At 47.7% G+C, this 138,475-nt stretch overlaps 10 protein-coding genes, 1 long non-coding RNA gene and 1 pseudogene across 21 annotated transcripts in view; 9 read left to right on the top strand and 3 right to left on the bottom strand.

Annotated features, from left to right (window-relative positions):
• LOC144380027 (uncharacterized) overlaps positions 1-15,819 on the bottom strand; it is a 65,928-nt gene extending 50,109 nt beyond the window's left edge. The window contains exon 1 of the long non-coding RNA XR_013443737.1: positions 15,658-15,819. This is a non-coding gene — a long non-coding RNA (uncharacterized LOC144380027). The remainder of the gene's footprint in view (positions 1-15,657) is intronic.
• Positions 1-30,389, top strand: part of SPATA31F3 (SPATA31 subfamily F member 3) — a 172,870-nt gene extending 142,481 nt beyond the window's left edge. The window contains exon 3 of the transcript XR_013443736.1: positions 29,776-30,389. The gene's annotated coding sequence lies outside the window, so the exon portion shown is untranslated. The remainder of the gene's footprint in view (positions 1-29,775) is intronic.
• Positions 30,390-41,243: 10,854 nt separating this feature from the next.
• LOC118528695 (protein SPATA31F1 pseudogene) lies at positions 41,244-44,203 on the top strand (annotated as a pseudogene).
• A 14,464-nt stretch (positions 44,204-58,667) lies between these two features.
• CCL21 (C-C motif chemokine ligand 21) lies at positions 58,668-59,855 on the top strand. Its single transcript, XM_036081340.2, has 4 exons — positions 58,668-58,829; positions 58,924-59,044; positions 59,133-59,315; positions 59,410-59,855. Exons 1-4 carry the CDS (start codon positions 58,763-58,765, stop codon positions 59,441-59,443), a joined length of 405 nt encoding a protein of 134 aa, XP_035937233.1. The 5' UTR covers positions 58,668-58,762; the 3' UTR covers positions 59,444-59,855.
• Positions 59,856-73,816: 13,961 nt separating this feature from the next.
• CCL19 (C-C motif chemokine ligand 19) lies at positions 73,817-75,615 on the top strand. Its single transcript, XM_036081347.2, has 4 exons — positions 73,817-74,136; positions 74,819-74,945; positions 75,155-75,248; positions 75,339-75,615. Exons 1-4 carry the CDS (start codon positions 74,076-74,078, stop codon positions 75,357-75,359), a joined length of 303 nt encoding a protein of 100 aa, XP_035937240.1. The 5' UTR covers positions 73,817-74,075; the 3' UTR covers positions 75,360-75,615.
• Positions 75,616-92,183: 16,568 nt separating this feature from the next.
• IL11RA (interleukin 11 receptor subunit alpha) lies at positions 92,184-108,365 on the bottom strand. Of its 3 annotated transcripts, none has more exons than XM_078061406.1 (13): positions 108,294-108,365; positions 105,210-105,309; positions 104,862-104,922; positions 103,926-104,095; positions 103,677-103,791; positions 103,492-103,524; positions 103,240-103,406; positions 102,208-102,371; positions 101,268-101,409; positions 100,814-100,933; positions 100,608-100,704; positions 100,271-100,353; positions 92,184-92,524 (listed from the first exon to the last, which is right to left on the bottom strand). In XM_078061406.1, exons 2-13 carry the CDS (start codon positions 105,307-105,309, stop codon positions 92,499-92,501), a joined length of 1,278 nt encoding a protein of 425 aa, XP_077917532.1. In that variant the 5' UTR covers positions 108,294-108,365; the 3' UTR covers positions 92,184-92,498. The 3 variants fall into 3 exon arrangements, with proteins under 3 accessions (XP_077917532.1, XP_077917533.1, XP_035937238.1); XM_078061407.1 differs by lacking the exon at positions 108,294-108,365 and adding an exon at positions 106,524-106,542; XM_036081345.2 differs by lacking the exon at positions 92,184-92,524 and adding an exon at positions 99,339-99,764.
• On the top strand, positions 94,635-95,719 carry LOC118528749 (uncharacterized). Of its 2 annotated transcripts, none has more exons than XM_036081351.2 (4): positions 94,635-94,705; positions 95,077-95,144; positions 95,376-95,435; positions 95,557-95,719. In XM_036081351.2, the coding sequence occupies exons 2-4, from the start codon at positions 95,098-95,100 to the stop codon at positions 95,711-95,713; spliced, it is 264 nt and encodes an 87-aa protein (XP_035937244.1). In that variant the 5' UTR covers positions 94,635-94,705; positions 95,077-95,097; the 3' UTR covers positions 95,714-95,719. The 2 variants fall into 2 exon arrangements, with proteins under 2 accessions (XP_035937244.1, XP_035937243.1); XM_036081350.1 differs by having other exon boundaries at positions 94,688-94,780.
• On the top strand, positions 97,551-99,344 carry CCL27 (C-C motif chemokine ligand 27). Its single transcript, XM_036081346.2, has 4 exons — positions 97,551-97,707; positions 98,339-98,608; positions 98,752-98,884; positions 99,079-99,344. Exons 2-4 carry the CDS (start codon positions 98,539-98,541, stop codon positions 99,224-99,226), a joined length of 351 nt encoding a protein of 116 aa, XP_035937239.1. The 5' UTR covers positions 97,551-97,707; positions 98,339-98,538; the 3' UTR covers positions 99,227-99,344.
• A 1,616-nt stretch (positions 108,366-109,981) lies between the features above and the next one.
• GALT (galactose-1-phosphate uridylyltransferase) lies at positions 109,982-113,326 on the bottom strand. 4 transcript variants are annotated; one of them, XM_036081352.2, is made up of 11 exons: positions 113,148-113,326; positions 112,692-112,861; positions 112,389-112,464; positions 112,250-112,298; positions 111,999-112,128; positions 111,788-111,844; positions 111,523-111,645; positions 111,106-111,238; positions 110,922-111,005; positions 110,449-110,603; positions 109,982-110,153 (listed from the first exon to the last, which is right to left on the bottom strand). In XM_036081352.2, the coding sequence occupies exons 1-11, from the start codon at positions 113,227-113,229 to the stop codon at positions 110,073-110,075; spliced, it is 1,140 nt and encodes a 379-aa protein (XP_035937245.1). In that variant the 5' UTR covers positions 113,230-113,326; the 3' UTR covers positions 109,982-110,072. The 4 variants fall into 4 exon arrangements, with proteins under 4 accessions (XP_035937245.1, XP_077917531.1, XP_035937246.1 ...); XM_078061405.1 differs by having other exon boundaries at positions 113,242-113,307; XM_036081353.2 differs by lacking the exon at positions 110,922-111,005.
• Positions 113,327-118,489: 5,163 nt separating this feature from the next.
• SIGMAR1 (sigma non-opioid intracellular receptor 1) lies at positions 118,490-121,266 on the top strand. Of its 2 annotated transcripts, XM_036081355.2 has the most exons (4): positions 118,492-118,775; positions 118,920-119,120; positions 119,254-119,346; positions 120,192-121,266. In XM_036081355.2, exons 1-4 carry the CDS (start codon positions 118,625-118,627, stop codon positions 120,416-120,418), a joined length of 672 nt encoding a protein of 223 aa, XP_035937248.1. In that variant the 5' UTR covers positions 118,492-118,624; the 3' UTR covers positions 120,419-121,266. The 2 variants fall into 2 exon arrangements, with proteins under 2 accessions (XP_035937249.1, XP_035937248.1); XM_036081356.2 differs by lacking the exon at positions 119,254-119,346 and having other exon boundaries at positions 118,490-118,775.
• A 7,490-nt stretch (positions 121,267-128,756) lies between these two features.
• Positions 128,757-136,510, top strand: ARID3C (AT-rich interaction domain 3C). 3 transcript variants are annotated; one of them, XM_036081370.2, is made up of 8 exons: positions 128,757-128,875; positions 129,732-130,118; positions 131,965-132,037; positions 133,852-134,035; positions 134,180-134,475; positions 135,050-135,232; positions 135,452-135,538; positions 135,999-136,510. In XM_036081370.2, the coding sequence occupies exons 2-8, from the start codon at positions 129,804-129,806 to the stop codon at positions 136,097-136,099; spliced, it is 1,239 nt and encodes a 412-aa protein (XP_035937263.1). In that variant the 5' UTR covers positions 128,757-128,875; positions 129,732-129,803; the 3' UTR covers positions 136,100-136,510. The 3 variants fall into 3 exon arrangements, with proteins under 3 accessions (XP_035937263.1, XP_035937262.1, XP_035937264.1); XM_036081369.2 differs by having other exon boundaries at positions 135,449-135,538; XM_036081371.2 differs by lacking the exon at positions 135,452-135,538.
• A 587-nt stretch (positions 136,511-137,097) lies between these two features.
• DCTN3 (dynactin subunit 3) overlaps positions 137,098-138,475 on the top strand; it is a 6,376-nt gene continuing 4,998 nt past the window's right edge. For both annotated transcript variants that reach the window (XM_036081386.2, XM_036081388.2), the window contains exon 1: positions 137,098-137,253. In XM_036081386.2, the coding sequence (XP_035937279.1) occupies positions 137,110-137,253 (144 nt within the window). In that variant the 5' untranslated portion in view covers positions 137,098-137,109. The remainder of the gene's footprint in view (positions 137,254-138,475) is intronic.

The following is a 138,475-nucleotide window of genomic DNA, read 5'->3' as shown; positions in this document are numbered from 1 at the left end:
TTCAATCAATTTGCCCTTAGTGTTATTAAGAGTGGTTGGCTAAGTGTTGAATCTGTTGGGAAAGAACCCACAAACACAAGTGGTTTTCTAAACACATCCAGTCTTGTCAAGTACTGCCAGCAGCTTGTACCCAGCCCCACTGCTATGTCTTATTACTATACCACCTACAACTGCGATCCTTCTCTACTTTCCTCCTTTCTACCAGTCTTGCCTTCCTGAATATACATACACATATATAAGTGTATATATGTTCATTTTTATATGTTCATGCATATTATATGGTATTGAACTCAGCTGTATCCTCTCCCAGGATCTGCCTGGTATCTTCCCCTCAGAGGATGACTCTTGTCCTCTCCCCAGCCAAAGATAGCACCAATTAGTCTGCCTACTCCAGCCCTCGGTGCCTGTCATCATTCCCCATTTCTTATGTCCCCCTACATTTCAGAAAGCACCAGAACCACTCATTTTGACTGTCAAAACAAACAAATAAAACAAAACCAAAAACTTTGAGCCTTTTATAGTGTTCTGTTCCACTAAACAGTCATGGAAAATGGACAGGGATCCAGAATTTAATGCCACCCATGAGGCTCTAAAGCAGATAAACTGCTCAGCACTGAACAGGGACTGTGGCCCCTTCTATCTTTCTGGAATGTCCAATAATTGGCTATTTCATAGTAATATCTGTTTATCATTAATGGAAAGATGATGTGAAATTCTCTGAAACCCCTGGAATGGAATGGAGAAACCCAAGAGGAAGACTGAGAGGCAAGCTGAGATCTGACCATATCTTGTCTACATACTCCCTCACACATAGACTAAATGAAGTTCCTTCTACAGACTTATTTTATGAGGCCTCTCCAATAACTTGCCATACTAAGGCAGTATTAGAGCTCTTTCCCACTTCCTGTTCAATCAACCTCACTCCCACCCCCAGCACCACCACCAGCCTATGTAACCCTGGCCACAAAGTGAATCTCTTAACGGTGGCCATCAGACTCATATTCCTTGACCTCCCAAGGAGGTGTGATTGGACCTGTCCTACCTTCTCCCATTAACTGGGTTGGGGCAGGTATGGTGTCCTTGGAAGGAAGACTGAAATCCTGGCCCTTAAGGAGGCTACAGCTGCACAGCATAGCTGAAGGTTGTGCTTATTCCACTCGATATAAGGTTAAGTATGAATAAAAGATTTGGGTCACCTTCAGAAGGAAACTTCTGACTGAAATGACCAGAGAATGATTTCAGAGAAAGATGATAAGCATGAATAAAGGGCAACAAAACTACAACACAAGGAAAACATTACAAAATCCTTGAGCATGTGTTTTTACAATTTTCAAGCCAAATGTGTGACCCTTGGAGAGGATGCAGATTTTAAGGCCAAAGTCACAAGAATGGAATGTGAAAAAAATCAGAGTTAAAATCCTAACTCTAACATTTGGCAAGTTACTTAACATTTCTGAGCCCCAATTTCTTTATCTGGAAAGGGGGACAACTGTACGTCCATACCCCAAACCTCAATTACTGTTGACATACTGGTGATTCCCAAAGTCGCTTTGTTGCTCTGGTCTTTCCTCTGAGCTCCAACTGTACAGCCAACAGACAGGAAGAAGCTCCGTCTTGCTCCAAAGACAATGCACATTAATTCAAAGTTTCCAAATATCCTCTATCCCACCAAACTGCTTTCTAATGTCACGGAATGGTATCACTATACATCCACTTTTTTTTTAGACCATACATCAAGTCAGTCACTGGGTTCTAATTTTTTTAAGACTTTATTCATAGTCAGTATTTATAGACAAAACAGTCTAAACAGTATTGTTCATGTTTTCATGAGGCCACAAGAATTTGCTAAAGGCAAAGCTGGTTGTTTTGGCCATACATTTCCATATTTCACAGGAAGATGATACAATTTCGATCTGAAATAAACCACAAGTCTAAGTAAGAATTTATTAGAAAAAAAAAGATTTTATTTATTTTTCAGAGAGAGAGTACAAGCAGGGGGAGCAGCAGGCAGAGCAGGCAGAGGGAGAAGCAGGCTCCCCACCGAGCAAGGAGCCCAACTCGGGACTCATCCCAGGACCCTGGGATCATGACCCAAGCCGAAGGCAGATGCTTAACTGGCTGAGCCACCCAGGTGTCTCTCTCTGGGTTCTAATTTTGATATCTCTCAGGTTTCCCCTTCCCTCTCTTTTTAATGCCTCTGCTTATAGTTCAGTTTCACGTCCTTTCTTTCCTAAAAAATTACAATAGTATCTCATATCCCCAGGGCTTAGGATAGGGGCTGTGCATGGTAATACCTTAATAGACTTGAATCCAAAGTCTGGCCTGAGGAAGCAGATAAATTATTACATCAATGTGATGAGTGCTATGGTCTATGGGATCCTGCCACAGGAGGAAATACTCAGCTGATGAGGAGGACCCTAGGGTCACATAAAAGGGTCACAATAAAAATGACCTTGACAGGCATCTTGCATTTGACAATTAAAATATTTGTGTACTTAGGGGCACCTGGGTGGCTCAGATGGTTAAGCGTCTGCCTTCGGCTCAGGTCACGATCCCGGGGTCCTGGGATCGAGCCCGCATCGGGCTCCCTGCTCCGCGGGAAGCCTGCTTCTCCCTCTCCCACTCCCCCTGCTTGTGTTCCCTCTCTCGCTGTGTCTCTCTCTGTCAAATAAATAAATAAAATCTTAAAAAATAAAATAAATAAAATAAAATAAAATATTTGTGTACTTAATATGTGCCAGGAACTATGCCAGACAAAGCAATCACCAAGACACAGGCCTTGCCTCCATGGAGATCATTACTCTATGGGGTAGTCTCATGCCTCCAAATTGTCTAATCAACACATACAGGGGCACCTGGTGGCTCAGTTGGTTAAGCGTCTGCCTTCAGCTCAGGTCATGATCCCAGGGTCCTGGGATGGAGCCTGGAGTTGGGCTCCCTGCTCAGCGGGGAGTCTGCTTCTCCCTCTCCCTCTGCCTCTCCCACCCCCCACTCATGCTCTCTCACTCTCTCAAATAAATCTTTAAAAAAAAAACATATACACATGGATGTCCAATATTCATCTCAAAAGTGAAATTCTGATTCCCTGCTCCCTTACCACCACCCAGTCACACATACTAGACCTATTCTAATTGCAGTATTTCCCACATCAGTTAATGGCACCTTCTCTTGTCCATTGTTCAGGCCGAAACCACTGGTGTCATTTTGATGTTTTATCTCTAACAGTCCATATCCAATCCATGAGAAAATCTCTGCCTTCAAAATGAATGCATGGGGCCCCTGGGTGGCTCAGTCATTTGAGCGTCCAACTCTTAATTTCAGCTCAGGTCATAATCTCAGGGTCATGCAATGGAGCCCCACATGGGCTCTGTGCTCAGCACAGAGTCTGCTTATCTGCTTGTCCCTCTCCCTCCCTCTCTGCCCCCACCACCACCCCCACTCTCACACACACTCTCTAAAATAAATAAAATCTTTGGGCGCCGGTGTGGCTCAGTCAGTTAAGCGTCTGCCTTCGGCTCAGGTCATGATCCCAGGGTCCTGAGATTGAGCCCTGCATCGGGCTCCCTGCTCGGCGGGAAGCCTGCTTCTCCCTCTCCCTCTGCCTGCTGCTCCCCCTGCTCGCTCTCTCTCTCTCTGTGTCAAATAAATAAAATCTTTTAAAAAATAAAATCTTAAATTAAAAAAAAAAGAATCCAGAACATAACCACTTTGCACTCCCTTTGCTTCTACAGTTGTTGGAATAGTATCATAACTAACCTCTCTGATTCTTCCTGAGACCATACCTCCAAAATCTATTCTCAACACAGAAACCTGGGGCGCCTGGGTGGCTTAGTCGGTTAAGCGGCTGCCTTCAGCTCAGGTCATGATCCTAGGGTCCAGGGATCGAGCCCTGCATCGGGCTCCCTGCTCAGTGGGAAGCCTGCTTCTCCTTCACCCTCTGCAGTTCCCCCTGCTTGTGCTCTCTCTCTCTCTCTGTAAAATAAATAAAATATTAATAAAAATTTAAAAATTAAAAAAATAAACACAGAAACCTGATGGTCCTCAGAGAGAGATGATTGATTGATTGATTGACTGACTGATTGACTGACTGATGTATGTAAAACCATGAGACTAGATAAGATCACCAAGGGAATGAGTGAAATGAAGGAAAAACCCAAAGGACTGGGCTCTGGGATATTCTAACAGTAAGAAATTGGAGGGAAAAGGGGATCCAGTAAGAGAGGAGACTAAGAAGCAGTACCCAGGGAGGAAGGAAAAGCAGAAGAGTGTGGTATACCATAAGCCAAGAGGAGAAAAATATTGCAAGGAGATAGTGAGCAACTGTGTCAAAAGTTGTGATTGGGCCAAAGAAAATGAGGACTTAGAATTGACCATTAGATTCAGCAACACAGAAATCACTCATGGCCTTGAGAATAGTCTGATGAATGATGGACATGAAGGCATGACTGGAATGGATTCAAGAAAGAATGGAAGGTGGGGCATCTGGGTGGCTCAGTTGGTTAAGTGACTTCCTTCGGCTCAGGTCATGATCTTGGAGTCCCAGGATCGAGTCCCAGGATGTAGTCCCGCATCGGGCTCCCTGCTCAGCAGGGAGTCTGCTTCTCCCTCTGACCCTCCCCCCCCCATGTGCTCTCTTTCTCTCATTCTCTCTCTCTCAAATAAATAAAATCTTTAAAAAAAGAATGGAAGAAGAATAACTGGTGATAGCAAGTGTAGTCAATTATTTCAAGGAAGTTTGTTTCATAGAAGTGCAGAAAACTGAGGAAATAGCAGTAGGAGGAAAAGGGACCCAGAGAAGACTTTTTTAAAAGGTGAGTGACATCAGGGGTGCCTGGGTGGCTCAGTTGGTTAAGCATCTGACTTTAGCTCAGGTCATGATTTCGGGGTCTTGGAAGTGAGTCCCCGCATGGGGCTCCACACTCAGTGGGGAGTCTGCTTCCTCTCCCTCTGCTCCTTTCCCCACTTGTGCTCTCTCTCTCAAATAAATCTTTTTAAAAGGGGGGGGTGCGTGACATCAATGACAACAACAAAGTCTGATTTAATAACAAAATTATGGAAACTGCTCAAGTGTCCATCAACTGACATATGGATAAAGAAGATGTAGTATATATGGAACTAGAGAGTATTATGCTAACTGAAATTAGAGAAAGAAAAATACCATATGATTTCACTCATTTGTGGAATTTAAGAAACGAAACAAATGAGCAAAAGGAAAAAAAGAGAGGCAAACCAAGAAACAGACTCTTACTTTTTAAAAATTTTTTTTAAAGATTTTATTTATTTGACAGAGAGAGACACAGCGAGAGAGGGAACACAAGCAGGGGGAGTGGGAGAGGAAGAAGCAGGCTTCCTGCCGAGCAGGGAGCCTGATGCGGGGCTCGATCCCAGGACCCTGGGATCATGACCTGAGCCGAAGGCAGACGCTTAATGACTGAGCCACCCAGGTACCCCTTACTTTTTTTATTAACATATAATGTATTATTTGTTTCAAGGGTACAGGTCTATGATTCAACAGTCTTACACAATTCACAGCGTTCCCCATAGCACATACCCTCCCCAATGTCCATCCCCCCAGCCACCCCATCCCTCCCACCCCCTCCACTCCAGCAGCCCTCAGTTTGTTTCCTGAGATTAAGAATCTCTTATGGTTTGTCTCCCTCTCTGGTTTTGTCTTGTTTTATTTTTTCCTCTCTTCCCCTATGATCCTCTGCCTTATTTCTCAAATTCCACATATCAGTGAGATCATATGATAATTGTCTTTCTCTGATTGACTTATTTCTCTTAGCATAATACCCTCTAGTTCCATCCACGCTGTTGCAAATGGCAAGATTTCATTTTTTAATGGCTGCATAATATTCCATTGTGTATATACACCACATCATCTCTATCCATTCATCTGTTGATGGACATCTAGGTTCGTTCCATAGTTTGGCTATTGTAGACATTGCTGCTATAAACATTGGGGTGCACATGCCCCTTCGGATCACTACATTTGTATCTTTGGGGTAAATACCCAGTAGTGCAATTGCTGGGTCGTAGGGTAGCTCTATTTTCAACTTTTTGAGGAACCTCCATACTGTTTTCCAGAGTGGCTGCACCAGTTTGCATTCCCACCAACAGTGTAGGAGGGTTCCCCTAAGAAACAGACTCTTAACTATAAAGAATAAACTGATGGTTACCAGAGGGGAGGTGGGAGGTGATGGATTAAATAGGTGATGGGGATTAAGGAGTACACTTGTGATGAGCACTGGGTGTTGTATGGAAGTGTTGAATCACTATAGTGTATACCTGAAACTAATATTACACTGTATGTTAACTGAAATTTAAATAAAAACTTAAAATAAATAGAATAAAATAAAATAAAAATGGGCAGAGGAACTAATTAGACTATTTTTTCAAACAAGACATTTGAATATCAAACAGGTACATGATGAGATGTTCAACATTACTAATCATCAGGGAAATGCAAATCAAAACCACAATGAGATACCATCTCACACCTGTTATAATGGCTATACTCAAGAAGACAAGAGATGAATGTTGGTGAGGATGTAGAGAAAGTAAACATTTGTGTAATATTGGTGGGAATTTAAATTGGTGCAGCCATTATGGAAAACAATAAGGGAAAAAAAATGAGAGACATAACATGTTGGATGTTGACTGAAATGATGCAGTCAGGAGGGATAAATTGATGATAAGGGAGAGCAAGGAAAGAACTGCTGGAGTAATGAGGTGATGTAGAAGTAGGGGATAGGACCAAATGCCCATGTCGAAAAGATGGCCTTGGCTAAAAGCACCACTTCACTGGTGGTAAGTAGAAAGTAGCATTGAGGAAAGACAGCATGGCTTACAAGAAAGGTTCCCTCACATGTGCGGTGCCTGGGTGGCTCAGTCCATTAAGCATCTGCCTTCAGTTCAGGTCATGATCCCAGGGTCCTGAGATCAAGCCCAGCTTCAGCCTCCCTGCTCAGCAGGGAGCCTGTTTCTCCCTCTCCCTCTGCCCCTCCCCCCTGCTTGTGTGCTCTCTCTCTCATGGTTTCTCTCTCAAATAAAATCTAGAAAGAAAGGAAGGAAGGAAGGAAGGAAGGAAAAGAGAAAAGAAAGAAAAAGAAAGAAAGAAAGAGAAGAAAACAGAAAAGAAAAGAAAAAAAGAAAGAAAGAAAGGTTCCCTCACATGTAACAGAGTGTGGGCAAAGGCCCAAAAGGATAAGGGAGGAACAAGAAATAGACCATGGCCGGGGATGGAGAGAGGGGTATGGAGAACCAAAACCAAAAGCTGGAGGTAGAGTTGGATTCTGGAAGTTACCATGGCAAATTACTATTAGAGCCTATGGAGTAGGTGTCCCAACAGAGAGGCCAGGTGAGCATAAAAAGGTATTTCCATTGCTGATCATGTGTATAAAGATGCTCTCAGATGATTGGAACAGTGGGAGAGATTTCAGAGAAGTTCTAGATGTGTGCGGCCTAGTGCATGAAGCTAGAGACAAAGAGGGCAGGTATAGCATCCTAGTGTTCAGAGATTAGGGATGTTTAGGGGTGGGAGGAGACAACTGGAAGGCAGAAAAAAAAGGTTGCCCTGAGTGGATGGGATGGACCTCTGTTTTGGATACCTCACATTTCTCAGAAGGTGAAACATCTGCATTCCCACCTTCTGACCTACCACATAGGAGCCAAGAGCTAGAGGAAGTGCACGAAGTGGTGTAGTCTCCCTATGAAACCCAACATCCCATCAAATCAAGAGGTGGTGGCAGGACTCTCCTCCACGATAGGACCCTAGCACTTACCACAATTTGTCCACTGCTAGCAGGATGCAGAAAAGCCAGGATGGGAAGGAGCATGAATGTGTTCCTCCTCTGAATGGTGACTCTGTGCCTATTAGATGAGGGCCCAGCCCCTGTTGTGGCCCCCAAGGTGAGAAGATACAAGGCCCAGGCCTGTTGAGCCAACACCCTCCAGGTGTTTTCCTAAAGCATCCCCAAAGACCAAAGGAGATCTTGTGACAGGCACATCCTCCCTGCCTGGTGGGAGTTGGGCAGACAGCCACAGAGCAAGGAGATAAGGGGGAAAGGGAGGCAGCATGAAGGGAATGACCCAGAAAGGTCACAGCAGCATCACGTGGGAAGCCAAGGTTAATGTGCACACATCCTGACTTAGGTGGAACAGGTCCTTTCCATGGTCCCCTAAGGCTCCTACCTGTCCCAGAGCAGTGTGAGTTCATAGTGCTGACCAAAGTCCTACAACAAAGGGTTGAGGGCATAAAGATGAGCTGGAACAAACACCTTCAGGATTCTCAGTTTTCACCAAAGTCAAGAGCTGAGAGAAGACAGGGTCAGAGCCTGTGACTCACATAGGATGTTGTTGAGGGATGAAGCCTTGTTCATCCCATCCCATAACTCTAGCACAACCCCCACCTTCTAGCTTTCCCTAGGCTCAAGAGAGGTAAAATCAGAATAAATGACCTCATGGAGGACAGAAACTCAAGCATTTACAACTCCAGAATTGGTGGTAGATGCTAGGAATATATCAGTGCTTGCTTGGGAACTCTGGAGTTCACCTCTGGCCCTCTGAAATAACACGTCATGGTGAAAGGTTCTGACCTTCTGGAGCCCTTCCCTTGACCTCTGCCGAGGACACCTAAGAATTCTATGGAGAGAATTTCAGGCAAATGACTACCTGTGGTGGAGGAAAGTGGCTTCTCCACAAAATCACTTCTCCTGTCAAACATTGAGTGCTAGAGGAGAGAGACCATGACTGCTTCATTTTTGTACCTGCTTACCACAGCCCAGCCAGGGAGAGCAGTGAACACAGAATGAGAACAGGAATTCTGCACCACGTGAGAAGGGGCTGGGCTTCTGCTCTTTCCCAGCCATCCAAAGCCTAATTTTCCACCTGGGTCAGGGGCCCATGGCAGAGGCCAGGGCTGTCATAGAATGAAGAACAAGAATAGTTGCTGCGTCCAATGCAGGAAGAGGAAAGAAGGGAAGACCGCCTGGACTTCAGGTGGGGAGATGAGGAATGAACACAATGCAGGCAGGTAAGGTACTGGGGGACACAGAGGACCAGATCCCTATGGCTCTGGCTGGGCCTGCAGAGGACTGTTCATTCCTATCCCCAGAGACAGTGAAGCCAGGACCCTGAATACTTGGTCTGGATGAGAGCATGAGGAGGGAAAGGAGGCCTGGGAAGGGGCCAGAGGGAGATCTCTGTTTCCAGAAGGAGGGGTGGGCTCTGCCAACTGCCCCCCCTTTCCCGCCTTGCCCCTCTTCTCCACTGTAACTTCTCTGGGTCCGTGGCCAGGCAAGGAGCATATTGGGGGCTTTCCAGAGTGTATCGCTCCCAAGGTCGAGCCTGCTACAGAGGCCACAGGGGCAGGACCCTATGCAGGCAGCTGGACCCGTGGGAATCCAGACAGTGGGAAGGGAACGGAAGCCATTCCTTGCGGTAAATGATGCTGGCAGCTGGGGAGTGTCAGGGGAGAGGGGCAGGGTAAAGTGAGAGGCCGGAGCAGAATCCCACACATAGTCAAAGGCACATGGACACAGACATCAGCCACACAGATGCATAAACACCAAGACACAAATTCAATGTTGCCACTCCAAAACTAATTCAGAGTACCCAGAGACATGTCCAGGAAACACACCTACGTAGACTCAAGAACACCCTGCGTCAGACATGCAGGAGCAGAGCTGGCACAAGCACACGTGCAGGCACAAAGACAGTCTCCACATTTGCAAACACATACAGACCATCTTGCAGACCTACAAACACAAATGCAGTCCAAATTCATCCCTCAAAGTTGCTCTCCTCCATAAAGCTCCTAGGCCACCTTAAACCAGGCCTGTCTTTCCCTCCTCTAAACTCTGCTTTCTAATTTCTGTCCCATTGCTTGTCCTTTAATAAGGACAGTCTTGGATTCACATGCATACCTCTGGTCTCAACAACTTGGTTGTGGGCTTTCAAAGAAATGGCAAGATCAGCAAGTGAGTCCACGGCCCTCTTCGGCAGCCCCATCCCTCGCCTATACACCCATCCCCATCCCCAGGAGTGTCCCCAGTTTACTGCAAGGTCCTGACCCCCAGCCTCTCAGCGGACACAGACCCTAAGGGAAGAATAAAGCAGACCTTTCAAAATAATGCTGGTGGGTATTACCTCCCAAAATCTTTACCTTGCCGTATGCTTACCACTATCTACCTCCAATCTGTAACCAACTACATCAATGCTATTCTAAGCAGTTACCTAACCCTAGATAGCTACACACTGAGTAATGTCTGCACCTCCACTAGTCCCACAAACATCACACACTTATGACAGTATGGGTCATCTGCACTCCAGGAACTCGGTAGCTCCTTCAGTAACACCTGCATAGTCATCAGAGCAGGATGTCCCTGGAGGGCTCAGTGTTCAGCTGGGAACCCAGGAGCACCAAGGTGCCCAGGCCGTTTGACCCTTGTTAGACAGAAAAGCCTACAGGGGCCCAGCCCACTCCAAGCCCTGTTCTGGAACTAGCCCAGCCTCTGAGCTCAAATTCCCACTATACCCCTTCCTGGCTCCTTAATGTCAAGCTGGGAGCATCTGTTGCCCTGGAACTCCCAACCAGGTAGGAGCAAATGTGCCTAGGACTGGGGGCTGAAGGGATGTGGGGATTTCCAAACTCTTGCAACAATAATACCTAGGAGTTCTACCTCAGAGCCTGGCCTAGGTGTCTCTCCTAAATAGATAGTGGACCTACTGACACTGGAGGAGAATAAGGGTGAATTAGCACACCTCTCTCCCCCTACTCCAGGATCTCAATCTAGTGAAAGGACATATTCACAAAGAACTCATCAGCAGAGATAAAGCTGAAGTCAGCCATTGTACCTCCCTAATCCACTTACCCCTCACTTCTCAACACCAGGCACCAGAACCTCTAGTATAGGACTCCTCTGCACCCCAGCCACCCTAGAGATTGTCAAACACTACTTAGGCTCTGTCAGGAGTTCACCAAGCCAAAATCTTCACCCAACAGTTGCAACTCTTGGGTGGACACTCACAACTCAGAGGTTAGCTATCCAAGCTTGTGACCCCTTCCCCAATGTCTACATCCAGCCTGGCCTGGGGACCAAGAGATGGGCTTGGTTCAGGGCTACAAGCTCCAAAATATGCACAAGGTGCTTGAGAAATTAACAAAATCAGTTTTAACCTCTAGAAAAACAAGTGGTAGTGATTGTCAAGAACTGTGCAGGGGCTGGGATTTTACTTTATTTTTTAAAAGGATTTATTTATCTATTTTAGGTGGGGGAGAGAGCACAAGTTGGGGGAGGGCCAGAGGGAGAGAATCTCAAATAGACTCTGCGCTGGGCATGAACCCTGACGCAGGGCTCGATCCCATGACTCTGAGATCATGACCCCAGCCAAAATCAAGAACCAGACACCCAACCAACTGAGCCACCCAGACATCCCTAGATTTTACTCTGTTTTAAAGTTAACAAGATATCCTATTACTGCTTCATGAATGCTGGCAGAAGACACAAGACTCCTGGGTGAGATATCAAGGATTTTATTACTCACAGAACAGCCACAGCAAGAGCTTTAGCATGTTTTTGTTTTGTTTTGGTTTGGTTTTTTGTATCAGTTCCCCATGTCTATCAAATGCCTTGGGTGTAGCACAGGATGTGTGACAAGTGCCTACTCATACAGTGGGCTGTGTTACAGGAGAAGAATGTTAAGGTTTGGGGTTTCACTCCTGTTATAGGAAGAAAAAGCAAGCCTGATCTTTGTCCAGGGACAAATGTTGCCTTATCTTTCAAGGTTGCTTGTTGTAAATACAATTCTGAGAAACGGCCTGGAAAACAGTCAGTGTTCTACATTCTTGGCATACCCAGTAAAAACATTCAGGGATACGAAGAGCCCATAATAGGTTGTCTCTCTCAACCATAACTAGCAGTGGTTAAAAACAAATGAATGGTGAGGAAAAAAAAAAAGTGCTTTCTATGTCCTGGAAGAAGTCCTAGGAGAGATACCCAGGTTAAAAAGAAAATCAATTCAGAAATACCCCACAAATTATGCTTAATGATTACCTTTTTAGCTGATAAGTAAAATTGGGGTTTTCTGTGTCCTTATCAAAGAAGAAAAGAGAGATAGAAGATATTATCATAGAGACAACATGAATGTTGAAGAATCTGTGGTAACTTGAGAAGGGCTTGAAAAAAAACCTTCAGGGGTCAGGGGCAAGTGGTGGTAAATCCCAATGCAACAAGAAAGTAGAATAGGCCCATTTTGTCAAACAAAATGGAAGAAATGAGAGCAGATGACAACCTAAACCTTTCCTTGGTACTCTTTGTGGAGAAAGTCTCTAAGGTGGCTTCTCCCACGTTCCCAACCCCTGGTGTTCATGCTTTGTGTCATCCCATCCTCTTGAGTGTGGACAGACCTGTGATTTAATTGTAATTAACAGAATGATGGAGAAAGTAATAGGATGTTACTCTTGTACTTATATTACATTATATAAAACTGTCTTCTAGCATACTTATTCTAAGACTCTCCTTTCTGGTTTGATAAAGTGGCCTCGTTAGGAAAGTCCATGTACCCTCTAGGAACTGTAAATGGCCTTTAGATGCTGAGTGTGGCCTCCAGCTAAGAGTCAACAAGAATCCAGTGTCCTTGGTCATATGACTGCAAAGAAATGAATTCTGCCAACAACCTGAGTGAGCTTGGAAGATTCTTCCCCATTCGAGCCTCCAGATGAGAACACAGCCCAGCCAATACTTTATAGTCTTGTCAGACCATAAACAGAAGACTAAGCTGGAATTCTGACTCACAGAGACTGTGAGATCATAAATTGTGTATTATTTTAAGCCACTACATTTGTGGTAACTTGTTGCAGAGTAATAGAAAACTAATACACGGGGCGTCTGGGTGGCTCAGTCGTTAAGCATCTGCCTTCAGCTCAGGTCATGATCCCAGGGTCCTGGGATCGAGCCCCGCATCCGGCTCCCTGCTCGGCAGGAAGCCTGCTTCTCCCTCTCCCACTCCCTCTGCTTGTGTTCCCTCTCTTGTTGTGTCTTTCTCTCAAATAAATAAAATCTTAAAAAAAAAAAGAAAACTAATACACTGCTGTAGCCATGAAAGTAAAAGTGTCTGACAGTAAGGTATATGTGGGCAGCATGCAGTTTGTGTGGGTACAAGGCACACCCATTCTCTGCAGAGCACCTGCTTAAAGTTCAGTGCGATTATTTACAAGGGCAAGTGGAGTTAGGATGAAGAGGGGGCTGTTCCACAGTATGAGCTTGGGAAGAAACAGGGAAGGATAAGGCATCTAGGTAACTCCTCCCCTCAGCTCATTCTATAAAGACACATAGCTGTGGAGAGTCTGCAGCCTTCCGAATAGGCTGGAACCATCTCATCCTACATATTAAACGTAAATTACCCTTTTGTGCCTTCATTTGATTTTTGATATGGGAATAGCAGATATCTGTGAAAGGCTCAAAGATATAACTAACAGTGATCTTGTAGACAATGGGGAGGGATGTCCCCCAGGAAGTAATAAAGTAAAAGAAATCTCTGAAAAGGGAAGTGGAGAAAACAACCCAAATCAGTAAGTTTCACAGGTAGAAATAGGAGCTCCAGATTTTCTTTTAGTTCAGGAAGGAGGAACAATCAGAATAGTTCTCATTGCTTTACACAGAACAAGTGTTGAATAAATCTTTCTTACAGAAATGCTGCAAAGATGGTTGGAGGAAGCAAAGAGTTTGAGATCACAGTGTCAGTATCCTCTCTATAGTTCAAAGTGGGCCAGAAGGGTCTGAGAAGACCAATTCTTCAGAACTTGTTTCTAGAAACAGTGTAATCATGAACTCATCATATCTACTGTGCTTCCTCAGAGATGGAACCTGATTGGTGAGTTGCAGTTAGCAGGGATGATGATAGGTAACCAATACTACAGAAAGGGGTCATTTCTTTGATCACAGGAGAGAGCTACCAAATTTGTAATTTGGCCAGTTTCCATATCATATAACATTTCTTTTGGATATATACTGAAGAGTAGAAATGCTGGGTCATATGAAAATTCTTTTTAGATTTTTGAGGAACCATGAAACATTTCCCCAGCAGCTGCATCACTTTACATTTCTACCAGCAATGTACCAGCATTCCAATTTCTCCATATCCTCCCATTATTTTCTATTTTTTGAGAATAGTGCTGGTTGGCCATTTATGTACCTTCTTTGAAGAAACATCTATTCACATCCTTTCCATTTTTGAACTGAGTGTAGTTGTTGTTGTCATTGACTTGTAGGAGTTCTTTATACATAGTAGATATTAATTGCTTACTAGATATATGATTTACAAATATTTTCTCCTATTCCATGGGTGTCCTTTCACTCTCTTCAGTGAATCTTTTGATGCACAAGTTTAAATTTTGAGGAGGTCCAATTTTTCTATTTTTTCTCTTGTTGTCTGTGCTTTTGATGTTATACTTAAGAAACCATTGCCAAATCCAAGGTTGTAAAGATAGTTCCCTGGTTTTTTTCTAAGAGTTTTATATAATTTTACCTCTTAAACTTAAGCAAACATACATTCTTTCTTCTGCCTCTCTTTGATATCTCTTCCCAAAAAAACCCCGAAAAACAGATTTCATGATTCCAAGCTTTGTGACCTTTTTCAAATTGCTTAAAATCTCTGAGTCTCAGTTTAATTATCACTGAAGGGATAATTTCACAAGATTGTTTTAAGAGTTATATGTTTAAACATAGTATAGTGCCTAGCACACTGGAGCTCAATAATCCCATGCATTCTTCTTCCTTCAGAGGACTTTCTCTTCCAGGACCTGCCAGCATCAATTATTCCACCTGATCTTAACGGCTTGCTTGTGGATAGTCAAGCCCAGGGCCCCAAGTCTCCTATCTTTGCTTCAGAGGCCTCACTGGTCCTCCCTTCCCTTAACGCCCTTTGCTCTAATAGAAGTTCCTGCCTCCACAAAAATCCAGCTTGGAGACAACCTGGGCTACCACGGAGAATAAAATTTCTCATGGGGTGGGGGTTGGAATGGACAAAGGCAGCAGTCCCGCAGGGCCCCAGCCTCTCGACCACCTTGGAGGGACGCAATTTAGGGCACACTGACCTTCTTCAAAGGTCAAGGCCAAAGTCCTGTGGGCATATGGGGACTGACTCCTGGCCTAGATCCCGTGGCAGGCTCCTCTCCTTCCTGTCAGAGGTTCCTTCCAGTCAGTTCTAGGGCACAGTCTAAAGTATTCCTTTATACAGGGGTCCTCTGTGGGGTCCATCTCCACCGCGCCGGCTCCCGAGGCTCCGCTATGTTCTCCAATGGTCTTCCACTGAGACAACACCAGAGACCACCCTTGCCCTCCGGTACTTATACAGACGGTCTCTCTGCGGGGACAGTGCCTCCACACTGCGCCTCCCCATGGCAGCAAATGCAGAGAGAGCCCTGGGAGTCTCCATTCACACAGGGGTCCTCCTTGGGGGCGGCTCCCCGCACCGCCTCCGGGACTCTCCCAAGGGGCAGAGGCAGGGACACTTGGGGGTTTATCCCCGTACTCAAGGACTCCCTTAGGGGCGGCTCCCACACAACACCTCAGAGTCCCCAAAGGGTTGTCCGAGGCCCGCAGACCCGTCCCTTAGGGTGCCTGCCGGGTCCCCGCCGCCCCCGCCCCCGCTTACCGGGACCGTCAGGGTGCGGGACGCGGGTCCGGGACTGGCGGACTCTACACCGCGAACCCCGCGCCGCCCATGGCCGCTCGGTAGCCGGCGTGCTGGGGCCGAGCGCCGGGAGCAGGCGGCGCGGGCGGAGCAGCAGGCTGAGGCGGCAGCGGCGGCAGCGCGCGCGCCCCAAGCACACCCACCCTCCCCACCCCCCGCCCCGCGCGGCTGCGGCGCGTGCGCCCGCGCGAGACGACCTCCGCGGGCCGGTGGGCGCGCGCCCCGCCCCGCCCTCCTGCGCCTCGCGGCGCGGCCCTCTGGGCTCAGCTGGCGACCTCGCGTGGCACTGAGGCGCTGAGGGACCGCAGGAGGGCGGCGGCCGGCTCCGACGACGTGTGGGTCCGGGAGGCAGTGGGCGCCCGGGACCAGCGCCCGGCTCTGCGGGGTCTGCCGGGTCTTCTCGGCGGTCGGGCCGCCAGCGACAAGGTCAGTGCCCGCCCGGAGGAGGCGTCCCGAGCGGGGGCTCCGCGGCGGCTCTCGGCTCCCGCCCGCCGAGGCGAAGCGTCCTGCCACGCGCACCTGCCTGGGGAGGTGAGAATGACTCATCCAAGCGGCCTCGGCCCCAGCCCTTCCCTCTCTCGCCAAACCCAGGTGCCCCGTCAAGGCCTCCGGGCGGACGACCCGCGCGTTAGGGCACTCACCTTCGCAGTACCCCACTGCGGAGTGTCCAAATGAGCCGTTGCAAAGTGCTCTGCTGGCCCAGCTGTTCCTGTGCGCTGTTTTCTGCGGTTATTGGTCCTCCATCTCCAGCAGCAAAGCTGTACCTTGATAGGACCCACTCTTTGCTGCTGCAGCCTCATCCCTCAGACTATCTGAATAGCCAGCATGTAAGGAGGCCAGCAGCCCTGAGGGCTCTAACGTGCATTACACCATAACTAGGTGCTTTGAAGAAAGTGAGGGTAACAAAAAGAATGTCAGAAGTCATGAAGTCCCTAACAGCTAATTATAAAGCAGTAACTGAAGAAATACAAATGATATGCTGAAGATTTTTATTTAAATTATTTTTAAATGTTTAATATTTACATTTTTAATATACTTCATGTTTACAGATAAATTCAAAAATAAAATTCACTTCATCCTGTGGGGGATACAAAGACAAACTTATTTTGTCCTTACCATCATGAAACTTAAAAATAGGGAATATAAAGTAAGTACAGTACTATATACAGCTATCCACCTTTAAACAAGATGCCAGATAATAAACACTGTATATATATTAAGTAATTTAAATTTCACAACATCACCATAAAGTATTGTGTTTCATTGCTTAGATTATACAGATGCAGAGAGGCACAGAGAGGTTAAACCACCTGCCTAAGATCACATAGATAATCCATGGAATCTAGGTATTCTGACTACAGAGCCCATTCTTCTAATCATTTGTCTTACTGCACCACCTCCAGAACCACCTTGAGGATATGCATCATCCCACAGAAATATTTTTTTCAAGGACATTGATTATGTAAATAATATTATTAAAAGATGTGTTATAAAATTCATGATCCCATGTGAGGTATAATGTTTTATTAATGAAGTTTAGGATAATGGGTATAAAAGTGGTACTTACATATTTGTTGCTGTCCTATCAGTGCACATAAAGATTCTTGGTACTGTCTACGTACCATCTCTTTCTGTCTTTATTTCATATGCACTAATGCTGGTTAATTTTACATCTCACACGTGAGAAGAATGTAATAATAGTATTAGTACTCACAAGGCCATAACTTCTCAGAACCTGTGTGTCTTGAAATAATATAGGTCTTCTTGCCTCTCTAATTTCCTAATACTATTTTTTAAATGCTAGTTATATTATTACTTATGACACCACATCATCCATCTTGTCACCAGTGAATACTGGTTTCTAAAGCTCTCTCAAAACTTAATAGTATCAAAAAGAATAAAATATTTAGGAACAAATTTAACAAAAGAAGTATAAAACTTATACTCTGAAAACTATGAAAAATTATTGAAAAGAAATTGAAGATCTAAGTAAAGATTTTTTAAATCCCATGTTCATGAATCAGAAGACAACATTATTAAGATGGCAGTATTCTCTAGATTGATCTATAGATTCAACACAATATCTACCAGAATCCCAGCCAACTTTTTTCTTAGAAATTGATAAGCTGAGGGGCGCCTGGGTGGCTCAGTCGTTAAGCGTCTGCCTTCGGCTCAGGTCGTGATCCCAGGGTCCTGGGATTGAGCCCCACATCGGGCTCCCTGCTCGGCGGGAAGCCTGCTTCTCCCTCTCCCACTCCCCCTGCTTGTGTTCCCTCTCTCGCTGTGTCTCTCTCTGTCAAATAAATAAAATCTTTAAAAAAAAAATTGATAAGCTGATTCTAAAATTCATATGGAGGGGCGCCTGGGTGGCTCAGTTGTTAAGCATCTGCCTTCGGCTCAGGTTATGATCCCAGGGTACTGGGATCGAGCCGCACGTCGGGCTCTGTGCTCAGCAGGAAGCCTGCTTCTCCCTCTCCCACTCCCTCTGCTTGTGTTCCCTCTCTCGCTGTGTCTCTCTCTGTCAAATAAATAAATAAAATCTTTAAAAAATAAATAAAAATAAAATTCATATGGAATTACAAGGGATCTTGAATAGCTAAAATAATCCTGAAAAAGAATAAAGTAGGACTCACACTTCCTAATTTCAAAATTTACTATAAAGCAACAGTGTGTTACTTTGTCAACAAGGATAGATGTATGTATCAATGAAACAAAATTGGAAGTCCAGAAATAAACCCATACATCTATGGCCAACTGATTTTTAACAAGAGTGCCAAAACTATTCAATGGGATAAGGATAGTCTCTTCAACAGATGGTGCTGGGACAACTGGATATCCACATGCAAAACAATGAAGTTATCTTACACCATATACAAAAATTAACTCAAAATGGATCAAAGACCTAAACATAAGAGTTAAAACTATGAAACTCTTAGAAGAAGACAAGGGGAAAATCTTCATGACATTAGACTTAGCAATGATTTCTTGGATATGACACCAAAAGCACAGGCAACAAAAGAAAAAACAGATAACTGGATTTCACCAAAATTAAAAACTTTTGTGCATCAAGGGACACTATCGAGATTGTGAAAATACAGCCCATGGAATGGGATAAAAATATTTACAAATCATATATTTAATAAGGAATTTGCATCTAGAATATATAAAGAACTCTTACAACTTAATAACAAAAAGACAGTCATATTCTAAATGGGCAATGGATCTGAAAGACATTTCTTCAAAGATATACATATAGCCAGAAAGTACCTGAAATGACATTCAATATCATTAGTCATCAAAGAAATGCAAATCAAAACCACCATGAGATAACACTACATACCCACTAGAATGGCTCAAATCAAAAAGTCAGATAACAAATGTTAGCAAGGATTGGAGAAATGAAACCCTTTTACACTGCTGATGATAATGTAAAATGGTGCAGCCACTTTGGAACACACACTGGCAGTTCCTCAGATTATTAAACATAGAGTTACCACATGACCCAGTAATTCCACTCTTAGGTATATTTTCAAGAGAAATGAAACATGTCCACACAGAAACTTGTACATGAATATTTATAGCAGCATTATTTATAATAGCCAAAAGGTGGAAACAACACAAATATTCATCAATGGATGAGTGGATAAGTAAAATGTGATATCTCCAAAGGAATAGTATTCAGCCATAAAAAATGAAGTACTGAGGGGCACCTGGATGGCTCAGTAGGTTAAGCGTCTGACTTTGGCTCAGGTCATGATTTCAGGATCATGAGATCGAGCCCCAAGACAGGCTTTGCGCTCAGCAGGGAGTCTGCTTGTCCCTCTGCCCCTTCCTCCTTGTGCTCTCTCTCTCAAATAAATAAATAAAATCTTTAAAAAATTAAGTACTGAGGGGCACCTGGGTGGCTCAGTTGTTAAGCGTCTGCCTTCGGCTCAGGTCATGATCCCAGGGTCCTGGGATCGAGCCCCGCATCGGGCTTCCTGCTCCGCAGGAAGCCTGCTTCTTCCTCTTCCACTCCCCCTGCTTGTGTTCCCTCTCTCACTGTGTCTTTCTCTGTCAAATAAATAAATAAAATCTTAAAAAAAAAAATTAAGTACTGATACATGCTATGATGAACTTCAAAAACATAATAGTAGGTGAAAGAAGCCAATCACAAAAGATAACATACTCTATGGTTCTATTTATATGAAAGTCCAGAACAGGGAAATCTATAAAGATAGAAAGTAGATTAGTGGTTGCTTAGGGTTGGAGGTTGGGGAGGACATGGGGGTGATAGCTAAAAGGTATGGTGTTTCTTTTTTAGGTGATTAAAATGTTCAAAAACTATAGTAATGGTGAATATGCCAAAAGCATTGAATTGCATACTTTAAGTGGTTGAATCTGGTATGTATGGTATGATATGTGAATTATATCTCAATAAAACTTTTTTTTAAAGTGCATGCATTCAGGAATAGAGAGATCTATGTTCAGATCCTAAAACTGTAATTAGAAGCTATCTGTCCTTGGAATAGGTCTTAATATCTTGATGTCTCTGAGTCCATGAGATGGGGATTAATTAAAATAATGCATATAAAACACTTAGCATGCCTAGAATAAAGTACATATCTAGTAAGTGTCAGCTATTATATTGCCCAATCTTGCAAAACTGTTCAGTTCTGGAATCCCAATTTCACAAATATTGCTATGCTATTTATATAATACTCCCTTTAAGCCTACAACCCTGAGCACACAGTAAGAATGGTATATAGGAAGTTTGTATATTGTGTATGATGATGTGTTAGCTTAGAAATGTATACTCTCAGGGCGCCTGGGTGGCTCAGTCGGTTAAGCGTCTGCCTTCAGCTCAGGTCATGATCCCAGGGTCCTGGGATCGAGCCCCGCATCGGGCTCACTGCTCCGCGGGAAGCCTGCTTCTCCCTCTCCTTCTACTGCTTCCCCCTGCTTGTGCTCTCTCACTCTCTCTGTCAAATAAATAAAATCTTAAAAAAAAAAAAAAAAAAAAGAAATGTATACTCTCTTATTTTGCCATTGACTCACTGCTTTTACTCTTCTACCCATCACCTCAAACTTATTCATCAAATCAATTCTCTCTTCAAATTAATGAGCTCTCTTCCATTTGCAAATGACAGACACCTAATTCAAATAAATTTGAAGGACAAAATAAATTTATTGGTTCATATAATAGGAAACTGGGAAATCCAGGGGTGGAGCTGAGTTCACATACTCAAAAATTATCATTTCTTTCCAATCTTGGATCTGATTTCCTCTCTGTGACCCTTTCACTGGCAGAGTCTCTCTTTAACCAAAGTTTAGTCAGGCTCCTCTGAACTCTTTTCTCAATCAAGCCCTGACTTTTGAGCTTTTGTGTTATCCCTGCATTGTCCAGTTTGCAAGAATCCTAGTGAGTCAATTCAACCAGAATCCCCCATCCTTGATATCTGATCACCCTCAATATCTGATAGGGTTCCTCATCTTCCACCATCCCCCAGGTGAGGTCTGATCTCCCTGGCCTGCCTTCAGCAAGAATCTGTTAGGTTGTTTTTCTAGAATCCTCCCTTAGCCTTGATGTTTCCTTTCAATTTTCCATTCACTAACCACCCCCCCACTCCTTGGCTATAAATTCCCACTTTTCCTTGTTATATTTGGGGTTGGGCCCAATATCTCTCCTCTACTGCAAAACCCATTGTAGTGGTCCCTATATCTATTGCGATAGTCACCCTGAGTAAAGTCTGCCTTATTCTTTAACAAGTATCACAAATAATTTTTCTCTTTAACATCACACCTCCTGAGCCAAACTGGGACAGTAGGAACGTAGCTGCAGGCAGTTTCAGGATTATGTCATTCCAGTTTAGCAGCCTCAGAGGAAAGAGAAAACATCTTGCTCAGCATCTGTATTTTAAAAAATCTAAGGGACACCTGGGTGGCTCAGTTGGTTATGCATCAGACTCTTGATTTCGGCTCAGGTCATGATCTCATGGGTCTGCGATCAGCGGAGAGTCTACTTGAAGATTCTCTCCCTCTGCCCCTACTTGTGTTCTCTCTCTCTCTTTCTCTGTCTCTCAAATAAATACATAAATAAATCTTTCAAAAATCTAAGAGATTTCTCACAGCAGCTATGTGAAGGATGGATTTTTTAAGCATTGGAGAATTTTATCAAGAGAATGCATACTAATGCCATATATTATTGCTTTGCACTATGTATGATGTCCTTCTCCAGTACTAAAATGTGTATTTTATTTTAGTACTTAAAAGGGTCTACAAGGAGCCAATCCTTACTGACCAAAGAAGAGTGTAAACGATGCCTATTTCAACTGAAAATGGCATTCTGGTCATCTCTTCCATCCTAAAGCATTTTCTTGAGGAAGGCTCTTAGAACATTAGTCTGATGAGACTGTTGACTAGACTTGATACACCCAGTAGAATAATGGAACTATTCAGGCTGCATGCTACCAAGCTGCTGAATTTCAAAGGAAATAGTTCCTGTCCTTTTCAGCCTCTGTCCTTATACTCCATACCTTACCCTTTTTCTTTTTTCTTTTCTTTTTTTTTAATTTAAATTTTGTTAGTTAACATACAGGGCAATATTGGTTTCTGGAGTAGAATCCAGTGATTCATAACTTACATACCACACCCAGTGCTCATCACAAGTGCTGCCTTTAATACCCATCACCCACCCACTTCCCTTCATCTCCTATTGTTTTTTTCTGACCTAACTCTGGCCTCTTAACAGATTTAGAATATGCTGAGTCCAGGATTCTGGTGGCCTGCTGTTTTTAAAATTTTTAATTTTAGGGGCACCTGGGTGGCTCAGTTGGTTAATTGACTGCCTTCGGCTTGGGTCATGGTTCCAGGGTCCTAGGATCGAGCCCCGCATCGGGCTCCCTGCTTGGTGGGGAGCCTGCTTCTCCCTCTCCCACTCCCCCTGCTTGTGTTCCCCCCCCCCCGTCAATTAAATAAATAAAATCTTTTAAAAAATAAAATAAAATTTTTAATTTTAATAGACTTTATTTTTTAGAGCCATTTTGGTTCACAGAAAATGAGTGGAAGGTACAGAGATTTCCCATATACCTCTGGTCCCCCAACACACACAGCCTCCTCCATTATCAATATCCCCCATCATAGTGGTACATGTGTTACAACTGATGAGCCTACATCAGTTCGTCATCAGTCAGAGTCCGTAGTCTACATAAGGGTCTTGGTGTTGTACATTATATGGGTTTGGGCAAATGTATAATGATGTGTATATATCATTATAGTGTCACACAGAATATTTTCACTGCCCTAAAAGTCCTCTGTGCTCTGCCTATCGATTCCTCCCTCCCCCCAACCCATGACAACCACTGATTTTTCTACTGTCTCCATAGTTTTAACCTTTTCTGGAATGTCATATAGTTAGAATCATATAGTATGTAGCATTTTCAAATTGGTTTCTTTCACTTAGTGATATGCATTTGTGTTTCTTCCATATCTTTTTCTTTTGGAATTTAGTAAATTATGGCTTCCCCACTAAAAAGTTACAGTTTGACTCAATACCCCTTGGTTTAACAGAAAGGTATTCATCTGGGATATGTTCTAAAGGATTTGTTCTTTACTCCAGTTTTCCTTAGGGTATTTTTGGCAGGGAGTCTTTAAAAGACTCCAAATTCCCCAGGGTCCTCTTTGTAACCCAGTTTATACTTGGAAAATAGATCATATTTTTAGATGGCTGCCTGCTTGGGCATGGGATATGCATACCCCTTGAGATACAGTGTGAGAGGTGTGAGAGTGAGACAAGTCAGTGAGAGGACAAGATTTATTCATGTTGAATCAGGGACCTATTAGAATTCTGATGGCAGGAAGTCTGAAGACCTTTTAAGAAGTCCATTTGTGAAGAAGGGTTTTTGGATGAAGTTAATAAAGGTCAAAATAAAACAGAAAAGCTAACTCATTCTCAAGCCAGTAAGTTTATTTTGAGGCAAGGTTTGAGGTTTTTTAGTGGCAACCAAATCAAACAGAAAGGCCATAGAATCAGCCTCCTTAGCATTTAATGTTATTGATATGGTCAGATTTATGTCTGCCATTTTGGTTTTTGTTTTCTATACATCTTATGACCTTTTTGTTCTTTTCCTCCTTACTGCCTTCTTTCACATTAAGTGAATATATTATAGTGTATTCTTTAATGATTTCTTTTGATGACCATACTAGGTAATAAAGTTTTTTACATATGCTTAATTGTTTCCTCAAGACGAATTTCTAGAAGTAGAATTATTGAGTCAAAAAAATAGCACATTTTTAAGCCTTTGATCTCTATAGCCAAATTTCTCTCCAGGACAGTTGCTGCAGTTTACATTCCCATCAGCAAGGCCTTTATGTATTGTTGATTGATCCTAGGTATCAGTCAGTTTCTTGGAGAGTTTTAACTTAATTCATCGTAACTGGCTCTTATAATATATAGGTATTGAAATCTGAGCTGAAATCTAGTAAATTAAGGCTAATTTAATGCTCAGAACTGGGGATCAGCTAAGAAATTAGCTTTCTTGTATTTAATACCTGCGGTTATTTAATGGTGATTAATTTCCATAATAACATCTTGATACTGGAAGAAGTATTAAAGTATCCATAATAAAGTTGAAATAAAGATTTTCATCTCAAATCCTAGCATGTCTCGGCCAATCTCAGAATGAGAATGAGAACAAGGCCATATTGATCTGTTTGACTACAGCCTCACCAAACTTAACATTGGAGAGATGTAACACAAATGCTTTCTTTAAAGCAAGTCATTCTGAATCTGAGCCCCAGGTTCAGGCCTAAATTCTTAACACGCCAAGCTGACTGCTTTCCCTCTAGTATGTACTATCAAATTCTTTCTTCTTCTTGTGGTGATGGGATAATTCTGTACCTGATAGTAGTGGTGATTACACAGATCTATACATGTGATAGAGCGGCTTAGAATCATATACATATTGTGTCAATGTTAAATTCCAGTTTTGATATCTTACTATAATTATGTAAAATGTAGCCATTGGGAGAAATTGGGTAAGAGTACACAGGACCTTGGGGCGCCTGGGTGGCTCAGTTGGTTAAGCGACTGCCTTCGGCTCAGGTCATGATCCTGGAGTCCCGGGATCGAGTCCCACATCAGGCTCCCTGCTCAGCAGGGAGTCTGCTTCTCCCTCTGACCCTCCTCCCTCTCATGCTCTCTGTCTCTCATTGTCTCTCTCGCAAATAAATAAAATCTTAAAAAAAAAAAAAAAAAGAGAGTACACGGGACCTCTATACTATCTCTGCAATTACCCATGAGTCTGTATTTCACAATAGAAAATTTACAAAAATTCTCCAAGGGCCTTTTAAATTTATTTTTTGCATAGATGAATTCACATGGATTCAAAACTCTTGCTCTCTCCTTTTTCTCCACCCAACCCATTACCACCATCCCATTTCTATTGCTTCCCTTAACTTCTTTTCTTCTATAGCCTTCTAATGCATTTTATATAAATACATGCAAATATGGATATATATTCTTATTTTTCCACCTTTCCCACAAAAAGGGTATGTGTTAGTCTGAGTCCTCAGAAAAGCTGTTGCCAAGACAGAATTAAATGTAAGCATAATTCCTAGAGTTGTAATTGTTGGGTCAAGGGAAAATGTATTTGCAATTTATAACAAATATTTCTGAAATTGTTCTTAAGGATTGCACCATCTTGCACTCCCATCAGCAAAATATGAGATTGTCAATTTCTCTTTACTTTGCCGAAAGAATGTACTGTTGAACTTTTGAATTTTCACAATCTGCTATTGTGATTTTTAACTTGCATTTATCTTATTAAGTTTGAATTTCTTTTCATGTTTTTTTTAAAGATTTTTATTTTTTCAGAGAGAGAGCACAAGCGTAGGAGACAGGCTGAGGGAGAGGGAGAAGCAGACTCCCTGCTGAGCGGGGAGCCTGATGCAGGGCTCCATCCCAGGATCCTGGGATCATATCTGAGCCGAAGGCAGACGCTCAACTGACCGAGCCACCCAGGCACCCTATCATATACTACTATGTATTTGTTCTATTTCTGAACATTTTCATTAGTTCCATTTATCTGTCAGTTTATTCATGCACAAGTACCATAGTGTTTTAATAATTAAGGCTATATAGTTTTTATTATTTGATATCACTAATCTCAGTGCTATCATAGTTCTTCCTTTTGAGAGTTCTACTATTTTTGCTTACTTCCCACCATAAATTTAGAAATCAGCCTAATTGCCCTCAGTTAAACCTATTGGTATTTTTATTGAGATCACATTAATTATAGGAGCGCCTGGGTGGCTCAGTTGGTTAAGCATGGGACTCTTGGTTTTGGCTCAGATCATGATTTCCTCGTGGTGAGATCAAGCCCCCTGTAGGGTTCAGAGGGAGTCTGCTTGGGATTTTCTCTCCCTCTGCCCCTCCCCCCACTCACACGTGCACACTCTCTCTCTCAAATAAATAAATAATTTGAGAGAGAGAGTAAGAAAGAGAGCAGGCAGGGAGAGGCAGAAGGAGACAATCTCAAGCAGACTTTCGGCTGAGCCAGGAGCCCACTGGGGGCTCCATCCCAGGACCCATGAGATCATGACCTGAGCTGAAATCACGAATCCCACAATTAACCGACTGAGACACCCAGGCGCCCCAATAAATAAATCTTTAAAAAAATCACATTAATTTATAAATTAACTTAGGAAGATTTTTTTAGTGTTCCTATCCCTAAGAATATGGTACGTCTTTCTATTTGTTCAAGACTGCATTTATACATTTGAAAATGTTTTAATGTTTTTCTCAAAAAAGTTTTGCATGTTTTATTCCTAAGTATTTATTATTTTGTGTTGCTATTGGAAAGGAGATTTTCTTCTCCAACATATCTCCTGATTGTATATTTGTATATACAAAGGCTTTTGATTTCAGCATATTAATTTTTGTGTTCAGCTACCTTACTGAATTCTCTTTCTCTCTTTCCATTTCTCTCTCTCTCTGTAGTAGTAATAATACTAGTGGTAGTATTAGTAGTAGTAATTTTTGAGTTGATTATCTTCTGTTTTTCAGGCACAATCACATCACCTTCCAATAATGACAGTTTATTTTCATCTTACTAATTTTTTATGCTTTCAATTTATTTCTATTTTCTAATTATGTTAGCCACTCTATCCTCTACCAAGTGAAGATAACGAGAAGCCAGGTAAGCAGGTATTCAGAGATGCTAAAGAGGCCTTCAGTGAGGATGCATCTTAGATTGGTGTTTGTCAGGTTTTTTCTTCCATTGTAGTTATCAGTTGTGCCAGACACTGTGCTAAACTCTTGTTTTACAAAATCCCCTATAATCCTACAAGCACTCTATGATGTTTATACTATTACCATCTCCATTTTACAGATAAAAGATCTAAAAATGGAGAAGAAAAAAACACCCAGGTAAAACTGAGATTCAAATCCAGGTGTGTGTAATTCCAAAGAAACTACTCTTAATTGCCAGGCTAACTGGGTACATCTGAGAATAGCATAAGGCGGTCTTTGCTGTAACTTTTCAGACTATAAGAAGTCTGACTTTGCTGAAGACCCCTACCTCTGAGCTGTGGTCTGTGGTTTTGGCAGAATCCATACTCATTTCTTGATGAGGTTGTATAGGCTCCCTAGGGTGTCCTTGAAAGGATTACTAATTGCCCATAGCCTCTGAAATGGAATAAACTTTTGTGTGGAGTGTAATTTTATTTTGTATTTCATAAGTGGTGTCTGATGAGATAATGCAGTATTCATGAGTAAAAACACAGGCTCATGTATGTCTGCCATTCCTTGCTGCCCCATTCACATGGAGCATTTGCAGTGTCCCTGTAAACATAGAATTCTGGTGGACCCATGATGTTGGAAATTGTTCAAGACCCAAAGTGAGTACAAGGTAAGCATATTATGAAAGCCACTGACTTCCATAGAGTGTTGCTAGATGTACACATATCAAGAAGTAAAATAAAAAATAGAGTTAATTTTGTGCAGTGTTTCCATGTTTTGGTAAGAATGAAGTACATATGCATGAGTTAGCTACAAAATGAATTGGGTAATGTTGGTGATCCTACATAAAGGTTAAATGATCTGATATTTGCATTTAAAACTGGCATTGTACAATGATTAACAGTAAAATTCAGGGTTATTATTTAAAGTTTTAAATGTTTCTTTATTTAGAATAACGTTAGACAGGTAAAAAAAAACAGGACAAGTCAGGAGAGTGGGGGAGGGGGGCTGTAGTAAAAGGGAAAAAGTTTTATATTTTAGTACCTTTAAAGACATTTTTTCCTACTTTTTGAATATAGGGCCAGCATTTTCATTTTACTCTGGACCCCAAAATTATCTAACCAGCCACTTTTTAAAAAGATTTTACTTATTTATTTATTGGGGTAGGGGGCAGCATAGGAAGAAGGAAATGGAGCCTCACACATGGAGCTCGATCCCATGACCCCGAAACCATGACCTGAGCCGAAATCAAGAGTCAGACGCCCAACCAACTGAGCCACCCAGGCTCCCCTGTAACCGGCCATTTTTAACAAGCCTGCCAGTGATTCTGAAATAAGGGCAGGATTGAGAGACACAAGAGCAAATGATCTTTTAAAAGTTCTGGTCACTGAGTCCTCAGAACCAGGAGCCCTGGGTGGGCCGGTGCTGCCCTCTAGTGTCTCTGGCTGCCATCTAGTAATACTACATTTCTGCATCATATTGCACGCTGCTATGTGAGGGCTTGCGGTCTTGCTGCCTGATACTACTCTGCAAAGATATCCAGGGAAATCTTAGCTCTTGGGCATTAATAAAAATGCTCATGTATAAAAATGCTGTGTCAACACACAAAAATCTGAAAAGAAAACTAACTGAATAGAAAATTAAGAAAACCGGGGCACCTGGGTGGCTCAGTCGTTAAGCTTCTCCCTCTGCCTGCCACTCCCCCTGCTTGTGCTCTCCCTCTTTCTCTCTGTCAAATAAATAAATAAAATCTTAAAATTAAAAATAGAACTACCATATGATCTAGCAGTTCTACTTCTAGGTATTTATCTGAAGAAAACGAAAACACTAACTTGAAAAGATACATGCATTCCCATGTTGCAGCATTATTTACAATAACCAAGATATGGAAACAACCTAAATGTCCATTGATAGATGAGTATGTAAAGAAAATGTGATATACATACACAATGGAATACTATTCAGCCATTAAAAAGAATAAAATCTTGCCATTTGTGACAACGTGGATGGACCTCAAGGGCATTATGCTAAGTAAAATAACTCAGAGAAAGACAAATACCGCATGATCTCACTCACATGTGAAATTTAAAACAACAACAAAAACAAAGCTCATAGAGAACAGATTGGTGGTTGCCACAGGTAGGAGGTAGGGGGTGAGTGAAATGGGTGAAGGGGTCAAAAGGTACAAACTTCCAGTTACAAAATAATTATGTCATGGTGATATAATGTACAGCATGGTGACTATAGTTAACAGTACTGTGTTGCATATTTGAAAGTTGCTCAGGCTAGATCTTAAAAATCCTCATCACAAGAAAAAAATTTTTTGCAACCTTGTCAGGCAACTAGAATTGTGGTGATATTTTTGCAATATATACAAATACTGAATCATGTTGTATACTTGAAACTAATATAATGTTATATGTCAATTATACCTCAATTTTTTTAAAGATGATAAATTTTATGTTATATGTTTCTTTTTTTAAGATTATTTATTTATTTATTTGAGAGAGAGAGAGAGCACAAGCGATGGAGAGGGAAAGGCAGGCTGCCCATGGAGCAGGGAGCCCGATGCGGAACTCGATCCCAGGCCCCTGGGATCATGACCTGAACCAAAGGCAGCCACTTAACTGACTGAGCCACCCACTGTGCCCCTATGTCATGTGTTTCTTAACATAATTTAAAATTAAAAATTTTTTAATATTGCTGTTAAATAGCAGCAACTATGTTTTTCTGTCTCCAGTACCTAATATAATGGTTGGCAAATCTTAGGTAGTCAGTAATATTTTCTGAGAGTAAAACATAGCAGCTCTTCATAAGGTTTGTGTGGAAGGACCAACTCACATCAGTGGCATGTCTTTCAGGATTTTTCTTTACGGGGCTCTGAGATGACCCATATGGTACATATGAGTCAACAACTGTGAACCGTTTCCTGAAGAACTTCTACTATTACAGTAATTGTGGCACTGTGGCACACTCATGGAAGAAGAGTCTGGCTTTGGTAAGTTTTCTCGAAACAAGTGAATGGAATTGATAGTTGTGTAGCCCTCCAGAGTCCCTAGAGGCTTTTCAGGTGCTTCATCTCCCTTGTTTGCTCTTCACTATAAACTGTGAAGCAGGAAGGGCAAATATGAAGATCCATGCCCACATCATCGATGCGTGCATTACATGAATGCGCCTTTGTTTGGGAAGACACTGATCCCACTGTCCTAACCACTCAAGCACCCTTCATCAATGAGTACCAAGGCAGTAAACAAACCTGTACTAAAGGCCTACTCTGCAAAACCACATAAGATTGTCTTTGGCTCTAACTCCTGAGTTTGGAGACAGAGGAACAAGGGTGAGTGAGTTGCTGCAGAGGGGTTCGCAGCAGATGGTTTTAATGGCTTAGTAGGATGGCAGTGGCTGTGGGTTATCTGTAAGGTAAAGAGTGCACTGGTTGGAGCAGGTGCAAGGTTTGCGCAATCTGATGGTTTTGTCATGGGCAGGGGGTTCGGAGGAGACTGAGAACTGTTTCTGCAGTAAAAAGGCAGCAGCAGCTGCGGGAAGCAGAGCTGGTTGGGTAGGACATTCAATATTCTGTTCACCTTCTCTTCATCCCACTGGTGAGGGACGGAGTGTCCTAGGGTTCTGGAGGTGGTTGAACTCGCAGCACTGGACACTGGACCTATGAGATTGACAGCAGTTTATTAATCATATATATTCACAGCCCAGGGGAGGAGGACACAAAACACCATGCAACATCACACTGGGCTGCTTTCAGGAGTAGAGTGAACAAACGGGGGTTTGGGGAGTCAGGCTTTGTAGTAACAAGAAGATGGGGTGACCCTTGGTTCCCATGGGAGGATGTGATTGGCAAATAATTCCACAGGCTGCAGGGAGATGAAGCCCATTAGGTTGAGGAAGAGTCAGGTGCAGCTGGTCCAGCTGACAGGGAAACTAGCAAAGTAGGGGGCTTTCCTGCTGGGTGAGGGGTGTATCTGGGAAGAGTTGAACTCATGGTTAGAACTTTAGGACCCCATAAGGCTCAAATATGTCAAGGCAGCACATTAAATTTTAGGCCTCATAATAATGTATAGGGCAATAATAAAAGATAAAGCTACTTTGAAGGTTTCCTGACACAGCTGCTTTTTATTTGTGTATTCATATTTTATTTGTATTAAACAATCATTCATTGCTCTTTGGTAGAAAAAGTCTTCTTGTTCTTGTATTATGGAAATTTTAAGTTCAAGAAAATTAATGAAAGAGCTCAAATCCATCCCATGTATAGGTATGAATATTCTTAAATTATCTTAAATGTAAGGCTCTATTTTGGTTTGAAGATATAATAAGGTCTCTAAAAAATAACATGTAGTTATTTGTTTCTTTGTCTTAAAAATAATTTCCCAAATATTCTTACCTAGGGGGGAAAAAACTTCACGCTAATGGGGTTTTTGATAACAGCCTTATTGAGATATAATTCACATACCATACAATTAGACAACAAGTGTAAAATTCAGTGCTTTTTATATATATTCACAGAGTTAGGCAACCATCACTACTCTCAATTTAAGAATATTTTCATCAGCCCAGAAGAAAACCCATATCCTTTAACCATCACCCCTCAACCTTCCCATACCCCAACCACAGGCATTCACTAATTTACTTTCTGTCTCTATAGATTTGCCTACTTTGGACATTTCCTGTAAATAGAATCATACAACACTGGTTTTTTGATACTGGCTTCTTCCACTAAGCAGAATGTTTAAAAGGTTCATCCATGTTGTAGCACATATCAATATTTCATTTATTTTTATGGCTGAATAATATTCTATTATATGGATATACCACATTTGTTTATCCATTCATCAGTTGATAGGCATTTGGGTTGTTTCTGCCTTTTGGCTGTTATGAGTAATGCTCTTATGAACATTCATGTACAAATTTTTGTGTGGACATGGTTTCATTTCTCTTTGGGTATATGCTTAGGGTGGAATATGGGTCATATGGTAACTCCATGTTTGACCTTTTGAGGAACTGCTAAACTCTTTTCCAAAGTGGCTATAGTTGTCATCTGCGAGGAGTGAGAGTTTAACTTCTTTGCTAACTTGGATGCCTTTTATTTCTTTTTGCTGTCTGATGCTGAGGCTAGGACTTCCAGTACTATGTTGAACAACAGTGGTGAGAGTGGACATCCCTGTCGTGTTCCTGACCTTAGGGAAAGAGCTCTCAGTTTTTCTCCGTTGAGGATGATATTCGCTGTGGGTTTTTCATGTATTACTTTTATGATATTGAGGTATGTTCCTTCTATCCCTACACTGCAGAGAGTTTTTATCAAGAAAGGATGCTGTATTTTGTCAAATGCTTTTTGTGCATCTATTGAGAGGATCATATGGCTCTTGCCCTTTCTTTTATTAATGTGGTGTATCACATTGATTGATTTGCAGATGTTGAACCACCCTTGCAGCCCAAGAATAAATCCCACTTAGTTGTGGTGGATAATCCTTTTAGTGTACTGTTGGATCCTATTAGCTAGTATCTTGGCGAGAATTTTTGCATCCGTGTTCATCAGGAATACTGCTCTCTAATTCTCCTTTTTGGTGGGGTCTTTATCTGATTTTGGGATCAAGGTAATGCTGGCCTCATAGGATGAGTTTGGAAGAGTTTGGAAGTTTTCCTTCCCTTTCAATTTTTTGAAATAGTTTCAGATCTATTGATTTTTATATATTGATCTTCTATCTAGTAACCTTGCTAAACTCTCTTATTTATTCGAATAATTTTTATCTGAAGATTCTCTCAGATTTTCAACATATAAATCAAGTCATCTGTGAATGATGGCTGCTTTATTTCCTCCTTTCCAATCTGTATTACCCCTTCCTTCTTTTTCATGCCTTAGTACATTGGCTAGAACCTCCAGTATAAGACTGAATATAAAGAGTAATAGCAAGCATACCTGTCTCATTCCTTATCTCAGGGGAAAAGCTTTCAACATTTCCTTTTTAAATATAATGTTTGCTTAGTAGATTTTTTTTAAGATTTTTTATTTATTTATTAGAAAGAGAGAGAGAGCATGAGAGAGGGGAAGGTCAGAGGGAGAAGCAGACTCCCCGCCGAGCAGGGAGCCCGATGTGGGACTCGATCCCGGGACTCCAGGATCATGACCTGAGCCAAAGGCAGTCGCTTAACCAACTGAGCCACCCAGGCGCCCTGCTTGGTAGATATTTTTTATCAGATTTCTTCTATTCCTCATTTGAGAAAATTTTGTCATGAATGAATGTTTAATTTTATAAACTTCTTTTTCTACATCTATCAATATGATCACTTAATTTTTCTTCCTAATTCTTTTAATATGAATTGCATTGATTGCCTTTTCAGTCATAAACTTGCCTTGCACTCCCTAAATCCATTTCAGTCATAGCATGTTCTTGTTTTTATACATTTTTGGACTTGGTTGGGTAATATTTTGTTTAGGCTCATAAGATCTATGTTCATAAATTAGATTAGCTTGTAATTTTCCTTTCTCATTCTTTCCTTATCAGGTTTTGGTGTTTTATGGCTGGAAAGTGAGCTAGAGGCACTGGTGATCCCAGATCATCTAGTTAAAATCAGAGACTGAGAGGATTCAAAGTGGATTCCATTCCTGTGAGGGCTTGTCTCTTTACAATTCATACTTACTGATGGGGCCCTCCCAGGTCTCAATCAAAAAGTCTATGGTGTTTACCGGAGCCTCTCCTCCTTATCAGGCCCTGACTTCAATTCTTGTTCCCTCTATCCTGTGAATTTGTGAAATTCTCTGCTCAGCTTTTCAGCCTCTTGGTTCTTGTCACTGACAGTAGCCTTAAGGGAAAGGACAGCACTAAATGTCACACTAATCTCTGAAAACTTTCCTTCTCACCTGAGTCTTGGACCCATAATTCCTCACTGTTTTGGTATTGCCTTCAAACAGATTTTTTAAAAGTTTTTATTTAAATTTTAGTTAGTTAACATACAGTGTTATATTAGTTTCAGGTGTACAATATAGTGATTCAGTACTTCCATACAACACCTAGTGCTTGTCACAACATGCACTCCTTAATCCCCATCACCCATTTAACCCATCTTCCCAGCCACCTCCCCTCTGATAACCGTCAGTTTGTTCTCTATAGTTATAGTCTGTTTCTTGGTTTGCCTCTTTCTCTTTTTTCCCCCTATGCTTGTTTGTTTTGTTTCTTAAATTCCATACATGAATGAAATCATACGGTATTTGTCTTTCTCTGACTTATTTCGCTTAACATAATACTCTCTAAGCTCCATCCATGTCACTGAAAATGGCAAGATTGCATTCTTTTTTTTATGGTTGAGTAATATGAATATCACATATTAAATATATATATATATATATATATATATCACATTTTCTTTATCCATTCATCAGTTGATGGACAGTTGGATTGTTTCCATAATTTGGCTATTGTAGACAATGCTGCTATAAACATTGGGGTGCATGTATTCCTTTGAATTAGTATTTTTGTATTCTTTGGGTAAATACTTAGTAGTGCAATTGCTGGATCATAGGGTAATTCTATTTTTAACTTTTTGAGGAACCTCCATATTGTTCTCCAGAGTGGCTGCTCCAACACCTGTTGTTTCTTGTGTTGTTGTTGTTTTTTAAGATTTTATTTATTTATTTATTTATTTATTTATTTATTTATTTGACAGAGAGATAGAGCCTGAGAGCACAAGCGGAGGGAATGGCAGAGGGAGAGGGAGAAGCAGGCTCTGCACTGAGCAGGGAGCCTGATACGGGGTTCGATCCCAGGCCCCTGGGATCATGACCTGAACCGAAGGCAGATGCTTAACCATCTGAGCCACCCAGGTGCCCTTGTGTTGTTGATTTTAGCCATTCTGATAGGTATGAGGTAATATCTCATTGTAGTTTTGGTTTGTATTTCCCTGATGATGAATGATGTTGAGCATCTCTTCATCCAAATCAGATTTTTTAGTGCTTGCTTCAGCAGCACATACACAAATCAGATTTTTTAATAGACTTTGTTTTTTAGAGCAGTTTGAGGTTCATAGCAAAATTGAGAGAAAGGGGCATAGATTTGCCATATACCCCTTTCCCAACATATGCACAGCCTTCCCCACTATCAACATTCTGCACCAGAGTGGTACATTTGTTACAATAGATTAACCTACATTGACACATCATTATCACCTAGAGGCTATAGTTTACCTTAGGGTTCACCCTTGTTGATGTACATTCTATGGGTTTGAACACATGTATAATGACATGTATCCACCATTATGCATCACACAAGAATAGTTTCATTGCCCTAAAAATCCTGTGTGCTCCACTTATTCATCCTTCCCTCCTCCCTAATCCCTGGTAACTACTGACTGTCTAACTGTCTCCACAGTTTTGCCTTTTCCAGAATGTCATATAGATGGAATCATATGGTATATAGCCTTTCAGTATGACTTCTTTCACTTAGTAATAAGTATTTATGTTTCCCCCATGTCTGTTTGTGGCTTGATAGCTCATTTCTTCTTAGTGCTTAATAATAATATTCCATTGTCTGAATGTACCAGTTTATTTTCCATTCACCTATTGAAGGACACCTGGGTTACTTCCAAATTTTGGCATTATGAACAAAGCTGCTATACACATCTGTGTGCAGGTTTTGTGTGGGCATAAGTTTTCAACTCCTTTGAATAAATACCAAGGAGGATGACTGCTGGATTATATAATAAGAGTGTGTTTTGCTTTGTAAGAAACCACCAAACTGTCTTCCAAAGTGGCTGCACCATTTTGCATTCCCATTAGCAGTGTCTGAAAGTTCCTGTTGCTACACATCCTCATCAGCATTAGATGTTGTCAGTGTTCTGGATTTTGGCCATTCTAACAGATGTGTAGTGGTATCTCACTGTTCTAATTTGCATTTCCCTGGTAATATATGATGTGGAGCATCTTTTCATATGCTTATTTGCCATCCGTATATCTTCTTTGGTGAGGTGTCTGTTAAGGTCTTTGGCCCATTTTTTAATGGGGTTGCTTATGTTTTTTGTGAGTGTTTGTTTGTTTTTGCATATATTGGATAACATCCCTTTATCAGATGTGTCTTTTGCAAATATTTTCTCCCAGTCTGTGCCTTCAAGGATCATGCCTCAAACAAAATTTTTTAAAATTTTGTCAGTCTTTTCTAATTGTTCTTAGCAGGAGGATGGTTTGAATAAACAATCTATCATTGGATTGGCGGCTCCCTAATTGTTTACTTTGACGTGCTTTTTGAAACTATAGAAGTAAAGTAACATATTCAGAAATGGAAAAAATATACTTAACAGCTTTACCTCCCTAACAATCACTGCCAACAGTCTGGGCTATTTCTTTCTGGTCTTTTTTCTTATGGGTACATTTTTACACAGCTATACTTGTAATGTTCAAATAATTACGCATGCTTGTTTTTTCACCTAACCTAATTGCATCAGTGTTCTACCTAGCTACTTCTTCTTTTTTTTTTTAAAGATTTTATTTATTTATTTGACAGAGAGAGACACAGTGAGAGCAGGATCACAAGCAGGGGGAGAGGGAGAGGGAGAAGCAGGCTTCCCGTGGAGCGGGGAGCCCGATGCGGGGCTCGATCCCAGGACCCTGGGATCATGACCTGAGCCAAAGGCAGACGCTTAACGACTGAGCCACCCAGGTGCCCCTACCTAGCTACTTCTTATTGTAAATATCATTTTCCCAGAAGATATTAAATACCATTTTTTTAATTCTCTCAAGAGAAGACCTATAACTCTTCCTTATACCCCAGTGAACCAGCTAGCCTATGCAAAAGAAACTAATGGTGGATGGAAAATAGAGTGGCCCACTCTGCTCATCCTCTTGGTCATGGCTCACCAAGTTTGGCCAGTGTAGCTGTTGAGCCAAGAAGCCAGGTATAGGGGAGCAATAATAGAAGGTCTGATCAGAATTAGTGATACCTTAACTATGGAGACCTGATATTCAGCCTATGTCAGCTTCTTCCTGCCCTCTCCTCTGCTATGAGTCATGGAAATTAGTCTGTCAGTTGTCAGCTCTTTGCTCTAATCCCTCCTCTGCTTCAGTGTGCTCAGTACACCCACCCTACTCCTTTAGCATCCGTCCCAGCAATAGTACTAGCTTCTGCCTAAGCCCACTAGTTAGGAGATGGCCTTGTCTCCTCTGTCCTTGTGCTAAAGTATTCCTGTCAAGTTGTACATAAGCCATGTGTTCTTGTTCAACACCTGTCTGGCTGGGGGAGCAGGCAATTAATGAGTATGTTATGGACCTGGGTATATATATAAAAAGAAAGAAAGAAAAAATACTTTGACATGTGATACCCCCTCTTCCATCTACTAGAAATGTTCCTGTGCCAAAGATTACCTGATTTTGGCAGGACATGTTGTTTAGAGAAGTGGTTTTCAACCTTTTTTCCTGCCCCAATACATTGACAAATGATATTAAAATGCTCAGTATACTCCAGTGCGCAATTTCTAGCATACATGCTGTAACTTTACCCCTTTCTCTCCCACACAGCCAAGAACATCTGAAAGGAAGTGAGTGAAAGTGGCATATTATAGAGGTAAACTTAAATCATCTTTATTTTTCATTGGACAAAACATTCACAGATTTTGGCATGATATTATTTGGTGAAAAATCACCAAGGTTGAAAAACACTGCCTTGGAGGAAAGTAGCTATTCTTCTCATCAGAAAACAATTACTGAGAACTTTCTGATGCACCGCACAGATCTGTGTTGCAACCCAATATGTGGTTGGTCATAAGCAAGCTAATTTTGTTATAGCTTTTGCCCTGAACATAAACTTACAGCTCCATGATTAAGCATTATGCCTTTCTCACTCTAATAAACAGGTAGTTTATTGGTTCTTCAAAATCTCAAGCCTGTTTATTCTCCAATGAAGTCACTGATATAATTCCCAGAATCAGGTATCTGACTGTACTTTTGCTCCCCACTGACTGCCCCAAGACCCATTCTCATCTCCAGCCCCCAGTCTTGGGTACTTTTGCCAGCTTAGAATTAAGGTTATTTGGGAGAAATAAGGAAAGAGTAAGGAGGTGACCAGCCATCTTCCAAAGGAAAAAAGGGAACTGTTTATTAGGCACCTCTACTAGACCATATAGTAATGCAAATTCTTTGCCCAAACTTAAGAAGAGCTGTAAATATAAAAAAGACACTCCTAGGATACTTGAGGGATATTCCCTGACATGAGAATGCTGGCTAATGTCATGGGTCCTTCCCAAATCCCAGGTAGTTAAATCAATTTGTGGCCCTCATATTTCCAAGGGATAGATACAGATGAATAGAAATGGCTAAACAGCCTAAAAATCTTTCTGCAGTTATCTGGAGAGTTAAGAGGATGAAGCCAGGGCGCCTGGGTGGCTCAGTTGGTTAGGCGACTGCCTTCGGCTCAGGTCATGATCCCGGAGTCCCAGGATCGAGTCCCACATCGGGCTCCCTGCTCGGCGGGGAGTCTGCTTCTCCCTCTAACCCTACCCCCTCTTGCGCTCTCTCTCTCTCTCAAGTAAATAAATAAAATCTTTAAAAAAAAAAAAAAAGAGGATGAAGCCAATGTCAACTTTAGGGTTTAATATGGTTGTAAATAATCCTCCCAAACGGACGCTCTAGACAGGTTTTACCACTTTTGTGTTCAAAATTCAATTTTTTCCATTCTATATTAAATTGTGTCCCTTTTTCAGTATAAAAACTGGTGCTAACCTAAAGGTGCTTTACAGAGTTTACTACTTTGTAGTAATGCAATGCCATATGTCAAATAGGATTAAAATATTTATAAAAGATTTATAATTTTTGATAAAGGAAAAACTTTTATATAGCATTTGTACCTAGAGATATAAAGTCTTGGAGGGTAAGGTGTAATATCTGCACAAGGGCTTTGGGAAAATGTGCAATACCAATGAGAGAATATATTGTTACTGAAACTGTTTCTCACAGGTATGTTTTAACTACAGTGCTGTTGGAAGCCACATTTTTAGATAGTAAATGTTTTAGACTAGCAGACCTCTGTTGCAACTAACCAACTCAACCATTGTACTGAGAAAGCAACCACAGACAATACATTGACAAATGGACATGACTGTATTTCAGTAAAACTGTATTTATAAAAATAGGTAACTTGATAACTGAATTGTACTACATTTTCATGAAGCAACCTTTACTATAGGTAATTGTCACATTAAAGTGTGATTTTTTAAAATGCAAGTGTTCAATGCAAATTTGTGTAGATAAGGCACACAATTTTTCATCCTACACACAAAAAAGAGTAGATCTACCATATTCACTGATGTAGTTAGTGGTCATTTTTTCTCTGTGATGGTTGTGACAACTGGAAGTCACCTGAAGCACAGCTCTTTGTTGGGGTACCTGCAGCAATGTTCGTGATTTGCACAGAGGTGTCTACTATGTGGAAATGCTGAGAGTAAGGAGAGAGGTGCTCCAGGACTAGGTCATGGGGCAGTGTTCAAAGTCATTTGGTTCCCTCCCCCTACTATCTCACAGCCCACTCTCACTCCCAAGTCTGTTGTTCTGATCTTGGATTTTTGGGGCAGTTTTTTGGGGGACTTTCATCTACCATTGTCCAGGTGAGATCCTCTCACCTTCTCACCTTCTCAATGAAATTGAAAGCTGGTTAATATTCCCTTCAGTCCAGACATATTTGCACTATATCTTGCTGAAACTTCACAAAATATAAATGCCCTTCCAGTACTGATATAGACTTTTTCTTATTTACTATATTTCCTTGGACAATTCAATAGTGATTTTGAAGAGAAAATAATTAAATGGAAAAGGAAATCTAGTTAAATGAGTTCAGTGTTCATTGGCAGTTCTTTTATACCCTGACTTCTCTTTGCTCAGTACTTTCAAGAGTTTTCTCAAGAAGGGAATACGTGGATGTAACACAGTAAGCCCTGCGTATCCTAAGAGCACTTTCTGTTCTCTTCCCTCCCATTTAAAATTTTTACCATGAAATATTTAAGCTATACTCTTGGTGTTAGCCCCAGTTCCCTAGAAAACAGAGCCCAGGAAAACTTAAGTACGAATTATTTATAGAGAGAATCAGGGAAAAGGGAAGTGAGGTAGGAAAAGATGGAAAGCAAATATAAGGTGGTACATTACAGAGACAGCCCAACTGTCACTTAACCATGCAGGACGTCTCTTGACAGGGAATACAGAAACAGTGTACCTTGTAACAATCTATTGGAGACTAGAGAGAGATTTCATCTGCCTGTCTGGTGCTCAGCCTCCAAGATGGTCCTTAACAATCCTGTCATATATATATAATTAATATAAATATATATTTGTGTGTTCCCCATATTTTTTTTTACAAAAATGAGAGGATACTATATACACGTGTTTCACTTATATGCAAGAGCATATATACTGATCTCATCTTTTTTAATGGTTGCATAGTGTATTCCATTGTGTGGCTAAATCAAAATTTAATTAACCAGCCTCATGTTTAAGTTGTTTCCACTCTTTCACTGTTACAAATAATGATGCAGTGAACATCTTTACACATAAGGCTTTGTGAGTTTATCTATTAGATAAATTCATAGAAGAGGAAATGCTAGGTCAAGGGCTATGTGCATTTTACATTTCTTATCCCTAGTTGCACTCCAAAAGCTTGTTCCTTTTTATGTTCCAACCAGAAGTATGTAATAAAGCCTTTTTCCCACATCTTTCATAACATATTTTATAATCAAACATTTTTTTTTCAATCTGAGAAAGATTTTCTTCTAGAAAATCACCTCAAAAAAAGGAAAATAGAATTGAAAACTGCATCTTAGGTGAAACTAGGAAATAGCTAGCTATAACCCAGAACTACGGTACATGAAAATGAAAGGTAGTTGGAAGAAATGTAAGTGTTCTGGCTCAGAAAATAGAGTCAAACCCAGGAGGTTCCAGGTTCCTTTCAGTTTATTGATGTCATCAAACATCCAACCACTATCCATTCATCTCCATCATACTCAGATGCTGATATTTTATCCTAGACATATCAACTCAGGATCACAAGATGGCAGCTCTAGATGTAAATATTACAGGGGCACCTGGGTGGTTCAGTTGGTTAAGCATCAGCCTTCAGCTCAGGTCATGATATGTGGGTCCTGGGATCGAGCCCCACACTGGGCTCCCTGCTCAGTGGGAAGTCGGCTTCTCCCTCTCCTTCTGCCCCTCCCCGCCCCCCGCTCATGTGTTCTCTATCTCTCTTTCTCCCTCCCTCTCTCTCTCAAATAAATAAATAAATAACTTTTAATTAAAAAAATAGATGTAAAGATTACATCTGCACTTCTTATTCAAGGCAGGAAGGAAGCGGTCATGGGTTGGAGAGCTAGAAGCAAGTTCTCATATCCAGTTTCTTTAATCAGAATGCAAATTCTTCCCCAGAAGCCCCCAGCAAATTTCCTCATATATCTTATTAGTCAGAACTGGTCCATATGTTCATCTTTAGATAAAAAGTAGTCTAGAAAATTCACCTCCAGAGATTATGCTAAGTGAAATAAGTCAAGCAGAGAAAGTCAATTATCATATGGTTTCACTATTTGTGGAACATAAGGAATAGCATGGAGGACATTAGGAGAAGGAAGGGAAAAATGAAGGGGGGAATCAGAGGGAGAGATGAACCATGAGAGACTATGGACTCTGAGAAACAAACAGTGTTTTAGAGGGGAAGAGGGAGGGGTGATGGGTTAGCCCAGTGATGGGTATTAAGGAGGGCACGTACTGCATGGAGCACTGACTGTTATATGAAAACAATGGATCGTGGATCACCACATCAAAAACTAATGATGTATGGTGACTAACATAACATAATAAAATTTAAAAAAAAGAAAAGAAAATTCACCTCCAGCAGCAGTTGATTCACCATCGCTGGGGCCTGCCCCAAAAGATCCAGGAGTCCATCCAATTGCTCCTGTCCCCCACTGATCAGTCAACTCTGTCCTGGAGCAGCACAGCCCTAGCCAACGTCCATGCTCCCCAATCTACAGCCCTAGAGGCCACTGGGGCCGGTGACCCATTCTCACCCATCACAGGCCCAGTGTCAGTCCCCATGCCACACTTGTTTGACCAGGCCAAGGCAATATTGCAGAGCCACATCAACTCCAAATGTGGGCAGATTCACCAGGGCAAGGTCCCTGCTCGTGTATATAGCTCTTGGCAGTGCATAATTCCTGGGGGCCTGCAAGTGGCTCCCTTCACCTGCATCCCAGAAAGCAAGCCCTTGGAGCTACAGGTAGCAACTGACCCTGCCCTAAAACAAAAAGCTGTGCCCTGGATACCAATGGCCCTTGATCAACAGCAACAAGCCTCACCAGAGGCTATCACTGAACACCCTAAGCTGTCCCAAGCCCTGTCCGAGGGAGCCATTGAGAAACTGGAGACAACTTTGCGGCACAAGTACCTGGCCTTCTTGTCAGGGCTGCCTGCTCTTTATTATGTGGCTCTCTCTAGGGCCATGGCACCGGCAATCTCTACCCAAGCTGTAATCGCAGGAATGGTGCCTGGACCTGGTGAATTCCCAAGTGAACCTCTGACTCAGATGATCTCATCTGAAGAGCGGTGTCTGAGTCCTGGGCCATGCTTTCAAGATGCCAACGAGACTTGTGCAGACATTGAAGATGAGCTCCAGGTGGAAGAGCAGGTGGAAGAAATGATCAAGGCGGTGCCTCTAGAGAGCCAGGCAGAGGCCTCTGGGCCCTACACACTCAAGCAACCCATTTTAGCCAAACTAAATTTCCATCTAAGAAAGAAGATCCTGGAGATACAACTGGGAATTCCCATAAAGGCAAGGTTGTCCAGAGAACAAACTGTAGCAGCCCCAGACAACACATCCACACAGGAGTCTCTAGGGAGTCTAAACAACCAAGGAAAAACATTGCTCTAGGATCTCCCCATCCCACCAGACACTCCTCGTGTCCCAGATCCAGAATGGCTCCACCTTAAAGAACAGCTGGCCCTTGAGTTAAAGGCAGTGCAGCAGAACCAGAAGCAACCTAGTTCAAGAGCAATACCTCATGGTTCTGCCCACTGGGCCTCTAAGATCTCACAACCCAGTGGGGACATGACAGAGGCCCAGGTGCTTTGTGTTCAGTTGGAGGCCAATGTGAACAGCCCCAGCTTGGAGGAGCCCTGGAGCCCTGAGCCCCAAAGCCCTGGCCACAGCAAGGACTCAGCCCAAGTCCCCATGCTGGCAGAAAAGAGAGAGGACCCAGGGAAACCCAAATTGGCAGGGGACCACGGAGAAGGGGATGCAGGGTTTGCACACTCCTCTACAAGAGACATAAGCCTCCCTGATGAAGCCCAGAGGCCAAAAGGGATGCTTCTGAACAGGACTCCTCATAGCCCCTGGCGACGGAGCCGTAGCTTTCATCTTGATGCTCCCTGTGAACACAGTACCCGGCATCACCCTCAGATTAACCTTCCAGAGCCACCTCCAGGAATCCCTGGGGTGAAGGTATCTGAGAAGAATGACCTGCACAGCAGTCAAACCAAGCTTAATGTCATCCTCAAACCAGCAAGGATTCCTAAGAATGCCCAACCTGTGGTGCCCCAGGCATCACAGGGCCAGCTTTTCCTGGGCCAACTCATTCACAGTAAGCCTTTGCAGGGCCAAACTTTGAAAGGTCAGGTTTTGCAGGGACAGGTGATGCCAGTCCATACCCACAAGAAGCCCAGCCTTCCTGAATCGGGCTTGAGAAGTAAGATGAAATCCTTTCTGCACTGTTTTAACTCCAAGGCAAAGGGCAAAGTGCATGAGGAATCCATATTCTCTACAGCTGGGAAAGTGGCCAACACCAGAAAAGAAAATGTAGAAAAGGGCCTGGCTCCAGCTAAAAGTCCCATGGGGCGAACCAAGACAGGATAAGAGGGGACTCCAAGGCCCGATCTTCCCCCACTGAGAAGCAGGTGAGCCCGGCCTTCTTGGATGGTCCCCATTCCCCAGACAGTAAGCTCCGGCACCGCTCCCGCTCTCACCAACTCCATTCTGCCTCAGTCCTGGGCCACCCCCGCCACTGCCCTCGGCACTGTCCTCGAGTGGCTTGTGCCACCCAACCAGGGAACGTACCCTAGATCTCACCTCTCACCTCAGAGGGAAACGTTGGTCTGCTCAAGAAGACCCAACACAATCAAAAGACTTGGTAGGCTCCCCCAACATCTGTGTCCCTTGAAGAGGACTGCTGCTGTCATTTTCATTAATGTGCAGGTGGGGCAGAGTGCCACCCAAAATACACTCTATGTCTCTAAGCAAAGCACTGTCTGTCTCCTCCTTCTCTCCACTGTGGTGTGTTAAGGGAAGGTATGAGGGGAGGCTAAAATGTCCTTCCCATCTAGAGAAGGAGCTTTAACCCACACTTAAGCTGGGTCAGCATTCCACACAACTCCTCCCAACCCACCCTGGACTGTGGATAAAGGGGCTTGAGCAGAGAAGGAAGGTAAGGTAAATAAGGGTCAGGCTTGAATTCTATCATGGCTTCCCATTGGTGTCCTTAGGCCCAGAGGAGCAATGTGGACATGAGGATAGTAGTGACGAGAAGGAGTGGCCAGGAATCCCACAGACAGAATTCACTGATGACTTCCGTAAAGGCCCATAGTCTGCAGGGGAGGTTTCAGAGGAGTGCCACAGCACTCCCACCTTGAGGAGGTACTTTGTGTTTATTCAAAAGCTTGTAGCTAATATGACAGGATGTCAAAAGCAAATGATAGAATCTCCCCTGCTCTGCTCCCTGTTGGTTATTGGCAAGATCTTTCTGGAGAACTCATCTGGGAAGCTGCTGTAACTCTCTTGCCTATATCTCGCCTCCACTGCTGGCCAGCTGCATGGAATGAGTGACTCTTGGAATGAAGATCACAGTAGGCCATGAAGAGGGGCTTGTCCTCCCCTCCCAAGGGCAGGCGGGGAGAGAATCAGGGAAGGGGAGCATGTAGATGGAGGTCTGAGTACCTGGGACAGAGGCTGACTGTTCCTAACCAGGGTATGATAAGGGAGCAAAGCCAATTTACTTTGCACTCAAAAGAGCCTGGAGCCAGGAAGTCAACCCAAGGTTCAAGTGCTTTTGGGGAAAGTAGGTGAGTAAATCTGAGCTTCAATCTATTTGCCCATAGTGTGATAAAGAGCAATGGGCTGAGCCTTGTTGTCCAAAGGTAATGCAAATTAATTCAAAATCAGAACACTCACCTTGGACCCTATCAAACTGTGACCCAATGTCTTGTAATGGTGTAACTAGAAGTACATTGTTTGCTTAGCCCAAATATGAAGTTAGTCACTGAGTTCTAAGCTTGATATTTCTCAACTTTGCCCCTTTCCTCTATTTTTACTGCCTCTGTTTGTATTCAGTTTCCATCCATTCATATCCCCAGGGCTTAGAATAGTGGCTGATCCACAGTAATACCTTAATAGTAACTTGAAACAAAATTCTGAGCTGGGGAGCAGCCAAATCACTACATTAGTATGATGAGTTCTATCGAATGGGGGATCCTGTCACAGGAGGAAGAACTCAGCTAAGATGACCCGAGAAGGATCACAGTAAGAATGACTTTGAGAAGCATCTTAGATTCAACAATAAAAATATTTGAGTACTTACTATATGCAAGGTACTATAGCAAACACCACAATGAAGAAAACAGAGGACTTATACAATGGAGGTCATGATTTCTTGGGAAAGAGTCTCACATGCCACCAATATTGTCTAATCAGAATATATGTTTGGATGTCCAATATTCATCTCAAACTACAGGAAAGTGAACAACTGATTCCCCACCCATCACCATCACTCAATCACACATACAAAACACACTTCCAGGACAGTATTTACTGTTGAGATATGGTCTCAGGAAGAAGCTGGGAAATTAGTTATGAGGCTACTGCAGTAATCATAGCAGCAGACAGAGTGAGAAGTGGTCATGTTCTCAATTCATTTTGCAGGTGGACCATAGTCCATATCCAATCCAGCAGTAAATCCTGCTGTCTCCACCTGCAAAATGAATTGAGAACATGACCACTTCTCACTCTGTCTGCTGCTATGATTACTGCAGTAGCCTCATAACTAATTTCCCAGCTTCTTCCTGAGACCATATCTCAACAGTCTATTCTCAACACAGAAGCCTGATGGTCCTCAGGGAGGGTCCTGGCTGGCTGTGGATGATCAGATAGATAGATAGATAGATAGATAGATAGATAGATAGATAGATAATAGATGATAGATAGGTAGATGTAAAACCATGAGATTGGATAGGATCACCAAAGAAATGAGTGTAAATGAAGGAGAGATCTAAGGACTGGGCTCTGAGACATTCTAACATTAACAAATTAGGGGGAGGGGGAAATGCAGGAACCAATAAGTAGAGACTGCAAAGTAGTAGCCAGTGAGGTAGGAAGAAAAGAAGAAGAGTATAATATACTGGAAGCTGAGAAAGAAGAGTATTGCAAGGAGAAAGTGAGTAACTGCTTGAAAAAGTTGCCAATCAGTCAAGTAAGACGAGGACAGAGATGATTGTTAGGTTAAGCAACATAGAGATCATTCATGCCTTGAGAAGAATAGACTCAGGTGAGTAGTGGAGATGAAGGTGTGACTGGAGTGGATTCGAGAGAGAATGGAAGAGCAATTGTAAGTATAATCAACTGTTTCAAGGAATTCTGTTCCACAGACATGCAGAAAAATTGGGACATAGAGCAGGGTTTTTAAAGGTGGGAGACAGCATGTTGGATGTTAATGGAAAAGATCCAATGGAGAGGAATAAGTTGACAATGCAGGAGAGCAAAGTAACAATAGGAGTGAGTCCCCAAAAAGAGGGGTTGGCCTTAACTAAGCACAGACACTGCACTGGTGGTTAAGTAAAGAGAAGGTGACATTAATGAGGGAAGACTTTGTATATCAAGAGAAGAAAGGTTTCCCCACAATTAAGAGAGTAGGGACAAAGATCTAGAAGGGAGAAAGAGGAGCTGGAAAAGGATCATGGCAAATGCGGGGAAGGACAAAATGGAAAGCCAAAGCCAGGGGTGGAGCAGAATTCTAGAAATTACATTGGTTAGTTATTTTTAGGACCTAAGAAGTCAGTAGTAGCACATGAGCCCAGGTGGTCAGAAAAAGTGGTTGAAGTTGCTGATCATATGTGTGAAACAGTTGTTCTTGGAACACAGTAGAAGAGATGGCAGGGAAAGCTCTAAATGCATGGAGCATAAGGAAGAGGAGGGGGCTTGAGACAGAGAAATAGGGCAGCTGTGGTTCCTGGTGTCCAACCCAGGGACTAGGGTAGTTTGGAGGTGGGAGGAGAGAACTGGAAGGCAAAAAGACAAAGAGGCTTCCCTGAGTGGATGGAAAGAATCTCTGTTTTGGACTCTCTGTATCTCTCAAAAGGTGGCATCTCTGCATTCCCACCTTCTGACCTACCTCACAGGAGCCAAGAGCTCAAGGAAGTGGAGGAAGTGCTATAGTTTCCCTATAATGTGCTATGGAGGACTATGGGATGCCCCTGCCTTACTCATTCCTAAGGAAATCCAGGATGACTCAACATCCCATCAAACCAAGAGGTGGTGGCAGGACTCTCTTCCTCTGATAGGACCCAATGTGTCCACTGCTACCAGGATGCAGAAAACCCAGGATGGAGAGAAGCATGAATGTGTTCCTCCTCTGAATGGTGACTCTGCCTAAGGGATGGGAGCCCAAACCCTATTGTGACCCTCAGAGTGAGGAGGCACAGGGCCCAAGCTTGCTAAGCCAACACCCTCCAGGTGTTTTCCTAAAGCATTCCCAGAGATCATAGGAGGTCTTGCGACAGGCACATCCTCCCTGCCTGGTGGGAGTTGGGCAGACAGCCACAGAGCAAGGAGATAAGGGGGAAAGGGGGGCAGCATGAAGGGAATGACCCAGAAAGGTCACAGCAGCATCACGTGGGAAGCCAAGGTTAATGTGCACACATCCTGACTTAGGTGGAACAGGTCCTTTCCATGGTCCCCTAAGGCTCCTACCTGTCCCAGAGCAGTGTGAGTTCATAGTGCTGACCAAAGTCCTACAACAAAGGGTTGAGGGCATAAAGATGAGCTGGAACAAACACCTTCAGGATTCTCAGTTTTCAGCAAAGTCAAGAGCTGAGAGAAGACAGGGTCAGAGCCTGTGACTCACATAGGATGTTGTTGAGGGATGAAGCCTTGTTCATCCCATCCCATAACCCTAGCACAACCCCCACCTTCTAGCTTTCCCTAGGCTCAAGAGAGGTAAAATCAGAATAAATGGCCTCATGGAGGACAGAAACTCAAGCATTTACAACTCCAGAATTGGTGGTAGATGCTAGGAATATATCAGTGCTTGCTTGGGAACTCTGGAGTTCACCTCTGGCCCTCTGAAATAACACGTCATGGTGAAAGGTTCTGACCTTCTGGAGCCCTTCCCTTGACCTCTGCCGAGGACACCTAAGAATTCTATGGAGAGAATTTCAGGCAAATTTCCTCCTCCTGTGGTGGAGGAAAGTGGCTTCTCCACAAAATCGCTTCTCCTGTCAAACATTGAGTGCTAGAGGAGAGAGACCATGACTGCTTCATTTTTGTACCTGCTTACCACAGCCCAGCCAGGGAGAGCAGTGAACACAGAATGAGAACAGGAATTCTGCACCACGTGAGAAGGGGCTGGGCTTCTGCTCTTTCCCAGCCATCCAAAGCCTAATTTTCCACCTGGGTCAGGGGTCCATGGCAGAGGCCAGGGCTGTCATAGAATGAAGAACAAGAATAGTTGCTGCGTCCAATGCAGGAAGAGGAAAGAAGGGAAGACCGCCTGGACTTCAGATGGGGAGATGAGGAATGAACACAATGCAGGCATGTAAAGTACTGGGGGACACAGAGGACCAGATCCCTATGGCTCTGGCTGGGCCTGCAGAGGACTGTTCATTCCTATCCCCAGAGACAGTGAGGCCAGGACCCTGAATACTTGGTCTGGATGAGAGCATGAGGAGGGAAAGGAGGCCTGGGAAGGGGCCAGAGGGAGATCTCTGTTTCCAGAAGGAGGGGTGGGCTCTGCCAACTGCCCCCCTTTCCCGCCTTGCCCCTCTTCTCCACTGTAACTTCTCTGGGTCCATGGCCAGGCAAGGAGCATATTGGGGGCTTTCCAGAGTGTATCGCTCCCAAGGTCGAGCCTGCTACAGAGGCCACAGGGGCAGAACCCTGTGCAGGCAGCTGGACCCGTGGGAATCCAGACAGTGGGAAGGGAACGGAAGTCATTCCTTGCGGTAAATGATGCTGGCAGCTGGGGAGTGTCAGGGGAGAGGGGCAGGGTAAAGTGAGAGGCCGGAGCAGAATCCCACACATAGTCAAAGGCACATGGACACAGACATCAGCCACACAGATGCATAAACACCAAGACACAAATTCAATGTTGCCACTCCAAAACTAATTCAGAGTACCCAGAGACATGTCCAGGAAACACACCTACGTAGACTCAAGAACACCCTGCGTCAGACATGCAGGAGCAGAGCTGGCACAAGCACACGTGCAGGCACAAAGACAGTCTCCACATTTGCAAACACATACAGACCATCTTGCAGACCTACAAACACAAATGCAGTCCAAATTCATCCCTCAAAGTTGCTCTCCTCCATAAAGCTCCTAGGCCACCTTAAACCAGGCCTGTCTTTCCCTCCTCTAAACTCTGCTTTCTAATTTCTGTCCCATTGCTTGTCCTTTAATAAGGACAGTCTTGGATTCACATGCATACCTCTGGTCTCAACAACTTGGTTGTGGGCTTTCAAAGAAATGGCAAGATCAGCAAGTGAGTCCACGGCCCTCTTCGGCAGCCCCATCCCTCGCCTATACACCCATCCCCATCCCCAGGAGTGTCCCCAGTTTACTGCAAGGTCCTGACCCCCAGCCTCTCAGCGGACACAGACCCTAAGGGAAGAATAAAGCAGACCTTTCAAAATAATGCTGGTGGCTCTCCCCTCTCATGCTGTCTCTCTCTCTAAGTAAATAAATAAAATAATGCTGGTGGGTATTACCTCCCAAAATCTTTACCTTGCCGTATGCTTACCACTATCTACCTCCAATCTGTAACCAACTACATCAATGCTATTCTAAGCAGTTACCTAACCCTAGATAGCTACACACTGAGTAATGTCTGCACCTCCACTAGTCCCACAAACATCACACACTTATGACAGTATGGGTCATCTGCACTCCAGGAACTCAGTAGCTCCTTCAGTAACACCTGCATAGTCATCAGAGCAGGATGTCCCCGGAGGGCTCAGTGTTCAGCTGGGAACCCAGGAGCACCAATGTGCCCAGGCCGTTTGACCCTTGTTAGACAGAAAGCCATCCAAATCTCTGTGTTCCTTTCCCCGATGTCTACATTCCAGCCTATCCTGAGGATGAAAAGAGGGGCTTGGTTCAGGGCTGCAAGCTCCAGACGCCCCCCTCCCCGCACCAAGCTTAGGGTTCAAGTGGAACTATGGGTGGAATGAGCCCAGGCCAGCAGCTGAGAGCAGAGGAATGGCTGTGTGGCAGTCTTGAGTTCCCAAAGAAGAATAACAACTCCTTCCATTGTCTCAACCCCTCTCCTGTGGACTGTATCTATACCAGGTCTCCACTACCTTCCAGACTCCCTCACTGCCTCCCTGCCATGCCTCCCACCTCCACCTCATAGGCTCAGTCACCTGCAGCCTAGTGTGTGGCAGAGACTTGCTGTCATCTTCCTGCTCTGAGAGTAGCTCTTTCCAGTTCTGGCTTTTTGTCCAGCCAAGTTCTACCTCCAGCAAAGCCTCTACTCTTTCCCTTGCTTTTCTCAGGGTCCCTAACTTAGGTTCTAAGTCCTAGGAATAAGCACGGAGGCCCCAATACCTCCAGGATAAAACATCTCCCTATAGCTGATCTACCACTACAAGCTCAAGTTCAGAGGTAGGGACCTAGAGTAGATCCTAGGAAAAGCCTCCTGAGTAGAGGAAAGGCAGTCAAGGATGGGACCTAAGGGGGCTGTGGATACCATCTGACAAAAAAGAGCCTCCCCACAAGATGGCATAAATAAGGGGAAGGACAGGACATCTTGGGAGACAGAGAGAACCTGGGATTTTAGGAGAGGAAATAGCACAGTCCCCAACTCCTCCCAGCCATGCTCTCCCTTTTTCTATACATTGTGCCAGGCCAGAAAGTCCCATCCCTCAGGAAGGTTAGGGGTGTATCACTCTAGCTTCCTCTCCCCCTAGACCATCTTTGTTACCTACTACAGGCTCTGTGCCCATCTGGAGTTTAGGAGGAGGAGCAAAATAGACCCAGGTGGCTCTCCCAGCCCCACCCCACCAATGTTTGAAAGTATCTGGAGAACCTTAAAAAAATACAGAACCTTTGGCTCTATTCTAAAATTCTATTTAAGATGGTCTGGGGAGGGGGGGCACCTGGGTGGCTCAGTGGTTGGGCATCAGACTCTTGATTTTGGCTTGGGTCATGATCTTGGGGTCATGGGATCGAGCGCCAGGTCAGGTTCCACGTTCAGCGCAGTCTGCTTGTCCTTCTCTCTCTGCTCCTACCCCTGCTCACTCGCTCTCTCTCTCTCAAATAAATAAATAAATTAAATCTTTTTTTTTTAAAGATTTTATTTTATTTATTTGACAGAGAGAGACACAGCGAGAGAAGGAACACAAGCAGGGGGAGTGGGAGAGGGAGAAGCAGGCTTTCTGCGGAGCAGGGAGCCCGACGTGGGGCTCAATCCCAGGACCTCGGGATCATGACCTGAGCCAAAGGCAGACGCTCAACGACTGAGCCACCCAGGTGCCCCAATAAATGAAATCTTAAAAAAAAAAAAGATGGTTTAGGGTGGTGTCTCTAATTCTGTATTTCTAATGAGCTCCTCATGTGATTCTGAAGTACAACCAAATTTGGAAACAGTAGAAACAATTTAATATGATATGCCTCTGGAATCATCTACATGACCCCCGCCCAGACCCATGCTATCCTACCTCTCTGGGAACTCTTCAGAAACAGGCTGCTCGCTCCTTACTTAGTCACTTCCACAGAGGGTGAGGTAGGTGGGGAAGGAGATTGAAGATATGGGAATTAAAAGCTTTCTGGTGCCAGGATCTACCATCAGACCAGGTAAATGGCCCAAGAAATCTTATCTCCTTGTTTTTGCCCAGTCTTGTCCCAAGAATGCCAGCCTCTTGCCAGCTGAGGCACTCCCTGCTCTGCTTAAGGTCTCAGCCTGTTGTAAAACCTCAGGCTCAAGAGCTCACTTATCTCTCCTTTAATTCACTCAGATTCCAGTCCCTCTACTCAGTGGGCCTTGGGATAAAACACCACATCCTCATCCCTATCCAAAAATATCCCCATCTCCAATCCCCACCCCCTCTGCATCCCACAAAAACACCCCTATCATGGGCATAATATTTCTGTCACTATCTTGTACTTGGCCCACCCTGTCCTGACTTTATTCCTCCCAATTCTTATCCTCACCACATCTCTCTATGGTCTCCCTATCCCCATACAAGCTGTCCTTCAGAAATCTGGAATAAGCCTGGGGGTGAGGGAGCATGGTGTTGAGTTTAGCACTCTGGGAACTAGATGGATTTTCCAGTCCTAACCTGATAATCACAACTCTGAAGTCCCAATCTGCTTTTAAACACAGATTCTAAGTCATGACCTAATAATACTCACACCATACACCAGCATAAATTCCAAATGGATAAAAGATTTAAAACGTTAAAAACTAAACTACAGGAATAACAGCATGCAAAATGGCAGAGTAGGAAGCTCTAGGGGTTGATTCCTCCACTGAAGCAACCACTGAACTGGAAAGAGCAATTGGAAGTACCTATTTCAGAACTCTGTAACTTGATTAGACACTTATAACAATCACGGGTGTGCTTGATGAAGGGAGAGGATGCTTGATCTTTCATAAGAGAGCATCATGCATCAACTAGCTACCAGCTAATGCTATAGGGAAAGTGGCCCACATTCCTGGAGTATCTTGCTGGTAGCAGAGAATCTTGTCCTCCAAAAATTGGGGATTGTGTATTTTGGTTGGTCTGGCAGTTCCCTAAAGGACAGGTGAGATGCTTGCCTTGGTTGCAGACCTCTTGGGCTGCAGCAGCTTCCACGGTGGCATAAATCACAATATTAAAAGGGACAGAACCCTTTTAGTTGGAGATGGATAGAGAAACCTTTGTCAGGCCACTGGCTAACTGCAGAGATAACAGAACAGAAACCTCAGGGACCACACACAACAAAGAATACACACCTGGCAAAAATTGCTTGGAAAAGTCAAAGCACATGGCTGCAGCCCTTAACAAACAAATATCTGCAACCCCTAAGGAATGAAAGAATCAGTTTTCCACAGATACCACATTATAATATTCAGAATGTCAAGTTCTCAAAAAAAAAAAAAAAATTACAAGACATACAAAAAAAACCCAAGAAAATACAGCCTATTCACAGGAGAAAAAGTATTTGACAGAAACCCTCCATAAGGAAGCCCACACATTGGACATATTAGATGAAGACTTTAACTGTCAAAAATATGTTCAAAGGGCTGAAGGAGACCATGGACAAAGAAAAACGGGAAATCTCAAAAATGATGTATGAAGAAAATGAGACTATCAATAAAGAAGTACAAATTATTAAAAATGAACCAAACAGGGATACCTGGATGGCTCAGTCTTTAAGTGTCTGCCTTCAGTTCAGGTCATGATCCCGGGGTCCTGGGATCGAGCCCCGTGTTGGGCTCCCTTCTCCACATGAAGTCTGCTTCTCCCTCTCCCACGCCCCCTGCTTGTGTTCCCTCTCTTGCTGTCTCTCTCTCTCTCTCTGTCAAATAAAATCTTTTTTAAAAAATGAACCAAACAAACATTCTAGAGCCAAAAATGCAATAATTTAATTTTTAAAGATTTTATTTATTTGAGAGAGAGAGAGGAGGGGCAGAGGGAGAGGGAGAGTGAGCATGGAGTCCAACGCAAGGCTTGATCTCAGGACCCTGAGATCATGACCTGAGCCAAAACCAAGAGTCAGATGTTAAACCAACTGAGCCACCCAGGCACCAGAGCCAGAAATACAATAATTTAAATGAAAAAATTCATTAGGGGAATTCAACAACAAACTTGAGAAGGTGGAAGGAAGGATCAGATACTTGAAGATAAGGCAATTGAAATTATTGAGTCTGACTTGGAGTATAAAACCTGAAACCATAAAACTCCTAGAAGAAAACACAGACAGTAAGCTCTTTGACATCAGTCTTAGCAATATATTTTGTGGGGGGGTTCCAATCTCCTTAGGCAAGAACAACAAAAGCTAAAATAAACAAATGGGATTACATCAAACTAGAAAAGTTTTGCACAGCAAAGAAAACCATCAACAAAATGAAGGGCAACCTACTGAATCAGAAGAGGTATTTGCAAATCATACATCCAAGAACAGGCTAATATCCAAAATATATAAAGAATTCATATTTAAACTTAATATTAAGTTTATTAATATTAATATTTAAAAGATTAAAAAATAAGTAGAGGATTTGAATAAACATTTTTCCAAAGACATACAGATGGCTAACAGGCACATGAAAAGATGCTCAACATCACTAATGATCAGGGAAATGCAAATCAAACAACAATGAGATATCACCTCACACCTGTCAGACTGGCTATTACCAAAAAGACAAAAAATAACAAGTGTTGGTGAGGATGTGGAGAAAAGGGAACCATAATACACTGTTGGTGGAGATGTAAATTTGTGTAGCAATGGAAACATCTGGAGGTTTCTATTGGAAAATAAAATCAGAAATGAAAAAGAAGACATTCCAACTGATACCACACAAATACAAAGGATCTTAAGAGACCACGCTGAACAATTATATACCAACAAATTGGATAATCTAGAGGATATGGATAAATTCCTAGGAACATACAACCTACCAAGACTGAATCATGAAGAAATAGAAAATCTAAATAGACCTATAACTAGTTAGGACATTAAATCAGTAATAAAAAAATCTCCCAACAGAGAAAAGCCCAGGACCAGATAGATGGTCCTGGTAAATTCTACCAGGTGAATCCTTCACTGATGAATTCTACCAGACATTTAAAGAAGAATTAATACCAATCCTTCTGAAACTCTTACCCAAAATTGAAGATGAAGGAACACTCCCAAATTCATTTTATGAGCCCATCCTTACCCTGATACCAAAGCCAGACAAGAGCACTGCAAGATAATAAAATTACAGGCCAATATCCCTGATTAACATACAGGCAAAGTCCTCAACAAAATACTTACAAAACATATTCAGGAGCACATTAAGAGTCATACACTATGATCGAGTGGGATTTATCCCTGTGATGCAAAGACGGGTCATATACTCAAATCAACAAATGTGAAACACCACATTAACAGAATGAAGGGTAAAAATTATATGATCATCTCAACAGATGTAAAAGCATTTGACAAAATTCAACATCATTTCATGATAAAAACTCTCAGTAAATTAGGTATAGAAGGAACGTATCTCAATATAAATAAGGTCATAGATGACAAGCTTTCAGCTAACATCATCCTCAAGAGTGAAAGATTGGAAGCTTTTTCTGTAAGAACAAAACTGGGGCACCTGGCTGGCTCAGTCAGTAGAGCTTGAGACTCTTGATCTAGGGACCTGAGTTCAAGCCCCACATTGGTCACAGAGTTTATGTAAAAAAATATCTGGGGCACCTGGCTGGCTCAGTTGGCAGATCATGTGACTCTTGATCTCAGGGTTGTGAGTTTGAGCCCCACACTGGGGAAGATTAGGAACAAAACAAGTGTGCTTACTATTATCACTTCCATTCAACACAGTACTGGAAGTCCTAGCCAGGGCAATTAGGCAAGAAAAAGAAATAAAAAGCATCCAGCTCAGAAAGGAAGAAGTAAAACTGTCTCTGCTTGTAGATGTCATGATCTTATATATAGAAAATCCCAAGGACTCCACCAAAAAAAACTGTTAGAACTAATAAATTCAGTAAAGTTGCAGGATACAAAATCAACATACAAAAATCAGTTGCATTTCTATACACTAACAACAAACTATCTAGAAGAGAAATTAAGAAATAATCCCACTTACAATATCATTAAAAGCAATAAAATACTTAGGAATAAATTTAACCAAGGAGGTGAAAGACCTATAAACTGAAAAATGTAAGACACTGATGAAAGAAATTGAAGAGGAGACACAAATAAATGGAAAGATATCCTGTGTTCTTTGATTAGAATATTAATAGTGTTAAAACGTCCATACTACCCAAAGTGAGCTACAGATTCAATGCAATCTCTATCAAAATTCCAATGGCATTCTTTCACAGAAATAGAAAAAAGAAAATCTAAAATTCATATTGAACCACAAAAGACCCCAAATAGCCAGAATCTTGAAAAAGAAAAACTAAGTTGGAGGCATCATACTTCCTGGTTCCAAACTATATTAAAATGCTATAGTAATCAGGGCACCTGGACAGCTCCGGCTAAGGATCCGACTCTTGATTTCGGCATCAGGCTCCGCACTGGGCAAGGAGGTGTGGAGAATCATCAGAGAAATGCAAGCCAAAACCACAATGACATATCACCTCATTCCTGTTAGAATGCCTAGTATCAGAAAGACAAGAGATAGGGGCGCCTGGGTGGCTCAGTCGGTTAAGAGTCAGTCTTCTGCTCAAGTCCTGATCTCGGGGTTCTGGGATCTAGCCCTGCATCACATGGGACTCCCCACTGAGGAGGGAGTCTGCTTCTCCCTCTCCCTCTACCCCTTCCCCCTCTCACTCTGGTCCTCCCCCCTTCTCCCCCCAACCCCTCCCCTCATGCTCATCCTTGTGCTCTTGCCCTCTCTTTCTCTCTCTCTCAAATAAAAAAAAGGAAAGACAAGAGATAACAAATGTTGGGAGAGGAGGTGGAGAAAAGGGAACACTGTAACCTTGTTGATGAGAATGTAAATTGGTACATCCATTATGAAAAACAGTATAGATATTGCTCAAATAATTAAAAATAGAACTATCCTATGATCCAGCAATCCCTCTTTTGGGTATATATCCAAAGGAAATGAAACCACTGCCTCAAAGTGATATTTGTCCTCTCTTGTTCATTGTATCATTATTTACAATAGCCAGGACATGGAAACAACCTAAGTGTCTATTGATGGATGAATGGATAAAGAAGATGTGGTATATACATACAATAGAATATTATTCAGCCATTAAAAAAGAAAGAAACTGCCCTTTGAGACAACATGGATGAACCTAGAAAGCCTTTTACTAAGTGAAGTAAGTCAGACAGAGAAACACAAATACTACACTGTATCACTTAAAAGTGCAATTAAAAAAAAAAATTCAAACACATAGAAACAGAATGGTGGTTGCCAGGGGTTCGGGGCAGGGAGAGAATGGGGAAATGTTGGTCAAAGGGTACAAACTTTCAGTTATAAGATGAACAAATTCTAAGGAATGAATGTACAATATGGTCACTGTAGTTAATAATACTATATTGTACACTTGAAATTTGCTAAGAAAATATATCTTAAACATTCTCACCACAAGAAAAGGAAAAGGTCACTATGTGAAGTGATGGAGGTATTAATTAACTTGATTGTGGTAATTATTTCACAATGTATACCTATATGAAATCATCACACTGTAACATTTTAAATACATACAATTTTATTTTTCAGTTATACCTCAATAAAGCTGGGGGAAAAAAACAAAGGGAAATCTTCATGGCCTTGGATTTGACAATGGTTTCTTAAATATGACACCAAAAGCCCAGGCAACAGAAAAATAAATAAATTGGACTTCATCAAAATTTTAAAATTCTGTGTATCAAAGGACACTATCAAGAGAGTGAAAACCCACAGAAAGGGAGGAAATTTTTACAAATCATATATCTGATAAGGGTCTATTGTCCAGAACAGAGAAAGAATCCTTACAGTCCAATAATCAGATGTGCATTTTAGGAACAGTCCTCAGCCTGCTGGAAGGATGGGGAGAGTGTGGAACCTGGCATGCAGTGAAGAGGCAATCTTCCTGGGGAACATTCCAGGGGAGAGGTGGGGAGGCCTGCACCAAGACAGTGGCGAAAGGTAGAAAGAGGGCCTGACATGGGCGCCTGGGTGGCTCAGTTGTTAAGCGTCTGCCTTCGGCTCGGGTCATGATCCTGGGGTCCTGATATGGAGCCCCGCATCAGGCTCCCTGCTCGGCGGGGAGTCTGCTTCTCCCTCTGACCCTCTTTCTGCTTGTGTTCCCTCTCTCGCTGTGTCTCTCTCTGTCAAATAAGTAAATAAAATCTTTAAAAAAATAAAATAAGGGGCGCCTGGGTGGCTCAGTCGTTAAGCGTCTGCCTTTGTCTCAGGTCATGATCCCAGGGTCCTGGGATCGAGCCCCGCATCGGGCTCCCTGCTCAGCGGGAAGCCTGCTTCTCCCTCTCCCACTCCCCCGCTTGTGTTCCCGCTCTCGCTGTGTCTCTCTCTGTCAAATAAATAAAATCTTAAAAAATAATAATAAAAAATTTTTAAAAATTAAAAAATAAAAAATAAATAAAATAAAATAAAAAAGAGGGCCTGACAGATTCAACTGATATTGAGGAGAAAGACTCAGGCGGCTTGGGACCCTGATGAGCCTGATGAGCCGTGTGAAGTTTTTGTTTCCGCATACTAGTGAGGCTGGGTGCCAGGACAGGATCTGCCTTTCAGGAAGGAAAAGGAGGGAGATCCCTATTCTTGCCTGGACAGAGTGACTGGGGATGGAGGAAGTGAAAGTGTCTGCCTGCATAAATAGGCAACAGTCCAGTCCTAGCCGACACACGGACCCCCAACTTGCAGCTGTCCACCTCGCGCACCGCTCTGGCCTCACACTCACCCGCTACCACAGCCATGGCTCAGTCACTGGCTCTGAGCCTCCTTGTCCTGGTCCTGGCCTTCTGCATCCCCTGGACCCAAGGTACCAAGGAGGGAGTGGCCGAGGATGGGGATAAGGGGAGGCCTGGGTGGGAGCCTACAAGAAGCCCCGGCTCCCTGTAAACCCCACCCTGCAGGCAGTGACGGAGGGGCACAGGACTGTTGCCTCAAGTACAGCCTAAGGAAGATTCCCGCCCGGGTTGTCCGCAGCTACCGGAAGCAGGAGCCAAGCTTGGGCTGCCCCATCCCGGCCATCCTGTGAGTGAGTGCAAGAAGGTGGGTGCAGCTGAGTGGGGAGGGCCTGGTGGGCAAGACTAGGACAGGCTTGCTAATGCCCAACCCCCAGGTTCTCACCTCGGAAGCGCTCTCAACCAGAGCTGTGTGCAGACCCTAAAGAGACCTGGGTGCAGCAGCTGATGCAGCGTCTGGACCAGCCACCGGCCCCACAGAAACAAGTCCAGGGCTGTAAGAAGGACAAGGGGGCTCCCAAGTCTGGCAAGAAGGGAAAGGGCTCCAAAGGCTGTAAGAGGTGAGGAAGCTAAAGGGACAGGGGGGTGAGGGGAGGGAAGCAAAAGGGAGCCTCGCTCAGCCCCTCAAGCCCCTCCCCTCTTCTACCCTCCCAGGACTGAACAGCCACAGACCCAAAAGGGTCCATAGCCCAGTGACCAGCCTGGAGCCCAGGAGGCCCCCACCAGCCTCACCAGGGCTTGGAGCCCTGATCCAAGGAGCAAGAAGTGGGCTAGGAGAAAGGGTGGACTCAGGGGCCCCAGGGGCCCCAGAGCAACCACCTCATGCTGGCCTTGCCTCACCCCTTCTCCTGCTTCAACCATCCCTTCTGTATTCCCAGCCCTACCCCGCATGGCTGAGTTGCCCACACCAGGCCAGGCCCAGAAAGGCAGAGGAGGGATAGTCTCCCAGAAAGCATGAGAGGAGGCAGCAGGACTGTCCCCTCTGAGGAAAGGTCACCCAAGACCCTCTGGACCTGACCCTGCTCCCACTGCACCCACTGCTTCCTTGTAAATATGATTTCTACCTAACAATAAAAACCTGTTCCAGCCTCCCACGCAAATATCTGTTCTGTGTGTTTGTGTCCACGGGGAAGCCAGTGTCACTACAGGGTGGGGTCACACACTCTGGGGTCCCAGCCAAGAACTAAACCTGGCAAATTCTATTTTCTCACCTACTCCAAGAGTTTCTTTGCCCACCCCTCCCCCCACCCCAGCTACCTTGGCAGTAGAAGGGAGCTGGGCTGCCCCTGGTCTCTGAGAAATCCCTGTCAGTGAGAGATGGTGGACCCACAGCACACATCCCCAAAGGCTCTGCGGGCCTCTGAGACCCTGAAGAGAGTCCTTTCCTGATTGTATTCAGCATTCTCTCACTCCAGGGGTGGCCTCCAGATCTTTTCCTAGCTCTGCCTGGGACTGCCTCTACTTTCCCTGGGGGCCTTCCGAATGTGAACTCCCAAGTCCTTCTTTGGAAGGGAGACCTGTAACACAGGCAAACTCAAGTTCTACTAAACCTACCCTATAGCACAGTTCCAGCCCTGGGATCCCTTCCCAAACATCCGAGAGGATTCCCTTCTGCCCTAATCAGAGAAGTTGGGTCCCTCTTTGTTTAATAGGGCTGTGTGCGTCTTTATTCCAATCTGGGCTTCTTGACTCCCTCAGCTTCCTTCCAGTTGGGAGAGCCTCCTCCCCTTCCCTTCTTTCCTCCCCTAGGGTACTTTAACCCCTTTAACCTCTGGAGACCAAGCCCCTTTAACCTCTGGCAGGTATTCAGAACCCCAGAATTCAGATGTAAATCAGTGTCCTCTCAAAAAAAGACTCTTTTTTTTTTTTTTTTAAAGATTTTATTTATTTGAAGAGAGAGACACAGCGAGAGAGGGAACACAAGCAGGGGGAGTAGCAGAGGGAGAAGCAGGCTTCCCGCCGAGCAGGGAGCCCAATGCGGGGCTCGATGCGGGGCTCGATGCGGGGCTCCATGCGGGGCTCGATGCGGGGCTCCATGCGGGGCTCGATGCGGGGCTCGATGCGGGGCTCGATGCGGGGCTCGATCCCAGGACCCTGGGATCACGACCTGAGCCGAAGGCAGACGCTTAACGACTGAGCCACCCAGGTGCCCCTCAAAAAAAGACTCTTGCCCTCTACCTCTTCCTCCCCAGAGCAGAGATCCTCTTACTCTCTCCTTCACCCCTATATAGGGAGAGGGACGACCATCAGGGGGGCCAGGCCATGTGAGAAAGAAGGAAATAGATCCTGGGTGAGGAGCAAGAAGCTAGAGGTGACTGCCCCACCATCATTTCCTTCAGTGGGAGCCTGAGCACACCACATCATTTACTACTTATCGTAAAGTCATTAAAATACTTGCTGTCTGCTCCTCCTGCAACCGGTGAAAACAGGGGCTCTCCCTGGCTATCCTTGTGCAGCAGGTGTGATCCTAGTCTGCAGACTCAGATGTGCAAGAATGCCTGCATTTTAAAATGTGCTTCCAAGGACCTTAATCCTACTCCGAGCCCCTGCACTGGAGTGCTAGTGAGGAATTCATCTGGCAGTCTTGAGATCCCCCCTACCAAGGGCTGTGCAAAAGGTCAGAAAAACACCAAGGCACAGAGGAGTCTTCCTCCCTGCCCCTCCCGCCCCCCCCACACCATCCCATCTCTGGACATTAGTCTTACCAGTGAATGCTAAGGCCCCTGTAGTACAAGTCGGTTGGCTCTTCAGGTGCTGGACTCTAAAACGCTTAGCTCTGGGCCATCTTTGAGACATGGAAATTCAGCTGTGAGAGCCTCTGGGTTTGAACCTGGCTTCCCCAGACACCCCCAGAGCCATGGACTCAGGTGCTGCCACTTGCTACATCAGAGCCCATTGCTGGACCTGCACACCAATCCCCGCCCAGTCATAAAGACCTCTCTTCAAAATCCTTCCTCCCAGCCCCTCCAGGACATAACCTCTTTCCAGGTTTGCTTTGGACTTTTACAAAGGCAGAAGGGCCTTTGACATCGGGATGCCTCTGTTCTCAGCCCTGCCAAAACTCTTGTTTGCTCCAGAGAGAGAAAGGAAACACATAGGCAGAACAAACAAAACTTCATATTTTGCTGAATTATCCTGCCACATCGCCTGCCTCATATGTGCCTCACACCCTGCCCTGAGCGGGCGTGCAGTATAGTCTTTATTCCATCAGGAAATGAGCGACCACTCTCCTTGTCTGCCTTCATCTTTGACAATGTTATCCTGTTCTTTCTTTTTTCTGTAAGATGCATAATTTTTAAAAAATCAAATAATACATACTCATGGTTTTTAAAAATATCAAAAAGTACCAAATGACTTATTCTGAAAACCATTTCCTGCAAATTTTAACTCTTAAGCAACTTCTTCTAGGAGTTGGTGCCCTACATCTAAATATTTTGTTCATTCTTCTGTTTCTTGGTTTATCTGTTTTAAACATTGCCAATTGGCTTCCTATTATAAAAAGTGGAGATTTGGAGCACCTGGGCAGCTCAGTTAAGCAGCTGCCTTCAGCTCAGGTCATGATCTCAGGGTCCCGGGATCGGGTCCCGTGTCGGGTTCCCTGCTCAGCAGAGAGCCTGCTTGTCCCTCTCCCTCTGCTCCTCCCCACACCCACACCCTGCTTGTGGTCTCTCTCTCTCTCTCTCAAATAAATAAATACAATATTTTTAAATAAATAAATAAATAATAAAAAGTGGAGATTTAACTCTCTTACCAACCTTCCTCTTCTGTCACCCTATCCTCTAAATATAGTCATACCACTATATTTAGATCATGATCAGTGTTTACATTGTAATGACCATGTAATTGTTCGCTGCATAGCAAAGTAGTGCACTTTGCTTACTTTTCCTTTATCACTCAGCCTTTAGGGTTTTTTTTCTAAGTTCTAACTTCTCTTCCATTTTTAAAATACCTCTATCTTGCGGGGCGCCTGGGTGGTTCAGTCGGTGAAGATTCCGACTCTTGGTTTGGCTCAGATCATGATCTCAGGGTCCTGAGTTCGAGCACCATCTCAGGATCCTGAGATCGGGCTCTGTGCTCAGTGTGGAATCTGCTTGTTCCTCTCCCTCCCCCTTTTGCTCACGCACTCTCTCTAATGAATAAATAAATAATATCTTTAAAAAATACTTCTATCTTGCCATTATCACAGCTTCAGTATTCTTCAAATGTTTCATCATTTGAGGTCAATGAAAGACCTAATGTTTAAAATATATGGAATAGAAGAAACCGTAAATGAGTATGTTTATCACCTTGACATAGAAAAGAACTTCTTAAGATGTAAAACCATAAAAGAAAAGATCGACACAATTAAATTCAAAGACTAGGGGCGCCTGGGTGGCTCAGTCATTAAGCGTCTGCCTTCGACTCAGGTCATGATCCCAGGGTCCTGGGATCGAGCCCCACATCGAGCCCCGCATCGAGCCCCGCATCGGGCCCCCTGCTCAGTGGGAAGCCTGCTCCTCCCTCTCCCACTCCCCCTGCTTGTGTTCCCTCTCTCGCTGTCTCTCTCTCTGTCAAAAAATAAATAAAATCTTAATAAATTCAAAGACTAGTAGGAGTTCAGGGTAAAGACGGCAAATTAAACACATGCATTTATTTTTACTTCTTCCTGAGCCCCAACTAAAACTATAGTAAATGTTTTTGGTGTGTGTATGTGTATAAAGGCCCAAATGAGAGAGGACATAAAGGTAACTTTCCAAAGATGCTGCTTAGACAGGAAATATTTCCATAAAAACAGGTATAAAGCATACGATAAAATTATAAATTTGAAGAACTTCCAATGCCTCACTCATGCATATGTAAAAATAAATATTTTATGAATACTAGTATACCAATGTTTAACAAGAAGACAATTAATGACTTCTACTAGAAATGTAAAAGAAAAGAAGAAAACAAATTCTAAAGATCAATCATCCTCAAAATTTACAAAATCATCACCCCCCATCATGAAAACTCACTGTAATCCCTGGAATCCAATTTTCCTTTACACTGAAGCACTAAAACATTTCATTGCTTTAAAACTGGGTCAGTATTATCTGCTAAGAATAAGTCATCCTCAGGGCCATCCAGAAAATTACTAATACCATGTTTTTAAATAATTTTCTCATTTTCTCTTCCATGAAATAACACACACACACTTATGAAATGGTGGGCCAGCACCTTCTTGTCTGCTGCCTCAGAATTGGAAGCCTCCTGCTTCCTGTGGTCCTCCTTGTTTGTGAATCCTTTAAGCACCAGTTTGATAAAAGGGATGGACAGAGCTAGTAAGATCTCCCAGAATTACAGCTAATAAAAACATCTTAACAACCTCAGTTGTATGAACCTGAAACTAATTCCAAACTAAGCAGCCAGATGTCTTAACACCTTCCCCCCCCGCCCCCGCCCCCCCCACACACGATACCTGGGCCACACTTTGGCTAACCACTACTTCATTCTTTACTCATCAATCCAGCCTTTAGAGGGACATGATCACCAATAACAGTTAGGTTCTTTCTTTTGATGTATTCCTTTTAAAAATTAAAAATGAGGCACCTGGGTGGCTCAGTCGTTAAGCGTCTGCCTTCAGCCCAGGTCATGATCCCGGAGTCCTAGCATCGAGTCCCACATGGGGTTCTCTGCTCAGCAGGGTGTCTGCTTCTCCTTCTCCCTCTGCCCCTCCCTGCTGCTTGTGCGTTCTCTCTCTCTCTGAAATAAATGAAATCTTTAAAAAAAATTAAAATTAAAAATGGAACAATATGGGGCTAACAGCTCAGTACCACTGACACAGTTGGCATCTTCTGCCTTGCATTATGGCACAGGAAGGTCAGAGGGACTGGGTCTATACCTGCTATTTATGAAGCTCAAAATCAATTTGCTTCCTAGCTTTAATCATTTACCTGTGAAAATGTCTTCAGCTTCACTGGTCTCTCTTGTGAAGTTCTCTTTCTTTCCCACATCCAGCTGCTATTTTTCCCTGTATTTTGGGACAAAATGATGCTACGCTGTTTTGTTAAAGTCATCAATGCTTCTGTCCTTTGGCATCAGTCTTGACCAATGAATTGCCGCTTTTATTTTTTATTTTTTTAAAGATTTTATTTATTTATTTGACAGAGAGAGATACAGCGAGAGAGGCAACACAAGCAGGGGGAGTGGGAGAGGCCTCCCGCTGAACAGGGAGCCCGATGTGGGGCTCGATCCTAGGACCCTGAGATCATGACCTGAGCCAAAGGCAGACGCTTAACGACTGAACCACCCAGGAGCCCCCGAATTGCCATTTTTATAAATGCTGAAGTTGCCAAGCCTCGTTTTCTAACACCTATATTTGTAATTCTTCTATTGGTGTCTACAGTTCCCCTACAGAGAATGTGTTAGCTATGCCAAGAAGCTGAAGACTGTTTTCTTCAAGACATCCCTTTCTCAGTGGGTGGCAAATCAAAACATCCCACGCAAACTCTGATGCCCTGTTCTTGAAGACTTTTCATTTAGACCTATGGATTGTGGTAATAATAAATGTCAATCTAATATTAAAATAGCCAAACTCCACTTTTGGTCACCTGGGCAGCCAGAGCCAATTTCGGTTCAGAATCCCAGGAGCCACATCACCATCACCACGTGAAACTCCACTTGGCTGTGATAGCGTCATTGCCCCGTTTCGCCACCAGGGGGCAGCATCGCCGCCGCGGTCCTCGGTCGGCTAAAGGCTAACAGCAGGCTTACGGGTTTAATTTTCTATTGTCATTTTCTTCATCTTTCTGGGATCAATTTTTAAAATTATTTTTATTATTTGTCCTCAAATGTGTCTCATGATAGGCCAGAGGCTTAGCGTTTTCCTGTGTCCACTGACAAGTAGGACAAACTCCTTTTCTGCTCGTGTCCCTGTTAAAGCCCTTCATCCTCTCGCGGAGCTTCGCGCCCGGCACAGTTAGGCTCTCAATAAACCCCCGCTGAATAAAGAAACCTTTTCTTAGAGTTGGCACCGTAATTATGCGGCGTAAGGAATCGATCGGGTGCAGGTTATTCTGTGAAGGAAGTGCCGGAGGTGATGTGAACTTCCTTTAGCCTTTAAGGCAGACATTACGTCCAGTCTTCTACGTTGGGTGCTCGGACTCGGGGTAGGTTGGAGTGGCAGTGGGAGAGAGAAATATTCGTAGCCAGACACAGGCCTTCGCCAGCGCACGCGTCTCCGCCAGCCCGCCGCGTACCTGGCGGGTTCAGGGCCTGAGTGGCGGGGATCTGGGGGGAATGCTGTTGTGCTAAGCCTGGGGTAACGGCCTCCTGGGGAACATCCGAGACCCACGAGGACCCCACGTCCTCGGGGGTGCGGTCCCACCTACAGCCGAGTCTCCCCTCCGCGCGTCCGGCCCGCTCCCCGGACCCTGGGGCGGGCTAGGACGCTAGGCCTCGGGGCCTGCGAGTGCCTGGAGCGGGGAGAGCACCAGAGGCCGTCCCAGGCCCAGTGACTTTGGGCCCAACGCCCTCCTCAGCCTCTGAGGGGCCCGCCGAGTCAGGGCCTCCACCAGCCGCTGCTACAGCACCCCCAGCCAGCCACAGCTTCCCTTCACCCCTCCACCAGAGCTCCGCCCTACTCCAGAGCCTCCCTTCCCAGACTGGGGCGCCCTCTGCAGGCCTGGGAGGGGTGACACACAGCCTCATACACCACTAACACACACCCACACCCACACACAGCCACATACACCACTAACACACACATACACACACACACACACACACCCCTCCAGGAACGCAGCCTGGGACACACGCATTCATCCATTCAGCAAACACTAAGCACCTAATAGAGGTCCTCTCCCCACAGTCATTCACTCCCCTGTATTCTCACCCCTCCCAAGGACTTGGTTGACTTCCCAGGCCCAGCTGCTACCTCCCCTGCCCCAATAGCTAAGGTGCCCACCATCCAAGATCTCTGCTCCTGGAGCATGGATTCTGGTCAGACCAGGACGCCATGAAGACTGTGTGGGCTCCTTGGAGGAATGTGGGTCTAGGCTGGAATGGGCTGCCCTGAGCTGTAAGGTGACTGGTCCAGGGCTCACACTGAACCAGGAACCCGGCAAAGACGACTTGGCTGGGAAGAGAGTGAACTAGGTGAAGCATGTAGCCTACTTAGGGTTCTGTGTGTGTGGTCAGAAACTGTTTCAAACCCACCTCCTTGGCATCCAATCTCCCACTTCCACCCCCATTGGATCATCTAAACCAAAGGTTAGGGAGTGGGTACTTTAAACCTTCCACCCTTGGGCCCCGTGTCCTTTCCCTTTTAGCCATGATATTGGGTACCATCATAACACCCTGACAGCTCTCCTCCTTCCCTGATTCCTCTCCATATCCCTGATCTGTCAATGTTGGGGAGTTTCAGGGCTTAGAACATGAACCTCTTCTACCTATACTCACTCCCTTGGAGATCTCAATGTCTTACGGCCTTATAGACCATCCATATGCTCCCAAATTTGTATCTTCAGCTAAAATCTCTCCCCTGATCTTCAGACTCATATTACCAGCACCCACTTAACATCTCCACTTATATGTCCAAAATGCAGCTTTATCTTAACAAGTCAAAAGACGCCTCTGATCTTCCCATAAACCCACTCCTCTGCAGTCATCCACATCTTGATAAATACAACCCCATCCATCACATTGCTCAAGCCAAAAATATTGCAGTATTCTTGTCTCTTCTTTCTCTCACATCCTATGCCGAACCCCTCAGCAAAGCCCATAACTTTACCTTCAAAATATTTCCAGAATCTAACCACTTCTCACCAACTCCCGGTAACATCATGTCCCCCCTCAATTATTGCAGGAGCTTCTGACCTGGTCTCTGTGCTTCCCTTCTTGCATTACTTTGGTCTATTCTCCATCCGACAGCCAGAGGAGTCTTTAAAACAAGTCAGATCATGTCACACCTCTGTCACCCCTCCGATGGTTCCGCATCTCACTCACAGTAAAACAGAAACCCTACGATGGCCTACAAAGCCTTACACCGTTTGGCCCCTGTTATTATCTGACTCTATCTCCTACCACGCTATTCTTTGCTCACTTCCCTCCCAAACATTGGCCTCCTTTCTATTCCTCAGACACACTCTCATCTCACAATCTTCGCACTTGTTATTTTCTTTACCTGGAACATCTTCCCCAGATCTCTGCATGGCTCTCTCCCTCACTTTCTTCACACAAGCTTTCTTTTTAAATGTTATCAGTTAAGTTTTCCCTGCCCACCCTCCCCATTGCTCCCTATCCCTCTGGCCTTCTTGATTTTTCTTCATAGCACTTACTGTCATCTGAAATACTATATATTTTTCTTGTTTGTTTATTGCCTGTCTCCTTCATTAGATTAAGAACTCTGCAAGAGGGGCACCAGGGTGGCTCAGTCGTTAAGCGTCTGCCTTCGGCTCAGATCATGATCCCAGGGTCCCGAGATCGAGCCCGGCATCGGGCTCCTTGCTCGGCGGGGAGCCTGCTTCTCCCTCTCCAACTTCCCCTGCTTGTGTTCCCTCTCTCACTGTGTCTTTCTCTGTCAAATAAATAAATAAAATATTTACCAAAAAAAAAAAAAAAAGACATCTGCAAGAGCAGAAATGTCTGTTTTGTTTACTGCTGTATCCCAGTGCCAAGAACAGTGTCTGGAACATAGGGGGCCTTCAATAAATATTTATTTAATGACTGTGTTACAAATCCTTGTTTATTATTATTTCATTATTTCACTCTTGCCTGTTGATTCTTGGGATCTTTCCCAACAGGCATTCCAGGCCGAGCGTATTAAAATTTAATTGAAACTTCTATGCCAGCTCTGCACTATACTCTTATATCGTTCAGGATCTTGGTGGGAAATAAATGGCATGTCCAAAAAGGTTTAATGGGAAAAAATGTGAAGGAACCATTTACAAAGGTGAGGGCAGGGTTGTTGTAGGCAGCCGCTGCAGGTGAATTAGTCCACCTCCAAACCTCAGGCCATCTCTCCTTCCCGGCAACATTGACATTCAATGTACTGCCTGAAATTCTGCCCACTGAAAGGACTGCCCTTCACCACTGTCGTTCAGGGCCAGCCTACCTTAGCGATCCATCTAAAAATCAAGACCATGCATTTTCTCCCTCTGTTAGCTGTAGAAAACTTCTCCATGAAGGTGTGAATGTGATCAGAAGAAGAAACAATACAAATAGGAATCTGAGCCCCCTGCCCACGCTTTTACTCATGCCTTCTGAAACTTCTAAGGCCTGAACTCATATGTACAATGACCATTTAACAATGGAATGCTGTTCTGCACATCCAACTATATCATTTGCTATAGGTAACACCTTTGGGCCACATTGTCACTGGGTGAACTAGAGTCTGAGTTTTAGACCAGGGCCCATTGGCAAATCAGGAGTTGCTTTTCAAATAGAAAATACTTGTTAGCAGAAGAAGTGTGGCCTTACTCCAACACCCTAAGGTGTAATTCTCCCAATGGGGTTCCTATAGCAACCTCTTCTGCCACAGAAAAGCTGAAGTTCATTGGATTTATGAGCCATAAGACCCAAGGAGCAGGGCAACTTTCCTGGAAACTGGACTTGCTGCCCAGCCCTTCCTTGCTCTGGGTCTCATTCAAAACCATAGCTTCACATCATATCCAATAAATATTTTGCAACAGTACACCTAAATATGGTATATGTTGCCTCCAAAATCCAAACTTCCTTTAAGCATTGTGTCTCTTTCTTCATGGTGAAGGTGCAACACACCACAGACCACTATTTTTCAGCTTCTTTCCACCCACAATGGCCTAAAAATTTTACCTATGTGGCAGGGTCCTGGATATTTGTAGGATTTCTTTCTCTCTCTCTCTCTCTCTCTCTCTGGCATATATGGGTCTTACTAAGGCATTTAGGGTGATTGCTCTTTTTTTCTTCAAATTTTTATTTAAATTCTAGTTAGTTAACATATAGTATAATATTGGCTTTAGGAGTGTGATTACTATTTCTTGTGCACCAGAGGCAGTAAGCATAATGTCGTCAGTTGATATTCTGTGGGATGTCAAGATTATCTTATGACAAAGAGCAGGAACATTGATATATCCCTGTGGTAAGACAGTGACAGTGTACACCTGTCATTCCAATCGAAAAGAAACTGATTTCTGAGGCACCTGGGTGGCTCAGTAAGCTAAGCATCTGACTCTTGATTTTAGCTCAGGTCATGATCTCAGAGTCATGAGATCAATCCCCAAATTGGGTTCCACATTTGGTATGGAGCCTGCTTGAGACTCTCTCTCTATTTTTCCTCTGTCCCTCCCCACCTCATTCTCCTGACTCTGTACACTCACACTCTCTCAAAAAAAAAAGAAAGAAAGAAAGAAAAGAAAAGAAAAGAAAGAAAAAGAAAAAAAGAAACCGATTTCAATGGTCTTTAATTGACTGATATAGAAAAAAGGCATGTGCTAGATTATTAGCCCTCATGGGTTCCATTATTCCCCTTGAAATAAGATTGCCCAGTGCCAAGGGCTATGACATCTTTTAAGTCTTTGAAGGTGCTCTAATCTATGCAATTTTTCTAGGAATGTAGCATTAATTTTATGTTTCCTGTTGTAGCAGGGAATGTGGTAGGGCAAGCACAGTTCCACTTGGCCCTTCCTACCATAATTTTCCTTACTCCATGGTCAAGGAACCAGTGTGAAGATTTGAATAATGACTAAGTATACCCATTCCCACTATACATTCTGAACCTAGAGAAATAACCAGTGAACAGGTATTACAGACCCACTGTGAGATGGATCTGGATCAAGATCCTTCTGTCACTTGACCTCTATTAAGCCTTACTCTAACTGATGGACCACAGTGGGATTTTGGGTCCCCAAGACTAGTATTAACATAAGACAGACTGTAGCTAATAACACCCCAAAGGTCTGAGTACGTCCTGTTCCACATTCAGACTCAACCTCGCAAATGGCTACAGATCTCTCTGTAGAGAAGGCTTGGAGTAGTCATTCTCAAATTTTAGCATACATCAGGATCACAAGAAAGGCTTGTTAAGGTACAGATTGCTGGACCACTTGCAGAGTTTCCGATCCAGCGAAGCTGGGGCAGAGCCCAATAATTTGCATTTCTGGCAAGTTCTTAGGTGATGCAGCTGCTGTTGGAGATGCACTAGGAAAACCGCTCACTGGGAGAAAGATTTATAGAATCCACCCATGAAAGAGACTCACGCCCTCCCACCTCCCACCTGACCAAAGGCCTTTGAGTCTAGGAAAATGACTTAAGTAGAGGTACTGGGTAAAAGACTGTACAATACAATTTGGATCAAATTTCTGCCCACCAGGGCTAGATGTTTCCACTTGCACAGGTCAAGTAGCACATCAGTAAGCTGTCCATCTATTTCATTGCTAGGAACACTATGATCAATTAGATAACACCACAGATCCCTGTGGGCAAAGCACATAAATTACCACTTGTCCCTACAGTTTATATAGTAATCTCATTTACCTTATTGCTCATGGTTAGGTGCCAACATCTGACCTCTACCACTCATGGATTCCATTATCCCCCTTGATTGCCCAGTCCCAAGAAGGCATCTCCTATCCCCATCTCTTGCCTCCTAAAGAAGCCTCTACAGTGCTTTTCAAAGAAGCTACCATTCCCCTCATTAATACTTTTCTTGTTGCCTTGGAGAAGGAAGCATCTTTTTGGGCCCTTCAGAGGTGTACAGTTAGTGGTTGCACATCACAGGGACGCTCCAGCATTCCCATCTCTCTCAACTTTGCACTCCTTCCTCTACTTTGCTCCTCATATAGTCTGAGAACCAGCAGCATCAGCATCACTTAGAAGTTTGTTAGAAATGCAACATCTTGGGTTTCACCCCAGACTTAGTGAATGAGAATCTAGAGTTTAACAAGACTCCCATGTAAATCACATGCGCATCAAAGTTTAAGAAGCATTGTTCTACAATATGTCAGTGAGGTTCTAACATTTCAATCTCATTGATCAAAGGCCACTGTTGAGTCTACACTTCCAGTAACCAACCCAACAGACTATTAACATCACTCCCAGGTGCTGAGCTAATACAGTTCCTGGGTGAGGGCACCAATATCAATAAACTGACAAGCTCCCAGGTGATGCTGCTGCTGCTGCTGTCTGAAGAACTGTCTTTGAAAACAACTACCAAAAAGAAAATTATTCATTTCCAGGACTGCAGCAAGATGAAGGATCTGGGGACTTAACCTCTCTCTCCTATCACCCACTGATCTCCTGCTGCTGCCTCCTATGGACCAAACTCAAACAGAAGCTGGAGGGCAAGGATCCTGAGTAATTCAGTCTAGAGAGGTCAGCCTTCCAGAAAACAGAGCAGGGTAGAGAAGAGTGGGAGCATGGATGAGGGTGGGACAACAGGGAATAATCAGAACCACCAGAAGCAGGGGGATGCATAGATCAATGAAAAATGGATTGATAGATGAACTGACATATATCCGAATGAAAGGATAGAACAATAACAATGGTCAATATTTGATGAGTGTTTATTATGTGCCAGCCTCTAAACTAAGGACTTTACTCGGATTATCTCCCTTAATCCTAACAAGTAGATCTAGTACCATTCCTACTTTATAGATAAGGGTATTAAGACACAGGAATTGGGTAACTTGCACATGGTGACACAGCTAGCAAGTGGTGGAATTTGAATCCCAAGCAAGGCATTCTATCTGTAGAGTCTCACTCATCTGTACTGTTCTATGATCAATGGACAGTTGGCAGACAGGCAGCGTGGGATAGTGGTAAAGGGTGTAACCCTCACAGCAAAAGACACCTAGGTACAAGACACTTACTTGCAATAGGGTCTTGGGCTCTGAACCTCATTTTCTTTATGTGTAAAATAGAAACAATAATATGTTAATAATAAAAATTATGGGCGCCTGGGTGGCTCAGTCGGTTAAGCGTCTGCCTTCGGCTCAGGTCATGATCCCAGGGTCCTGGGATCGAATCTCACATTGGGCTCCCTGCTCAGCAGGGAGTCTGCTTCTCCCTCTGTCCCTCTCCCCCACTCACGTTCTCTCTCTCACTCTCTCTCATAAATAAATGAATGAATGAATGAATGAATAAATAAATAAAAATTACTTCGTAGTTTTGTTGGGAAAGTTAGTAAAGTGGAGTCCTTGATACAGAGCCTAACAGAGTAAACAATAAGAAATACGATTACTATTATTATTATTAATGGATGGAAAGAAAGATAAGTCAGAAATTTATGAGAGAAACACCACCCCATCCAAAAGAGCGTCCAGAGCTTGGGTGGGATGGTTGAAAGGGTGTTCCACATATTAATTTCCCTTTTGAGTCCTGGTCTTTCTCATAAGGATGGGAAATCAGTTGTCCCTTCCTCCATCGGTCGATTCCTTGAAATTTGGGGATTGTCTGAGTATGAGCTGACCAGCCCCTCTCCTTAAAAATCCCCTCTTGGTTCCCAGGATTGAGAGCGGGGGAAAGACGAAGGGAGCTATTCGAGGCCAGCCTCCCTCCAGCTGTTCTGCTGACCCAAGTGTTGGACATACAAACATGGCAAATAGAGAAAGGGGCAGTGCTGGCTGAGCCAAGAGGTTGAATCCCAGAGGCCTGAGATGGGTGCCGGGCCTCTTCCCCAGGAACATTCCCTTTCGACTCTGCTTGTCCCAAGGAAGGGACTGGTTCCCAGATAACGGATGGGCAGCATAGGGAGGTTACCCCAGGCTTCGTGATTGTTCTGAGAGGACCAGAGAGGCTTCTTCACCACCACCCGCACCAGAGAGAAGAGAAGAACCACAGAGACAAGAACGAGAATGAGGGATAAACTTAGGGAAGGGGATGCAACCCCTCACTCTGACGCCCCAAACCTAACCATCACCTCTGAGAGCCAGCCCTATGGTTCATGATGCAAACGCCACCAAGAAGGCGAGACTGCAGAGCCTGCATCTTTGGCTGACATGGCGACGCCCCTTCTCTTGGCCAGAGTGCGGACTGCTTAGATTCTCAGAGATGAAGCCAAAAAAAGCAGAAGAGCAGGGAAGCTACTGAGGCAGGAAGAAGGGGGGGGCTGGGTCAGGTTCCGTCAGAAAGAGGGGGACAAAGGGGAATCCACGGAATGGAAGCGGAGGGGAATTTCTGAGCAGGGAAAGTGAAAGTTCTGAGCCATAAATAAGAGGCAGTTGCAGCTTCGCACAGGCTTTCACACACATTCCCAGAGCCCTCGCTGCCCGCAGGGACGCCTGTGCGTGTCCCATCGCTCCCTCCCGCGGCCAGCCGAGTTCCAGCCTCACAAGACTCGGCCCGCGCCCACTGTCTCACGGTCTGTCTGCCTCTGTCCGCCCTCCATGGCATCGCAAGCAGCTGCAGTGCTGGCCCTCAGCCTGCTGATTCTCCAGACCGCCCCGGGTAAGGCTGAGGGAAGGCTTATGGTGGGCATGGGGGAGGGGGCGTCTAAATCTCAGACTCCTTGGCGCTGGATGTGAGGCACACGGAGTTAGGTCTGCATGTTTGGGTGAACCTGAGGGTTCCCTGAGCCCTGTGAGTGTGGGTATGACTGGGCCCCTGACTTCAATGTTTGTCAGTCTCTTGGGGTGTCCCGGGGCCGATGGCTAGCCTTCTCTCTGCAGCCTCTCTTTCCTGCTGCCTCAGTTTCCCAGACGGGAGAGAACAGTATGTATTTGTTTATGGTGGGGAAAAAGGGAGATGCTGAGACAGGGCTAATAGTCCAAATATTTAACAATTCATAACTTCTCTAACCCCAGTCTCCTACTACCCTACCCCTCACTCCTCACCTCTCCTCCCCAACCCCATGCTGTGAGCCGCATCAACTCTTCATTTATGCAGCAGTTGAGAGGTCCTAGGGGAGAGGTTGGGGTGACCAGGGCAGCGTCTGTTTACCAAACAGCTTAGAAGTACTTCAATATATTTAGCAAACATACCGGCTGACTAACAGGTTTAACACCCCCCCCACCCCACCCCACACACACACACTTGTCCTTAATCCCACTTAGGGCCATAGGGCCGTGGCCTCCCCTCCTCAGGGTCCCTGTGTCCTGACACTACCTTCTTTCTCCCACCTGCACCCCAGCTCTGGGTGGTGCCAACGACGCTGAAGACTGCTGCCTGTCTGTAACCCAGCGCCCCATCCCAGGGAACATCGTCAGAGCCTTTCGCCACCTCCTCATCAAGGACGGCTGTAGACTGCCTGCTGTTGTGTGAGTCGTGGGAGGACCTCGTCTAGCCTCATCTCCCCCATCAGCCACCGCTGATACCCCACCTTCCTATCTGCCTTCCCCTTGCCAAGCCCAGCCTCTTCAAGGAAGTCCCAGATGTGGTCCCCCGCCTCTGCCCCTCACACCAAGAGCCTGCCAGGAGGCTGGGTTCCAGGGCTACATTCTCTCTGACCTCTGACCTCTGACTCCAGGTTCACCACACTGCGGGGTCACCAGCTCTGTGCACCTCCAGACCAGCCCTGGGTGGACCGCATCATCCGGAGACTGCTGAAGAACTCTGCAAAGGCAAGCCCGGCCCTCCCCAGCCCTGCCTCCTCCCTCAGAGCCCCTGCCCCAGACCCTAACCCATGACCCTGCCTCTCCTTCCTCCCCTAGAACAAGCGCCACGGCAGTTAGCCCCTGACAGCCCTGGAGGGAGCCCTGTGTCTGAGTGAAGGGATGTGACTCACTGCAGCCCTGGGGAACCAAGGATCAGAAGGGAGGACCAGGCCTCCAGCGACTCTGCACCAGACCTGACCCAGCCGGGACGGGGCCTGGAGTGTGAGTGTGAGTGTGAGTGTGAGCAGGGGTGAGTGTGGCGTAGCAGGAGTGCAGCTTCTTCTCCACACCCAGACCACAATGCTTCCAATAAAGCCCGACTGGTACCCACAGATCTGTCTGTCTGCTCTTTGTTGTCTGTCCGGGAGGACCAGAATAGGAAATGGGGAGATGGAATGGCAGATCTCATTTTCCCTCTGCAACCTGAGCAACCTCCTCATGGACCCCTACTTAACGCCCTGCGTTCTCAGGACCAGTTCCCATGACCGGAGCCCCACCTGGTCTCCTCATAGCCCTCTCACTCTCCACGGTTCAGCAACACCAAACCTGTGCCTGTTCTCTGATTGAGCCAAACTCTTTCATGCCTCCCAGTCTTTCTTCTCCAAGGCAAGGTATCCAGGTGTCTCAGGGATCAGGTATCACCAGGGGGAAGGGAGTTGTCAAGAACCAGCTTTCCTGGCTGGGGGCAAGAAGAGACCCAGCTCTACTGCCAGGAGCGGGGAAAGTACCCGTCCACCCCCGCCATTCCCTCTGTCTGGAACACTCTTCTCTCTCACCGGCTCACCTGCCTTCCCATCTGGGTCTTGATGACTCTTTCTCCAGGAAGCCTCCCCTGACTCAAGGCTAGATTAAGTAGCCTCCCTCCCTCCCAAACTCCCAGGGCCCTTGCCCCTCTCCCCTTGCAGCTCTCATCACACTGAGTTATAACTGATAGTTTGTCAGCCTTCCTCAAGAGGGATCATGTCTGTTTTGGTTTCCACTGTCTCCCTGGTGGTCTCACTGCCTGGCACAAAGTAGTCACTCAATAAATATTTGTCTAGAAAATGAGTACAGGGGCGCCTGGGTGACTCAGTCGTTGGGCGTCTGCCTTCGGCTCAGGTCATGATCCCGGGGTCCTGGGATCGAGTCCCGCATCGGGCTCCCTGCTCCATGGGAGGCCTGCTTCTCCCTCTCCCACTCCCCCTGCTTGTGTTCCCTCTCTCGCTGTGTCTCCCTCTGTCAAATAAATAAATAAAATATTTAAAAAAAAAAATCTTTAAAAAAAATAAAAGGAATGAGGAGAAGATACAAGCAGAGACATGGAAAAGATACTAAAAAATGCAAAGATGCGGGGCGCTTGGGTGGCTCAGTCGGTTAAGCGGCTGCCTTCGGCTCAGGTCATGATCCCGGGTCCTGGGATTGAGCCCCGCGTCAGGTTCCCCGCTCAGCGGGAAGCCTGCTTCTCCCTCCCCCACTCCCCCTGCTTGTGTTCTTTCTCTGTCAAATAAATAAATAAAATATTTTTTAAAAAAATAGAAAATAAGTACATATGCGAGGAAAGGCTCAGTAGCCAGTGGTGAGGGCCCATCTGTCCACACAGAATCTGACCTTCAGGCTAGCCTTCCTCTCTCTCTCAGTCAGGCTGGGCCAGGTCCAGCCCCATCTGAGCAATCCTGGGGCCACACTTGTCAGAGATACTGACAGATAGACCTGGGAGCCAGAAGGCAGAATGGAAGAGGGCCCAGAGGGTGGAAGAAGGAGCGGCCAGGGAGCTAGGGAGATTTAGCATGGAGGAACCCCACCACCAGCCCTGCAGCCCCTGTGGGCACCTGGGCCAAGGCAACACTAAGATCAGGGAGTTACAGAGAAGGAGTCTCCTCTTCGGGAGATGAAAGCGCTGTGACTCGTGGAGCATACCACAGGGCTGCTCTGGAAGGAGTGAACTCCTCACGCCTGGGAAGTCCCCTGGGGAAGCTGTTGGTCTCCCACTTGGGCCTCTAAGGGCCTGTCCCATTGACAGCAGCAAGACTGTGGCACTGGGGTTGGATGACAGCTATGACAGCGGACTGAGCATTGTTACCTGGGAAGGGAGGGGGTCATCATTTACCAGCTATACCTCATCTGATAACAAAGCCAGGCCTGGGCAGTCTGGGAAGGGGAGCAGTGGTGAGGGGTTGGGTCAGCCCCTCCTCACGGAGCTGAGTGCATAGCAGCTTCCTTCTCCCCTCTGCTCCCAGAAGTAAGGTATTCAAAATCTCAGATATCCCATCTCCTAGAGCCCCAGGAGTGGGTGGGATGCAAGAACAACTGTTACAGCTGGGAAGTGTGGCCCTGCTGCCTGGAGGAAATGAGCCATCTGACTCGTGCCCCTGTGCACCCATCCATTTAGCCATCTCTGCACCCATTAGACTGCCATCCATCCATCTGCTCCTCCACCCATCTACTCATCCATCCATTAATTCATCCATTAAGGCAGCCAACCATGGAGCCCCCGGGGGCCCAGCTACAGATAGGTGTCTCCGGGATCCTGTGCCCAGGGTGCCCCAGCAGGCAGAGGACAAACACAGGTGTGAGGGGCACATTGCTTCAACTCCTTCTCAGTTCCCAGGGAAGCCAAGTGGAAGTCAGCCTGCCACAGAGGAAGACAGAAAACCTCCCTTCGGACTCTTGGGGGAAAACCCCAGACAGAGTAGGGGAGCGAGGGCAGGAGCCCTGAGGAAGATGCTACCATGACAGAGGCCCTGGACGCTACCTCCCTGCCACGCCGCTGAGGGGACTACAGGAACAAGTCCTGACCTCAGTGCCCAGCCCTCAGCCCTGCTTCGGCACTTCACTGAGCCGCTCCAGGCAAGTCTCTTCCTTACTCCCCATCTCCAAAACCTTAGTTCCCCATCAGTCAGGCGTACGGGGAGAGGTGCTTAATTTTTAAGAGTCCCTCCAAAGATTTGACTCATGAATCTTTGGGTCTCAGGCTAAACCCCCAGCATTCACACAGGCTCCCCAAAGTCATGCACCTTCAGAAATGTCCCTACTTCTTGGGGCCTCAGGGACCACCCTCTGGGAACAAAGCAAGAACTGAGACTCAGGAAGAGAGAAAATAATTCAGGAGCTAGTGAAGGGGCTTGGATCGAACAGCCTCTGGCCAGACCCTGGAGGCCTGGGGAATAAAGAATTTCAAGAAAGTCTGAGGAGGTGGACACCCGAGTACCATAGAGAGCAGGTATTTAGCCCTCCCTACCCCTTCTCCAGCCCGTGCCTTCCCGTCCCCAGCCACCAACCCCTCCTGGGCACTGGGTCCTAGCCTCTTCTCTCCCTGTCACATACATGAGGGCTTAGCCCAGCAATCTGTGACTTGTCCCTACCCACTTAAACATTCTCAGCACTGTGACTTTATGTAATCACACCTGCTCCCTGTCTTACTATGATTTACTGACAAGGGTTGTGTCACTATCCTGAGTTCTGGCGGCCAGAAGCCGACCTGCCTACCTGACGATGATGAGGCTGCCACCTTCTCCAAGGGACAGTATGGACTTCTGGCTCCCCAACCAGAATACAGGGGCCTTGCTGCCCGCCTCTGAGAAGACACCCTGTCTAGGGCACACAGCGCCTGCTACCGGTTTAAGGCCAACAGCTGAGTGAAAACTCCCTACCCTGAAGGCCTAAGGCCCCAGCAGCCAACCTCTCCCTAAAGGGACCTGACATCGCTGCTCAGAGAGCTCCCGGCTCCCATCTACAGGATGGACAACAAACTCCCTGTCCTGTCTACTGATAGAGTTCTCAGAGAAAGGGATTGGACCTGTTCGTCTCCATTGCCAACCCTGCTCCGCTCTGGGGTTGGCACAAAACAAGCCCCAGAACTCATCTGATTAACAAAAAATGTAACTGAAAATGGCCCTTTCCCACGATGCCCCGCCCAACTCATACCTGGAGCACATCCAGTTCTCAAGACATTGGGACTGCCTCTGTTGCATGGGTAAGTGTTTGGTAAGAGCCAGCCCCATACGGTTTTGATCATATTTTCATCAGCTCATGTTCGATTTCTCGGTAAGCCCCCACCCCCACGCTCCCCTTTTCTGGCCTCCGGGAAACTCAGAAACAGCCAGAAAAATCTTGGAAATAACAGTCTCACAACGGAGCAGGACTCCCAAGTGGGGAATTTCCTCAAGAACCCCTCTGTAAGAATAAGCCGGCACTCCTCTGGTCAGAGGACTTCCTCAGGTGGCTCCTGAGACTTGTCCCCATGGAAAGACAAGCACTGTTGCACTAGCTAGTTCACCAAGAGTGCTGGGCACTGCTTTAAGTACTAGTATCATTCTTACGTTACAGCTAAGGAAACTGAGGTGCAGAGATTAAGTAACTTGCCCAGGCTGGACAGACGGTAAAGTGGCAGAGCTGGGGGCATCCCAGCTGGGCAGTTTGGCTCCAGAATCTGTACTCTAAGTTACCACACATACCACCTCGTGAGTTGACCCATCTCCTAAATAAAAATGGGAAACAATACAGCAGGACCAGGTCTGAGGAAGTGGCTCTCAAGGAATAGGGAAAGCCATTAACTTTGGGGTGCTAACCATGTGCCAGGCTCCAAGCAGAGTCCTTTATGTGCATTATATCACTGCATCCTCTAACAACCCTATGAGGTGGAGATCACTAGTCCCATTTTATAGATAAGGAAATCGAGGCACAGAGAGGTAGTGTGAGCTCCCAAGTCCACTAAACTAGTAAGTGGCATTGCTGAGAGGAAATAGGCACAGTTCTCCAAGGCTATTCAAGTCTCAGTATTCCCAAGGAGGAGCAGTGGAGATGGAGATCAGGCCACAAATATGCTCACATCCTTACCTCCATTCCCAGGGGAGTATCAGAGGCCAGGACCAGGTGATGTTAAAAGGACAGGAGGAATGAGGGGTAGGGCTTGGGATCCTGAAAAGTAGGGGCAGGACAAGGGGGTCGTGTGGGCAAGGATTCTGGAAGGGGTGGGGCCAGCCTTTAGAGTCAGGGAGGGTGGGTGGTACCTTCACAGGGCAGAGAATCTGGGGATCACAGAGGTGGGATAAGACTCCTGAAGGACCGGCTTCTGAGGGCCATGTCCATCTCCTGAGGGCCCAGGATCAAGCAGGACAGGGGAGTAGAACAAGAACGAGGGTAAAACCTCCGAGGATCAGAGTAAATGGGGGAGTCAGACCTCTTTGCCCTGCTCCTGTCCCTAGGACCTTCTAGCCTTCCATGGGTCCTGTAGGGAGGCAGAAGACATGAACTGCCCTGGGCTCCAACCCAGTGGAAGTGGGATGGCTTTAACCCCAGCAGCTTCCACCTTGTCCTACCAGGACAACCTGATCCCCCAGGGCTCTGGATCTCAGAGTCACAGTCCCTGGAAATCTGGACCCATCACCATCAAAACCTCAGTCACTTTGTGATCTCATACCTGTCAGATTATTATTTCAAGAAATCTCCTCCAAGAAGAAGCCACACCTTCCTACCAGGGGCCCAACACTTTAAAAGCCCTCCATCAATTCACAAACACTGACTGACAGGACATCCTAATACCTAATGATGTCCCCATTGCTGACAGGACCCCCATTAATGTCAAGGTCCCCCATTACTATCAGGTTACCATTCCTCTCAGGAAATCTTACCACTGTCAGGAACACCATGCTTGTCAGGCAAGACATCAACATTGTATAACTCCAGGGACACCGTTTTCCCTGTAGTCTATGTAAATGGCTCCTCTTGGCATGGCAACCCTAAGTGTCAGAATATCTGTTAGTGTAGGGCCCCCAGTAGTCTCAGGGCTGCCATGATATAGGGTCCTAACCCTGGCAAATCCTTGTGTCTAAAGTGATGCCACATCACTGGAACCCAGAACATTTATTCTTACCAGGCACTGTTCTAGGTGCTGGGGATACGATAGTGAACAAGACAGATATGGTCTTGGGCCTCATGAAGCTGAATGAAACCCTCTAATGAAGGTTTCATTACCCACCTCCACACACGAAAAGGCAAATAGACAAATGTATTAATAAGGATTCTTACTTGCAAGCTACTAAAATTCATTAGCTGATTTAAACAGAAAAGTAATTTATTTAAAAGACCCTGGGAAATTGTAGAAAATGGAGGAGTAAGAGAGCCCGAGCAGCTGGAACCACTTCCACATCTTGCAGTAGAGCCAGGACAGTCCAGATGTCCCCCCAGGCAGCATCCCCAGAAGGGAAGCCAAATGCCAATAGCACGCTTATGTCCAGACAGCTGGAGCCCCTGGCCTGCATTCCATGTTTCAGAGGGCTCTGCTCCGGCTCTCCTCCAGTCACATCTCTGGGCACAGGGCTAAGGGGACATGCCCACCTGGAACTTGTGCTTCTTCTAGAGCACATTTCAGGAACTGAAAACTCGAGAACTCTCTGCCCAAGTGGCCCCAAGCAGCTTCCAGAGTCCGTGCAGGCCTCTTCCTCAGAGCCATCCTTCCTAGAATGGTCTGCATCACTCCCTGCATCCGGAGGGTTGCCAAGAGGTAGCTATTTCCAGGGAACAGTGAAGGATCTTGTATGTATGGGGCCAGACTGCCTACACCAGGCACATGAGGCCCTTCATGGTTCATGATGGAACTGAGGGTAGAAGAGGTGGGCGTGGGAAGAGAAGGGGTACAAGTAGAGCACTGGAGCTTGGCTCTCCCTTTACCACTTCATTCCATCATAGAACTCCAAGTAGTCCAAAAATTCTAAATTTGAACCTGGCCTTTGAATTGCTCTAAATGCATATTTTTCAAGACAGTAAGAGAGAGATATTTTTATTTGACAATGTGTTAGCTTGATTTATAACTTTAAAATATTTATTTTTGGGGGTGCCTGGGTGGCTCAGTTGTTAAGCGTCTGCCTTTGGCTCGGGTCATGGTCCCAGGGTCCTAGGATCGAGCCCCGCATCGGGCTCCCTGCTCTGCAGGAAGCCTGCTTCTCCCTCTCCCTCTGCTGCTCCCCCTGCTTGTTTTCCCCCTCTCGCTGTCTCTCTCTCTGTCAAATAAATGAATAAAATCTTTTTAAAAAAATAAAAATAAAGTTGTTTTTTTTTTTAAGATTTTACTTACTGGGATGCCTGGGTGGCTCAGTCGGTAAAGATTTTATTTATTTATTTGAGAGGGAGACAGAGAGCATGAGCGGGGCTGGGGGGTGGGGGTTGGTACAGAGAGAGGGAGAAGCAGACTCCCCATGGAGAAGGGAGCCCAACATAGGGCTCGATCCCAGGACCCCGAGATCATGACCTGAGCCGAAGGCAGACGCTTAACCGGCTGAGCCACCCAGGTACCCCATAACTTTTAAATATTTAGATACGTGGTATGTTGTCCTTCATTTGCACTGTTGCTCCAAGCCCCACAAATGTTAGGTGATCAGCTCGCCAGGTTTTACCTCTGGAATCACAACTACAGTGCCCCTGGAAAACACACATCACTTCTGCCACCACTCCTATCACCATCAAAATAGATTCTCTACTAATCCTGCTCCTTTGCATCACTACTCTCTTCCTATTCACAATCCTTGGAACGTGTTTCTGATGGGTTAAACCTAAGTCATGTGCCCAAGGCCTAACAGCAAAAGGGGGGAGAATTAGTATGTGACCTTTGGGTATTTTATGATGGAACATAACTATTGGTAACTAAGACTAATAGGAAATTCCTCAAATATAGAAAGGGGTTAAGGTTGTAGGCAGTGAAAACGATAAATACCTCCATAGTCTACCCTCTGGCTATCCAACATCAAAATACACCCTTTGTCCCAAACCCTAGGCTTCTTAAAAATTTAAAGGCATCACCAAATATAATATCACTTTTGCTTATACAACCAAAAAAACTTCACTACTCCTCAAAGAGAAACTATTCAGAATTTTAGCAATTACCACATCTGTCTTAGTCAGCTTGGGCTGCCAAAATAAAATACCATAGTCTGGGTGGCTTAAAAAACAGACATTTATTTTCTTATAATTCTATAGATTACAAGTTCAAGATCAAGGTCTTACAAGCTCAAGATCAAGGTGCCAGTATGGTCAGTTTCTGGCGAGAGCTCTCTACCTGTCTTGCAGATGACCACCTTCTCACTATGTCCCATGACAGAGAGAAAGAGATCTCTCTCTCTTTCTCTTCTTCTAAGGCCACAGTCCTATCAGATTAGGGCCCTACCTTTCTGACTTCATTTAATCTAAATTCCTTCCTAAAGACCCTATCTCCAGATACAGTCACACAGAACCAATTTGGCCCACAGCAAAATCCAATTCTAAATCCAAGATCTCAGGGTGACATCCATTCTTCTTCTAGTTTGTTATAATCTCATCTCTATTCTACAATACCTGGTTACCACCACCAACACACCTGATGGGTCAGGATAGGCTAGGTTATGTTGCAATAACAGATGACACCAATCTGAGTACCTTAACACAACAAAACTCTATTCCCCATGTATACCGAGCCTGCTAGGGGTCTAGGCGGGTCCTTAGCACAGCTGGTTTCCATGTGGCGGCTCAACATTCTAGGCTGCCTTGATCTTTTGGCATGCTCCTTCATCTCAACACATGTTTCCATGATCACTGCAGCCAGGAAAGACAGTCAGGGGATCTCTTGTTTAAACACTTCTATCCATAAACGACACATGCCATTTCCATACGCATTTCATTGGCCAAAGTGTGTCATACAACCATACTTAACTTTTATTAAAAAGATTTTATTTTGGGGGCGCCTGGGTGGCTCAGTCGTTAAGCATCTGCTATCCACTCAGGTCATGATCCCAGGGTGCTGGGATCGAGCCCCATGTCCGGCTCCCTGCTCAGGGGGAAGCCTGCTTCTCCCTCTCCCACTCCCCCTGCTTGTGTTCCCTCCCTTGCTGTCTCTCTCTCTGTCAAAAAATAAATAAAATCTTTAAAAAATAATAATAATCCTATTTTTAAAAGATTTTATTTTTATTTATTTGAGAGAGAGAGCGTGCAAGAGAGCATGAGCAGGGGGGATGGGCAGAGGGAAAGGGACAAGCAGACTCCCTGCTGAGCAGGCAGCCTGACTCAGGGCTTGATCCCAGGACCCCTGGGATCATGACCTGAGCCGAAGGCAGATGCTTAACCAACTCAGCCACCCAGGTGCCCCCAATCATACTTAACTTTAAGGGAGTGACTGCCAGGAGGAGAAGTAAATCAGCATCTTGGTGAGTAGTAATAATACCACCACAAAAATCTATCTTCAAGAACGGAATAGGGACACCTGGGTGACTCCGTCGGTTAAGCGTCTGCCTTTGGCTCAGGTCATGATCCCAGGGTACTGGGACCAAGTGCCACCCCCTTTTCACCCCTGGCCCAGCAGGGAGTCTGCTTCTCCCTCTCCCTCTGCCCCTCCCCCCAGTCATGTGCATGTGCTCTCTCTCAAATAAATAACTACAATCTTTAAAAAAAAAAGAAGATGGAATAAAGGAGGATGAAAGAAAAGGGGAGTCAGTTAAAGAAAGAGGGCCATTTCAAAACCAGGAGGAAAATATGGTTAGAAGCTATAGTCTGGAGTTAAGAAATTAGCCCTGGGGCTTAACTAGCATTTATTAGGTACTTCCTTCTCATACTGGTTTTCTATTGCTATATAACAAATCACCACACATTTAGGAGCTTCGAAAAATCCAAATTTATTATTTCACAGTTTCTGTGGGTCAAGGGTCCAGGTCCATGTTGACTGGGTCCTCTCTGCTCAGGGTCTCACCAGGCTGAACTTAGGCCTCAGCCAGGGCTGCAGTTTCATTTCAGAGTCAGCGTCCTCTTTCAGACTCACTGGGTGTTGGCAGTTGTGCTTGCAGGACTGAGGCCCTGAGCTCCTATAGCTGCCTGCCACGTGGCCCTCTCTACAACATGGCGGTTTGCTTCTTCAAAGCCAGCATGAGAGCATCTGCTGCTGCTTCTTTCTCTTTCTTTATTCCTTTCTTTTTTTTTTAAGTAAACTCTACGCCACACATGGCGCTTGAACTCACGACTCCAAGATCAAGATACCATAGTCTGGGTGGCTTAAACCCAGACTCGGGATGCGTGGGCGGCTCAGTCAGTTAAGGGTCTGCCTGCCGCTCAGGTCATGATCCCAGAGTCGTGGGATCGAGTCCCGCATCGGGCTTCTCTGCTCTGCGGGGAGTCTGCTTCTCCCTCTGCCTGCCGCTCCCCCACTTGTGCTCTCGTTCTGTCAAATAATTAAAAAAATATTTTTTAAAAAAAGAGTCACATGCTCTCCTGAGTCAGCCAGGCACCCCCCCCCCTTTTTTTAAGAGAGAGAGAGATTGAGCACATGAGTTGGCGGGGGGCGGTGGGGGGAGGAACAGAGGGAGAGAGAGTATCCTAAGCAAGCTTCAGCATGGAGCCCGGCTGCAGGGCTCTATCTAACAACCCTGAAATCATGACTTGAGCTGAAATCAAGAGTCGGATGCTTAACCAACTGAGCCACCAGGTGCCCCAAAGCACCCCCTTTTTAAGTTTTCTTTTTTTTAAGGCTGCTGCTTATTTCTTATCTCTAAACACTTTTTTAAAGGGCTCACCTGATTAGGTCAGGCCCATCCAAGGTCATCTCCTTTTTGATGAACTCAAAGTCAACTGATTAGGGACCTTAATCACATCTGCAAAATCCCTCTATTTTGTCATTTATCATAACCTAATCCCATGAAGGATATTCCATCATATTTACAGGTCAAGAGGTTAAGGTGATCTCAAATCAAGGAGATACAGCGCATACACACCAGGGGCAGGAATTTTAGAATTATGTTCACCACACTTCCCCTGTGACTCATTCCCTCTACCTCCAACTGGCACTTCACCTGGTTGACATTCTGTAACCGCAAAGAGACTCAACCCTTCACACCCAAGGGATACTAGACCCTAGTGGTCCTGCCTGATTAAGGTCACAAGGATTTTCCATTAACTTTGACCACTAAGCATGGCATCACCAGGAGGAAGTGCCCCAAGTACACAGGTATTACCCACAAACACATAGCCTCTCTCACCACTTGCCCTTCCCCTTCCTCACCCACATTGGGATTAATCCCAAACCCCTGTCCTTCCTCTGAGCCTCTGTGCTTACTGTTCATTCTACCTGGAATGTCCTCTCTCCTGCCTCACCCATCCTTGAGGCTCTGCAGAGATCCCTCCTCCATGTAGCCTCCTCTGCCTTCTCTCTGACCCCCCAGCATTCTTCATCCCCAGCCACATAAATCACTTTCTATTTTGGATTCAGGGGCCCTTGTTTCCTGCACTTCTCCCAGCAAGGAACCCTGGGGCCTGGAGTAGCCCAAATTGCAGGAAATGGAGAGGGGATGTTCAGAAAATCCTGGCAGTGGTGTTATTTCAAGCTCAGAGGGCAGGAGGCAGGAAAGGGGGGTGTACTATTGCTCAAGACTTCTCCCTATCCTGATGTCCTGTCATCCTGGAAGTCCTATGCAATGTTCTACCTACACCCTGAGACTGAAGGGCCAAGCTCTGCCCCTCTGGCTGGGCCAGGACCCTCTGGATATGGACAGAAGGTTTAGAAAAGGATGGGGTGTGAAGCAGACCCCTTCCTACGATCAGGGACTTTCAGGGGTTGAGTCATTTGGTTTCTTGCTCATTTCCAGCTCCTTTCTGGAAGAAGACAGCCCAGCCTCCCCAGGCCAAAGCCCCCACTTCACAGGCCAGGAACCACACATTTTCACTTTCTGCATATACTAGACGCCCTCTATAGGCCCCATGAGGTTGAGAGCCCAAGCCGGAAGCCTCATATCCCCTTTTCCTTATGCAATAGATGCTCCCTGCAGGCCCTGTAAGGTTGAGGATCACAAATGGATGGACTGAACAGCAACCAGAATACACACCCACATACAAACAAGTGCTGACACCCTCACCCACTTACATATGTCCTACCCACATACACATACACAGTCAATCGCTCATATACATCAAAGGACACACCACAGACATTTAATCTTATAATCACAATATGGACACAAGGGCATATCAGACACACATGATTCATGCACGTGTCATGGACACACAGACACACAAACACACATGGACACAATCTTTTGTCCTAGAGAGGAGTATTTGTTTGGAAGAAATAGGTTGAAAAGCCACCTGGGGAACAGGGTGACATCCTGAGTGATATAAAAGGAGGCTGAACTGCTTCTAGGTCTAATAGTGCTTGTTGACTGGAGAGCCCTTTGTTTTGCCGGGTACTAGAATGGTTTTAGGTTTGGAACAGCGCAGATAAGAGTTGGGGTATAGCTATTAAAAAGAGAAATTTGGAGTTTGCAAGAGTTTAATCTATATAATTTGTATGAAAGCTCATTCTTAGAAGCTGGACTCTTGAACTCAGCAAGCTGGGTTGAACTGTCCTCACTGCATCCAGGATACCATAAAGAGAAGTCTCCTGATATGGCAACACAAGGTGGGTGATAAATGAGAACAGGGCTGGACCTAACCTTCATGGAGTTCCCACTGTCAGTGAGGCACATGTACTACTCACAGGATATACATTATTTCTATTTTACAGGTGAAGAAACTCTCATCTCTTCCCTCATTTGGCCAAGGTCGTAAAGCCAGATTCAAACACAAGAGTTTGAATATTAAAATCTTGTTGTTTTCCTTCATTGGTAATGACAAATGCAAGGCATACATGCTCCCACTCCCAACTCATGTTCCCAAAAATATTGATCCAGACCAAGGATTGGCAAACTATGGCCCATGGGAGAGATCCAGCCTGCCACCTGTTTTTGTAAATAAAGTTTTATTGGAAGGCAGCCATGCCTGTTCATTTATATATTGTCTGTGGTTGTTTTGGGGCTACAACAGCAAAGATGAGTAGTCACTATAGAGACAGTATAGCCAGGAAAACCCTAAATATTTACTATCTGGCCCCTTACAGAAAAAGTTTGCCAACCCCTGATTCAAACTCAGCCTCAGAACTGGAGTTAGCAAGTGAGACAAGGCTTATTGCCTTCAGAGTCTTAGCCCTGAAGGGTAGTCAAGTAAATAAATGAATGGGATAGAGCACAGATGAATGAACAGGTGGATGGATATTATAGGTAGTGTATCAGAGTTTGCTCCAAATACCAATGTTCTGCCATTTATAAGCTGGGAAACTTTGGAAAAATCTCTGGGTCTTAGGTTCCTCATCTGTAAAATGGGAATAATAGTAATTATTATTCAGAGCTCTTCCCATCGCAAATGACAAAACCCAACTTAAAGTAGCTTAAGCAAAAAATTAAAATTGTATCACATAAATAGGTCCATTAAAAATAGATTTTAGGGGCACCTGCATGACTCAGTTGGGTAAGCATCTGACTCCTGATGTTGGCTCAGGTCACGATCTCAGGACTGTGAGATCGAGCCCCACATTGGACTCCACAGCTGGGCATGGAGCGTGCTTGGGAGTCTCTCTCTCCCGCTCCCTCTGCCCAGCCCCCCAGCCACGTTCTCTCTCCCTCTCTCTCAAAAAAAATTTTTTTAATAGATTTTAGTCTACTTCTGCCCTAGGTGTCCAAATGATGTTAACTCCATCTTTTAACTTATAATTCTTTTTAGGGAGTTTCATTCCTCTTGTACATAGCAGGAAATATGGACCCTGGAAGCCTCAAGTCTACATTTTTATAGTAAGCGATCTAAAACAGAGGCCCTCTGGGGTGCCTGGCTGGCTCAGGTGGTAGAGCAGGTGACTCTTGATCTCGTAGTTGTGAGTTCGAGCCTTTTGTTGGGTGTAGAGATTACTTAAGAATAAAATATTTTAAAAAATAGGGGCACCTAGGTTAAGTGTCTGCCTTTGGCTCAAGTCATGATCCCAGGGTCCTGGGATTGAGTCCCGAGTCGGGCTCCTTGCTCAATGGGGAGTCTGCTTCTCCCTCTAACCCTCCCCCCTGCTTGTGATCTCTCTCTCTCACGCTCTCTCAAATAAATAAATAGTTTTTAAAAAGTCTTTTTTTTTTTAAGATTTTATTTATTTATTTGACAGAGAGAGACACAGCGAGAGAGGGAACACAAGCAGGGGGAGTGGGAGAGGGAGAAGCACACTTCCCGCGGAGCAGGGAGCACGACATGGAACTCGATCCCAGGACCCTGGGATCATGATCTGGGCCGAAGGCAGACACTTAACGACTGAGCCACCCAGGCACCCCAAAAAGTCTTAAAAATATATATAAATAAGGGACAGCTTATTTATATAAGCTTTGACCCATAGACAAAGATGGGTGGACATGGACACATGGATGGGTGATAGAGAAGGCAGAAAACACTGGGTCCACAGTTAAGTTTGTCACATCATATGCTCTAGGGCTGGAAAAGGAAACAGAGGAGCACTCTACAATTAGTCTCTTAGGAGAGGTCTCCTCCTCTGGTCTGTCTCTTGGGCCTCTTATCGGGTGAGGAAAGCACTTGCTCCCCTCCCTCCTACCTAGTTTCCTTGTCTCTGTAAGCTGACCAGCCCTTCTGCTCAGAAATTCTCTCTCCATCACCACGATAGGGAAAGCATGGTAGAAGGGGTATTCTAGGCCAGGTTCCCCTCAAGCTATTCCTCTGACTCAGCTTGGGGCATAGGAAAATGGGTCAACAGGGGAAAGGGTCAGTGCTGGCTGGGTCAGGAGGGTGAAGCCCTAGATCCTCAGATGTGAGATACAGGAATTGGATCTGCTTCCAAAAAACTTTCCCTTTAGCGATACTTGTCTGAGGGAAGACCAGGTCTCAAATGACAGATACATAGGCACTGTCATGGGCCTAGGGAGACTTGGTGAACCTGATAAGGGAACTTCTCCAGTTTTTTGTTTTTTAAAGACTTTTTCTTGAGTGAGTGAGAAAGAGAGAGCGCGCACACGAGCAGGAGTAGAAGCAGAGGCAGAGGGAACAGACTCCCCAACAAGCAGGGAGCCCGACCCATCCGGGACTCAATTCCAGGACCCCGGGATCATGACCTGAGCCTAAGGCACATGCTTAACTGAGCCACCCAGGCGCCCCCACCTTCTCCAGTTTTCTTGCTACTTGTCATTGTTCTAGGGAATCTGGGGAACCAGCTGGCTCCCACTTTTCCCACTCCTCCCATCCCCGGGTATCTTTTTTTTTTTTTTTTAAGATTTTATTTATTTAGGGCACCTGGGTGGCTCAGTCGTTAAGCGTCTGCCTTCGGCTCAGGTCATGATCCCAGGGTCCTGGGATCGAGTCCCGCATCGGGCTCCCTGCTCGGCAGGAAGCCTGCTTCTCCCTCTCCCACTCCCCATGCTTGTGTTCCTGCTCTAGCTATCTCAGGACTGTGAGATCGAGCCCCACATTGGACTAAAATCTAAAAGATTTTATTTATTTATTTGACAGAGAGAGCACAAGCAGGGGGAGCAATAGGCAGAGGGAGAAGCAGGCTTCCCACTGAGCAGGGAGCCTGACATGGGACTCGATCCCAGGACTCTGGGACCATGACCTAAGCCGAAGGCAGATGCTCAACTGACTGAGCCACCCAGGCGCCCCCCCCCCATTCCCAGGTATCTTAGAACCACAAAGAAGAGTTGAGGTGAGGAGAAGCCTCGGAAAGAGAGGTATTCCTTATTCTGACCTCTAATCTGGAACCAAGACTTGACCCCGAGCCTTGAGACTGATTGTTCAAATTCCTCCAGGAAAGGACACTGTAAACGTTCCCCTAAGGGTGACAGTGCCGACACCCCCCTACACACACACCTTGCCTTGTCCAAACTGCTGATTTACTAAGATTCTCAGAGCTAAAAGATAAAGAATGGGAAATGGGGGTGGGAAGGCTACTAAGGAGTTATGAAAGGGATCTTCTATAGACAGTGGGTAAAATATTCAATGGAGGGATGCCTGGGTGGCTCAGTTGTGGGCAACTGCCTTTGGCTCAGGTCATGATTCCAGGGTCTTGGGATCGAGCCCCACGTCGGGCTCCCTGCTCAGCGAGGCGTCTGCTTCTCCCTCTCTGCCATTCTGCCCCTCCCCCCCCCCCGCCCGCTTAATGTGCTCTCTAGCTCTATCGCTGTCAAATAAATAAAATCTAAAAAAAAAAAAAATTCATTGGAAAGGTATCCTACCAACTCATGTACTCCAATTCAATTCAGACACTAACCATTCAGCATCAGACTCCACAAGTTTAAGGGCACAGTCCCCAACATGTCTGCCCCCATTTGTGGGGTTCCCAGGCCATGTGCATTTCTGACCAACTGGCTACAAGCCCAGGGAGTTCCCAAGACCCCTCAGCTTCAATATTTCACTAGAAAGACTCATGAGAGTCAGGAGTGCTATACCTACAGTTTTTTTTTATAAAGGATATAAATCAGGAACAGCCTAATGAAGACACAGAGGGCAAAGTCTGGGAAGGTCTCAAATGCAGAGCTTCATGCTCTAAACCCCATTGGGCACATCACCCTCCTGGCACATCAATGTGTTCACCAACCAGGAAGTTCTACAAGCTCTGGTGTCCAGAGTTTTTATTGAAATTTCATTATGTAGGCATGCCTGAATTGGCTGAACTCAATCTCCTGTGCCCCTCCCACTCCCAGAGGATGGGCAGGCTCAAAGCCCTGACAATTCAGTGACATGGTTGGTTTTTCTTGTGACCATCCCCGAGATGATCCTAAGTCATCTCATCTCTTAGCATAAACTCAGGTGTGACCATCCAAGGGGCTCATAAATAACAGAGACATTCCTATTACTTGGGAAATTCAAAGATTTAAAGTCTCCTTTTCGGGTACCTGGGTGGCTCAGTCGTTAAGCGTCTGCCTTCGGCTCAGGTCATGATCCCAGGGTCCTGGGATCGAGTCCCACATCGGGCTCCCTGCTCGGCAAGAAGCCTGCTTCTCCCTCTCCCTCTCCCCCTGCTTGTGTTCCTGCTCTTGCTATCTCTCTCTCTGTCAAATAAATAAATAAAATCTTTAAAAAAAATAAAATAAAATAAAGTCTCCTTTTCAGAAATCAGGGACAAAAACCAGTCAAATTCTTTATTACACAACAGAAAGGAAGAAATTTCTGGATATAAAAAATGAAGGCTTCAGGTGGCCATAAACAAGAGACAGCTACAGCCTCACACAGGCTCACATACACATCACAGAACCACCATGGACTCCCTCCCCCTCATCCTCACTCTTCCGCTCAGTCTCTGCCATCCAGCCTCACAGTCTCCTGCAGACTCCACACAAGCAGGACTTCTGCAACCCACACACTTGCTGCTTCCAAAGATTCTTCCCATTTGTCCATCTCTCTCCGTCTTCCATGGCCTCCTGCACAGCACCACTCCTCTTCTCAGCATACTGATTTCGTGGTCTCCCCTGGAAAGGGGAAGGGGTAAAATGGTAAGATGAGGGGCAGAGGAGGGATCAGGGAGTCTGTGAAGGAGACTGTGAGTTCAGGTCAACACCCAGGTCCGAGAGTGTACATGTGCCACATGGGTGTGCCCTTGTGACTGTGTTCCTGTGTACCGTCGGTATACCCGTGCGTCGTGCACATTCCTGTGCAATCTGTACATGGACTTGTGTGCTGTGGGTGTGGCCACGTCCCCGGTGTGACCCGTGTGATATAGATGTGCCTGTGCCCCTGCTGTTCCTGAATGTGCCAGTACCCGGATGGGTCCTGGGGCCTCTGGCTGCCCTTCTCTCTAGAGCCTCTATCTCCTTTAGCCTGGGTTTCCAGAGGAAGAAGAGGACAGTGCATGTGGATGGAAAAGAAAGGAACACTAGAGCTATGACACTGGGGATAGGCATCCTGAATTCTAGTCAGGGCTGTGGTCTTCCCACCTAAAAGTCCCTCAAGCCCTAACCCTTATACCCACCCCATCCCCACCTCTGAGTGATGCCAACAACTCTGAGGACTTTGTCTCTTGGTGAACCAACACCCAATTCCCAGGAACATTTTTGGTGCCTTTTTGTTCCTATCTCCTTCTCATTGATGGCTGTAGGGTACTGTTGTCTTGTGGGGGAGGGTGAAGAGTAACCAGACTCTTCCTCTCCCAATCACCTCCTCTGTCACCTGGGCTTCATCATCTTACTTCCCTTTTCCTTGCCAAGCTCCTCCCCACAAGGAAGCCCCTGAAACAGGTTTCCAGATGTGGTCCTCAGTTTCTGCTCCTCACACCAAGGCCTGCCAGGAAGCTGGGTTCCAGGACTGTTCCATTCCTTCTGATTCCAGGTTCACTGTGCTGAGAGGTAACCAGTTCTATGCACCTCCAGACCAGCCCTGGGTGGACCGCATCATCCGGAGACTGCAGAAGAACTCTGCAAAGGCAAGCCCGGCCCTCCCCAGCCCTGTCTCCTCCCTCAGAGCCCCTGCCCCAGACCCTAACCCATGACCCTGCCTCTCCTTCCTCCCCTAGAACAAGCGCCACGGCAGTTAGCCCCTGACAGCCCTGGAGGGAGCCCTGTGTCTGAGTGAAGGGATGTGACTCACTGCAGCCCTGGGGAACCAAGGATCAGAAGGGAGGACCAGGCCTCCAGCGACTCTGCACCAGACCTGACCCAGCCGGGACGGGGCCTGGAGTGTGAGTGTGAGTGTGAGTGTGAGCAGGGGTGAGTGTGGCGTAGCAGGAGTGCAGCTTCTCCTCCACATCCAGACCACAATGCTTCCAATAAAGCTCAACTGGTACCCACAGATCTGTCTGCAATCTTGTTTGTGGCCCAGGCAGGGGAAGAGAGGTATGAGAGGGAGAAAGAAGGTGGGATGGGGGGAAAGAGTAGTGTACCCATTTGCCACACTTCAGCCTGAGGGAACTTTCACTTCACTTATTTCTGGTCACTCCCCTACAATCCAGCCAGAAGGCTCTCTTCCTCCCTCCCCAGACTAACTGGGGCAGCTATTTCCAACCTCCAGCACTGGGTTAATTGCGCTTTCTAGGCTCTACTGCAGCACCCTCTACTGCCTCCAACCAGTGTGCTGTGTTTACTGTAATAATCTGGCTTCTCTACTGCTGGATACCCATTCCTAGCCTGATATATTTGCTGATTGAATGACTGTGGGAACAAAAATCACAGGAAAATAAATTTCAGCTCAGAGAGGAAGGGCTGTGACCCTCTGGCCATTAAGTGACTTGGCCAAAGCCACTCACACATCAAGTACTTCTGTAGTCTGTTCCATCTAGGCTAGGACCGCTCTGGAGACCTAGTCCTCCCCAGACCAGAGTCATACAAGTGGCAGCAGGGCAGAGGGCAAAGAAAAGTAGACTGGGAAAACAGTACTGGATAGCGTCCCAAAGCTCCTATCTTGCTGCCTGGGGCTGAGGTCTCCAGGGAGAGAGCTCCAAAATCTGACTCTACCCCCACAAAAGAGGGTCCCGTGCTCCGTCCGCATCCTAGTTAATAGGGCCTGACTCCGCCCCTTTAGTGACAGATGGACCCTGGCTCCACCTCCAGCGTGACACTTTGACTCCTCCTCCTCTGAAGAAACGCTCAGACTTCGCCTCTTCCGGGTAATAGGCAAGCCCCACCCCTGGAGCGCGACGGAGTCCCTATGACGTAACGGTAACGGTCTGTTTCCGGGGTGGAGCCAGAGAGGGCGGGAGTTTAGGCTGCACCGACCCCTCAGCCCCCCTCCAGGTGATCCCAACCCCCGAAATCCTCACCCAGGGCCCCAAATATCCCAGGTCCATGACCGCAAAGCCTTTCGCCTTGACCCCCTGAATGCCCCAGGCCCCCGAGGTGACCGACCTCCTATATCCTTAACGTCTGGTGCCTCCCAATTCTTCAATCCTACCCTGTCCCAATGTGGCAACTGAGGCTTCCCGGGGGCACCTGCCTCAGATTACCTGAGAACAGGCCAGACTGGCCCCGAGAATGACAAAAAAGGGGACCTAGGGTTGGGGTATCCTTGATCCAATCATGCCGCTCCCCAGGAGACGTTCGGAACCCAGGACATGTCGGGATTGAGGAGATACGAGGTGGCGCTGGAGGCGGAGGAGGAGTGAGTGGAGGCGGGTTCTGCGGAGGAGGAACCTAGCCGCTCGGGGGTGGGGGGAGGGCGCGAGTTCTCTGCGGGCGGGAGGCGTGGGGCCCCTCAGGGGGCGTGGGCTGCGGAGGGAACCGCCTCTAAAGGGCGGGGCGGAGCCTTCAAGAGAGGGGCGAGGCGTCTGAGCGGCGGAGTCTGTGGGGTCAGCCCCGCCCCGCCCGGCCCGGCTCGGCCTTCTCTCCGCAGGATCTACTGGGGTTGCTTCTACTTTTTCCCCTGGCTGCGCATGTGGCGGAGGGACAGGAGGTGAGGGGGCTGCGACACCGCGGACCCGCCCGGGGCACACGAGGCTCAGCCTCAGGAGGATGGATGGGGGGAATCCGGGAGTCCCCTCCCTGCCTCATGCCACTGTCGGGTTGCCCCACAGCTCGGCGCATCCCCGGGAGCAGAAGCTGGAGCCTCTACGAGGCCTGATGAGCTGTCTGTCAAGCGGCCTGGGCCCTGCCCCCCAGCGCTCGGGTCGCGGCCTCCCCCGCCGCACCCCCACCGCCACTGCCCAGCCAGCCGGTGCATTAAAGATTTAAACCGAAGCCACCGTGCTGCCCTCCTGACTCTGCCGCCGCTGCCGCCATTCGGGCTGGGAGCCCCTCTACACGCCTGCTTTTCGTTACTGACAGGGCCTCCCTCCCTAATAGGGTGCCCTTCCATATACAGGCCCCCGTTATTACTAAGGATCCCTCCTCAGTGTCAGGCCTCCCATTACTGTCATTGACTGCCCTCCGCCACCTAACCCCCCCCCCCCCACTTCGCTGTAAATAGCCTGTATGCCAGGAACTAAGTAGCCCTGTCCGGGTCTTCCTCCCAAGCCTATCTCCACATTGATGTGTTCCACCTTCCTCCTAGACAGGACTTTGCCAGGTATCTGGAGAATCCTCTTCTTCTGAGAGTGAATCTAAACTATTGTAAGCCCAGAGTTGTAGGAAGTAGGCTGTGAGAGGAGGGGAAGATTCCTAGACGCTGACTCCCGCAGCCTGCCACAGGGGAGTTACTTGGGACTGTTGGAGATCTTTCCTACAATTAATACCACAACTTCTGGCTCCCCCAGTCTTTTCTCAGGTTTAAAGATACTTGGCATCAGCTTACCTAGCAGTTCTTGCTCTGTCCCTAGGAGAACCCAAAGGCCACGGCTCCCTGCCACCCCTGTCTTGTTCCCCTAGTTGACCTGAAACCCTCTAGCTCCTGAAGTACTGAGGGTGAGGGACTCCTGGTGGGCCTGCTTTCAGTAAAGGACTAGGCCCAGCACCAGAAAAGTTACCCGAAGATTAAGTTAAAGAGACAACCCAATTTATGGGTCGGGGCAAAGCTAACTTTCAGCCTGGGGCTGCCCCCGCCACAGCAGATTGTGGCTGGGGAGAAGACTTGGCCCTATCTTTGGAATAGCCAAAGGGGAGAGATGGGTGCATACCTGGAAGAATTCATTTCTTGCCTTTCCAGGTATCTAGACCAATTGGTCCAGGAAAGCCCACAAAGTATGTGGCAGACAACCAGCTGATGGAGATCTGTGATAAGTAAATGGCACCCCAAGAGCTGCACCCAAGCTCTGGGGCACAAGTCCAAACTGGAGGGTGGGAGAGAGACCCAAGGCCTCTGGTACTAGCAGTCAAGACGGGTGACCTCTGGGTTGTGGCCACCTTCAAGAACGGACCCAGGCTCCTGAGCCATTTCCTCAGCATGTCTATATCAAGAACCCTGTCAAAAGTGGAGTGCCCTGTCCAGCCCTGGGCCTACACCTCAGCAGGATACTGTCAGAATTCCTGAGTATCCACAAGACAAACTCCAGGAAAGGGCCTTCAAGCCTCACCCTGGACAGGAAGGAGGAGAAGCTTGAGTTGTTCAGCATGGGAGGGGGACGAGTTCTTACTCTTGGAACTGATGGTCCCTCTGATTGTTTCAGCAGCCCTGCAGCAGAAAGATGCCCAGGACAGGTTTGAGTCCCTATCCCAAGAGAAGGCCTGCCCCTTAGAGAATAGCTGGCCACAGAGCAGAAGGCTGCAGAAGGCACCCTTACAACAACCAGATAAGGTCTGGATTACTGGGTTATGGCTCAGTTTATGTTTCAAATACAGAGCAAGACTTGAGGATTGAAATCCCCAGACCAGGAGTGGGAAATTCTTCAAGGTGCCAGAGGCAGTAAACTTAGCGGCTTGCCCCCACCATAGGCAGTCCCCAGCTTCCTGGAAAGGACAAGAGGAGGAGGAGGATTTTTGCTTTAGGGGGTAAGGGGAAGAAGGGAGTGGGGGCTGGGAATGGGATTAGGAGACAAGAGACAAGAAGGAGAGGAGAGGTTGGGGCTTTACCAAGAGGATGGGATGCAGAATGTATAAGGGTTGGGTGGGGGGTGGGGGGTGTATTACCGGACCTGGGTGGGCAGCAGGGAAAGGCTGGAATTTGAACAAAAGAGAGGTAATTGAGCTCTTGAGTCTGATGTCTCAATAAGCCAGGATTGATTCTGGAAGCCCCAGGCCCCTGCTGGCAAGAGGCTGGCATTTCTGGGACAGGACCAGGCAAAAACAGGAAGGTAAGATTTCTTGGGTCTTTTTCCTGTTTGACAGCAGCAACCTGGCACCAAAGAACTTTATCTTCTTTCATCTTCCCACCTTATCCACCCCATCCTTCCTCCCTGTCTCATCTCCCTGGGGAAAGCAGCCCCCACCTCAGCATCCCAGAGGTACCCCAATAGCACTGAGCTTCTCACTCTGGTTGTTACTGTCCCAGCCAAGACTCATCCTCGGCCAGAAGAGCTTGCTTTAGGGATCCATACTCATCAGTTTTTCCTGATAAGACAGGCAGGCTAGGGCAGGAAGTAGAGAGGGGAAGATGAAGGCAAGTTGGTGCTGGCCTTCCCTCTGCTCCCACCCCGCCCACAATTCCCCTATCAGAATTTGTGTGTGCTCATATGATTGTGTGATTGAGTGATTGTGAAGACACAACTATGTGGGAATGGGACTTTGAGTACAACTGGGGCTATGTGATTCTGACTTTGGTTGTCTGACTGTGTAAGGTTGACTGAGTGATTGAGGTGTGACTGAATGTGACTGTGGGTATGTGAGTGTGAATGTCCATCACTGGATGCCACTGTGGATACTCAGGTGCCCTTACTCAGTCACTGTACCATCAGTCTTCACATCGTGCACTACCCCTCTCTCCAGCTTCTCTGTCCAGGGCTTAGAAGCCATGGGAAATGGCAGCCCTAGAAGAGGAAGGGGTCTGTGGCAATTAGGGCACAGGAATGTCACAGGATGAGCAATACGTCTTCACCTGCCTCTGACTCACCTGGTGCCCCAGGTAAAAGGCACCCAGATAAAAGGTAGGGGAGGAGGAGGAGAGAGAAGTATCCAGGCTGAGCAGCATGAAGGGGCCCTCATCCACAAGCAGCCTCCTGCTGCTCCTGTTGCTGCTGAGCCCAGACCCTGGAGCAGGTGAGTGCTTGGGGGTCTAGAAGGTCAGGGATTTGGGTGAATGGGATGGAGGGAAAGGGACCCAGGAAGTCCATCCTCCGGCTGTCTGATGGAAGGGTTTTGGGCCAGGAGCCCTCTGAACACATGGTCCCACTGTCCCCTAGCACTGCCACTGCCAACCAGCATTACCTGCTGTACTCAGCTCTACCGCCAGCCGCTCTCGAACAAGCTCCTGAGGAGGGTCATCCGGGTGGAGGTGCAGGAAGCTGATGGGGACTGTCACCTCCAGGCCTTCGTGTGAGCTCTGACCCTCCCCCTCATACTGACCCCTGAGTCTGACCTCAGTCTTAACCCCTGATGCTGATCCCAACCCCAACCCCAATTGCTAATTCTGAGGCTGACTCAGGTTTTCATCTAGCCTCTGCCCTAACCCCTGGACCCTAACCTCATCCCCAAGCTATGACTATGGCTTTGGACCTTTCCTTTCCCAGGCTTCACCTGTCTCGACGCAGTGTCTGCATCCACCCTCAGAACCGCAGCCTGGCTCGGTGGTTTGAGCGCCAAGGGAGGAGGCTCCAGGGGACTCTGCCTAACCTGAATTTGGGGCTGACGGGGAAAATGGACCAGGGCCCCCAGTAGCCGAAACAATAAAGCAGCATTGGACAACAGTCTCTGACTGTGGTTTCCAAGTTCTATGCATTCTCCTGTGAGCCCTGAATCTGAAGCTGGGAGACATGTCAATAAACAGAAGAACCTCCTCATTCTCTTTATTCACATCTTCACAAACCCCTCCAGGGGCAAGGCCAAGCGCCAAGGAGCCACAAATACTCCCCAGGCACCTACATGCATACATTTAGAGAACACATGTTCCCTACCTCACATACACATGGGCACACATGGACACAAACATACATATCTACACACATTCCTCAGGTGGACCTCCAATTCTGAGATGAAATGAGAGGTCCAGCACCTTTCAGCTGGCAAGTTTGGAACAGAGTCTGACAGAACTGGGCTCCAAACAGAACCTCCAGCTGAGACCACTCCCCGCCCTCCTGCCTCCATGGGGATCTACTAGCCTGCCTGGGTTCTATCTGTCTGTCCATCCACACCAGCAAGACAGAATTATAGGTGAATCAGCTGAAGCCCTCCTGGGTCATCTACAGGTTTGGGGCTCCTAGAAGAAGCAGGAGGCAAATCAAGGGAGATAATAGGACTAGATTTTGGCCCAGACACCCTGAGAATGAGTGAGGGGACCCAGCTCTGAGCCCAACACCAGGAATGAATAGAGGAGCCCAGCTCTGATTGAACCCCAACACCCTGAAGATGAAGTATTCCTAGTTCTGGGCCCAGATACATCAAGAGTAAGGGAGGGGACCCAACTCTGATCCAAGACAGCCCCAGAATCAGGACAGACATCCAGCTCTGAGCTTAACATCCTGAAAATGAGGGGGGCCCATCTAGGAACCCCAATACCACGTGAGAGAAGGAAAAGAGACCCAACTCTGAGCCCAAGGACTCAAGAATGAAAGGTCCATCCCTGAGCTCAGACATCATATGAATGAGGTGACCCAACTCTGATTCCCAACACCCTTACAATGACTAGAGCATCTGGCTCTTAATCCAGACACTCAGAACGAGGGTACACATCCTGAGTCCAAACCTCCTAGATGTCCTACTCACCTGGAAGCTTGTCCACTGGAATCACTGGAGCCAAGAACCCAGGCTTTTGGGGTCCATCCTTCCCAGCTGGTCTCAGTCTCAGCCTGGAGCACAAAAAGGTAGCTGTCTCCCTGACAATTTGTACATCTCTGTCTCCTCCAAAACAGTGTTATTAGTAAACGGTCAGGAGAGAAATCGGTGAAAATAATGAAGTGGGGATTGGAGGGAGAAGGGGGGAGTTGTTCCAGAATCAGAAAGTTTCACTGGGAAATCATGAAGGGTGGGAATGGGTGTGGTCTGTGGGTATCAGAACATCTGTGTGGGATCAGAATTTGAGGGGCCATTGGCAGTTACTTACCAGAGCCCCAGTGCCAGGGCCCCAGCTGCCAGTCCCAGGAAAGAGAAGATCCCCAAAGATGCCAGCACTGCTACCTGCTCCAGGGGGTCTCTGTGGTCTGAGGGGAAGGGTCGCATGCCACTGTGAGAGCGAGGCTGCCTGACCAAACCCTTTCTCTCCGGGGCTTTCCCATCCTATACAACCTTTGTTCACCTGCCCAAGCTTACCAAGTGGCCGTGGGTCTGGCAGGAGGGAGGGCCCGGGGGGAGCGGGGCTGTCTGCCTGAGGCTCCTCCTCCAGCTGCTTCTGTGGCTGTCCACCAGCCGGTATCTCCTCCGGTAGGGGCCCTGAAGGGAGGCGAGACCTGAGGAGACCTGTCCACATGGGGTGGGGGCGGAAGACGGGGCCTGCCAGGGGACACCAGGGCCTGGCTTGGACACGGGGTGCCCAGGAGGTGGAAGCTGAAACGGTGGAGCCAGCTTCTGGGGGCCTAATGGAGGTGGAGGCCGAGGGGCAGGGCTTAAGCTGGGGCGGGGCTGCGGACAACCAAGGCTGAAGACTGGGACCTCAACGGCCACGCCTGTGTGGCAGGACATGTGCATGCAGCCCACTCGCACACCCATCCGGCCGACAGATGCGGTGGGCGGGCCCACTGCCCGTGCCCTGGGCTCAGTCTCTCACCGGTGCTCGGAGTCCCCCAGGCCTCAGGACTCCAGGCACTCCAGGTGCCAGCGTCCAGAAAGTCCCGGGCACTGACCCGTACAGCGTGGGGCAGCCCAGCCACAGCATCCGTGATCACCTCCTCCAATCCAGCCGGCTCCACCTGGGAATGAAGATGGTTCCTTGGCCCGTTATCCAGGTTGTAAATGCCAAGCCTACCTGCCCCCCACCTTCGTTAGCAGAGAGCACCCCTTCCTCCCAGTCCCGTCCCTGTCAGACTGCTGGAGCTGTCTGGGCCTCACATCGGGAGGCTGGTGGTGTCCGGTGTACACCTAGTGTTTGGAAGACAAAAGTGCACGACGGTTACACAGACAGGCTGTGCCATCAGACTGCCTGGGTTCACATCTTTGCTGTAACACTTACTGAGTGACCTTGGGCCACTCTGTGCCTTGGTCTCTTCATTTGTGATGATACCTGAATAAGATAATGCAGGTAAAATGTGTAGGACGGTGCCTGGCAGGCAGGTGGTGCTCAATAAATATCGGGCATTATCTGAGGCAGCTGCTCCCCAGACTTTGATGCTAGCCAATCTTTAACATCTTCAGAGGTAGACATTCACTACTGTCCTCATCTGGGTATATGAATGTTTCCATGAGAATGTGCCTCTGGGTGAAAGGTACTCCTTTTCCTAGAAAAGTCATTTGTAAAAAGCCACTCCTGTCTTCCCACAGATGGGCAGACATCAGAGTTACAGCCCCACAGGGCAGAGGCTAGGCCTCCCAGGCCCTGCTGCAACCCCAGCACCCAGCACAGAGACTCGCCCATGGAGAGCACTCTACTGGAGGAGGTGACAGGGCTTTGGTGACCTGCCAGCGTGCCAGAAAGCCAGGCAGAATAACCAGGAACATGAAACCAGAGGCAGAAGCCATAGCCCCAGATTGGGACACATTCCAGGCCTCACCGTGGACCAGGCTGGATGCTGCGCTGGACGGTACTGCAGTCGGAACTTGAGCAGAAAGTGGGGCTGGCGGGGCCAGGAGGCAGGGTACGTCCAGCTGGCATGCAGGCGGCGGGGATAGCCAGGAACCGACTCGACGCGAAGCCCTTGGGGAGGGTCAGGGCGCACTGAGGGTGGTGGAGACACAAAGTCAGGACAGGCGACAGGTACCCATCTCTTCCCCACCACCTCCCAGGGGAAGGTGGGTATATGCCTAAAGGTACCTGAGGGAGGCACTTCCAAGGGGTTTGCGGAAATCTTAAGCTTGAATCAAAGATCATCCTTTGGATCATCCTTTGGATCCTCAGGACTTGTCTGTCAACCTTATTATAAAATGAGCTAGGGCGCCTGGGTGGCTCAGCCGTTGGGCGTCAGAGTTGGGCGTCCCACTCTTGGTTTCGGCTCGGGTCATGATCTCAGGGTCGTGGGATTGGGCCCACGTTGGGCTCTGTGCTCAGCATGGAGTCTGCTTGTCCCTCTCTAGCCCTTAGCTAGAGCTTTAGTTCCCCCCTCCCACATACGGATCAAAAGGAAAGAGGGGCCAGCAAGGGCTTACACTGGGCAGGAAGGACATGAGACACGGCTGCCTTCAGCACAGGCCCTAGAAGCAGGGGCAGCTCTGGGGCTAGGCACCCAGGAAGGACTTGTGGGCTAGGCACCCAGGAAGGACTTGTGGGCTAGGCACCCAGGAAGGACTTGTGGGCTAGGCACCCAGGAAGGACTTGTGGGCTAGGCACCCAGGAAGGACTTGTGGGCTAGGCACCCAGGAAGGGGTAGTGGCCGCAGCCTCCAGAGGCTGAGGTAACCCTGCCTCCTAGGCTCTGATCTCTTTGGCTTCTTAGTCTCCACGGTAGCTATCTGTGTGCTAAAATGAGGTCTATGTCAGAAGGGAACTGTTTGGCAGGTGGAGGTTCCGTGTTGGGATATCTGTACCCCGGAGTCCATTCGGGGTCTCTGAGGTGGGGATCCGAGGGAGCAGTAGGAACAGGTACTCACAGATGCTCTGCAAGCTCACGTCCAGCAAGCGTGTGCTGGCCCCCAGGGGGTTCACCTCAGTCACATTTATTCGGTACTGGCTCCAGAACTCGGCCCCATGGACTACACAGCGGGCAGCCCCTGGGGGATCCTGGGGGCATGGCCAGGGTCCTGTGGATGGACTCATCCTAGGAGGGAGGATGTGGTCTTGGGCTTTGGAAATGCTCATTGTGGGATCTAGCTGGAGCCCCCAGCCTCTCCCTTATGTCCTACCTCAGGCCATCAGCTCCTGGTACAGTCTTCTTCCTGGCAGGGAGGGGGCCATCTGAGGTCAGGAAGGAAAAGAGGATCCTCCCTCTCTCTGAGGCCTTCCTCAGGACCTCCTTCACTGCCTCCCACACCCACATTGTGCCTACACACCCAAATGTATAGGCATACACACCCAATTATGCACACACCTGTAGGAGGTGAGGTAGCGGGTGGGTAAACCGCTGACCTGACTGGGACTCCAAGTGCAGGAGAAGTTCTCATAGTCAGCTGCTTGGCAGGAGACAACAGGGCGGGCTGGGGGGTCTAGAGGAAGAAGGTGCAACTGGAGTCTGAGAAGTCCCAGGTCCTTCCCGTCCTAGAGGGCTTACTCTGGGCCTGGATTTCCTCAGGAGCCCCTTGCCTCATCACTGCCACCCAATACTCCCTCCCCAACTCACAGCCCAGCTGTAGGGTCACAATGCCCCCGAGTACACCATCCAGGGTCCGGCAGATGTAGGTGCCTTCGTCAGTGCTGTCTGCCCGGGCCAAGACCAGCTCATGCCCTAGCCCAGAGTCAGGTCCCTGGAGCAGCCTTGTCTCCCCGTCCCGAAACCAGGACACCGGGGCCCTGGGGGTGAGATGAGGTGATGATAGAGGGAAGATGTGAAGTGTAAGCCATGCCACAGCTCTCCACTGGCTTCTCACTGTGCTTGCAATAAAACCCAGAGTCCTTTAAGTCCTTTAAGTCCAGGGGCTTACAAAGCCCCTGGTGATCTAGCCCTTGCCTTCCTTTCCTTCTTCAGCTCCTCCCTCTCTCCCCCTCACCCACTACACTCCAGTCACATTGGTCTTCTTTCTGTTCAAGAGTACTGAGCTCATTCACACCTCAGGGCATTTGCACTAGCTGTTCCCTCTGTCAGGAATGCCTGTACCCCAACCTGTGCATGGCTGCCTCTTTCCTGACCTTTAGAAATTAGCTTCAATGTCACCTCCTCAGAGAAGCCTTCCCTGATTACCAAGAAAAGGTAACCAATCAGTTATCCTCTTCCACATCACTTTCTTTTGATTTTCTGCCCTGCAGGTACCACTCCCTGGCAAGATTCATATTTGCTCACTATCTGTCTGCCCTATTAGAATGTAACCTCTGCAAGGGCAGGCATCTTGCCAGGCTTATGCCCTGCTAGATCCCAAAGCCTAGGATAGACCAGGGACTTAGCAGGTGCTCAATACGTGTTGGTTAAAATTTTCTGTTGAATAAGGATGGTTTGAGGGTTAGGATAGCTAGAGAGATGAGGATTAGAGACACAGGGAGCAAGGATGGGAGGGGCACGAGGACTGGACCGAGTCAAGAAAGGGTCATGAGTGTCAGCCCAATGGGCAGGTGGGGCACTTACCCAGCAGTCACTCCAGGGCAACACAGTGTCATGGACCTGCCAGGCTGCCCATACTGGAACCCTGTGGAGGGCACTTCTGAGGAAAGGCTCTCCCTTTCCTTTTCTTCCATCCCAGCCCCCACTCAGCACAACAGGGTAAGTGGCAAACTTTCAAGCCCTGGGTGGGGTCATTGGGTCAAAGCATCATGTTATAATCTAGAGACAGAGGTCAGAAGACAGGGTAGAGAAGGAATCTTGCCAGGTTGGATGTCAGGGGTTGGGGGTCACAGATTAGGCATGGAAAGGGTCCACAGTGAGGGTGGCAAGTCACAAGTCAGAGTTAGAGTCATATAGCAGGATTCTTCTCACCTGGGGGGCCCCAGGCCTGGGGACAGGGAGAGGCGGCGGACACTAGGGCTATAGCCACGGCCAGCAGGACCCTGCTCAACCCTGAGCAGCTGCTGCTCATCTGTGGGGAGAGAGGCAGGGTCAGCAATCCCCCATTCCCAGATGGGAGGCTAAAGCCTGCCTCCTCCTCTTCTAAACTGGGACTTTCTAGGAAGAAAACTGGTACCAAATGGGGTAAGGATATCAGAAAATATCTGGGGATCTGATCTAAGGTTCCCCTTTCCACCATACACTCAGTGCTGCATGTGCATACATGCAAACACACACACACACACACACACACACACACCCTCCATCAAAGTCCTGGGCCTAGGGCCCAGAACAAAAGCCGGAGGCGACAGACTGCGCCAGCAGTCCCCCCCCCTCCACACACACACACACCACCCTTGGCGCCCACCCCTGGCACCAAGTGCTGGCACCAGTCAGTCATTCCCATTAACTCCTCCAACCCAGCTGTTGGGAATTCCAGTGTCCACTCCACCTGGCCCAGGGCCAGTCATTGCCTCTGGTTAACCTGAGACAGCCTTCATCAACCTTGGGTGGGGGGCTGACAAGGTGGGTCGGAGCCCACGCTGTTTTCCTACCATGAGGCCTAGCCCTGCTCTGGCTACCAGGCTCTTCTCTCCTGGGCCTGGCTCCTTGGGCCACTCATCTGGGCCTGACTCTGGAATCTTGTTGGTCTCGAGCCTGTGAGGCTGGATGGGGCTAGGGTGCAGGCTGAGGCTGCAGAGTTAAGCAGATCCAGATGCCTTGGCTGCTGCCAGAGGCTGGGGGTGGGCAAGGAGCCAGGGGATGGAGACAGGGTGTCGGGGAGTGGAGAGAAAGCTGAGAGGAGCAAGGAGCCTGCAGGGAAAGGGGCCTGGGGTAGAGGCCACAGGACCAAGAGATGCTCCGAGATCAAGACTGGGAGGTAGTGGGAGTTCAGGGAGGCAAGGGCTGGGCTATGGCAGCAGGAACCAGAAAGGCAAAGGAGGTAACCACCGCTTGTGTATGGTAACCACCGGCTGTGGGAGTGCTGGGAGAGAGGGATTCTGGATAGGAGAAGAGCAGGATGAGAAAGGCAGTGGGGAAGTGGCCATGGGGATAGGAGAAGGAGCAGATAGGGAGAGGGCCCAGGCAGGCAAGGGCTCCAAAAGAGGAAGAGCACAGACCCCTCCCAAGTAGAGCAGAACAAGGGCCTCCATGTGTCTGTGTATCTTTCTGAATGTGTCTCGTGGCTCACACACCCCCCAACCCCCACCCCAGCCACATTTACCCTGCTCAGCCCCGCCCTACCTCGGTGATCCCAGTGGCTGAGTGTCCATGGCCTCCAGGACTTCCACCAGCTACAGCACCCGTCTCAGCTCCACTCAGTTCTGGGACCCCAGAATCATCCCCTCCTTCCCCTTCCCTCCTCCGCCCCTCTGGGCCCTAGAGCTCAGCCGCCCTGAGCTAGGCCCCCACCTCCCTCTTTCCTCCTCCTTCCTCCCCTTTCGCCCCCCTCCCACCCGAGGCCCTGAGAAGGGAAGAGGCCTCCCCCCAGTCTGGAAGGGAAGCCACAGGCACAGCCACGGCCAGCAAGAGGGAAAGGAGGGCTGCTCATGTCCCTGTCATGAGAGATTCCCTATGTTTTCACCCAGCCACATTCATGCCTGGACTCACTAAGCACAGTCAACAAAAAGACACTCCCTTGAACACACGTGGACATAACCAAATGAAAAATCAGACACAGACTCATGCCCCTACTCTTTTCACTCCCCAGCAAATATTTCCTTAGGGCATAGCTAGCCGTTTTTTGAGGGGAAGGGAGGCCCCAGGTTGGGGGGTATAAAGAAAATCCGGAGTCCAGTCCCTCCGCCCCTGGACGTTCCAGCCATTTCTCACCTCCCCCTCCACTCTTTGGGCCCCAGCATCAGGAAATGCCTTTGGTCCCTTGGTGCCAGACATACAAGACCCACACTTACCCTCAGACACACACTCTCAGATATAGCCACTCACAGTCACACGGATACACTCAGACATCCTCACTCAGACTCATACCCATACCCTCACACCACACACAGACACACAGACACTTAGCACTCTGCCCCTCGGATGGGGTCGCAGCATTCCCCAAAAGCAAATCCTCATAATGGTTTAAGTCACCTCTTCCAGGGTGCTCTTAAAATGGCAGATCCCACATCTCGTCACTGCTCCAGGCCCCCATGTAGCCAAAGAGACAAAGGTGAACAGGGGAGCTAGGCACAGGGGTACAGAGAGAGACAGAGATGTAGAGGATGTGAGAGGCAGATACACAGAGATACCTGGGGAGACAAAACTGTGGGAGACACAGATGACTGACAGCTCTAGGAAGACAGTAGTAGGGAGAGAAAAAGAAATAAAAGGAAACTGAGACAGGGAAACAGAAAATAAGCAGTAGACCAATGACAGGGATGCTAGAGTACAGAAAGGAAGGGAAGACAAGTGTGTTGGGGTGGGTCTGTCTTTGCTGGACATTAAGTAGAAAGGTCAGTCCCACTGACTACTGAAGTTGGTCCCCGAGATACAACACAGCTCCACTCTCACACAGTCTGACACAGGACACAGGACACAGGACACGCACGTAACACAAGTCTCTCACTCTCGCCCTGCCACGCTGAAGTCACACAATGGCACACGCAAACCCAGGCACCCACTCTCACACAGGCACACACAGTCTTAAACCCCACAGACACCTTCCCCAAACCCAGTCCCCATATGGTCACAGGCCCTCTCACACACAAGCACGCAACCCAGTCTCTCACCAAAAACTGCACATTGAGGGAAACACAGAATCCCACACTTGCACAGCCACACGCAGACTCAACCACATGCGCGCCGACACACGCAGTCATATTAACTGACAGCTGCCCCAAGTGATCCTCAGTTTCAGGTCCACACACCGACGCCGTCACCCACAGCCTACCAGTCACACGCACACACTGACAGTCCGTGCGCCAGTCCAGGCCCTTCAGATCGTACACCACCCTGCCCCGCCCTCTCCTGGCAAGCCTTCTCGGGGACTCCCGCCGGCCCCACCAGGCTCACCTTCTGCGGCCTCCGCCGCCTGCGCCCTCCGCCCTCGCCCTCTGCCCCGGCCTCTACACCCTCCCGCCCCGGGGCCCCCCGCAGAGGGGGCGGCTCCGCCCAGGCACCAATGGAAGGACTGGGGTGAAAAGGGAGGGGGTCTGGGCCCATTGGAGCCTCCAACTGCCAATCACCTCCACCCCACCTCTGCCGGACACTTCCTGTCCCGTCCGGGACTGAGGAGACTGCTGGGGGACAGAGTGTGGAGCTGGATTCCTGGGTCCTCCCTACAGCCCTGCCCTCCTGGGACAGCAGGACTGGAAGTTTTCAGGCCCCTCCTCCTTCCAGCTTTGTCCAAAAACAAAGCCTCAAGTTCAGTGGCTCAGGAGCCATTGGGCAGGTGACTGGAGAAGCTGAAGGTGCCCCTGACTTCAGATAAGGGGCAGCAGTTCTCAAACTTTGCTGGACATTGTGGTTATAAAACTGCCAAGCCACACTCCAAACCAATTACATCCGAATCTCTGGAAGCTGGCCTTGGCATCAGTGTTTAAAACTCCCAAATGATTCCAAAATGCAGCCAAATCAAGACTGTAGGGTCAGGCGTTTGTGTAGGTGTATGCCTTAAGAAACCAGCCACCCCCATTCAGGGTTCACATCTACTCCCCAGTCAGTGGGGTCTCAAGGGAGATGTGTACCATGTCTGTCTGAGTTCCTTCCAGACACTCCAAGTCCTAGACCCTACCCTTCAGAGTCTCAAGGAAGAAAAAACCCTTGACTAGAAGGCAGGCAGCCAAGCTTCTCCTGGGCCAAGTCATCACTGTCTAGTCTTGGCATGATAGCCCCTCCCAAACTCAGATGCCTTGAGAGAAGAATGGAAGATAAAAAGCCTCAGGCCATCCATGCTTTGCTCACAAGCCCTATCCTCACCTAAAAGTTTGGAAGGCCCTAGGTGGCATCAGGTCTTCTGGGTTGCATGCCCTATTATTGCCACACAGTCATACAATCTTCCAAAGGAAACAGGTCCAGAGGGGAGGGGGCAGACTCAAGCTGCCCTCCTTAAAGGGCTGGTGCTCCTAACTCTGATAGCCCCTTCCCTGCCAGAGCTGTTTTCTTCCTTTCTTCCCCTGCAATGATTGGGGCACATGGGCAACACAGGCGTGCAGAGCCTGCCCATATATGCTGCATGTGAGAGTCAGAGAAGTCAAGGACACAAAGCCATGTACACGTTCCCTACCCACCCCTTCAGCCCGTGGGCTGGAGCAGAGCCAAGCTGCAGCCACTCACAAAGCCAGGGTTCTGGCCAGCAGCCCAGTGTCTGGCCACTGACCACTGGGACCAGGATCCTGCTCACCCGCTCCCCACCAAACCCTCAGGCCTAGGCTTGTTGAGCTGACATATCATCCTAGGGGTGGTGGTGAAGAGGGCTCTGGCCTTCCCAAAGTCTTAGCCACAGACAAGAACTCAGGATTTTAAAAAATTTCTTTAACTGTGATGCCTTTGTTACTCCAGGAATAAGAGAATCTATAGGCCAGACACAGCATTGAGTATTCATTTTGTTCAGAGATTTGGGGTGTAATTTTTGTACTCTTAAGTTTTTGCACATCTGCAGGCAAAGAAAAGTTGCGGCTGGTGCTGTGCCATCAGCCTTTAACCGAGATCCCTGAGGATTATAGTTCATACTTGTCTGTCATTAGAATATGTGATTAAAGTTTGAGAAACACAGTTTAGTTTTATTGATCCCACATCTTCCCAACCCTAGGCCCTGGTTCCCTCAAGCAGAAGGCCCTGTGGTCAATGTGGTCAGGCGATGGTTGCTGTCTCCCTATCCTTCTGCCCCAGGCGGTAATGAACCTCAGGAACGGCCCTTAGTCTCTCCGCAGCCTGTAAGGGAACAGGGAGCAATCAGGGAGAATAAGCGCTGCCCAGAATGGTGGTATGGAGCGGTATGAGTGGAACAGTAGTAACAAGTGCCTAGGAGACACTGGGGGGGAAGGCTTGTCAGACCAGGAGGCTGGCAATAAGGACCACCAGAATAACCAGAGGATAGAGCTGAGCAGCTTCTGAGTCCTTAGGAATGCCTAGGTTATAGAGGTTTTCCGGGTCATGATTATTGGGCTCCCTTGGGGAAATGGGAGACAAAAGGAACCCAAGGACCCAGGGTGCTCTGAAATCTGACCTGCTCAGGGGTGAGGTCCCTCTGAGCCTGGGCAAGCATTTCATAGCCAACCATGAATTTCCGGACGGTGGCAGAGCGCAGGAGTGGAGGGTAGTAATGAGCATGCAGCTGCCAGTGATCCCAGTTGGCGCCAGCCTCTGATCCCGTGGGAGCCCCTGACAGGAAGAAGACATAACTGGGGAGGGCCATTTTTTAGCTCTTCAGCTTAGCCCCTACCCCCAAACCAGGCTAGGTATCTGAAAACTACATCTCCCAGCATTCCTTGCCAGTGAGTAGACCAGGCATGAAAACACTGGGAGACATAGTTTCACCAAGTTTGTTGTTCCACCTTCAGTCCCAGCATCCCTACTCGGGACACTCCCCCCGCCCCCAACAAGTATTTCAAAGCCTGCTGGGGTTGCAGTCCACTGAGCTCTGCCTCAGGACCTCAGAAATGGTGTTGGGGCTAGGTATGGATGCTCAAAAAGCCTTACCGTGCCAGCCCATGGAGTAGGGAAAGGATGTCTCAAATAGGTTGTCATACTTGGTCAAGAGCTTCTTCATGATAGAGGCTAGATCTGGAACCAGAGCCTGACTCAGCCTGGGGCCAAGATGGTAGCCCTACCAGAGCCATCCCCATCCTATACATGGCCCCTGGGTCCCAGCTGGGAGACTCACCATCACGCTCAGCAGGGGTCAGCTCAGGAAGGCGTCGCACATGCCTCCGGGGCAGCAGCAGTGTCTGGAAGGGCCACACTGCCCAAAAGGGGACCAGTACTAACCAGTGCTCACTGGTTAAGACCAGACGTTCCTGGGCAGACCAAGTGGAAATGAAGTCATCAAGGGGGGGAGGGGGTTGTTGTCAGCAAATAGGCAGGAGAAGGAGAAAAAATGTACCCAGAATCTGATGGCTTCTCATCACCTCCACCACTACCACCCTAATGTAAGCCACCATCGTCTTTCCTTTAGATTATTGCTATGGCTTCCCATCAAGTCTCTCTGCTATTTCCCTTCTACCCTTCTCCTTCACACACCTTTCTCTTCTGGGGTGAGGTTAGGAGTTCCTTGGGAAAGCAGGGTCTGGCTTTTTCCCACCTTTCTGAGCAGCTCCTGGTGGCCATATTCCATTAGCAAGGGTTCTCCATGTTGACTCTGATAGGCCTGCTGAGATCGCTCCTCACGCTGGGCAGTATCTGGCAGAAAACTACTGGCCCAGACCTGTCAAGGGGCAGGAGCAGAAAACTGGCAGATCCTTCACCCCCAAGCCTCCACATTACTTATTCTGTCCCTCCACTTCCCTTCCCCACAGTACTGCCTTGGACTCACCCCAGAAATCCACTGGAGGCCCTGACACACTTACCTGGCAGTGGGGATGGGGGTTGGAACAGCCCATCATGGCTCCTTTGTTTTCAAAGATCTATCAGGTAGAGGTACAGAGCTTTAGTAGCCAGAGAGACACCAGATCAGCCTCTCCCGACCACACCCTGTGAAAACAGGAATACCACTTCCCAGCACCAAAGCTGCACCACCCGCTCCCTGTCCATCTAGGGTAGGGGGGCAACCTCACAGACCTGCACCCAAGGGTACCGGGCTCCCAGCTCCTCTGTCACTGCGGCCCATGCATCGATGACAGTTCGGATCTCAGGGACTGACATGAGTGGCAGCGTTACATCCGACCAGGGGTGGAAGCACATGACCTTACTGGGTGGTGGGGAAGGGAGAAATGACAGAGATATAGGGCTTGGCTGTGCTAGGGGCAGGGCTCAACCCTAGTGCTCAGTCCAACCCAGGGCTGAAGGTAAGAGAGGAATTCCATAGTTACCAAACTCCTCGAGCAGCCTCTGTTTGGAAAAGGGGATGATCACTGGGTCCTGAGATAAAGGAGTGTCACTCTCTGTAACAGAAGTCCTCCAAGAGGTCCAGCCTCTCGTCCCCCCCAACAGCAGCTAGAGCCAGGTTACCTGGATTGGGGGCATCAGGCTGCAGAGCTGGGAAGTCGTTGTCAAACAGGAAGGTGCCATCATAGTAGGGATTCACCTACTGACAAGGATTGGCTAGAAGCATTTGCTGCTCCCTACCCACCAGTCATGTGGCGGGCTTCAGGGGCTGGACAGGCTACAAAGAGGGTGTGGAAGACCCGCTGTGGGGTCAGAAAGACTTGGTGGGACATAACACAGGAGGCCCACCCCCTTGTGGGTGAGGGGCAGCTCTAAGAGGGAGTAGTACTCCTGGCCTAGTTGCAGATGTAGGTTCTAAAGGCTTACCTCTCCATTGGCCCGTGTGGCCCCGGGACACAGAGGGTTGTGGGGGTCATGGCGGGGAACTGTCTTCAGGAGCGGGGGCTCTACTTGCCCCTGCCAGGGCCGCTTCATGCGGTGAGCTGACACCAGCACCCACTCATCTTGTAGCGGGTTGTAGCGGATATGCTGATGTTCTGGGGACAGAGAGGCAAGATCGGTCAGCAAAACTCTCTGACCCTCTCTGCCCTGGGTCTCACCCACCAGCAGGCCCAAGCTCGGAAGCACCCTCTCAGCCCTGCCTGCTCAGGAGCCAAAGGCCCAGGCTTGAGCTTTCCCAGCTCGTATTAGCCTGGGGTCCCAACTCAGGCGCGCCAGCTTGGCGGGGTGGGCGCGCCGATCTGGGGGAAGGGACGATAACTTTCTAAGCAAAGGGAGGGCTCGGCTCCGCGTTCCAGCAAGTCCCAGACGCCCTGTAGTTACCGCTCGCCCGGAAGGTTGTGGCCGTGGCGTCTGCCTCTGGCGCCTGCTGGCGCTGCTCAGGGGTTGATCCGCTGCGCGACATTAGGCCACTTACGTGGGTGGGGATCTTCTGGAACGCGACAAAGCGGACTCTCACCCATCTCCGGGTCTGCCTCGCCCACCCCCGATGATTGGTCAGCCGCCGCACGTGACTGCCTAAGGGCCCGCCCGCCCAATCGCGGGCGGGGCTCAGGAAAGCCTACCAATTTGGGGGGCGACTTTGGTCATCCCAGTACACCCCTGGGCCAAGTCACTACCCTAAAAGAATCTCTGTAAAAGCCGCTTATTGCAGATCCTTCAGCTCCATGACGCTTACAAGATTTCTTTGCTGTATTCAGTAGTTCATTCTGTCATTCATTCAGCAAATATTTACTGAATATCTGTGTGCCAGGCACCTAGTCTCCATATGGGGCAAATGGATGCCCCTGCACAAGTCAGGCATGGTCTCTGCTCCCGCAGCTTACACACTAGGGCCAAGGAGGGGTAAAACCCTGGATCCACAATTACCTCACTTACTTCCTCAATGGCTATAGTGGAGGAAAAGCAAAATGGCATGGGGGTGAGGGTGGGAGTGATCTGCTTCAGCTGAACCCTGGCCTCCAGTTATTACCTGGAGGAGTAGATAGTTCACCAAAATCATACCCTGTCCCCTCCAGGCAGGAGAAACAGGTTTAGGAAAAAAAGGCTAAGTAACCATATTCTCTCTCTTATATGCTCACACTGAAAGCACAAGAAGTGAGCAGTGTAAGAGGGCTATAAGAAATCTGAAAGTGTATGGGGCGCCTGGGTGGCTCAGTCTGTTAAGCTCAGATCATGATCCCAGGGTCCTGGGATCAAGCCCTGCATTGGGCTCCTTGCTCAGCAGAGTCTGCTTCTCCCTCTCCCTCTGGCTCCCCTTGCTTGCACTCTCTGTCAAATAAGTAAATAAAATTAAAAAAAAATTTTTTTTAAATAAAGATTTTATTTATTTGAGAGAGAGAGAGAAAGTGAGAGAGAGAGCACAAGCAGGGAGAGTGGCAGGTAGAGAGAGAAGCAGGCAGGGAGCCTGACATGGGGCTCGATCCCAGGACCCTGGGATCATGACCCGAACCGAAGGCAGATGCTTAACTGACTGAGCCACCCAGGCGCCCAGTAAATAAAATCTTTTTTAAAAAGGAGGGAAAGAAAAGAAAGCACACCTTCTTATTAAAAGAAGAAGAAATCTGAAAGTGTGGACAGGACCCAACTGCAGGTAGCTCCAGCCACCATCTAGGTGGGTTCAGGGGTGTTTCCTTTACACTAGGATAAAATTCAAATTAATTCCTCCCCTGGCACTTTTAAAAAGACATCTAAATATTGTTTGAACCTCCTCCTCATTCCACAGTGAAGAACAGAAGCCTAAGGTCACCCAGAGGAGTAGTGGCCTAGCTAAGATTTGAACCCAAGTTTCCAGGCTCTTCTCGCTGCTCATTTTAGAGACTCAAGACAGAAACCTAGTGAGCTAGGAGCTCCACAGTAGCAGGAAAGCCCCTTCCCCCAACCCAGGCCAGGCCAACCCAGGTGTTTTGCAGCTCAGATGCAAAAACTGGGTCATTGGTCATTTACCTAATCTCTGCGCTAGGTCCTCAGACTGGAATCTGAAGAGGCTACTAGGTAGGGGGCAGGGGGCAGGGGGCAGGGAACTGAGAAATGAGGATTTTACCTATACCACTGGCTTTTCATTCTTTGGAGTGGGGGGTGAGGGGAGCTGGGATGGAAGATTTGTTTTCCTCCTCTCTCAGCCATCTTTGTTGTTGGAGTGACTGGATTTTGGAGGCAGCCCCATTTTCCCAAGAACACCAGTGCTTCAGTGCCACTCCTTGGATCATGCTGATGTAGTTTTGAATGTAGGTGAGGTCCAGAGCCGACGGCCAGAATTCTTGAGACATCTTTGGTGCAAAAAGGTGATTTTATTAAAGCAGGGGGACAGGACCCTGGGCAGAAAGAGCTGCTGCACCGGGGTTGTGAGGGGTGGCTGATTATATACTTGGGAGTTGGGGGTAAGGAAAAAGGGAGGTTTTTAAAAAAACTTTCATATGCTAAAGAGGACCTGCAAGATACCGGACGCCTTGCCATTGTCAAGTTAAGATTGTTTTTTTCCTCTAGTAAAGCATTAACATTAAGACAGTTGGGAGCTTCCTTCTGGAAAATAGGTTATTGATAAGAATGTTTTTTCTTACAAATGTCACTAAAATATTTGTAAATTGAGGGAGACTCATGTCTTGCAGGATTGTGATCTCTATAAGTTAACCATTTGTTTTTCCTTCCCTTAGCTTTAGGGCAGCCAACAGTGTCTGAGGAATGTCCTACATGTCCCACGGGGGGGGGGGGGGGCTTGCAGGGTGTCAGCTTGTGCTTTGTCCTCAGCTTGTCTTCTGCTCCCTCATCAGTGCTAGCTAACTCCTCACGCCCTTCAGAAACATCTCCTCAGGAACATTTCCAAACCTCTCCTCTGTCTCCCAAGATCACTTTTTCGGGGAAGAGTACAATGACTGAGATGGGGCCTACTGAGCCCTTCCCCTCCAAGATCTCTTCTACAACCTTGTTAAGAAGAAAACTATAGGGCGCCTGGGTGGCTCAGTTGGTTAAGCGACTGCCTTCGGCTCAGGTCATGATCCCGGAGTTCCGGGATCAAGTCCCACATCGGGCTCCCTGCTCGGCGGGGAGTCTGCTTCTCCCTCTAACCCTACCCCCTCTTGCGCTCTCTCTCTCTCTCAAATAAATAAATAAAATCTTTAACAAAAAAAAAGAAGAAAACTATAGGCCCAAACTGGTGTCACATATGTCAAGTTTTCAAACCGGGACTTAATGCCTAATCTGTGGTTTCAACTTCCCCAGAAATGTAGTCTGGTTAGTCAGGAATTTTCCGATTAGCACCAATGAGTCCCTTCCTGGGCCCTCTTCCCCAAAGGAAGACGAGGGAATCTGCATAATAAGATCCCGTGCTTTCTCCCCTAAGGCAAAAGGAACTTGCCTGGATCAATCCTTTTCTAGTAACTTTCTTATCCCCTACTTCTTCTATAAAAACCTTCCACTTCGGGGGCACCTTAAGCGTCTGACTCTTGATTTTGGCTCAGGTCACAATCTCAGGGTCTTGAGATCGAGCCCCAAGTCAGCTCCACACTCAGCGGGGAGTCTGCTGGAGAGTCTCTCCCTCTTCCTCTGCCCCTCCCCCTCCCATGCGTGGGCACTCTAAATAAATAAATAAATCTTTAAAAAAATAAAAATAAAAACCTTCCATTTTGCATACCTCCTCCTTGGAGCTCCCCTCTACTTGCTAGATGGTGTGCTGCCTGATTCATGAATTGTTTAATAAAGCCAATTAGATCTTCAAATTTACTTGGTTCAATTTTGTTTCTTAACATCTAGAGAATATGGCTGTGATCAATTTTTTTTAAGAAACAGTGTGTGCTAGAGAAGCCTTCTGAAAGACCAGGGGAACTGCAGACCCAGACAGTCCCAGAGAGTTCTGCCTAAACAGGGGCATAGAGGCCAGATTTTGGGGTTAGTCCCTGGTCCTCAGGGTTAAGAGAATGGTCAGCTCAGGAGTGTCGCAGGAGCCAGAGCCAATACAAAAACGTTCCCTCCGTCATGCAGTCTCCTCTAGATAATCCCTTCTTTATCTTTCCTTTCTTGGCCAAGTTTCTCAAAAAATAGTCCATCTTCCCAGCCTCTACTCTTACCGGCACAATACACTGTAACACGTCTAGTGGCCTGTATTAGGTTAAGTAATCTTAGTCGCTGTAGCAAATGACACCCCACCCCCCAAACTCAGTGGCTTAGCAACACAGTCCATTTGGGGGGCGGGGGGAAGCAGCATTCAGAATTCTCCACTACTTAATTCTCTGTAACTAAGATAATAGATGAGGGAAGAGTGAGAATGTAAAGAATTTCACAGGTTTTAGGAGCCAGACCTGCCTGGAAGTGGCATACGTAATTTCTGGCTATACTTCATTGGCCAGAACACAATCATAAGGCCTCATCTAACTACAGAGTATACTGTGGAATGTAATCTGGCTGCCCGAGAGCAAAAGGAAATAGATTTGTGAATGTATAGCATCATCTCTGCTATATGCCCCTACTGAGAAACCTAATGACCATTTCCTATCATTTTATCAGAACTCTCAATTACATTTGACTGTGTTGACCCTTCATTCCATCACTATCATGTGTGATGCTATGCTCTTCCTGTTCTCTTCTCCTTTGTGTTTTATTTATATAGCAAACACATATGTCACCATTTGTGAGTTACTAATTGCTTTATAAATATTAACTCATTTAATCTTCATCACGATGAAGGTATGTACTATGAGGTAGGTACTTTTATTCATCCCATTTCACAGATGAGAAAACTGAGTCACAGGGTTTAACTAACTTACCCAAGATCACACAACTAGTAGGTGGCAGGAGCCAGGCTTTTAATCCAGTCCAGCTCCAGAATTTCTTTCTTAATCCCTGCACTTTGCTGCTTCTTTTCTCCTTTGCTTCTCTTCCTTTATCATCTCCCTCCCCGTAACCCTGTTGGCTTACAATGCCCTCCTCTCACATTTCGTGCTGCAAAGATTTTTTTTTTTTAAGATTTTATTTATTTATTTGACAGAGACAGAGACAGCGAGAGCAGGAACACAAGCAGGGGGAGTGGGAGAGGGAGAAGCAAGCTTCCCGCTGAGCAGGGAGCCCGATGTGGGGCTCGATCCCAGGACTCTGGGATCATGACCTGAGCCAAAGACAGCCGCTTAAGGACTGAGCCACCCAGGCGCCCAATATTTTGTGCTTCAAAACAAAGAATGAATCGTAGGCTCCAAAAAGACCCCATGTTGTCTCTTCACGGTGCCTTTGCTCTTGGAAGAGGCCTCATTTGCTAGAATGCCCTCCGCAGTTCCCTTAAACACATTGCTCAGGCGTCACCGCCTCCAGAAAGCCTTCCGTAACGTTCCTAGGCAGAAGCGCCTCCTCCCACTTTCTGTGCTAGCAAAGGAGACGACCACAAGTCCCGAAAGGCTCTGCTTCCGGGCTCGCCTGCTTCACCTGTGAGCCCAAGCGGGCCAGTCCATTCTGAGTGTCACGGCCACCTAAGCCCCACCCACACTCACACCCGCACCCGCACGTGGTATGGCACTCGGAGAGACCCCGCCTGTAGGCCCTAAAGGGAAGAGCTGGGATGGGCTAGCCCCGCCCCCTCGCATCACGCGCGAGGCTCCGCCCCACCCCTTGGCGCTCCCCGCTCCCCGAGAGGAAATGGTTCAACCCGAGGGGCGGTGCCCGGGTGCCCGGACTGTTCTGATTGGTCAGGGCGAGCCGTACCACGGCTGTGGCGGGGGAACGGTAGTGGTCTGCGTGCCGCAGGTTTGGAGGCAGTGGGAGTCACAGGTCCAGGCCCCAGGTTGTTCCTTCGCTTCTCTGCCAGGCCGCCCGCCGGGATGCAGTGGGCAGTGGGCCGGCGGTGGGTGTGGGCCGCGTTGCTCCTGGCTGTTGCAGCTGTGCTGGCCCAGGTGGTCTGGCTCTGGCTGGGCACGCAAAGCTTCGTCTTCCAGCACGAAGAGATAGCGCAGCTGGCCCGGCAGTATGCGGGTGAGCCGACGGATGACCGGGCGAGTGAATGGGTGGAGGGCAGGGACCTGGGGAGGCCCGAGCCGAGCTGGGAGTTTCAGAGGCGCCTTTCCCGAGTTCGGAGTGGTGCTGGCTCTGACTGTGTTGTTTCTCTGCCCCCGCCAGGGCTGGACCACGAGCTGGCCTTCTCTCGGCTGATCGTGGAACTACGGCGGCTGCACCCAGGCCACGTGTTGCCCGACGAGGAGCTGCAGTGGGTGTTCGTGAACGCGGGCGGCTGGATGGGCGCCATGTGCCTTCTGCACGCCTCACTGTCCGAGTACGTGCTGCTCTTCGGCACCGCCCTGGGCTCTCGCGGCCACTCGGGTCAGTGCTGGCGGCGGGCCGAACTGGGAGGCTGGGGCTGTACAAGGGCTTATGCCCTCCTTTCTGATGTTTGGCCAAGCCATGTATTGGCGCTGATACCCTGATACTCGGTGTCCATCTGATTGTCCCTCAGGGCGCTATTGGGCTGAGATCTCGGACACCATCATCTCTGGCACTTTCCACCAGTGGAGAGAGGGCACTACCAAAAGTGAGGTCTTCTACCCAGGTGGGTAGGGGGACTCAGTCAGAGAGGTGGGTCGCTTCGTTCTGGGGTGCCCATAGTTGGAGGAGAGCCATAGCATGGAATGGAGGTCGTTGGGAGCTCTTCCCTGGTTCCCTTATCCCCGCAGATAAGCCACAGGTCGTTGATTGAAGCAGGTCCAAGGACCCCAGTTGCTTTCTACTGTCAAAAGGAAACAAAACATAACAGCTTCCTGTTAACCCTGTCTAATTTTTATCTACCAAGACACTGTTCTATTCATCCAACATTCCAGCAGTTGTTGGGGAGACAGTTGGGTAATCAGATAGGTTGTCATATCCCCAAAGACAAGACAGACCATCGTCTTCCTTGTTTCTATGGTGAAACATTTTACATAAAAAGTAGAGCTTTGGACTTCCACATAAGTTTGAGGTTGAGTGTTACAGGCATGACAGGCATTATAATTGAACAGCTACATTTCTCAGAGAACCAAACAAGTCTTATTATCACCCCTCCCTATCTAACAGGCCCAGCCCAAGTTTAGCTAAATTTCTGCCTGACATGAGTGAGGCTTGGGAATGCAGACTTCCAGGACTCCCATACAGTGGCCCATGGCCAGGTGAGGTGGCCCTCCCTGGCTCCCCCCCCCCCAAAGAGGATGTGAGCCAGGTGATGGCACAGAAGAAAACTTAGGAGTGGCTATCTTGGCTCCTTACTCTTCCAGATGGGCGACGAGGCCAGTGAGGTAAGGCTTTTTCCTTTCCTGAAGCTCCTGCTCTGTTCCCTACCCCTAGATAGCCCATGGGTTAGGGAGGTGGCAGCAATGGAAGGGCAGGGCTAGACTTCTTATGTGGGTGCTCCCTGTTCCCCAGGAGAGACCGTGGTGCATGGGCCTGGTGAGGCAACGGCTGTGGAATGGGGGCCAAACACATGGATGGTGGAGTATGGCCGGGGTGTCATCCCATCTACCCTGGCCTTCGCGCTGGCTGACACAGTCTTCAGCACCCAGGACTTCCTCACACTCTTCTATACTCTTCGCGCCTATGCCCGGGGCCTCAGGCTTGAGTTCACCACCTACCTCTTCGGCCAGGACCCCTGACCAGCCAGGCCTGAAGGAGGACCTGTGGATAGACAGGAGCGGGCAGGCCCGCATACATCCACTTTCTGGAGCCCACATGAAAAGACAGGGACATATTCACAACATGCAACTACTAAGTTCCTGGTGTACGAGCAGGGACATACATGCTTATACAAGCAAACAGAGAGACTCATGGGAACATATGGGACATACATGCAGATAGAATCCCATGTGTACAGCAGCATCATGCATTCACACCCATCCAGAGAGGGAGCCCCACATATACCAAGGGAGCCAGTCACATTCAGACACACATACTACAGGCTTGACTCACTAACTCAGGCCTTTCCAGAGCTTCCCTCCACCAGTCAGGGCTCGGGAGTTAAGGATGGGTGTGGGTATTATCCTCTGTCTGGGCCTGACCCCTCGATCCAGCAGCAGTTGAGGGGGGAGGAAGATGAAGGGTTGCCTGTGGAGGCCCCCTTCATCTCCCTGTCCTCACCATATGCCTTACCCCCATTCTCTTCCCCTGCTATGCAAGTGCTCTCAAGGCCTGTCCCCCACCCGCTCAGCAACTTAGTCAACTGGGGAACCATAAGAATGGAGAATGCTGAGGTCAGGGTCCTATCCTGAAAGACCCCTGCCCCCAACCCCATTCATCCCTCAGGAGTATGGTGGGGAGGCTGGCCTCAGCTCAGGGCCCACTGCTGGGCAGGGGACCTAGAGGGGTTAGCCTAGGTCCAGGGAGCCATCCCTGGCCTACAGAAGGCCTTTTCTGCACACATACACCCCCATCACAGCTTTCAGACACTGCCTTTGATGCACTGTCTGTCCATCTGTCTCTGTTAATAAAGACCTTTTGAACAGTTTCATTTCTTCGTGTGTCGGAACAGTAGGAAAACCTGCTAATGTGAAGAAATTAAGGGCTGGGAGATGGTGTGTGTTTTGATCTTGCCTACTCTTGCCAGTGCCATTCTGGAAGTAGTCCTGGGAATCCGATCCTGGATGGCCACGGGGTGGCAGTATATACTCACTTTTGAGCTGAAGGAGGCACAATAATCGTTTTGTCTGTTTCCAGGATATCATGCCCACCCCTACCCAGAGAAGTTCTTCCTCTCCAGTTTTCCTTCTCCAGGACACCTGACTTGTAGGAGCCCCCAGGGGTGGAGAGCAGGGACACTACCTGGTGGTGTCTGAGGTAGGTGGGGCTGGCACTAGAATGAAGGAAAAGAGGGGCCTAAGGTGCACTCACTCCCAGGGACACTGCATTTACCTTCTTAAATTTTGCACCCTGGCACCTCACTTGCCTCACCTTCCTCCTGGCCCTGTTCTAAGGTTGAATAAGACCCAGGCCACTGTCACTTCTTAGGCTTCCTGGTATATTAAGAACAGAACGAAATTGGTTATGAAAATATACAATTTATTTTTTAAGATTTTATTTATTTGAGGGAGAGGGAGAAGCAGACTCCCTGCTGAGCAAGGAGCCCAACATGGGGCTTGATCCCAGGACGCTGAGATCATGACCTGAGCCCAAGGCAGACGCTTAACCAACTAAGCCACCCAGGCGCCCCAAAAATACACAATTTTTATATACAAACTCAACATTCTCTGAAGTTATTTATTTATTAGAAGAGCACAAGCAGGGAGAGAAGCAGGGTCCCCGCTGAGCAAGGAACCCAATGCGGAACTAGATCCCAGGACCCTGGGATTATGACCCAAGCTGAAGGCAGATGCCCAACTGACTGAGCCACCCAGGCATCCCCAAACTCAACATTCTAATGAACAACAACACAAAAGACTACATGTATAACCATTTGGAAACAACATCAAAAGTTTCAATTTGTGGCTCTGAGTGAATGTGAGGCCAGGCAAGATGGCCATTCCGACATTTCACTACTACCACCATGTTGGCCATGACAGGTCCTGGCTGGGGCTTCTCCACTGGGTTGCAAAGCCAAGCCTCTAAGGATTTCTCCCACCCTGTAACCCAGCTCTGCCTCTAGGCTCAGAGACTACATCTATTAGGAATGCCCTAGCTCCCCTTGTCCTCTCTTAATTCCTCATAGGAGTAGGCTCCTGACTCCTCCCTATCTCAGTTGCTAGGTCCAATGGTTCTGTCTTAACTTTCATTTGACACAGTTAATCACTCTTAAAACACTCAGCTTCCAGTACACTACTCTTCCTAAACTGGCTCCTTCGCTCTATCTTTCTTATCTCCTTAACTCCTAAATTGGCTCCTTTGACTCCCCAAGACTTAATCCTCAAACTTCTCTATCTACACCCCTCCCAGGTGTTCTCAACCATCTATGTCTTTTTTTTTTTTTTACACTTTCATCAAAATATAATTGACATATAACATTCTGTTAGTGTAAGGTGTGCAATATAATGATTCACGCCCATATGTATGGTGGAATGATAACTACAGTAAGTTAACATCCATCACCTCACATAGTTACAAGTTCTTTTTTTCTTGAGGTGAGAACTTTAAGTATCTACTCTCAGCAACTTTCCAATTCTATATATAGTATTTAATACACTAATGTACTGTTAAATAATGTATTAGAGCTCTAAGCTCCACATTACATCTGCAGGACTTATTTATCTTATAACTGGAAGTTTGTGCCTTTTGACCACCTTTCCTCATTCCTCCACTACCCCCCCACCCTGCCCCCATGCCCACCCACCCCCTGCTCCTGGCAGCTATCAATCTGTTCTCTGTTTCTGAGTTTGGATTTTTGTAGAGTTCACATAGAAGTGAGAACATACGGTATTTGTCTTCATCTGACTTACTTCACTTAGCATAATGCCTGCAAGGCTGAATGGATAAAGAAAATGGCATATATGTATGAATGTCCGTATATACATACAATGGAATATTATTCAGCCATAAAAAGGAAATCCTGCCATTTATAACAACGTGGATGGATCTTAAGGACTGTCTATGTCTTGACTCCTATTTTTTTTTTTGTCTTAACCTAAACTTCTGAGCTCTAGGTTCAGATATCTGACTGCCTCCATCTCTACTTGATTGTCTCATTGCATCTCAAACTTAAAATGGCAGCGCAGGGGCGCCCGGGTAGTTCAGTCGGTTAAGCATCTGCTTTTGGCTCAGGTCATGATCTCAGGGTCCTGGGACTGAGCCCCTCATTGGGCTCCCTGCTCAGTGGGGAGTCTGCTTCTCCCACTCCCTCTGCCTGCCGTTCTGCCTACTTGTGCTCTCTCTCTCAAAAAAATAAAACTTTAAAAAATAAAACAAAATAAAATGGCAGCACAAACTGATTTCTCTCCCAACCCAGCACCTCTTACACTCTTAACTGTCTGTCTGAGTTCAGAGTACCTACATTTACCCAGCTGCCAAGAACCTTGGAGTCATCTTGGATACCTTTTTTTTTTTAAAGATTTTATTTTTGGATGCCTAGGTGGCTCAGTTGGTTAAGCGTCTGCCTTTGGCTCAGGTCATGATCCCACGGTCCTGGGATTGATTCCCGCACCAAGCAAGGAGCCTGCTTCTACCTCTGCCTGCCTCTCCCACCCCACTTGTGCTCTCTCTCTCTCTGACAAATAAATAAAATCTAAAAAAAAAAAAAAAAAAGATTTTATTTTTAGGGGCACCTGGATGGCTCAGTGGGTTGAATGGCTGGCCCTTGGTTTCGGCTTGGGTGGTGATATCAGGGTCGTTGGATCAAGCCCCATGCCAGACTCTGCCCAGCACAGAGTCAGCTTGTCCCTCTCCCTCTGCTCTTCCCCATACTCGTGCGCGCTTTCTCTCTCTAATGAATAAATGAATAAAATCTTTCAAAAAAAAAAGATTCTATTTTTATGTAATCTCTACACACAATGTGGGGCTTGAACTCACAACCCCAAGATGAAGAGTCACATACTGTACTGACTGAGCCAGCCAGGCACCCCATCTTGGATACCTTTCATTCTCACATCTGATATCCAAGCCATCAACAGATCCTGTCAGATTTATCTGTAAAACATATCCAGAATCTACCCACATCTTGCCACTTTCACTGTTACTACCCGGTCCAAGCCATCTTGGACCTGGAGTATTCTTGCCTGGATTACTGCAACAGACTCTTAATTAATCCTCATGTTTGTATCCTGTGTGGACGATTCTCCACACAATAACCATAGTCAGACTTCTACTCTCTGCTCAGACATTTCTTTGTTTTTTTCTTCTGCTCAGACATTTCTAATGGCTTCCATCTCATTTAGTCCTTTCACTGCCTCCAGGACCTACTCCAAGGCCCATGTTAGCTATGACCAAATGTCTGACCGTTTACCCTGGCTACCTTACTCTAGCACAGTGGCTTACTTGCTTTCCTCTGACACACCAAGCAAACTTCCACCGCAGGATATTTGTACCTGCTATTCTAGCTGCAGTGCTCTTCCCTAGATATACCTATGGCTCTCTTCCTCCGCTCTTTCAATACTTGGTTCTTCCCTTAACATTTTGTAAACACAGAAGGGTGTTTGTTTGTTTGTTTGTTTGAATTTATTATTTATTTAAGTAGGCCCCACACTCAATATGGGGATCAAACTCACAATCCTGAGATCATGAGTTGCATGCTCTGGGGTGCCTAGGTGGCTCAGTCGGTTAAGCTTCCGACTATTTTGGCTCGGGCCATGATCTCATGGTCGTGAGACTGAGGCCTGTATTGGGCTCTACGCTCAGCGGGGAGTCAGCTTGAGAGTCTCTGTCTCTCTCTCTGTCCCTCCCCCTGCTCACTCACTCTCTCTAAAATAAATAAAATAAATCTTAAAAAAAAAAAAAAAAAAGAGTCGCATGCTCTGCCGACTGAGCCAGCCAGGCACCGTCCCCTTCCCTGTTCTGTGGTGGTTTTATTTTACTTTATTTTATTTTATCTTATTATTTATTTATTAAAGATTTTACTTATTTGACAGAGAAAGAGCACAGCAGGGGGAGCAGCAGGCTCACCAAGCAGGGAGCCCGATGTGGGGCTTGATCCCAGGACCCTGGGATCATGACCTGAGCCGAAGGCAGACGCCCAACGACTGAGCCACCCAGGCGCCCCTATTTTATTTTATTTTTTTAAGATTTCTTATTTATTCATTTGAAAGAGCAAGCAGGGGGAGAAGCAGACTTCCCGCTGAGCTGGGAGCCCAATGCAGGGCAGATGCTTAACCATCTGAGCCACCCAGGCACCCCTCTGTGGTGGTTTTAAAATGCCTCCATAAAATTTTTGATACTCCTCCCTTTAAGAGGTGAAGACTAATTCCCTTCCTCTTGAATATGGGCTGGATTTAGTTATGTAATTTTAACAAATACATGGCAGAAGTGACTGTGTGATTTCCAAGACTAGACCATAAAAAGCATTGCTGCCTCTTTAGTCTCTCTTGGGTCACTCTGGGGGAAACCAGCTGCCATGTTGGGAAGACACTCAGGCACAGGTCCTATCCTATGGAGAGGTCCATCTGGGGAGAACAGCTTCCTACCAACAGCCATGTGAGTGAGCCATCCTGGAAGTGGGATCCTCCAATCCCAGTCAAGCCTTCATGTAGCTGTAGCTACAGCCAACATTTTTACTACAACCTCATGAGAAGTGGTGAGCCAGAACCACCCAGCCATACCACTCTGGAATTCCTGATCCACAGAATTGCGAGAAAATAAATGTTGTTTTAAGCTTGCTAAGTGTAAGTGTAATTTGTTACAAAGTAATAGGTAACATGTATCCTTCCCTTTCTATTCCCCTCAACCCAGTTTTATTTTTCCCCATTTTAATTATTGCCCTCTGATATACTATGTATTTCCCCCAGTGGAATTATACCATTATAATAAGGACTTTGTTTTATTTATTCCCATTTCCAACAGTGTCTAGCGTAAAGTAGGTGCTCAGTAAATGTGTTGGATGAATGGAGGTCTACGTCTGTCTGTCTTTGTCTCTTTGAGGTTTAGGATCAGATGGGAGCTAAGTGAGGGTGTAAGAGACAGCCTTTCCTCTTCACAGATGAAGAGAGAGAGAAACCAGGTCCCAGTGAAGCTTATTGCTTCCTCTCAGCCCTTCCCAGTTGTAGCCCCCTGGCCCAGACCCCAAAGACAGGTTTACTATGCTTGATTGATGATTGATTTCCTTTCTTTTGGGAGTAGTTGCCCAATCCCTTGCCCCTGTCCTCCTCCGCCCTCTGCAAAGCAATCTCCAAACTCTCAGAACTGGAATTTCCCTAAGCCAGTTCCTATCTTTCCAAGAAAAATCTTTTTTTTTTTTATTTATTTATTTATTTATTTATTTGAGACAGAGAGAGCACGTGAGAGGGGGGAGGGTCAGAGGGAGAAGCAGGCTCCCTGCCGAGCAGGGAGCCCGATGCGGGACTCGATCCAGGGACTCCAGGATCATGACCTGAGCCGAAGGCAGTCGCTTAACCAACTGAGCCACCCAGGCGCCCTCTTTCCAAGAAAAATCTTACCATCTATTTCTCTCCAGGCACCTAACTCTTCTCTGAGCAGGTGGTTGGGGGGCGTGAGGGGTGGGGTATAAGGGGAGCAAACTGGGCACAGGGGTTCTGCAGAGCTCCACCCTCTGTCTGAGTTCCCCAGGAGCCCCTAGAGTATGTCTGCTTCTGCACAGTCAGATTCTCCCCTCTGGGCCCAGAGGAGGGAGCAGGACTCTCCCCAGGAGAACTCACACCACACAAAGCTATGGGGGAGCAGGCATCAATACTGAGGGCAGTTGGATCACCAAGGATCCTTGAGAGGTTGGGGTTTGGCTGGCTCTCAGGTCTGAAATCTGAGCAGGAGGACACTGGAGTGAGCCAAAGGTGTGAGCAGTACTGAGTTTTAGTATGGCCAGAGATGGGCTAAAGAGAACAAGGACTTAGTGCTGCAGTGGAATCTGGACAGGGGACAAGGGTGGAGGATAGAGGACAAGAAGAGCAGCAAGGTGTCACCCAGCACAAGAAGAGAAGTGAGAAGAGCTAGTGATCCAGGCCAGGGCAAGCTGGGTCTGAGAGGAGGGGACTGATTGGGAGAGGGTGGAGGAGGAGGAAGGAGGCAAAGTCACACCTGAATTTCTGCCTCCTAGAGGAATCTTGGCCCTGGGAACAGTGTGCCTCACTGGGTATGAGGTCAGGGGATGGTCCCTGGTGCTGGATCTGACATAGTGAGTTTCACGCTCATGCCAGGTGTCAAATCAACAGATACAGGTTGTTTACTCACACACTTGGAATCACTCCTGGATGGCCCTCATGCTTTTAGTAAGTACATGTATTGGGCACAGGAAGAAACTGGAGAAGGCATGAGAGTGCCTGGGAGAAGTGGGGTCCAGTCTTCTCAGAGGAAAAGTTGTGGCCTGCCACTCAGGGCCCCCAAATAAGATACAGCATCTCAGCATCTGGGGGATTACTGGGGGTAGAGTGGGCCTGGAACAGTTGGCTGAAGGGGTCTGGAGATACACACTGTGGAGTCTCATACAAAAGGGTTGAGGATGTGTGTGAAGATTGGCAAAATGGTAATAATGACAGTTGAAATGTGGGATGGATACCAGAGGTTCATAATACTATGCACTCTTCTTGGGTATATGTTTGAAAATGTCCATAACAGAAGGTTACAAGAGCTTAAAAAAAAAAGAAAAAGAAAAAGGAAGGAAGGAAGGAAGAAAGAAAGAAAAGAAAAAGAAAGAAAGAAAGAAAAAGAAAAAGAAAGAAAGAAAAGAAAGAGTGACTATGTATCTGCTTGTGGTGTGTGTAGCCTGCTGCTGTGGATGTGGAATCAGTTCAGAGACCTGAGTGTGTGAGTGCAGATGTATGAGTCCACCACCATGGGCACGTACTGCGCAATCTGCAGCGTGCGTGCTGTTGGGGACAGCACTTGGGCAGGGCAGGGGGAGAAGCTTTCTCTCTGTGCAGGCCCTCCACATTCACCTCAGCGTCTTGCAGAGTGACTCCCCTCATGATCACAACCTGCCCAGGCCATTGGCGCTATAATGTCCGTGTAACCAAATATGTGAGACAGGGCAGCTGTGTGCCTGAGCTTGTGACAGGGTGTGAACACGGCTATTTGTGTGTGAATGCCGGGCACTGAGTGTGGATTTGGGGGGCACGCCTTGTGGGTGTGACGGGGCCCTGGTCCAGAGTCCAAGGGTGTTAGACTCCTCACTCTCCTTTAAACGATTCCCTGCGGCTCTCCAGCGCCCCCTCCCCCCAACCTGGCAGTACGGAGGGGGGAAACACCTGTTGGGGGGCTGGGAGCGGCAGAGCCCCCCGGGGCCTCTCCCCCGGCGCCCCCGCCCGCCCGGCCCCTCTCGGGTCCCGCCCCCGCGGCCGCCGCCGGCAGAGCGGCGCGTGAGCGCACGGCGGCCAGAAGAGCGCACGGCGGCCAGAAGAGCGCACCGCTGCAGGAGCGCACGGCGGGGGACCCCGCGCAGGGAAGCGAGCCGAGCAAGGGGGTGCCCGAGAGGCGGGCGGAGCAGAGGGAGCGCCGTGGAGACGCCGGGGGCACCGGGCCGCGCCAGGCTGGTGAGTGCGCCGCGGGGCGTGGGGAGCCAGAGAGTGGGCGTCGAGACCCCGCGGTCGCGGTCCCCAGCCCGCCCGGTCCCGGGCTCTGCTCCCGCCGCCCTCTGTTCCCGCGCCTCCTCAGTGCTGGTCCTCTGCGTCTCTGCCCCGTCCCTCCGTCTGTTTTTCCCTGCCTCTGTCCCTGTTTCCCTCTATTTACTGTCTCACCCTGTTTCTTTCTAATCTTTTTTCTCTTCAGTCTCTGTCTCCCGCTGCGTCGGTCTTTCCCTGTCTCTCTCAACCACTGTCTCACTATTTGTCTCTCTCTCCCCCTCTGTCTCTGTCCCTCTCTCTGGACTGCCTGTCACTCAGGTCTTGTTATTTATCTCTTGCTCCTCTATGTCTCTTACCTTCCCTCTCTACCCAGTATCTCTATCAATCTCATCTCTCCCCACTTCTGTCTCTCTGTTCTTGTCTCTGCCTGATATCTCTGTCTCTCCCCACCTCTGTCTCTCGTTGTCTCTCAGTCCCATCTCTATTTCTATTTCCATATCTCTCCTGTCATTGTCTCTTGCTTGGCTCTCGCTTGTGCTCTCGCTCTCTCTCTCTCTCTCCCCCCCCCCCCATTTCTTGGTCCTTGTCACCCTCTCTGATCTGCTGTCTCTACCTGTCCTCTGTCAATGTCCATTTCTGTCCTTTTGGGTCTGGTTTCTTGTCTCTCCTGCTCTTTCTACCTCTGTCTCTGTGGATCTCTGGGAAAGCTATCTTTCTCCTTTTTTCTTATGGCCCCCCACACTTCCCTGAATCAATGACCACCTCCTCTTGTGCTGGGGGTTGTGGGGGCAGCAGGGCACAACACTCATAATTCCCACCCCCACAGGCGGCCCTTTCCTCCGGGCCCCGCCTGGTGCCAGCCCCCCCACCAGCGGGGGGACTGCGCCTGGAAGCTGTAATGGAGGCCCTGCAGAGGCAGCAGGCAGCCCGCCTGGCCCAAGGGGTGGGGCCTTTGGCCCCTCCACACTCACTGCCACCACCACTACCTCCCTTGCCTGGCCCCCGGACCCTTCAGGCCCCTGAGGGGGCTTTGGGGGAGGTTGGGACTGAAGAAGAGGAGGATGCTGAAGAGGATGAGGAAGGGGAGGAAGCCGGGGCAGAGGAGGAGGCAGCCGAGGAGAGCCGTCCAGGGACACAGGGCCCCAGCTCACCTTCCAGTCAACCCCCTGGACCTCATCCCCATGAATGGACCTACGAGGAACAGTTCAAGCAGGTAAGACCCCCTCCATATCAGGCCCTCTCCCCTTTCTCCTCTCTGGGAAAAGCAAAGCCAGGTGATTCTTAGCCCACCCACCCCCACTGCCCTCTGCAGGATGGAAAGACAGAGGCACAGAGACCTGGAGAGAGACAGGGGGGAAGACTGAAAGATAGATGGTGACAGGGAGGGAGAAACGGACACCCAGAGACATGGAAAGAAGTGCATAGGCACACACTGAAAGGTGCAGGAGACGCCCAGAAACATGGAGGAGGCATGACAGACTGGAGGCTCTTGGTGAGGCTGGAAGGAAAGGTGGGAGGGGTGAGGAACTTCAAGAATTCTTTTGAGGGAGTGGGATCTGAGGAATGGGGATTGCAGTGCCAGAACCATCTTACCCTACCTTCTCACACATCAAGTCGCAAGGTCATATTCCAGCAACCAGTGGGGGTTTCCTGGGCTGCCTATTTCTGTCTTTGGAAGCAGGCTGGAGGTTGCCACTCCTTTGGCAAGCTGATACCCCCCTCATCTCTTCCCTCTTGCATTGCCCTCATCCAAATCCTCTCCCTGGCCTGAGTTCTGTGGGTGACAGTTCCTAGTCTGTGATGGCCACTACAGCCGTGGTGTGACTAAAGGGCTCCTGTACAGCTGGGAATGACCAGATCTTACTCATAGAGCCTTAATTTGAGGTTCTTCCTCTCCGTGGAACCCATCTGAATGTTATTCTAAGGCACTGCTTCAGGCTGTCACTATGAAGGTATTATGAAGGGCTCTGACTCTAGGTGTGCTGTTCTGGTGATGTTACTTGTAGGATGTTGGTCTTGGGTATTTTCCAGAAGTGTTCATCTGTGGCTAGTACTCTGTGGCATTAGTGTCAAACTGGGAGAGTTATTCAGAGCTCTGTGGCTCTGTGACTGTTTCTCCTGAGTATAATTCTGGGGATTATTACTTGGAGAGCATGTTTGTTATTTGTGGGTATCCATCTAAGACTTTGGGCTCAGTTCTTTTGGGAGTGTAGGTCTAAAGTGGATCTCTGGGGTTTGTTACTCATGGGTGTTTTTTTTTATTCTGAGAGTTCTTATTGGGGGAATGGAGTGTTACCTATTGGTGTTACTCAGGGACTGTTATTCTGGGTAAATGAGTGTTACTCTAGGGATTGTTTCTCCTGGGTGGTATTGGGGAGGTGATACTGGAGATGGGGCTCCAGGTGACTGGAAATGCGTGGGATGACCTCTGGGCCTTTCAAGTTCTGACCCCACAGGTCCTGGGTGGTGCAGGGCCATTACCTCTGTGGCAGCCTCTGTAGTGGGTAGGTCACTGTCCCTGGAAAGAGACCAGAAGGTAGGCTGAGGGGCCCCAGGTTTCAATCCAGAAGCTTCTGAGTATCCACTCTGCCCAAGGAATGGGTTAGAGGTATCTCTGCCCTTCGTCCCCAGCTCTGGTACATGGGGATGTGAAAAGCAAGAAGCCTTTGCAGGAATGAACAAGAGTGAATGAGTGCCTCAAAAACAGCTGTCAGTTTCCTCAGTATGACGCACTATCCTAGCCTGACTTCCTCCCTGGGGCTCTGTGTATGCCCTGGAGGGCAGGCTGAGCCTCCTAAGCCTCCTCTCATCCCCTATTCCCCAGAGGGATGGTTTGAGCTTCCCAGGGCCCCCCTGGCCAGTGGAGGGTCTGCGTGTATATCAGAAAAAAGTGCCCTACCTACCCTCATGGGGAGAGAGTCTAATGCCAGGGAGTCCACATTTCAGACCCAACCCACCCTTTCAGCTGAGAACCCTTATTCAGGGTATAACCTGAGTTGGGGTCCCAGGGGGAGGGGGGCAGTCAGTGGAGCTGAAAAATGACCTCAGTCCTTCCCCAGCTGTACGAGCTTGATGGAGACCCCAAGAGGAAGGAATTTCTGGATGACCTGTTTAGCTTCATGCAGAAGAGGGGTGAGTGGGGTGATGTAAGGGAAGGACCCCCACCTACCAGTTTTGAGGAAGGGAGATCCCAGGGTTTAGTCCCTAGGTTGGGTCCTCTCTGCAGAGGCCTGAGCTTGGCAACACCTATCCTTTGGGCCCTCAATAGCGTCTTTAACCTCTGACCCTGCCCCCCTCCTCCACCCAGGGATTAATTAGTGGCCAGCCCACTGGCAGGTTAATGAGTGTGGGATCAATTGGGAGGGTGGAGGGGGAATTGGTAGGGGGTTGGCCTGGGGGGGGTCCCCAGGATTGGGGGGCTGGGAATGCCTTGTTCCTCTTTCAGTGGCCCTTTGTCCAGCCTTGTCTCTCCTCAGTTTCCCCTTGCTTTAGGCAGGGGACACCCAATGTGCTCCACAGCAGGAAGGACTGGGATTAGACTGAAGGAAGGACTTCTCAAAGGATAGGCTGGGGACCATGCGAGTTGGGGTTGTGGAGGAGGGGGAATTCTTTTCCAGGAATCTCAGAGCTAGAAGAAAATGCAAGGGTCCAGGAGGAGATCAGGGTGAGCGGCAGTCCATCACTTAGGCTTCTCCCCAGATTCATGGGTCCGAAGACTGACTCATTATCTCTCTCTACAAAGCTAATTAACTCACTCGGAGCTTGGCCTGATAAGCCACTAATTAACTAGCTGCACTGCACCCCCCTCCCTTAGTGCAGCTGCTGGTCAAAGCCCCCCAGGCTCCCACTGTAGGACCAGCATCCCTTTTGAGATCCTTTCTAGCCAGGGACCCTCAGTGGGGCCCCAGGTCTTTTTTGCTTCCCAGGGAGGCCCAGTCATTCTGGTCCCAATGTCCCCTCCCTCCCCTTCCTCAAGGTCTCCCCTCCACTGGGGAAGTGGGGTAGGGTGGTCTGAGCAGGTCCCAGCGTTTCCTCCATCACCCTCAGGCCGGGAGCTCTGCCTCCCTCCGGTCCCTGCCTCCCTCCGCTCCCTCTGCTGGGGGAGGAGGTCCCGCGGGACCGATAATTTCCCCCCATTAATCAGGCCGCAGCTAATTGTTCGGGTCCAAAGGCGGCGGCGGAAGGGGACGGGATCGGTAAGGAATTAACTGGGGCCCATCGCTCAGCGCAGACAGGCCCCTTTGTCAGGACTGGCCGGCGGGGGCGGTGTGAGCTGCGGAGTTGGCGAGCCGAGGCGGGGGCTGCTTCTCCTTCCATCCGCCATCCGCCGGTCTCGGGCAGCCATCCCCCGGCCGCTGCTTAGGGGAGTCCAGCTCTTCAGCACTGTCCGGAAGTCCTTACTACGGTCTACCCCAGGGGTCGGCAAACTAAAGCCGGCTGGCCAAATCTAGCTGCCTGCGAGATAAGAATGGTTTTTACATTTTTAAATAGTGGAAAAAATTAAAAGACGAATAACATTTCAGTAACATTTCAGGACGTGTGAAATTCGAATTTCAGGGTCTGTAAATAAAGTTTTTATTGTAACACAGCCGGGCCCATTCCTCTAGATATCCTCCATACCTGCTTTCAAGCTACAACGGCAGAGTGGAGTAGTTCGGACAGAGGCGGTTTGGCCCTCAAAGCCTTTAATATTTACCGTCTGGACTTTTACAGAAGTTTACCGACCCCTGATCTAGCTTCCTGTCCTTCCTGCTACAGTGCAGGGCTTGGGGGCTCTGTGGGCTCTGCCTGGAATCCCACCTCCCCATCCCTCCCTCTTCCCTTTTCTCAGAGGTCCCGCCCTGTACCCTGGCCTCGTCCAGGCAACCGACTCCTTCAGTCCTTGAGGATGTCCGCAGACAGGGTCTTAGTCTTAGTGTCCTCACTCTCTGTCCACCTCCCACCAGGGACGCCAGTGAACCGTGTGCCCATCATGGCAAAGCAGGTGCTGGACCTGTACGCGCTCTTTCGCCTGGTGACAGCCAAAGGCGGCCTGGTGGAAGTCATCAACCGCAAGGTGTGGCGGGAGGTCACGCGCGGCCTCAGCCTGCCCACCACCATCACGTCGGCAGCCTTCACTCTACGCACCCAGTGAGGCCAGGCGCGCGAGCGGAGGGGGGAAGGCTTGGGAAGGGGGCCACAGGGCGTGGAGGGCCCAGGGGCGGACGTTCCGTTGTGGGCTTGATCAGTTGGGTCCAGCCTCCCACCCACCCCTCCTCGTTCGTCCGCCCCTAGGTACATGAAGTACCTGTACCCGTACGAGTGCGAGACGCGGGCGCTCAGCTCCCCGGGGGAGCTCCAGGCAGCCATTGACAGCAACCGGCGCGAAGGCCGTCGTCAGGCTTATACCGCCGCCCCGCTCTACGGCTTAGCTGGGCCTACCCCTCGGGGAACTCCGGGCCAAATCTCGGGTTCTGGCGCCGCCACGCCCACGCCCACGCCCACGCCCAGCCCCTGTCCTGCCCAAGGCTCCGCCTCCGGCCTGCCGGCGCACGCCTGCGCGCAGCTGAGCCCGAGCCCCATTAAGAAAGGTGTGAGGGGGGAGAGGTTGAGGTTTGGGCGTCTCTGAGACCTTAGAGGGTGCGCTGAGATATAGAGAACATTAAAATGTGGCGACTCTGAAGTCTGGGAAGCATTGAGGTCTGAGGGCAGCAAGGACTGACAGGGCACTGGGGTTTGCTGACCACTAAGGTTTAGGGGTACTGAGGTTTGGGGTCAGTGAAGCCGTGGGAGGTCTGGGGTACGGGTTCCTGCTGTGTGGACCTGAAGCTCAGAAAAAGGTCCTTTATCTAGAAGAGCTCCATTCCACACCTGTCCACCTAGGGCTCTGTTTGCATGTAGTTTTTGCCTCCTGTGACCTGTATTATTTAATAACTAAGAACAAGGAAAGGACCCACATCATCTTGGACCAACCTAGACATATATATTGGCCCTTTGGGCTCTCCAGCTTCAGAGCTTCGAGGCTGAGACTTTGGATGGGGGGTGGGCGGATCAAAATTGGTGCTTCAGCTTGGGTGACCTCCACTGGTCCCAGGCCTGGGGGGAGAACCAAATGCAGAGGCAGAGTTGGTTGGTCTAGGAGAGTCTAATGACCTGTTCTTCCAGAGGAAAGCGGAATTCCAGCCCCTCGACTGGCACTGCCTGTGGGCTTGGCTTTGGGACCTGCAAGGGAGAAGTTGGCACCAGAGGAGCCCCCAGAGAAGAGGGCTGTGCTGATGGGGCACATGGATCCACCTCAACCTGGAGCTCCCCCCAGTTTCCTGCCCCGTGGCAAGGGTCCCCTGAGGGGTGAGGAGGGGCTTGTTGCTGAGAGGGCTTCGGACCTGTGCACTGAGGGAGGACATAAATGTTGGAGGTGGGGCAGAAAGATCCCTCAATAGACAACTGTGTGATTGTAGGTATCGGGCTGAAGTGGAATGGGGGCTGTCTATAAGGATGGAGGGGGGAGCTTATAAGTCTGAAGTCTGATTCTCCGAAATGTGACTCCCTGCCCCTCCTGGACAGAAGAGCGGCTGGATGGGCCTCTCAGTCTGGCAGGCAGTGGTATCAGCAGTATCAACATGGCCCTAGAGATCAACGGGGTGGTCTACACTGGTATGGGTACAGCAGGCTGTCTATACTGGCATGAGGTCAGGGGTATTTGCTCTGGCATGGGGATTTTAGATTTTTTCAGCTAGCATGAGGTTCAGGGATATCCAAACTTGCATGGGTAATGTGGGGTTCAGGGGATTGCTACAATGGCATGGGTTAAAGGGGTGTCTACAATGGCATGGAGTCTAAGGCATGACCTCTCTGGCATGGGTACCATGGGATGTCTGCCTTGTCATGGGCCTATGTATCAGTGTAAATATTTCTTGTTTACCTGTTTGAGGGTATCTATATTGGCACAGGAGTCTCCACTGACCTAAGGGGTTTGTCCTCATTGGTTTGTGACAGGGATATGTGTGTGGTGTTCTAACAATCAGGACACTGACTTTTGTTTTCCCCTTCTGTTTCTGTGCCTACCCCCTCCTGCCTGTGTTTTCCCTCCACCATCTCCTCACCCCTTTGTCAGGTGTCCTCTTTGCCCGTCGCCAGCCTGTGCCAGCTTCCCAGGGCCCAACCAACCCTGTACCTCCACTCCCTACAGGGCCCCCTTCCAGCCCCTCACCCTGAGAACTCCCACTTGGAATTAAGAGTCCCAGCCCCCCACACCTTGATTCTTCCAGGGTGCCCACTCTAGGACCCAGCCCTGGGAGATGACCTCCACCCCCTACCATGCCATGTGGACTTGAAGCCAAAGAGGTTTTTTTTTGTTTTTGTTTTTGGGTTTTTTTTATGTTACATCTACCTCATTGTAAACGGAGAGCATCTCCTCCCTGGCCAACCCCAGCAGCATCTACCAAAGAGTTCTGCCCCCAGTAACCCCCATCATCTCCTCATGTGCCTCCCTGTGTCAGTGTCATCTCTAGGACCCCACCTCTTCAAATCAGACCTGCTTCCCTTCAGAAGCCATGTGAAGGGTTAGGTTGGGGTGTTGTGAAGGAGTCGTCCCTCAGGTCACATCTGAATAATAAAGGTGCAGTCCCTCCCTCTCCAGTGCTTCCTCTCCTTTTTGTTTGGGTCTGGGGGTTAGGGAGGGATTATGTGGTATACACAGGGTGTGTTGGGCCAGGGTTTCTCAGAGGGGAAGACAGAACAGCAAAGGTCCATGAAAGCAGAGGGGGTGGAGTTCATGAATCAGACTGCCTGAGTGCAAATCCTGATTCTACTAGTAGAGTGCGGAGTGGCCTTGGGCAAGACATTTAATTGCTTGAACCCTAAAAGACTCCTGAAGATTATGGCATCTCACGGAGTCTCCTACTGATCTATGGGAATGGACCAATCCTTAAAAAATAGGTGTATTTATATGGGCAATCTCGGGGAATGGGGTGGGAAACCTCTCTGGTACCCTGGAATTAGAAGAAAGGCAAAAGTTTGGACAAGCAGAAGCTGGAAGCTAGGGTAGGGCTCGACAGCTGGAAGGTTGGCTAGGGTAACCGTTGCCTAGGTAACCAGACAGCTTTTGACACCTTTCACGGGCCCTGCCGGTCACTTCCGGCATCGGAGGGCTGAATCGTGACGCAACTTCCCGTATCGAGGTCCGCCCAGGCACTCGGATTAGCCCGCCTTCTCTATTTGGCCGGATGTCCCGCCCTCTGGCTGTTCCCCGGCTGAGGCGGGCGGCGGTAGCTATGGCGGCTGTGACCGATGTGCAGCGGCTACAGGCCCGTGTGGAGGAACTGGAGCGCTGGGTGTACGGGTCGGGCGGGCCGCGCGGCTCTCGGAAGGTGAGCGATCTGAGATCCAGTGCTCTCTTTCTGGGGCAGAGCAAGAGCGGTCTACTGGCCTGGTCGTCGGGATGGATGCTACCGCTCCAGTCTCATCTCCCGCAGCCCGGCCTTTGAAATAATAAAGGTTCGAAACCTTGCAGAGCTTATCGGACCCTCGGGGTCCATTTCCATGGAGGGCATTGCGGGTTATTAGGACCGATTGCGATGGGCTCAGTGTGAAATGTGACTAAGACTCCGCCTCTGTCCTCGCGGCCTAGCTGGGGAGACCTGACACACTCGAGAAGCTGACTAACGAGAGTTTCAGTAAGAGCTGAAGTCCGCAATGGAAGGGCCGTCACAGAGCCCTGCGTAACTAATTGCTAAATACTGTACAGAAAGAGGTCCATGGGACGCCAGAGGAGGCAGAGCAAAGGTGGATAAGGAAGGCTCCAGGGGTGGGAGGTGAGGTCTGAACGAGCCAGGACTAAGAGGGGAAGGGATTGGGTACTGGGTGTTGAGATATGGACCGGCAGTCCACACCAGTGACTGAATTTTGACAACTGTGAAGCTTAGTTCTCCCAACCCCCACCCCCTCACCCCCTTTTTACTATGGGAAGACCTTTTACTGAAGGTGGAGTGTCAGGCATACCTTGGAGTTAAGTGTATCAGAGGTAATGATGTCTTTTTGTACACTTCTTGTGGAATTAGTTGTCACTAGCAGATTATGCCCCATTTGAGAACTGATTTCTCAAAACATTTGCTCCGGTTGACGTCTATGACACTAAATCCTTGTTTTCCTCCTACAGCTATGGCTGTTGCTGCTTAGTCCTGTTTGCCTCCCCATATATTTGACCCTTGAATATTGGCATTCCTTACCCTGTATTCTAAAACCTGGGTGAGATCATTCACTCCCATGGTCTCTCCCTTTGTTTGACCCTTTAATATCGGGATTCCTCACCCTCTACCCCTAAAGCCTAGGTAGGTTCAGCTAGAGAGGTAGGAACCAGGGAATAGAATATATAGGATATGCTAATGCCCTATGAAGTCTAGTATAGTTAATTACCTCCCTAGTCAGACTTGAAACTTCCCAGGGACTACATGATTATCTTCCCCTTCACATTGAGGATTCCCAGAAGGTGGGGTTGCATCTCCCTTAAGAAAAGAGAAGGGGGCCAACCTACTTTGCTGGGTCAAGGAGACTTGGGAGTCTGAGGGAATGAGTGTTCTTTACCTCTTTCAA

The sequence above is a fragment of the Halichoerus grypus genome, chromosome 14 (genome assembly GCF_964656455.1).
Source record: "Halichoerus grypus chromosome 14, mHalGry1.hap1.1, whole genome shotgun sequence".
In the NCBI taxonomy this organism is placed as follows: domain Eukaryota; kingdom Metazoa; phylum Chordata; class Mammalia; order Carnivora; family Phocidae; genus Halichoerus; species Halichoerus grypus.
The sequence above is the reverse complement of the archived record's forward strand: the minus strand, read 5'-3'. Positions and strand labels throughout refer to the sequence as shown.

Excerpts from the sequence above, each read along its gene's own strand:
- CCL21 (XM_036081340.2), top strand. The coding sequence starts at position 58,763 with ATGGCTCAGTCACTGGCTCTGAGCCTCCTTGTCCTGGTCCTGGCCTTC. Across the intron at positions 58,830-58,923 it reads CTGCATCCCCTGGACCCAAG|GCAGTGACGGAGGGGCACAG; the intron begins GTACCAAGGAGG and ends CCCACCCTGCAG. Across the intron at positions 59,045-59,132 it reads TGCCCCATCCCGGCCATCCT|GTTCTCACCTCGGAAGCGCT; the intron begins GTGAGTGAGTGC and ends CCCAACCCCCAG.
- CCL19 (XM_036081347.2), top strand. The coding sequence starts at position 74,076 with ATGGCATCGCAAGCAGCTGCAGTGCTGGCCCTCAGCCTGCTGATTCTC. Across the intron at positions 74,137-74,818 it reads GATTCTCCAGACCGCCCCGG|CTCTGGGTGGTGCCAACGAC; the intron begins GTAAGGCTGAGG and ends CCTGCACCCCAG. Across the intron at positions 75,249-75,338 it reads TGCTGAAGAACTCTGCAAAG|AACAAGCGCCACGGCAGTTA; the intron begins GCAAGCCCGGCC and ends TTCCTCCCCTAG.
- LOC118528749 (XM_036081351.2), top strand. The coding sequence starts at position 95,098 with ATGTCGGGATTGAGGAGATACGAGGTGGCGCTGGAGGCGGAGGAGGA. Across the intron at positions 95,145-95,375 it reads GCGCTGGAGGCGGAGGAGGA|GATCTACTGGGGTTGCTTCT; the intron begins GTGAGTGGAGGC and ends TTCTCTCCGCAG. Across the intron at positions 95,436-95,556 it reads ATGTGGCGGAGGGACAGGAG|CTCGGCGCATCCCCGGGAGC; the intron begins GTGAGGGGGCTG and ends GTTGCCCCACAG.
- CCL27 (XM_036081346.2), top strand. The coding sequence starts at position 98,539 with ATGAAGGGGCCCTCATCCACAAGCAGCCTCCTGCTGCTCCTGTTGCTG. Across the intron at positions 98,609-98,751 it reads GAGCCCAGACCCTGGAGCAG|CACTGCCACTGCCAACCAGC; the intron begins GTGAGTGCTTGG and ends ACTGTCCCCTAG. Across the intron at positions 98,885-99,078 it reads TGTCACCTCCAGGCCTTCGT|GCTTCACCTGTCTCGACGCA; the intron begins GTGAGCTCTGAC and ends TTCCTTTCCCAG.
- IL11RA (XM_078061406.1), bottom strand. The coding sequence starts at position 105,309 with ATGAGCAGCAGCTGCTCAGGGTTGAGCAGGGTCCTGCTGGCCGTGGCT. Across the intron at positions 104,096-104,861 it reads TGCCCTGGAGTGACTGCTGG|GGCCCCGGTGTCCTGGTTTC; the intron begins GTAAGTGCCCCA and ends TCTCACCCCCAG. Across the intron at positions 100,354-100,607 it reads GCCCTGGCACTGGGGCTCTG|GCTGAGACTGAGACCAGCTG; the intron begins GTAAGTAACTGC and ends TTTGTGCTCCAG.
- GALT (XM_036081352.2), bottom strand. The coding sequence starts at position 113,229 with ATGTCGCGCAGCGGATCAACCCCTGAGCAGCGCCAGCAGGCGCCAGAG. Across the intron at positions 111,845-111,998 it reads CCCGGTACCCTTGGGTGCAG|ATCTTTGAAAACAAAGGAGC; the intron begins GTCTGTGAGGTT and ends TCTACCTGATAG. Across the intron at positions 111,239-111,522 it reads ACCAGGAGCTGCTCAGAAAG|GAACGTCTGGTCTTAACCAG; the intron begins GTGGGAAAAAGC and ends TGGTCTGCCCAG.
- SIGMAR1 (XM_036081355.2), top strand. The coding sequence starts at position 118,625 with ATGCAGTGGGCAGTGGGCCGGCGGTGGGTGTGGGCCGCGTTGCTCCTG. Across the intron at positions 119,121-119,253 it reads GGGCTCTCGCGGCCACTCGG|GGCGCTATTGGGCTGAGATC; the intron begins GTCAGTGCTGGC and ends ATTGTCCCTCAG. Across the intron at positions 119,347-120,191 it reads AAGTGAGGTCTTCTACCCAG|GAGAGACCGTGGTGCATGGG; the intron begins GTGGGTAGGGGG and ends CCTGTTCCCCAG.
- ARID3C (XM_036081369.2), top strand. The coding sequence starts at position 129,804 with ATGGAGGCCCTGCAGAGGCAGCAGGCAGCCCGCCTGGCCCAAGGGGTG. Across the intron at positions 134,476-135,049 it reads CCCGAGCCCCATTAAGAAAG|AGGAAAGCGGAATTCCAGCC; the intron begins GTGTGAGGGGGG and ends CTGTTCTTCCAG. Across the intron at positions 135,539-135,998 it reads CAACGGGGTGGTCTACACTG|GTGTCCTCTTTGCCCGTCGC; the intron begins GTATGGGTACAG and ends CCCCTTTGTCAG.